General features: G+C 45.3%; 1 protein-coding gene across 1 annotated transcript; it reads right to left on the bottom strand.

Annotated features, from left to right (window-relative positions):
- Positions 1-24,208: 24,208 nt before the first annotated feature.
- PAN2 (poly(A) specific ribonuclease subunit PAN2) lies at positions 24,209-96,112 on the bottom strand. The gene is made up of 26 exons (XM_044284602.1): positions 96,034-96,112; positions 86,723-87,033; positions 84,308-84,477; positions 83,858-83,978; positions 80,957-81,034; positions 78,463-78,730; positions 75,779-76,121; positions 74,114-74,210; positions 68,402-68,512; positions 64,060-64,179; positions 63,530-63,658; positions 61,288-61,490; positions 54,094-54,242; positions 51,245-51,354; positions 49,417-49,515; positions 48,509-48,579; positions 48,236-48,380; positions 45,110-45,253; positions 44,749-44,808; positions 44,561-44,651; positions 44,315-44,472; positions 34,434-34,577; positions 34,160-34,339; positions 27,414-27,507; positions 26,894-27,091; positions 24,209-24,400 (listed from the first exon to the last, which is right to left on the bottom strand). The coding sequence occupies exons 2-26, from the start codon at positions 87,002-87,004 to the stop codon at positions 24,366-24,368; spliced, it is 3,600 nt and encodes a 1,199-aa protein (XP_044140537.1). The 5' UTR covers positions 87,005-87,033; positions 96,034-96,112; the 3' UTR covers positions 24,209-24,365.
- Positions 96,113-142,920: the final 46,808 nt, after the last annotated feature.

The raw sequence follows: 142,920 nt of genomic DNA, 5'->3' as shown, positions 1-142,920 counted from the left end.
ATTAGCCAATTTTCAGGCTCTAGGTTTTTTAATTTTCATTTTAGACTCTTTGGGGGTCATTTATTATACTGAAATACGCCTATATTAAGTATATTTGAGGAGCAGATGGCGGCACAATCTGCGACTACCCCTTTCTCACGACAGGTCTAAAAAGAAGTGGACGTGGTGTGGGCGGGGAAGGGGATGGACCGGCAGGCCAGTCTCATTCGTCATTTTCTACGCCTGTTTTAGGCATAGAAAATGGTCTAAATGTAAGCAGGCGAGGAAGCGGTCTTACATTTACATGCGGCGCTAGATGCGGCAAAGTTATTTAGGGGCTGGTGCCGCTTTACAACTTCGGCAATCCACCACCACCACAGAGGCTTTATTAAGACTGGGGTCTAAAAAGGACCCTTTTATCCATCATGGGTCCTTTAATTCTCTGCTCATACTAGTGTCATGGCTTTTTTTTAAATATATTTTGTAAACATTATATATTTATGAATAATATTCTTTGCTACTACATGTAACATGCAAAAATCTCAGCAAGGCGGCAATTATCATACAATAAAAAAAAGAAAGAAAATTGTATATGCAGTTCATCCCCCATAGCTTTCATTGCTGTTTTATCTTTCCCATCGGGCTTTGTTTGCCTGGAGTGTGCCCATACACTCCACATGACCGGTGTAGTCAATCACCTGTCTCAGAAGTCTACCCGTATATCGCTGAGGCCAATAACCGGCTGCAGTGGTGTCTGGTGAATATGGCATGCTGCAGCCTAGAAGAGATGGTCATGGCTGCAGCAATGGGAAGGATGAGACCAGCTGACCTGGAAGTGGCAGGGTTATTATAATCGCTGCCTGTTTAGGAACTTTCTAATAAGTAGGGCAACCCCTTTAAGGTTATAGATTAGTTAAAACTAATAAATAACAGCACAAACAGCTCAAAACTAAAGTTTATGAGAAGATTATGATTACGTTCAGTACAAACAACTTTAGTGGGTGACTTTGGTATCATGCTTTGCAATCAATGTGAACAATGTGTTTTTTGCACAATGGTGCCATCTCCTGGAAAATCCAGAAGCTCCAGTTTTATATAGAAACATCATACTGACAAAGGTGAGCAACCACCATGTCCAACATCTGCTCTTTTTATCTTTCCATTCTTAAGATGGACGAGACATAAATATATAACCTGAAGTGGTAGTGACATTACACAGAGAATCAATGCTCCATGTGCACCATAGTTTAAAAGCACTCCACGAATGCATCCTAAATGACCAAGTTACATACCATTATTCCATCTACTGGAAATCAGAATCTGCTGGCACCATGGCTGCTATATAATTTATAATAAAAGTGTTAGACTAGGGGTCAGAAACCTCTGCTACTCTAGCTGTTTTGTAACTACAACTCCCAGCATGCTCTTTTTGCTTTTATGGTTTTGAGAACAGCAGAGCAAATGTGCATGCTGGGAGTTGTAATTTCACAACAGCTGGAGAGCTGCTGACCCATGTGTTGTTACAACAGTGATTGATTTATATGATAAGAAACCATACCGCCCAACTTTTTAAAATGACAGAGGGATAATATGTGCAGCGCCACGGCTCTAACTCCGCTCAAAACAATACACTCCCAATCCCCTTAATTCCCTCATATAGTAATTATTCCCTATTTATGCCACCACACATAGTTATGTTCACATGTACCCCTCAAAGTAGTTATGCTTAGATATATGCCCCCTTCTCAGTAGTTATGCCCAGATATGTGCCCTCCTCACAGTAGTTAAGCCAAGATATGTTCCCCCTTTACAGTAGTTATGCCCACATATGTTCCACTTTCACAGTAGCTATGCCCAGATGTGACTCCTTCACAGTAGTTATGCCCACATTTGTGCCCCCTTCACAGTAAGGAAAAAAATAAAATAAAAATAATACCAAGTTCAGTTCCTCTGATGAATTATCACAGCTCAGCTGTTCTGGGACCGCGGGATAGCCACCGAAATCCAAGACTGTCCTGTAGGATCCAGGAAATTTGGTCAGTATCGGAAACTGGTGAATAAAAATAAATAATGGATTATACACTCACAAATTTCCTTTTCTATATTTTCCAAATACATATGCAGCGACAATGCAAAGTTGCTTCTTTGGAATTGGGCCTAGTCTGCAGGAGCTTGAACATGTAGGTCTGTAGCTCTGCTCAACTAAAACTCCACTAACCAGGGGGGCAGACAAAGTCCATCACATGGCAACCTAACCAGGTCTGCTAGGGTTATCTATATATTCCCCATATATTGGTATTAGGTATGCACAATGCATAAAGAAATAAATGCTTTAAAGGGATAGGTCATCAATATCAGATCGGCGGGGATGATTCATGGCACCGCCGTCGAACAGCTGTTTGAAGAGAAGGCCATGCTCATGCGAGCGCTGCCTTCTCAGCATTGTTTACCTCCTTGCAACCACAATGGTGAGCAGGTGTAATTATGACTAAGCCATCCCATTCAGTTCTATGGGACAGCTCCTTCCTATACACTTGAATAGAAGGAGCCGTCCCATAGAAGTGAATGGACAGCTTAAGTGTTGCAACTGCGAGCAGGTAAACAATGAAGAGAAGGTAGTGCTCGCATTAGTGAAGCCTTCTCTTCAAACTGCTGATTGGTAGGAGTCGGTCCCTCGCCGATCTGATACCTATCCTCAGGACAGGTCGTCCATTGTCACGGTCTCTCCGGTGACAGGGGTCAGAAGATCTGAGAGACTGGCTGCATGTGATGTGATCTGACAGCTTCGATGGTTTCACTTTGTTCTATGTTGTTGCTGGCCATGACCACACCTCTTGTTCCAGGTGTAGATTAAGTGGTCATTCCAACTCCTATTTAGTCTGGCCTCACCCATCATGCTATGTGGTTGATAGCTCCTTTTGGCTGTGGAAGCGCTGGTGTTGGTTCTCCTCTGAGTTCCTGCTCGTCCGCATACTTTGGAGTTAAGTGTCTTTCCTTCCTATTGTTTGTCATTTTCCCTTCCTTTTGGTGTTAGGCCTGAGGGGGTCTCCTGTTCCTTCAGCTGGGAAAGAACAGGCCATCCGTTGTCTTGACACTATCTCCAGGGCTCTGTTAGGGTGAGATAGGGCTTAGGTTATGGTGAATTAACATTCCTACCATCTAGGTCTATTCATACTGTTAGTATTCAGGGTTCGGATTAGGGACTCTAGGTGGTGACCTTCCCCCATCCCTAGTTTCCAGGCCTAGTACCTTTCCCCTTCCCTCTTGTTATCATTGTGGGGTTTCCTTCCCCATCACTAAAGTGACATCCATATAATTAAAGCGGACAACCTTTCAACAATAAATCATAATATTAATTTAAGCCTTTTAGAAATAATGAACCCTTTGTAGAGCGTCCTCTGGGGGACTGCACCTATTCCTGCCAAGCAGTTTTAGATTTGTATTATGACATACAGTTGCAAGAAAAAGTATGTGAATCCTTTGGAATTATATGGATTTCTGCACAAATTGGTCATAAAATGTGATCTGATCTTCATCTAAGTCATAACAATGGACAATCACAGTCTGCTTAAACTAATAGCACACAAATAATTAAGTGTTACCATGTTTTTATTGAAACACACCATGTAAACATTCACAGTGCAGGTGGAAAAAGTATGTGAACCCTTGGATTTAATAACTGGTTGAACCTCCTTTGGCAGCAATAACTTCAACCAAACGTTTCCTGTAGTTGCAGATCAGACGTGCACAATGGTCAGGAGTAATTCTTGACCATTCCTCTTTACAGAACTGTTTCAGTTCAGCAATATTATTGGGATGTCTGGTGTGAATCGCTTTCTTGAGGTCATGCCACAGCATCTCAATCGGGTTGAGGTCAGGACTCTGACTGGGCCACTCCAGAAGGCGTATTTTCTTCTGTTTGAGCCATTCTGTTGTTGATTTACTTCTATGCTTTGGGTCGTTGTCCTGTTGCAACACCCATCTTCTGTTGAGCTTCAGCTGGTGGACAGATGGCCTTAAGTTCTCCTGCAAAATGTTATAATAAACTTGGGAATTAATTTTTCCTTCGATGATAGCAATCTGTCCAGGCCCTGACGCAGCAAAGCAGCCCCAAACCATGATGCCCCCACCACCATACTTCACAGTTGGGATGAGGTTTTGATGTTGGTGTGATGTGCCTCTTTTTCTCCACACATAGTGTTGTGTGTTTCTTCCAAAAAGCTCAACTTTGGTATCATCTGTCCACAGAATATTTTGCCAGTACTGCTGTGGAACATCCAGGTGCTCTTGTGCAAACTGTAAACATGTAGCAATGTTTTTTAGGGTTCAGCAGTGGCTTCCTCTGTGGTATCCTCCCATTAAATCCATTCTTGTTTAGTGTTTTACGTATCGTAGATTCGCTAACAGGAATGTTAGCATATGCCAGAGACTTTTGTAAGTCTTTAGCTGACACTCAAGGATTCTTCTTCACCTCATTGAGTAGTCTGCGCTGTGCTCTTGCCATCATCTTTACAGGACAGCCACTCCTAGGGAGAGTAGCAGCAGTGCTGAACTTTCTCCATTTATAGACAATTTGTCTTACCGTGGACTGATGAACAGCAAGGCTTTTGGAGATACTTTTATAACCCTTTCCAGCTTTATGCAAGTCAACGATTCTTAATTGTAGGTCTTCTGAGAGCTCTTTTGTGCGAGGCATCATTCACATCATGCAGTGCTTGTGAAAAGCAAACCCAGAACTGGTATGTGTGTTTTTTAAAGGGCAGGGCAGCTGTAACCAACACCTCTGATCTCATCTCATTGATTGGACTCCCGTTGGCTGACACGTCACTCCAATTAGCTCTTGGAGATGTCATTAGCCTAAGGGTTCACATACTTTTTCCACCTGTACTGTGAATGTTTACATGGTATGTTCAATAACAACATGGTAACATTTAATTCTTTGTGTGTTATTAGTTTAAGCAGACTGTGATTGTCTATTGTAGTGATTTAGATGAAGATCAGATCACATTTTATGACCAATTTGTGCAGAAATCCATATCATTCCAAAGGGTTCACATACTTTTTCTTGCAACTGTATCTAGACTGAATCATCAAAATCAATGCTGTTATATATCCAAGGGCAGATTATATCTGGTTTATACAGTACTACACATGGTTGATTAGTATCCACTGTTAATTGCAGTGAACTTATCTATATTTAGTCTCATATTGGTTAAAGTATAACTAAACCTTTATAACAATTTTTAATATGATGGCCCTAATGCCCCAATAAAACTTTTTCTAATATACTTTATTAATTTAGTATTTTTATTATACTTTTACTTCCCTAAAGTGCAGCATTCCCTGTGCGCTTAAAACTCAGTTCTCTGTATACTTAGCAGTGTACAGAGTACGGAGTGTGAAATTTATGAATGGGGCAGCAGCAGCCTTGTGAGTATGGGCAAGAGCGCACATTGCTGCTCCTGTCCGTGCCCCCCTGAGGATTACTAAATCCTGGCATAGTACATGGGTACCCTGTACCCATGTACTTTAGATTAGCTGAGCGGAGCGGGCTCCTGCTTCACTAAGCTGAGAACTGCATGTCATCTCTGCTCAGCTAATCCTAGCATAGGACATGGGTACAGGGTACCCATGTGCTATGCCAGTAGCAAGAAATCTTTGGGGGGCACAGGCAGGAGCAGCAATATGTGCTCCTGCCCGTAATCACAGCGATGCTGCGGCCCCATTCACATTTCACACTCTGTACTCCGTACACCGCTAGCTGTTAGCGGTGTACAGAGAACCGAGTTTTAAGCGCACAGTGAATGGTGCGCTTTAGGGAAGTAAAAGTATAATAAAAATACTAAATTAATAAAGTATATTAGAAAATGTTTTATTGGGGCATTAGGGACATCATTTTAAAATTTGTTATAAAGGTTTAGTTATTCTTTAAGCCCAGTCATTTCACATGCTATTTTTAAAGGCAAAATCACTTTTGCTTTCAAAATAAAGTACCGTATATAAAATACTGTATATGATGCCATGTCTAATACACAGACTAATTTCCAAATATATCATAAGCAGAGCCACCTGGTACCAGACCTAGAATTTGCACCAGTTCAAATGGTGTTTTTTTCTTTGCAGCACACCAGGCCCATACCAATGAAGACCATATCTGTTTCTATAATGTTTTACATTGTGTATACGTCTATAAACTTGTTGATTTATTACTACACAGTGTTGTTGTGTTATGTAAGACAATATGCCAAAGGTTCCTAGCTATGCCTCTAAGCTTACAAATGGTCTATACTAACTTCACTGTCCTACTTTATTTCAGGCCTTTAAAATTAGACAGATTTACAGTTTTTTTTGGGGACGGCTTGAAATGATAAACTTAATTTGGCTGTCAATTTTTATTTTATTTTTTGTGTTGGAAACAAGTATGCATTCAATTTACTCACCATTTACAGAATATAGATCCAAAACAAAAGAATGTACTACAGATTGAACAATCACAATTTTAATAAACAATTACAAATAAACTCAACCCTATAATAATATGGAACTAAACACAAGAGTACACTGTTTAGGCCTGGTACTCTCAGAAGAAAAGGATACATCCAAAAATATGGATTACCAGGCTTTCAAAGAGTTTGCATAAAGATTTTACTTCCATTAAAAGAGCAATGCACATAACAATACATACCGTAATAGATGGCAATACAACAACATATACCTCAAATAATAAAATATCCAATAGTCCACTAAATCAATTTACTAAAAATGAATAACCCTATGCAGTCCAATCCAGGGGCAGAAATATTGCTGCAGGCCCTGCAGCAATAATCATATTTCACTTGCTATTGGAGCTGGCTAATGCATATTATAACAGGGTCTTTGGGGATGGGGTTTATATCTTGCCCAGATGGGTGTGATTAAAGGAATCCAGAAGGCTGTATGGTTTGCTGGGCTTTCTTTATGGGCTGGATTTTTTTGGAATGGTAAGTAGGACTGGTAGAGGCACCTACCATTCCACCCCTACTCCGGTACAGCTATTCCCCATAGCCTGTGGTGTTCCTAGGTGTTGTCACTGGGATCATTACTGGAGAATAACTCAATGCATCAGTCTGGGTTAGAGCCTTGAAGCTGGTAGACCTATCTCAGTTGAAAAGTCTGATCAGCTTGGGCTTTATACCTAGGTGATGTAGAACCATCGTTTAGTTAGCGTCCAGACGGGCCAGGACTATGATTTAATGTTTATTTTGCTGCCGTGGCTTCAACCCAAGTGCTTGTATAACTTGGATGCCTCGTTTTGTGCTGGATACAAAATAAACTGAGTTTAGACTTTTAAAACTGCTGTCATTGCCGGCCCTATTAATCCTGTAGTAACTGCAGATTGATCATTTAGTATTCACAATTGTTAGTTCAGGCCAATAATCTTTATGTAATTCACCAGAGGGGGAAAAAAAGCAGGCTGGTTTGAGATATGTATTTATACAAGCAGTTAAATAACGCGAGTTTGTGAGCGTTCGCGTGTTTGATTTTTAAGTGTGTGTTTGTATTAAGTGTGTGACTTTAGATTACGTGACTTGAGATTCAGGGGACTACAGTAAGTTAGATTCTTATCACTGCACTATATAGTATTTTTCTCTTTTCTCGCGTAATCCCCATTTAGTATCTGTTCCATTATTGACAGCGCAGTCCAGTGCACATCTCTTCTAATGTATGCAGTCCTGGAACAGCCATTTGAGGGTGCATATATTTGTTCAAAATGTGAGCAAATTGCCCATTTGGAATCGCACATCGAGTATCTAATCGGGCGAATTTCAACACTGAGAAGCGTTGACAATTTGGAAAAGACAAATATATAAAGAAATTGGAGGGCACTCAAATATCTGACAACATCCACGGCAGGATATCAGTAATCCAAATGTATTTGCATAAAGCTAATATGTTCGCATAAAACTAATAAAACTTAAATACATACAATATATAGTATAATATAAAACATATACATGTGTCCATGTGGCCAGATGCTGTAATATTCAGTCAGCCCTGTGACCATATATAAACGCCAGGTAAGCGTGTAAGTCACTTGTAAATGTCCGCACTAGATCACCCGTTTGGGCGTCTGCATACAATAGGAATCACTAATGTAACGTCTTCCAACAAGCCCCATAGGGCAGAGTACTTTACCCCTCTTCCGTTCCCGTGGACTGATCCAGACGCAACCGCTTAGACTCACCCGGCGTCCCGAGCGGTCAGCAGGTCTCAAACGCGGCGTCCCACGTGACCTGGCTGCGTCTCACGTGATGCACACCGCTCTGTGGAAGGCTGGTGAGTACGCTGGGCCCTAGAGTCCTGACCGTATGTTGGTCTCTGTATCAGACCTCGTTTGCTGGGGGTCCGAGGGGTGGAATGCCTGTTGATGTTGGCACCTCAAAATTCCATAGTAGGGTCCTGTGCTGTCATAAACCATAGATGCAGCTATATACTGTAGTGGTTAAAGTTCTGGGCTATGATGCAGAAGCTGTGAGTTCAAATCCCATCACAAGCTTTTCCAGGAATAGAGGTTAAATTAGATTTAACGGTTCATGATGGCACAGGACTCTACTATGGAATTTTGAGGTGCCAACATCAACAGGCATTCCACCCCTCGGACCCCAAGCCAACGAGATCCGATACAGAGACCAACATACAGTCAGGACTCTAGGACCCAGCGTACTCCCCAGCCTTCCACAGAGCGGTGTGCATCACGTGAGACGCAGCCGGGTCACGTGGGACGCCGCGTTTGAGATCTGCTGACCGCTCGGGATGCCGGGTGAGTCTAAGCGGTTGCGGCTGGATCAGTCCACGGGAACGGAAGAGGGGTAAAGTATGGGGCTTGTTGGAAGACATTACATTAGTGATTCCTATTGTATACGGACGCCCAAACGGGTGATCTAGTGCGGACATTTACAAGTGACTTACACGCCTACCTGGCGTTTATATATGGTCACAGGGCTGACTGAATATTACAGCACATGGACACATGTATATGTTTTATATTATACTATATATTGTATGTATTTAAGTTTTATGCGAACATATTAGCTTTATGCAAATAAATTAGGATTACTGATATCCTGCCGTGGATGTTGTCAGATATTTGAGTGCCCTCCAATTTCTTTATATATTCGCATTTTTCTGATCTGATTTGAGTGAATCTGCGGAGTGGTCCTTGTAAGAGGTGGGGTGAGCCGCTGTATATTTCTAAATTTGGAAAAGAGTTTACTGCTCACTGAGCAAGCACTCTATGGGATAGATGTGGGGGAGGGTGGTAGCGAGGAGGCTCATAAAAGTGAGGTAGCTAGCTGGGTAACAGAAAGCGGGGTAGAAGGAAGCGTGCCAGGGAGGCTAGCCCTGATCTGACACACCCCAACAAGTTTGCACGGTTGGCAGATGAGGGGAATGTTGGTTCAGAGAGAGCACTGCTGTAGTAGTTATAAGCTACTGCGGGTTGGTTTCTCACCCTATATAATCCAGTTAGCGGACCGGGATTATATCAAACAAGAAGCTGGTGGCAGATACCCGGGCTGAGACAGCACTGTTTTCACTGCGGCAGTGAAAAGGCTCTCAGCTTGTTGCCTCTCTGTGCCCACGTGGACAGGAGGTGTGTGTAAACTGTACCAAGCTGACCTTACCTGCTCCTCTTGAGGGCGTAATGTCACGTTTTTAGTAACCCGTGACCATACCGCATCTTGTAAGCTCAACATAGGCAACGTCAAGTGGACACGAGGTCTGGTATTCGTATACATTAAAAGTAGGAAGTACCTATAGATCAGAATAAAAAAAGAATAAAAAAATAAATAAATGACTTAATTTTTATATAAATCCGTGGGCCTCCATTCGTCAATAGACAGTGACCATTGGGCTGGTCTTTACCCTCACAATCTGACACTCAGACGACGGCCACCCTAGCGCCGATGCCGTTTTCTGGATACACGAGACGGACGGCTTGATTTATGTTTGTTTGTCTGTCCATTACAAGGTCTAGAACAGGATCTTAAGTACAGACAGTATGTGATCACTTATTAGGGCAGATAGCTGTTATGGTGCATTTTAATAGCCGCTAGTGCCCTCTAGTTAATGTACGCTACAGTATAGAGGAAGCAGCTGGCTAGAGTTATAAATCTATTTGCTGCAGGGTACTGCATACAGTGGCCACTGGACCCTCACCAGAGGTTGGTTGTTTGACCTTAGCATGGTGAGGACCAGCTGATTGGCTACTGGAGATGCACAAACTGATTGCGGTGTCTATAATTAGTACACCACTACATAACGGTGACCACTGGATCCTCACCGTGCATCTAAGTGTCAGATTGTGAGGGTGAGGACCAGCCCAAGGGTCACTGTCTATTGACAAATGGAGGCCCACGGATTTATATAAAAATAACTTTTTTTTTATTTTGTAGTCTTTGTTTTGTTTTGGCATATAGCCAAATAGGTCCTTCCTATTTTTAATGTATACCTAAATAAAATTTGGAGTTTTACTTCTTTTTTAACGTTTTTCAGTCGCGTTAGCACACCATAAAGTAATAACCTTTCAATTATCATTTAAAAGAGTGTTTCTTCAGGGAGGAACAAAAATACCAAACTTCAAAAAAGGTAAATTTAGCCAACTAAGAGAGGCCATAGGCCTAACTAACTGGGACAAAGTCCTCAAAACTAAAAATACAGCCACAAAATGGAATATTTTAAAAAGCATCCTAAAATCTAATTGTGAGAGACATATCTTATGGGAATAAAAGGTTAAAGAACAAGAAGAAACCAATGTGGATAAATAGAACTGTAAAGAAAGCAATAAATGACAAAAAAAAAAAGCATTTAAATCACTAAAACAGAAGTCTGGCGGAAAGAAGGTTTGTACACAAACATAGAAAAGGATTCTTTACGGTAAGAGCAGTGAGACTATGGAACTCTCTGCCTGAGGAGGTGGCGGTGATGAGTTCACTAAAAGAGTTCGAGAGAGGCCTGGATGTATTTCTGGAGTGTAATAATATTACAGGCTATAGCTACTAGAGAGGGGTTGTTGATCCAGGGAGTTATTCTGATTGCCTGATTAGAGTCGGGAGGAATTTTTTCCCCTTAAGTTGGGAAAATTGGCTTCTACCTCTTTTTTTTTTTTTTGCCTTCCTCTGGATCAACCAGCAGGATGACAGGCCGAACTGGATGGACAATGTCTTTTTTCGGCCTTATATACTACTGTATGTTACTCTGAGCGATAGTAGCGCTGGACTGCTGCTCTTGTCTCCAGAGACTTCCCGCTGTAGTATGCAGTTCACACATACATGGTACACTAGTTAGTGCACCACTTACCGTAGTTCCACAGGATTTTGTGTATTAGGGTACTTCACACGCTGCAGAGTGTGTTACAGAATTTCTGCAACTGAAAAACTGGCAGCAAGCACATTCAGGTGAATGGAACTTATTTTCAGTTTTAGTAAATTCTACAACAAATTCTGCAGCACATGAAGGCACACTAAAGTCTCCACTTTGTGCTGATTAATTCCTGATTACTTGCAGAGAAATACACTCACTGGAGGCCTCCTGGCAGCAAAAAGGGCGACTTGTAGATGGGGAGTCCGGCAATCGATATGGGCCAATAGATGTATACCAGTGAACAAATATGGATATATGGAATTTCGGGGCTCCTTTCACATTCATCAGTAACTGGAAATACATATTTAAACAGTGACCACCCCTGTTCCTTCTACTTTTAAATGGATTTGGAACGCCCAATATTCTCTTAAGTCCTTGCTGAACAGAAGTCACTTTGTTGCCACATTTATAACTCTAGCAGATTGGGTGGATGACCACTCTTACAAGTGGAGACAGGTCGTTTCTAGTAGAGTTGTTAAATGCACAGTTCAACCTTCAACCTTGGCGTCAGCAGGAAAACTCATATGAACAGGTTGGGAGGCTGTTGCCCATACCAATACCAAGTGGAATATTGCTACTGCTGAAGGGCCCAAACCAATAATTGGACTGCACAGGGTTAATTTTTTGCATATTCATTTATTGCACTATTACATATGATATTATCTTAGGTATATGGGGTTATATTGCCAATTATTGTGCATGGTTATTATAACAAAATAAATTTGGATCAGCTCACCTCCATGCAGGTATGGTGCACACGATCTGGGCTGGCAACCCGGAACAATGCAGGAAAAACGTGGATAGATCCGGCACCCAAATAAAAACAATTTTTTTTAATTAACTCAGAACATAGTAGAAAAATGCGGTATTAAAACCACTGTCACTTACGCGTTTCGGGCATACAAGCCCTTCCTCATAGCATACAAGACATAGAAAATGATAAAAATGTGTATACTAACAGGCACGCCGAAAAAGGAGTAACACAGAAAATCTGGCATGGATGGAATATGAGCTGGACTAGAAATATCTTAATAAAAGAGGAATATAATATATCAAGCCTAGTACAGACACATTGTAAGGATCCAGTAAGTATCATGCCTGACCTGAGCAGGGCTTATCTCCAATTGCCTTTTCTTTTGGGCTGATTAACCCTTTTAATGGCTTTAACCTGAAAGGTCTGTGTTGCCTTGGTGGCTGTTCACATAATGTGCAGCTGCACGCGACAGGTTTTTCAGTTGGTTCAGTTGAGGATTTTTTATACTATTGAGGTGTTCAGCAATGCGTTTAAGGCTGTGGGTGGTACACCCAATATACTGGATCCTGCATTCAGTAACAAATAATATAGTTGGTGTTGCAGTTAATAAAAGTATTGATATTATGACAATAATTATTTGCTGTGGCGTTCACAGACTTACAAGGTTTGATGTATTTACATATATTACATCTGTTATGATCACATTTATATAGGCCTTTGCATGTGAGCCAGTGTTGTGCATTTTTTTGACTGGACACACATACACGGAAGGAGCCAAAGTATTACCTAGTGTGAGACCCCGTTTGGCTACAAATCTGCAGCCATTCTTGAGAATATTTTTAATTTTGGGGTCATCATCCAAAATAGGTACCATATTTTACGCTTTATAAAACACACCTAGGTTTTAGAGGAGGAAAATAGGAAACTTTTTTTTTTAACCAAATAATGTTTCACACTGTTCTGGGGGATCTGCAGATGACACACTGTTATGAGGATAATTGGGAGATCGGTGGATGATACACTGTTGTGTGACTATAATCCCCATCAACCTAAAGAATACAACCATGTACTGCGGTACATTGGTGTATTCTTAAAGAGGACCTTTCACCAGAATAAAACTTCTAAAGTAACTATACAGGCATGTAGAGCCGCGCCCAGGGACCCCCCTGCACTTACTGTTATACCTGGGCGCCGCTCCGTTCTCCCGTTATTGCCTCCGGTATCTTTACAGTTAGGCTCCACCCAGGGGAACCTGCCGGCGCCTTCTTCTCCCATGCTGTAGCGCTGGCCAATCACAGCGCTCAGCTCATAGCCTGAGAGGCTTTTTTCTCTCTCAGGCTATGAGCTGAGCGCTTTGATTGGCCAGCGCTACAGCATGGGAGAATGAGCCGACGGCATTTTAATACAACAAACTGCTAGCAGATGTTCAAAAAAGGAAATGCTGTGAAGTAGCATTGAAATATGAGTATGGATAAAATAAAAATAAATTAGAAAACTAGTGATGCATGGGGGCATGCAGTAATCACAAAGGTTTAAAGGGGTTATCACATGAAAAAGTACTGTAGTGCAGGGAATAGGCCATTTTGATGGCAGTTTTATTGCCTGCTTCATAACATTTTTTTTCTATTTGCTTTATCTTTAAGCATGGTCAGATATTGTCTGCCTGCTTGGAGCCAAGCATTCCTATTGGTGTCTGTTATATATATTGCTGCTCCAGTGTAGTACACTGAGATTCTAGCTCCAATTCCAAGCATTTAGTGTCCTCTTTTTTTTTTATATATAGGATATACTGGAATGTAGGAGCCTGCAAAGAAACGCCTTTAACCCCTTAGTGACCAAGCCTGTTTGGGCCTTTATGACCAAGACCTTTTTTCATGGTCTCGTTCCAAGAGCTATAACTTTTTTATTTTTTCGTCTATATAGCTTTATGAGGGCTTTTTTTTTTACGGGACAAGTTGTAGTTTTTAATGGCACCATTTTGGGGTACACATAACTTTTTGATTAACTTTTATTAACTCTTTCTGGGAGGGAGATGGGGAAAATAGCAATACTGCCACTGCGTTTTTACATTATAAATTTTACGGCGTTCATTTTTCGGTACAAATAACATAATATCTTTATTCTCTGGGTCAGTACGATTACAGTGATACTAAATACTTATAATTTTTTTTTACGTTTTACAACTTTTTTTTTCCAATAAAACCCCTTTTATTAACCAAAAAAAAGATTTTGCATTGCCACTTCACAAGACCCATAACTTTTTTTTTTCTTTTTCTATGGAGTTGTGTGAGGGCTTGATTTTTGAGGGACAACTTGTATTTTTCATTGGTATCATTTTGGAGTAAATGGCGCTTTTTGATCGCTTATTACGTTTTTTTCGGTGGAGACTAAGAATGAATTAGAAATTGTCTTTTTTTTTTTTTTTTTTTACGGCGTTCACCATAGGGGATAATTTATGTAATATTTATGTATTCCGGGTCGTTACGGACGCGGAAATACCAAACATATGGGGGATATTAACTTTTTGCAATTTTTTTCATTGAAAAGTGTATTTTCAATGGAAAAAAAAGCATATTTTTTTATTTTATGGAAATTTATTTATTTAATGTATATTTTTTTTCTATTTTTTTCACTACTTAAAAGTCCCACAAGGGGACTATAATATACAGTATTTTGATTGCTTTTAAAATGTAATGCATTATCTCTATAAAGCATTACATTTCAATAGCAATGCATTTCAAACATTGACCAGCAGGCTGCGCCAGAGAGGCACAGCCTGCTGGAGAGAACTGAAGACAGGCTCGGGGCCCTGATCGGAAGTGAGGTAAGCTTCCGCACCCCGCGATCGCATTTTCGGGGTGCTGATGGGAGACAGAGGGAGTCTGCTCCCTCTGTCACCACTTTACATGCAGCGGGCGCCATTGCGCCCGGCATGTAAAGGGTTAAACAGCCCGGATCGGCACTTCTGCCGGTCCGGGCTGTGAGAGCCGGGTCCGTGCTCCCCGCTTTTTACGGCGGCCCAGCCTAAGGCCCCTTAGTGACCGCCGTAAAAACACGTATGGGTGGTCACTAAGGGGTTAAAGTGAACCACACTAGAGCTAAATTGGGTTCATCTGCATGTATAACAATGGATGTATGCTAATTCTATACATTACGGAAGGAGTGCCACACATTAAGGTACCTAGTATCGGTGAGTGATCTGTTATCCCCCTAGGTAGGTATATTATAGATTGGAGATTTAGCATTGCAATCTTGTTACCCAACATATGATCTATTTGGGTTAGGGAATTGTGACCGCCACTGTGGCAGGAGTATACCCTATCTCTAGGGTATTAGTGCTCCAGAGGTCTACCCATCTAAATTCAGTTAGGAATCTGTTGAGTTACGAGGGGGTCCCGGCATCTGCCAGGTCTGCCATATCCAGAAAGCGATCTAAAGAGAAGTTTAACATCATGTTTAGGTCTCCCATGCAAATTACCCTGGCCTGTGGATAGGTAGCCGCAAAAGTAGCTGCTAGGTGCAAAACCTGCATAGAGCCGGGAGGGGGATTATAAATGCCTAATGTATATTGTATATCATCAATAAGAGTGAACAAAGACATATCTGCCTTCTGAATCAGTGACTAGATCTTTCACCTCCCAGAGTAATTGTTTATGTAATAGCAGGGATACCCGTCGTGATGAAATATGATAAGAGTGTACTGCCCATTGAACCCAAGGCCTCTTTTAGACCTGCGATGTATTGGCAGTAAGATGTGTCTCTTGGAGACACAGGATCTGTGGACTAGAGTTTCTGACAAAGGTCAGTGCCATGGATCTCTTTTGCGGTGTACCCAATCCCCTGACATTCCACGATAATGTTTTAAGCTCAGCCATATCCTCCAAAGCAAACATGTGTTATCAGGAGTGGACCATAGCGTAGTGGGTGTATCAATGTGTGACAGTATCATATATAACAGTAATAAACTGATAAAACAGCTGTTGTAGAACCAGAAAAACAACCTAAAATCCCTAACGTTATGCAACTGCAAGTGTAGTAATATGTCTGGAGTAATTTTTACTCTAGACTGTAGGCTAGTAAAACCAGGACGCCTCTGCCTACGATGGTGATTGGCAGAAGCATGTGGGCTGCATCTACAGTATTGGTGTGTCCATTTAAGTATTTGCATATAGTCATTAATGCCCTATATCATTAGCTAGTGTAAGACTTGATGTAATAAAAAAAACTGCAGTGAACTATATCAGAACATAAGTAAATCAAACCAATTTGTTGAAGTCATCTGGAGACTAGTCCTTAAGCATATTGAAAGTCTCAACGTCTTGGAGATCTTCGCCGTAAGGTCAGCCATTCAGAGACTTTTCCAGGAGAGGTAAAGAAGACTGCTCTGTCGCCGTCCACCACTGAGTTTTGCAGGATAGCCCATGGAGTACGGAATGCTGGCTTCGCTCAGACGCCTCTTGACATCCATGAAAGCGGTACATTGTTTCTGTAATTCTATGGAAAAGTCTGGAAAGATGGAGACCCTGGCGTTGTCAAATGTAATTTCTTGCAGTCTTCTGGCTAAAGCCAGCATCCTGTCCCTGTCTTTGCAGTTGAGAAACCTAGCAAGCATGGGACGAGGTGGGGATCCCGGTGGAGGAGGTTTTGCTGGTATTCTGTGAGCCCTTTCAACCGCATATGCAACAGAGAAATCTGCATCTGGAAAAAAGTTCCTTCATTCATTTTTCTATAAACTCATCTGGTGTGCGACCTTCTGCTTTTTTGGGCAAACCAATAATTCTAATGTAGTTTCTACAGAGCCTATTTTCTAGGCCATCTGCTTTCTGTTTCGAGAGTCCTGCTTTAGTATTGAGGTCAGATATAGATCTTGGAACAGTGGCAGTAGCATCTTCAATGCGTGAAACACGCTCCTCGGTATGCTGTACTCTTTCTCGCAGGTTATGCAGGTCTTGACATAGCAGTCCCAGATCAATCTTCATTTCATCCAATTTTCCTGCAGGAAATCTTACATGCAGAATGTGCGGATACTTGTTTGGGGGTTGACACTCTTCATGGTCCTCCTCAGAGGTTATAGTAGTTGGCAATTCCGATGCTGTGCTTGCTCTGGTGTGCACATTCCGCTGCGGTAGTGGTGACCGCGCACCTTCTTCAGGTTGTCTAGTGAACTCGTGTAATTTTTCAGTGGCACTCTGTGTTTTTTGTGGCCCCATTGTTATATGAAAATAGTAACCGGCAAGCAATTGAGGAGGCAGATTCCAGGGCTCCAGGAGGTACAGTGTATTTTACTATAGTAAATATGCTGGCAAGTTCAGGGTATGCTCCCTGGAGTTATCTTATACCGTTATGCGCAAAGCAGTGATCTGGTTATCTTGTCAGACAGTCTATTATCACCTCTTTGGTGCTTTTATGCAAAAGATTGTGTCTGCGTAGTATAGTGAGGAGGGATGCTGCGCTGTTTACTTAGGCAGGAACCTGTAACTGGGCTCCTTCCTCGCGCTGCGGAGTTGTTCTCAAAATGGCCAACTGACAGAAAAACCAAGGGGACCTGCGCATGTGGCCGATCCTCACTTTTCCACCTTAGGTATTATGCCCGCTGCCTCCCGATTGTTCCCCCTTTACTTCTCACTGATCTGCTGCGTCTGGGTATGCCGAAGGTCCTCCGTCCAGACCTCCGATGCAGCTCGCCGCTCCCAATTCCCAGCGTGGCTTTCAATGCGGCTCCCTCCGCGCCTCCACCAGACAAATCTGTTCTGCACTGGGCACTGTATGCTGCAGGGCACGATCAGGGGGCTGTGTTCACTATAAAACTGGTCTTGGAGGCTACCAAGAGGCCTACAGCAACATTAAAGGAGCTGCAGGAATAGCTGGCAAGTACTGGCTGTGTGGTACATGTGACAACAACCTTCCATATTCTTCACATGTCTGGGCTATGGGGGTAGAGTGGCAAGACAAAAGCCTTTTCTACCGGAAGAAAAATCCAAGCCAGGCTACATTTTGCAAAAACAGATCTGAAGTCTGCCAAAAGTATGTGGGGGAAAAGGTGTTATGGTCTGATGAAACCAAAGTTGAACTTTTCGGCCAGAATTCTAAAAGATATGTTTGGCACAAAAACACTGCACATCAACAAAAGAACACCATTCCCACAGTGAAGCATGGTGTTGGCAGCATCATGCTTTGGGTCTGTTTTTCTTCAGCTGGAAATGGGGCCTTAGGTAAGCTAGAGGGAATTATGAACAGTTGCAAGAAAAAGTATGTAAACCCTTTGGAATTATATGGATTTCTGCACAAATTGGTCATAAAATGTGATCTGATCTGCATCTACCGTATTTTTCGCCCCATAAGACGCACCTAGGTTTTTGAGGAGGAAAATAAGAAAAAAAAATTTTTTTAACCAAAAAGGTGTGCTTTTGAACTAATGGTGGTCTGTGCATGACACTACTATGGGGAATCTGTGGATGGCACTGTTATGGGGGGGTGGGGTGTGATCTGTGGATGGCAATGTTATGGGGTGTGTGATCTGTGAATGGCACCGTTATTGAGGGGGTGTGATCTGTGGATGGCACCGTTATTGAGGGGGTGTGATCTGTGGATGGCACTGTTATGGGGGGGGGGGGGGTGATCTGTGGATGGCACTGTTATGGGGGGGGGGGGGTGATCTGTGGATGGCACTGTTATGGGGGGGGGGGGTGATCTGTGGATGGCACTGTTATGGGGGGGGGGTGATCTGTGGATGGCACTGTTATGGGGGGGGGGTGATCTGTGGATGGCACTGTTATGGGGGGGGGGGTGATCTGTGATTGGCACCGTTATGGGGGGGTGATCTGTGGATGGCACCGTTATGGGGGGGGGTGATCTGTGGATGGCACCGTTATGGGGGGGGGGTGATCTGTGGATGGCACCGTTATGGGGGGGTGATCTGTGGATGGCACCGTTATGGGGGGGGGGGGGTGATCTGTGGATGGCACCGTTATGGGGGTGGGTGATCTGTGGATGGCACCGTTATATATGTGTCACCCACAGATCCCCCACCCCATAACCGTGCCATCCACATATCCCCCATGCCATAATCGTGGCATCCACAGATGCCCTAATATACCAGAGCTAAACCTGTGGTAGGGGCCAGTGGCATGCAAATGCGGCGGGGCCGGTGCGGTCACTGTACTCCGGCCCCACCACTCACTCACTGCTTTATTGCTATACCTTATTTAATAATAACTTTAATTGAAGTTCTGATGCCCAGCCCCATCTGTACTACTTACTAAATGTCCTGTAGCAGGCAGAGCAGGGTGGGCGGCCGTAACTCACTGATGTCACGTGCCTATGCCGCCTACTTTATGAACGAAGTAGGCGGCGCAGGCACGTGACATCAGTGAGTTACGCCCGCCCTGCTCTGCCTGCTACAGGACATTTAGTAAGTAGTACAGATGGGGCTGGGGATCAGAACTTCAATTAAAGTTATTATTATAAAAGGTTTAGGCATTAAGGAAGTGAGTGAGCCGCGGGGTCGGAGCACAATGACCGCACCGGCCCCGCCGCAGTTGCATGACACCGGCCCCTCCTCCCTCCAGCTGATGCATCGCAGACTGCGATGTAAAATAGCAGCATTCGCCCCATAAGACGCCAGGGCATTTTCACCTTTGTCACTTTTTTGGGGGGTGGGGGGGTGCGTCTCATGGGGCGAACAATACGGTAAGTCATAACGATAGACAATCAGTCTGCTTAAACTAATAAAAACACAAAGAATTAAATGTTACCATGTTTTTATTGAACACACCATTATTAAACATTCACAGTGCAGGTGGAAAAAGTATGTGAACCCGTGGATTTAATAACAGGTTAAACCTCCGTTGGCAGCAACAATTAGCGGATGTCATCTTCTGGAAGATATCCCAATTTAGGGACCATTCTCCCCAGCAAAAAAAAAATTGAGGGATTGAGGGTAAGATGATCTTCCGATCACGATGAAAGTCTGAGACTACCTTAGGCAGGAATCCTGGCTCTAATCTAAGTCTTATATGATTGTCAAGACTCTAGAGGTAAGGTTCTCTACAAGAAATTGCCTGGATCTCCCCTATACGTCTTGGGGAAGTGATGGCTATTAAAAAGGCTGTCTTGAAAGAAAGGTACTTAATCGAAATTTCGGCTACGGGAACAAAAGGTGGTTTTGTTAGCCCCTCTAGTACTATGTTTAGGTCCCACTGAGGAACTCTGGACCTCAACGTTGGTCTTAACCCAACAGCAGCTCTTACGAATCTCCTTATCCTCCTATATTCCGCCAAACAAGTGTCGTAAATGGTGCTTAAAGCCGTTATCTGTACCCTAAGTGTACTAGGCCTTAAACCTAGCTCTAATCCACTCTGAAAAAATATAAGATCTTGTTTATTGGAGGAGAGGAAGTATCTGGATCTTCCTCTCCCAGCCAACTACAAAATCTCTGAGATATATGGCCGATGTTACTTTTTTCATGCTGGCTTTCAGGGTAAGAATTACGTTTTCTGATGGACCCTTTGTCCCGAGTGTCTCGCCTTCAGGATCCAAACAGCTAGTCTGAATATTTGAAGGTCTGGATGTTGCATGGGACCCTGAATCAGCATGTCTTTCTGGAATGGAATCTTCCAAGGTTCTTCCAACGCTAATTGTTTTAGAGTGGAAAACCAACTTTTTTGCCCAAAGTGGGGTCACTAAGATTACCGTTTCCTCTTTTTTTATCTTCTGTATGACCCGAGGAATTAGAGGGAATGCACAGACTAGAGTCCAATCCCAACTTATTGATAGGGCATCTACTGCCTATGGTCTGTCTATTGGATTTAGTGAACAAAATAGAACCACCTGAGCATTTTTCTCTTGATGAGAATAGATCCATTTCTCGACGACCTCACCTGGATCTTCTGGAAGATATCCCGATTTAAGGACCATTCTCCCCAGTCTATCCTGCTAATATCTTCTCTAGGAGACTTATTTCTTAGATGATCCTCTAGCTCTGCTAACCAGATGTACATGGCTCTAGCAACCAAAGTCACTGCTATGTTGGTTTTCACTCCAAACATAGCAGATTCCCAAGATCTTTTTAGTAAACCTTCAGCTTTGCGATCAAAAGGATCCCCTAGCTGGGAATCTTCAAATGGTAATGCTGTTCTTTTCACAACATTGGCTACTTGTAGATCTACTTTAGGAATATCAAATACCTTACATTCTGACTGATCAAAACAGACTATTTGAGAATTCTTTAGAGACACCTAGTCTCTTTTCTGGATCTAGCCACTCCTCCATAATAATTTCCCTAATCTTCCATGTCCTCAGAAGAGGACAAAAAAAAAAAAAAAAAAAAAAAAAAAAAAAAAAAGTTTGTTTTCTCTGATCTCTCCCTCTGAGAGGAGATCCTCCTCCAAAACTTGTCTAGAAGAAGCGGAGCCCTCCTCAATGTCCTCTTGATCAGAGGAGGATTGAACAGAAAGCCTAAAAGGGAACATGTCATGTGGATATTTGATTATAATCTAAATAATTATATACAATCATTAACTACTAAAAAGTACCTTAGATGTATTCACTTACTGGTGTGACAGATGGTTACCTCATAATATACACACAAAGATGCTGCATGCTAATGAGCTGATTCAAGTCCGGCATGATGTCATTGAGTCCAGCGTATATTTAATTCCGAGCTATAGCCACTCCCCTGCCCACCTGCTGCTGATTCCAATGGAAACAAACTGTCACTCAGCAGCAGGTGGGCGGAGAGAGTCAGGAGCTCATGATTATTCATGACTCATCATTATCAGCTGGAGCTTTTCAATACAAGATGTTGGCAGATTGACTGGGGCAATTAAAGAAAGTGACCCAGCATTTTGCTAAGCGAATCAGTCACTTATGTTGCCCTTAGTTAGGACACCATAAAACTGGTGACAGGTTCCCTTTAACCTTTTTGCCGGAGGATTAGGAGTGCTGGGAGTAGACCTAGAGGCTAAGGAAGATTTCTTTCTTTCATGAATGAAAAACTTAATCTCAGAAAAAAACATCTGAAATTATATTTGGTTGTTCCTCTTTCAGAATTTCTGACATGAAGGATCTGCATAATTTTTCTTATAGTTTTCAGGTAGTCTTTTTGAACAGGCATTGCACTTTAGATCAAAAGTAAAGCCTCTAGATTGTGCCCTGGAGACAAGAGGACAACCAAATATCAGCCAATTTCCCAAAAAAATAAAAATTATATAATATATATATTTACACACACACAGTACAGACCAAAAGTTTGGACACACCTTCTCATCCAAAGAATTTTCTTTATTTTCATGACTATGAAAATTGTAGATTCACACTGAAGGCATCAAAACTATGAATTAACACATGTGGAATTATATACATAACAAAAAAGTGTGAAACAACTGAAAATATGCCATATTCTAGGTTCTTCAAAGTAGCCACCTTTTGCTTTGATTACTGCTTTGCACACTCTTGGCATTCTCTTCATGAGCTACAAGAGGTAGTCACCTGAAATGGTTTTCACTTCACAGGTGTGCCCTGTCAGGTTTAATAAGTGGGATTTCTTGCCTTATAAATGGGGTTGGGACCATCAGTTGCGTTGTGGAGATGTCAGGTGGATACACAGCTGATTGTCCTACTGAAGAGACTGTTAGAATTTGTATTATGGCAATTGGGGAAAGTGTCCCCAAGTGCAGTCACAAAAACCATCAAGCGTTACAAAGAAACTGGCTCACATGCGGACCGCACCAAGAAAGGAAAACCAAGAGTCACCTCTGCTGCGGAGGATAAGTTCATCCGAGTCACCAGCCTCAGAAATCGCAGGTTAACAGCAGCTCAGATTAGAGACCAGGTCAATGCCACACAGAGTTCTAGCAGCAGACACATCTCTAGAACAACTGTTAAGAGGAGACTGTGTGAATCAGGCCTTCATGGTAGAATATCTGCTCGGAAACCACTGCTAAGGACAGGCAACAAGCAGAAGAGACTTGTTTGGGCTAAAGAACACAAGGAATGGACATTAGACCTGTGGAAATCTGTGCTTTGGTCTGACGAGTCCAAATTTGGGATCTTTGGTTCCAACCACCGTGTCTTTGTGCGACGCAGAAAAGGTGAACGGATGGACTCTACATGCCTGGTTCCCACCGTGAAGCATGAAGGAGGAGGTGTGATGGTGTGGGGGCGCTTTGCTGGTGACACTGTTGGGGATTTATTCAAAATTGAAGGCATACTGAACCAGCATGGCTACCACAGCATCTTGCAGCGGCATGCTATTCCATCTGGTTTGCATTTAGTTGGACCATCATTTATTTTTCAACAGGACAATGACTCCAAACAGACCTCCAGGCTGTGTAAGGGCTATTTGACCATGAAGGAGAGTGATGGGGTGCTGCGCCAGATGACCTGGCCTCCACAGTCACCGGACCTGAACCCAATCGAGATGGTTTGGGGCGAGCTGGACCGCAGAGTGAAGGCACAAGTGCCAAGCATCTCTGGGAACTCCTTCAAGACTGTTGGAAGACCATTTCAGATGACTACCTCTTGAAGCTCATCAAGAGAATGCCAAGAGTGTGCAAAGCAGTAATCAAAGCAAAGGTGGCTACTTTGAAGAACCTAGAATATGGCATATTTTCAGTTGTTTCACACTTTTTTGTTATGTATATAATTCCACGTGTTAATTCCTAGTTTTGATTGTGTGAATCTACAATTTTCATAGTCATGAAAATAAAGAAAACTCTTTGGATGAGAAGGTGTGTCCAAACTTTTGGTCTGTACTAATATATATAATATATATAATATATATATATATATATATATATATATATATATATATATATATATATATATATATATACACACACACACACACACACACACACACACCATTTTCTCCCCCCCCAAGCTGGCCTCATAGAATACGCTGCACATTGCTGGAAGCAGTTAGCCGCAGCCGGGTGTCGAAATGTGACACGCGCAAAGGAAAGAAGCCCGCCATAAAGGAAGGACACAGGCCACAGATGTCCATAATTCAAGCACCGCAAGTTACAATATGTTAGGAAGGCATATCACCTTATGGGATCAATGAAAGACACTGGATTCAGTTTAAGGTTTTATTAAAAGTAGATGTGTTTGCGTTCACAGAACGGCGTCACAATTCAGCACAAGTAAAAAAAAATCAAAAAAACAATAAAAATAGTAAATGGAAAACTAGTTTCCAATTTACTAAGCTCATAAAAAGAAATTAAAAAGGACACTAAAGTCCCACCATAGCAGAATACACTGGCGCATCTGTGGATAAAACAAAATTGGAAATCAGTTAGGCAAATTTCACATTTGAATTTGTAACTCATAGTAAAACTGTGACAAAGGAAACCTACAGCATTTATGCACATCAAGTCGTGTCTATGTGGGAAATAATTATCGGCACATACATATATTTAGAATTACTCTATGAAACCTCTACACACACACACACACACACACACACACACACACACATTTGCAAGAGAAAGTATGAACTTTTTGGAATGATATGGATTTCTGTACAAATTGGTCATAAAATGTGATCTGATCTTTATCCAAGTCACAACAATAGACAATCACAGTCTGCTTAAACTAATAACACAAAGAATTAAATGCTACCATGTTTTTATTGAACACACCATGTAAACATTCACAGTGCAGGTGGAAAAAGTATATGAACCCCTAGACTAATGACATCTCCAAGAGCTAATTGGAGTAAGGTGTCAGCCAACTGGAGTCCAATCAATGAGATGAGATTGGAGGTGTTGGTTACAGCTGCCCTATATAAAAAAAAAATAATAATAATAATAATAATAATAATAATAATAATAATAATAATAATAATAATAATAATAATAATAATAATAATAATAATAATAATAATAATAATAATAATAATAATAATAATAATAATAATAAAATAATAATAATAATAATAATAATAATAATAATAACAACAACAACACCACACACACACCAGTTCTGGGTTTGCTTTTCACAAGAAGCATTGCCTGATGTGAATGATGCCTCACACAAAAGAGCTTGCATATAGCTGGAAAGTTATAAAAGTATCTCCAAAAGCCTTGCTGTTCATCAGTCCACGGCAAGACAAATTAAATTGTCTATAGATGGAGAAAGCTCAGCACTGCTGCTACTCTCCCTAGGAGTGGCCGTCCTGTAAAGATCACTGCAAGAGCACAGCGCAGACTGCTCAATGAGGTGAAGAAGAATCCTAGAGTGTCAGCTAAAGACTTGCAAAAGTCTCTGGCATATGCTAACATCCCTGTTAGTGAATCTACAATACGTAAAACACTAAACAAGAATGGATTTCATTGGAGGATACCACAGAGGAAGCCACTGCTCTCCAAAAAAAAACATTGCTGCACGTTTACAGTTTGCACAAGAGTACCTGGATGTTCCACAGCAGTACTGGCAAAATATTCTGTGGACAGATGAAACCAAAGTTGAGTTGTTTGGAAGAAACACAACACTGTGTGGAGAAAAAGAGGCACAGAACACCAACATCAAAACCTCATCCCAAATGTGAAGTATGGTGGTGGGGGCATCATGGTTTGGAGCCGCTTTGCTGCGTCAGGGCCTGGATTGCTATCAAAAGGAAAAATGAATTCCTAAGTTTATCAAGACATTTTGCAGGAGAACGTAAGGCTATCTGTCCACCAGCTGAAGCTCAACAGAAGATGGGTGTTGCAACAGGACAACGACCCAAAGCATAGACATAAATCAACAACAGAATGGCTTAAACAGAAGACAATATGCCTTCTGGAGTGGCCCAGTCAGAGTCCTGACCTCAACCCGATTGAGATCCTGTGGCATGACCTCAAGAAAGCGATTCACACCAGACATCCCAAGAATATTGCTGAACTGAAACCGTTCTGCAAAAAGGAATGGTCAAGAATTACTCCTGACCGTTGTGCACGTCTGATCTGCAACTACAGGAAACGTTTGGTTGAAGTTATTGCTGCCAAAGGAGGTTCAACCAGTTATTAAATACAAGGGTTCACATACTTTTTCCACCTGCACTGTGAATGTTTACATGGTGTGTTTCAATAAAAACATGGTAACATTTAATTCTGTGTGTGTTATTAGTTTAAGCAGACTGATTGTCTATTGTGACTTAGATGAAGATCAGATCACATTTTATGATCAAAAAAAAAAAAAAAAAAAAAAAAAAAGGGTCCCAGAACAACTCCGCTACCGTACAATACCCTTTACTATCTGATACGGGATGCAGGCGAGGAATATTAGGAAGCTCTCCAGCGATGCAAAACCAACTCCAGTTAAAGTTCTTGGCATTCAATAACATGATACCATTTCTAAAATAGGTTAACACTGGAGACAGCAATGTCATAGCAGAACCAAAAGTTGGCAATTCCGAGGTAGACAGACAATCATTCATAAGAGGTTTGTCAGAATAGAATATAGTCCAACTGTCTGTCCACAAAGCTGTCAAATTAAATGATATGCATCGTAATTCAATCACAGCCATGAATGCAACTAACTCCACATAGTGGGAAGCTAATCATTGCTATAAATACTTCTAGACATTACATCATAAAGAAGTAGTATATACACACAATACAAAGGCCGTCTATCACAAGTTAGTGGTCATTGAGAAGGTAAATAAGACTAGTTCAGCGTCAGTTAAAGAAACAGATGCAATAGAGATGGTCAATTAAGGTCACTGTGCTGATGGTATAAAATTCGTATCAGAGTCAAGAAGAATCATGTCCACTTTACTTTTTGGGCTGCTTTGACTCTCTGGATCCGGAACCTTCCAGTCCATCTTTCGTCCCTTCTCATATAGGCTCTTCAACACTTTGCGGAAATTATCTGGCTCTTTTCCATTGCAACTAAGCTCCAAGTACTTGCGATAAAGCTGTAGGGCTGTCCGAGCATCTTCTATGCTATCATGTGTCTCCCCTTGAATTTTAAGATCTAGAAAATAAAGCGATTAAGCCATACATGTATGGTCACCTATTTTTACTCGAGTGCTACATGGGGAAACATGAGTAGCAAAGGAGCGCATTAAAAAGGCCTGCAAAACAACAGGAAGTGAAATATTGTTGGGGGGGGGAATGAAGAGGACAGACACAGACAGACAGATTTACAGGCTGAATTATCACAGTCCGGCAGTAGCTGCGCCTAATTTAGGACTTGGTGCAAGACTCGTCATAACTCAGGTGCAGCAGCCGACAGTCTAATCTTCTATTAGTGGTGACAAACTCTTCAACATAAAAATAAAAAACTGGATACTCACCAAGGAAATACCATGCCAAGTATCTTAGAGAGATCATTCTTTTACGTGGTATGTGAAACAGATAGACAGTATCAATCACTTGATCTTTTGGCACCTGCATCCAATATATAAGAAAACTCCAACAGTTATTAACCTCCCTGGCGGTATGATTATGTCTGGAATTTTGTACCAAAAGTGGTACAATTTTTAGCATGAAATTTGGTGTTCTGTTATAAAAAAAAATTTTGGGCACAAATTACAGTAAAATTGCAGGCAAGGGGCACTGTACAGTAATAAAATGTCAGATAGGTTATACAGTGTAATCCTCTCAGATTACAATGTATAACCTATTTTATGTGTGTGTGTCACTTTTACTGTTTATATTTTTTTGAATTTCCCACCCAGTTCCGCCCCATGCGCAGCTGCTGCTCGCAGGGAACGGAACCCGGAAGTAATATGCCGGCCGGCGCGCACAGCAGAGGACATCGCCGGATCGCCGGCAGAAGGTGAGGGAGGACTGCAATGTTACCCCGAGCGTGACTCGGGGTTACCGCTCCTGGCAGCGAAAATTAACCCCGAGTCACGCTCGGGAACACCGCCAGGGAGGTTAAAGATGGGGCTTCAAATTAAAAGTAGTTATCAGATATTTAAAAACACACGCATAAAAAGGGACTGCAATTTGTTAAAAATAAAAAAAGGAGATTTTTGTATAACTTACCAGTTAAATCTCTTTCTCGCTCTTCCTTGGGGGACACAGACCTTGGGTATAGCTCAGCTCCCTAGGAGGCGTGACACTAAGTAAAACTGTTAAGCCCCTCCTCCATCAGCTATACCCTCAGCCTGGAGATAGAGGCTACCAGTTGCGTGTCCAAGTAGTGAAAGGATAACAACCAATAACGGAAACAACCAGCCAGCAACCCAACGGGGCGCCAGACCATAACCCTGTAACCAAACACAGAAGGGTGGGTGCTGTGTCCCCCAAGGAAGAGCGAGAAAGAGATTTAACTGGTAAGTTATACAAAAATCTCCTTTTCTCGCCCATTTTCCTTGGGGGACACAGACCTTGGGACGTTCAAGAGCAGTCCAAGAAGGGAGGGACCACAAACCCAAGGCGGAACACCACCAGAGCATCAGGAAACCGCTGCCTGCAAAACCAGGCGGCCCAACGCAGCATCCGCTGATGCATGCGTATGCACCCTATAGAACTTTGTGAAAGTGTGCAGAGAGGACCAAGTGGCTGCTTTGCACAACTGTTCAGCCGAGGCCCGATGCCTCTGCGCCCAGGAAGCTCCGACTGCTCTGGTGGAATGAGCAGTGACGCCAAAAGGCGGAGGTCTGCCCTTGGCTCGATAAGCCTCAGACACTGCCAGTTTAATGAAACAGGCAATAGCCACCTTGGAGACCGCCAACCCTTTGCGCGAACCCTCCGGAACCACAAACAGGGAGTCCGTGCGCCGAAAGGACCCGGTGACCTCCAAGTAAATCCTCAACGCCCTGACCACATCCAGACGGTGCAGTTCCCGTTCTCTGGGGTGGGAAGGAGAGGGACAGAGCGACGGAAGGACGATGTCCTCATTGATGTGAAAGGCGGAGACCACCTTTGGCAGGAAAGTCGGGACAGGCCGAAGCACAACCTTATCCTGGTGGAAGATCAGGAAAGGTTCGGAGCAAGAAAGAGCCGCTAACTCCGACACCCGTCGGAGAGACGTGACGGCCACAAGAAAGATGACCTTGCAGGACAGAAGGCGAAGGGAGACCTCCCGTAAAGGCTCGAAGGGGGCTGATTGGAGCGCCGAGAGCACCACATTCAGGTCCCAGGAAGGAACTGGAGGGCGGTACGGCGGAACAGAGTGAGCCACCCCTTGTAAAAAGGTCTTAATTGGCCCTAGAGGGGCCAGGGGACGCTGGAGAAGAATAGACAGCGCCGAAATCTGACCCTTCAGAGAACTGAGGCACAGCCCCAGGTCCAGACCCGACTGGAGGAAGGACAGGATTGTGGGAAGAGAAAACCGGAGAGGTGGGATGCTCCGGGACTCACAGAACCCCAGATAGGACCTCCAAACCCGATAGTAGATCCTAGAGGATACGGGCTTACGAGCCCGGATCATGGTGCGGACTACGTCCGCGGAGAAACCCCGTCGCGTTAAGACGGCGGTCTCAATAGCCACGCCGTCAAACGTAGCGAGCCTAAATGCTCGTGGAAGATCGGTCCCTGAGAGAGAAGGTCTTCCCTGGAGGGCAGTGGCCACGGTGCGTCTGCCAACAGCAACATTAGGTCGGCGTACCAAGACCGGCGGGGCCAATCCGGGGCGATTAGAATCGCGGGGACGCCCTCTGCCGCGATCCTCCGAAGAACCCGTGGCAGGAGGGGAAAAGGAGGAAAGACGTACAGAAGGGAGAATTCGCGCCACGGAAGGACGAGCGCGTCGGCGCCGTATGCCTTCGGGTCCCGTGCCCTGGCCAGGTATAGGGGGACCTTGTGGTTGAATTTGGAGGCCATGAGGTCCACGTCGGGGCGACCCCAGCGAAGACAAAGGGCTTCGAACACCTCTGGGTGCAGGGACCATTCTCCCGGGTCGATGGTGGACCGGCTGAGGAAATCCGCCGCCCAGTTGTCCACCCCCGGGATGTAAATCGCAGATAAGGCCGGCACGTGCGTCTCCGCCCAGAGGAGAATCAGGGTCACCTCTTGCATCGCTGCGAGTGCCTCCCTGATGGTTTATGTATGCCACAGCCGTGGCATTGTCCGATTGGATCCGAACAGGGTGGCCCTCAGCAGATGGGTCCAGTGTCTGAGGGACAGAAGAATCGCCCTCAGTTCCAGAATATTGATTGGAAGTCTGGACTCCGATAGAGACCAAACGCCCTGGACGGACCGGGGAGGGAAAACCCCCCCCCACCCCCGTAAGCTGGCATCTGTGGTAATCACCAGCCAGTTCAGTGGAAGGAAGGACTTCCCCCTTAGAGGGATATGCAACCACCAGCCGAGGGAAGCTCGAGCCAGGGGAGGCAGAAGAAAGGTCCTGTCCAGACTCCTCAGTGATTTGTCCCAGGCCGACAGAATTGCCCTCTGAAAGGTGCGGGATCGGAATTGTGCGAACGGCACCGCTTCGAAACAGGCAACCATCTTTCCCAACAACCGCATGCTGGATCTGAGGGAAGGGCGGTGATGACGGAGGAGACTGCGAACCGACCCGCGAAGGGCCAGACGCTTGTCCGACGGAAGGCGGACCTCCGCCAACTCTGTATCCAGGAGCATCCCCAGGAAGATCAGCCGTCTGGAGGGGGTAAGGGAAGATTTGGGGTGGTTGATAATCCAACCGAACCGCGTCAGGGTCTCCAGAGTGAGTTCCACACTGCGGGATGTCAGAGAAGGAGGGTGCCTTGACCAGGATGTCGTCCAAGTATGGGAGAAGAAAAACACTTCTTGAACGTAGAAGGGCCAAGACAGGGGCCAGGACCTTGGTGAACACTCGAGGAGCAGTCGCCAGACCAAAGGGAAGGGCGACGAATTGGAAGTGATCGTCCCCCACCGCAAAGCGCAGGAAGCGGTGATGACATGGAGCAACCGGAACGTGGAGGTATGCATCCTGAATGTCGATTGAGGCCATGAAATCCCCTCTTTCCAGGGAGGCCACTGCGGACCTGAGAGACTCCATCCGGAATCTCTGCAGTCGGAGAAAACGGTTCAGGCGTTTTAGGTCCAAGATCGGACGCACTGAGCCTTCCTTCTTGGGAACCACAAAGAGGTTCGAGTAGAACCCCCTGAACCTGTCCGTCGGAGGCACGGGGGCGACGACACCCTTGTCCATTAGAGAGTGAATGGCCGCGAAGAAGGCGGCCACTCGTACGGGATCTCGCGGAGGACGGGATCGGAAGAAACGGTCTGGCGGAATGGACGCAAATTCGATTTTGTATCCGCAAGATACAATCTCGAGCGCCCATGCGTCTGAGATGTGGGCCCGCCATACGTTCCTGAATAGGAGAAGGCGGCCCCCCACCCGGGTGGGTGGGGGCGCACCTTCAGGCAGAGGGCTGCTGGCCTGTGGGAGCCCGTGCAGGCTGGGACTTGCGCCAGGTAGGTTGCGTCCGAAAAAACGGCTTCTTGCGTCTATCCTGGGCTGGGCCAGAGGAAGAAGAACTGGCCGCGGGTCTAGACCCGGTAGGCTTGCGAAAGGACCGAAAACGGGACGAACCAGCGCGACCACGGGGGGCGCCCATTGGCCTGGACTGGGGGAGGAGAGTACTCTTCCCACCCGTGGCCTCTGATATAAGTTCGTCCAGACGGGTTCCGAACAGGCGGGAACCCGTGAATGGTAGGCCGGCCAAAGAGCGTTTGGAAGCGGCGTCCGCCGCCCAAACCTTCAGCCAGAGTTCCCTCCTGACAGAAACTGCCAGGGCAGAGGAACGGGCAATGAGGGCACCCGCATCAAGGGAGGCCTCACAGACGAATTTTCCGGCCTGAACAATTAGTTGGGCTAAGGAACGGAGGTCCTGAACAGGGACGTCCGACCCTAACTCCCGTTCCAGTTGCAAACCCCATTCAGAGACCGCTTTGCCAACCCAGGCGGAGGCAAAGACCGGTCTAAGGGCCGAACCAGAGGCAGTAAATATGGCCTTGGAGAGGGATTCCGTACGACGGTCCTCAACAGACTGGAGGGAAGATCCGTCCTGTACAGGAATAGTAGTGCTTTTGGACAGGCGAGCCACGGGAGGATCAACCTTAGGCGGGGATGTCCACGTGGTCACAGAATCCGCTGGAAAGGGATAACAAATGTCCAGCTTTTTGGGTGTAATAAAGCGGACGTTAGGCCGAGTCCAAGCCTTGGATACCACAGAAGAAAAATCAGCGTGTATGGGAAAAACCTTGGAGGCCTGTTTGGGGCGGAGAAAGGACACGCCGGCCTGTTCAGAGCTGGGGGGGTCATCGTGTAGCTGAAAGGTATCACGGATGCTAGTGACAAGATGCCCCACCGCGGACGCCAATTTGGACGGAAGCTCTGAGTCCATGTCCACGTCCGAATCCGCCAGTTCTCCCTCAGAAAGCGTATCCCTTTGAGAGGATAGACTTGACTGAGCTCGCACGCATGGCGGAGAGAGCGAAGCATCTGGAGAAGATGTGCGCTCAACCCTTCAACGTTTCTGAGTATGCCGGGCCCTGGAAGATTCGCTGGGAGGCAGGGAACCAGTGGGGGCGGCAGAAACGGTAGTCCCAGCGGGTGCGACAGGGATTGTGGCAGCCTGTGGGAGAGGCGGTCTATCCACGAGACGGCCCACTACGTGTGTAAGGCTTTCCACCGCCTGAGACAGAGACCTAGCCCAGTCAGGGGGTTCAGAGGCACCGGGGGGCGCAGCGGGAAGCGGGCCCTGCACCGGGGCCTGACATGCAAGGCAATGCGGCTCAGATTGCCCACGCGGAAAAAGTTCCTTACAGGCGGTACAGGCATGGTACCAGGGTTTGGGGGCACCTGTGGGATCTGACATGCTGAAGTGTGGTTGTACTCTAATATAGAGACCACAAAGGGTTATAGCAGCTATGACCAGGAGGGTTAGGAGAGGGTTAACTGTCCTACCAGTGCCTCAGAAGAACGTCAGGAGATGGCCCAGATCAGCAGCAGCAGAGAAGCAGTGAACAGCAGTGAGCAGCAGAGAGCGCCCACAGAAGCCGAGCGATGTACACAGGAGGTTAGAGTCCCCCACCGTGTCCCAGCTTCCTGTCAGGAGTGAGGAAGCGCGGGAAACCTCAGCAGAAAGCGCGGGGAACAAGCTCCGCCCCCTCCAGCGCTTGAAATGTCTCCTGTGAAGGAGAACGTAGCTCCGCCCCCAAAATGACGCGCGGAAGCCCCGCCCCCTGCCGGGACCGCTAAGCCCCGCCCCCCGTTCTCGGCGGGAAGGGGGAGAGAGAGAGAAGAGAAAAATGGAGTCAGCCCCGATAAGGGGGAGGGGGGGGGGAGAAAGATAGCAGCGTGGGGGGGAAAAGCGTGGGGGTGCTGAGGATGCTGCTGTGCTGCATTGTCCTGCAGATGAGCGCTCAGAATGAGCGACCACGGGTGCCCCCCTTACCCAGAGGGGTAGATGCTGCAGATAGGGACGGGGTATGGGCTGGAATAGCCATCTCACCGTGCGACGTCTTCACCCTCAGTCCTTTCCAGCAGGGTCGCCCCTTCAGCCACTGGCACCGCAGTGGCAGGAAGCTGGAAGAGGGGCTTGGCGTGCGGGCGACCCCCTAGCTGGCGGGATGTAGGGGAGCCATTGCTGCCCAGATCCTCCTATTGCTTCTGTGGGGGAGGCAGCAGTGCAGATAAGTTGGCACTGGCGCAGCTCAACCCCGGGAGAGCAGAGAGGTCAAATGCGTCTCTGGTATCCCTAGGAAAAAATAAAATAACAAAATTAGAAGAAAAAGTAAAAATAACAAGGAGAAAACAGCCCTGCAGTAGCAGGGAGTGTCTTGCCTCCTTGGACACCAAGCTAAAACTGGTAGCCTCTATCTCCAGGCTGAGGGTATAGCTGATGGAGGAGGGGCTTAACAGTTTTACTTAGTGTCACGCCTCCTAGGGAGCTGAGCTATACCCAAGGTCTGTGTCCCCCAAGGAAAATGGGCGAGAAAGCATCATTAAGAACCTCACTGATCCCCTGCTACTCTGGAGAGCACTGTGGATCAAAGCAGTACTGGAATGGCAGATGGGGATTCACGATTTTTAACCTATTACACCCCTTTTAAATAAAATTATTCCCTAGGGAAAACTCCTTTAATAGTCGATTCATACCATTAAATTTATGACACGGAAATCTTTTTGAAGGCCATGACCCACAAACTTCACCCCTACATCGATGAGAAACCTTAGTTTTAAGTATGTGGACTTCAAAGTAGTCAGATGCTTGGACGAGATCTTAGCATCTAAGTCGCCAGGTTTTATTCCAGAGTACTGTGTAAGATAATCCACCACCTACAAAAATAAAAAAAATATAAATTTAGTGGGCTTTTTTATAAAAATCCACACACTTATAAATGCTTTATTCCTATGGTGTAGAACAGCTTACCTGCTCCTGGGTGGAGATGTAATCGTCAATGAATGGAACACCTTCATTAGGTCCTTGCCCCCTAACACAGGTAATACGGGCAACAGACATCTGACTAGGTTTTATTGTGGACTTTGTGCCATCACTCCGTAACTCAGCTTCTTCCTGTTAATAAAATATGGGCCAACAACAATCCAAACATTTAAAGGTAGGTTTAGGTCAGAGAATGAAAAAGTTTTGAAAATAGATAGATGAAGGATAGTCAATGTAGGACTCTAATTTACAAGAAAATTTTAATTACACCCAAAGCTGGAATTCTGCATAACTATATACAAAAATAGCCACAATCAAATACACTGAAAATACTGTAAAATTTTACTGAATTACAGTAAAAAGGGCGGCAAGGGTGTGAATTAACGAGTCCCTTCATGTCATTATGTAGCCCAATGCGAAAGAAGTCAGTTTATAGTGTGGCCCCTTCCTCTATGACACCAATATACCCTAATAGGTGCAGCGATTGTAGCATTGGCTGTCCTCACCGCTCCCTGGTCTGAGCACCCACTGTGCTGTGCACTGAATGCGTATAGAATCAGGACGTAATGTATGTAGGCGTGCGCTATGACCGGACGCTGTGCGTCAGATCACAGTGCTGCGCAGCACCAGCAGAAAAGCATGGAGCGGTAAGTTCAGGAAGAGCATGCCATGTGGAGCAGGAGATAAGTGGTTTAATTTTACTGTCTGATCTTTGGTCTGAAAAAAAGAAAGATTGTGGGTCAGATATGAGGTTTGCTGAAAAACTTTTCCTTATTTTCCTCCTTGGCAAGTCTTATAAAAAAAATATATAGTAAATGTTCTGTTTGTGCTCCTATAATAAGCAAAAACGAGATTTTTGTATAACTTACCAGTAAAATCTCTTTCTCGCTCTTTCCTTGGGGGACACAGAAGACCTTGGGTATAGCTCATCTCCATAGGAGGCGTGACACTAAGTGAAAACTGTTAAGCCCCTCCTCCACAGCTATACCCTCAGCCTGGAGAGAGAGACTGCCAGTTGCGTGTCCAAGCAGTGAGAAAAGGCAAAGTCCAACAAGGAACCAACAAGCCAACTACCCAACGGGTAACAAAAACTTGGAAACAGTACAGAGAAAAACAATGAATGGGTGGGTGCTGTGTCCCCCAAGGAAAGAGCGAGAAAGAGATTTTACTGGTAAGTTATACAAAAATCTCGTTTTCTCGCCCAGTTTCCTTGGGGGACACAGAAGACCTTGGGACGTTCAAAAGCAGTCCAAAAGGGGGAGGGACCACAGCACCAAGGTGAAGCACCCGAAAGGCATCAATGAACCGCCGCCCGCAAACCCAGGCGGGGCAGGCAGCATCTGCCAAAGTCAGAGTATGCACCCTGTAGAACTTGTCAAGGCGTGCAAGGTAGACCTGTGGCCGCCTTGCCCAAATGCATGGCCGAAGCCCAATGCCTCCGGCCCAGGAGGCACCGACCGCTCAGGTGAAATGAACGGTGACACCAAGACAGAACCCTGCCCTAGGTGCGGGAACCTCAGCAATAGCCAATCTGAGCAAGCGGAGGACAACCACCCTGGAGTCCGTCAACCCTATGCACAGACCTCCTGGAAACCCAAGAGGCCGAACATCTACAAGAGTCGGAGAACTCCAAGGAAAAAAACGGCAAGGCCCAAACAACGTCCAAATAGGTGAGGTGTTGAAGCGAAAGGCAAACACCACCTTCAGAAGGAAGGAAGGAACGAACGAAGAAAAACGGGATGTAGAACAGCCCTGTCCTGGAAAAGACAGAAGGCTCGTAACAAAAGAAGGGCCATTCCGGCACCCGTCAGAGAAACGACTGATACAGAACACAACCGTACCGGACAGAGGGGGTAGAGAGAACCTCTGTAACGGCCCCAAGGACAAGATTGGAGCGCCGAGAGCTCAGTATATAGTCCCAGGGCGGTACCGAAGGACAGTACAGAGGAACCAAAGAGCCACTCCGAGGAAGGAGGTCTTGGCAGGCCCAGAGGGCCGGGAACGCTGGAAGAGGAAGAACAGCGCCGACACAAGACACCCCAAGTAAACGACAGAACCATGGGGAGAGAAATTCAGAGTGGGGAATGCACAGCTCCCCACAGAACCCCATACAAAAAAACCCCAAGCCTTACGACAGATCCTGGACGAAACACAGCCAGGAGTGGACAGTAGCGAACCCGCTGGAGTCGCCTGGCAAGCGGGCGAAAACCCAATGTGATCAGGCGCAGACCAGTAACACGGGCAGAAGGGTCGACAAAACTAGCCCCGTCGGCCCTCGAACAACGTTGTCCCGTATCCACCCGAGTGGGGGAGCAGAGGACAGATGGAAAAAACCCAAAGGATCCGCCAGATACCAGGAGAAGACAGGCAAAAGTCCATGCTGATGTAACCACGTTGTACAGCCCCGGTGTGGGAGATCAAAGGACAATCTGGATCGAAAAAGGTAGTCCCCCCAAGTTATCAAGAAGGCAAGTCTACAGCAGGACCATGCAATCTGCACTCAGCGGGAGGATAGCACGCGGTAGACTCAGTAAATAGGCACACAGCTAATACAGCCAGTGTGAACCAGGGAGACAGCACGAGGCCAAAAGGAACACCGGAACCATCCACATGAACAACCATGCTCTCCCCAGAGGGGAGGACAGTGAAAGAACAGCCTCTGAAGTCCGGCGGGAAGCCACATCGGAGTGATCCGTACCGAGCGGGAGCCAAACAAAGCCGGCGAGATAAGGCAGCGGAGACAGAGGCCGGCATAACACCCTCCAACCGAAAGGAGGAGGGGAGGGCAACAGGGAAGCCATAGGCCAGCTGAAAAGCAGAACCCGCTACACTGAGAGACGCCCGGTCCACCGCCTCGCAGAAGGCGAATACCTTGGCGAACCCAAGGCGGAGGTCCTCCGGACCTGGGTAATCGAGCACCCAAGAGAAGTTGGGTGACCTTCCAGAGAATAGCAGCCCGAACCTGGCAGCAGATCAGACAGAAGCGCAGAGGCGCCAAGACGAAGGACTCATACCACACTGCATCCGAAGAGGAGGAAATTGCAGCAGGCAAGGGAATCGCAGTCCTGTACGAGCCAACGAAGAATTCAAGAGGCGCTGCAGACAACAGCACTCTCGAGCATGTGACCACTAGCGCAGGGGAACAATGCCGCGGGAGAACGAATGGGTACGCATCTAGGGACCACGAACACACCCCGGGCGGAAGGGCCACGAAAGGAATGAGTACCACCCAGCCAGGTGCAGTAGCGAACAAGTAGAGCCCGTCTACTGATAAAAAAGGTAGGTACCTTGAATACATTGGGCATTCATCTGCTGTTTGTTGGACACCACCTCAGGCCCACACAGTTGGACCGAATGAGCTCTTTAGAGAATAGTGCAAGGCTTGCTGGAAGCACCATATCCCAAGAGAAAAAAGTACATCTCAGGATAAAGGGGGGCATACGGACGAGCAGCCCCGTAAGCAGTGAGAAGGCCAACCCACCAATGGGAGGAGAAGGCATACACGGCCCAAACAACGGATAGAGCGCACAAGAAAGTCCGCCCACTGCAAAAATAGTCACTCAGCGAAGAATCAGCCAGAGTCCAACCGTAGCAATGGAAGTGCAAAGTGCAACCCGAAAGGTAGTCATGCACAAGACTAGCACGGCATGCGATGGAACGCAAACAGTCCGCCCAGAAAAGGGGGAAAATGTACCTGGCAACCACTGCAGAGGCCTGCCCAAAAAAAGGGGGGGATGCCAAGGCCAGAACCTACTCCGGAAAGGTAGGACATACCATACTCCGCCCAGAAGGGGGCCATGCCCATGGCCGCACATATCCAGCAGAACGCAGGAAGGTCCACTTTAGTGAAAGGGGGCATGCACAGGTTATTCTATCATTAAGTGATTGTGCAAAAAAAAATCCACCCAACACCGAATGTCGTGAGAGTGCACCACTCCTCCAATGACGGGGGACGTGTACCAGTCCAGCACAGCATAAACAAGGACAGCCGTGGATCGTGTGAGCGTGCAAAATGCCGCCCATGGAATAATGGGGGGTTAAGCACAAGACCAGCACCGTATCCAATGGAAGTGCCAGCATTCCACCCAAGTTAGAGGGCAGGCTCCTGACCGGCAACGCATCCAGTGAGTGCAGTATTCCGCCCAGAAAAGGGGGTCATGCACATGGCCAGCCACGCATCCAGTGAGAGCGCCGCCATGGATGAGAGTGCACGTATGTCGCCTGAGGAAAGGAGACATGTCCATGGCCGGCAGCGAATCCAGTGAGAGTGCGGCACACCACCTACGGAAGGGGGGGTGGTCATGCAGATGGCCTGCAACGGATCCAGTGAGAGTGCAGTGTACCTATGAAAGGGGTTCACGCACACGGCCGGCACCGTATCCGGTGAAAGTGCAGTATTCCGCCTATGGAAGGTTTCATGCACATGGCCGGCAGCGAATCCAGTGTTCCGCCCATGGAAGGGGAACGTGCACAAGGCCGGCACCGTAACCGGGGAAAGTGCAGTACACCTCCTTATCCGGGGAGAGTGCAGTAGACCTCTCATGGAAGGGGTTCATGCACATGGCCAGCACCGTATCCGGTAAGAGTGCAATATTCCACTTATGGAAGGGTTCATGCACAAAGCCGGCAGCGAATCCAGTGAGTGCAGCGTCCCGCCTGTGGAAGGGGGTCGTGCATATGGCCAACACAGCATCCGGCGAGAGTGCAGCAGTCCGCCTAGAAAAGGGGGATCATGCATGAGGCCAGGCCGCAGCCAGGGAGAGTGCAGTATTCCGCCTAGGAAGGAGGGTCATGCACCTGCAGCCACCAGAACTGGAGTGGGTGACGAAGTCTGGTCAGAAAAAAATCTGCATGCACTTGGCCAGCGCCGAATCCCGGGCGAGGGCAAGAAAAAACCGCCTGGGAGGCGCCGCGGCCGGGGAACACGACACACCGCCTAAGAGAGGGGGGCATGCATACAGACAGCAGTACTGAATGATGAGGCTCCCGCATCCTGCGCAGCCCACAAGTCCAGTTATTTAAAACAAAATAATAGTATTTTTTTTTTTTTTTTTTTTTTTTTTATTATTATCATTTATTTATTAATATTACAGCCTCCCTGAGACAGAAAGGGGGCCACCATACAGGGGCACAGGTCGTACAGGCCCTCAGGAGCCGGCCAGTACCCCAAGGGTTAACCGGCATCTGGCCTGGGGGCGGCGCAGCGAACCCCTGGGGGTGGGGGAACCTCCAGGCGGGAAGAATCCGCGCCTGGAGTGTTCCCGCCCCCCCCCCCCCCAGAGGCCAGAATGTTGCGGCCTAGCAGGCCGTGAAGCCGGGGCCTAAATTTTTGCGTCGCCCGGCTGACCGGGGCCGCAAGTATTTAAAGTATCGGCCGGGCCTAAGCCGGCCGCGGGAGCACCCGTACCGGTCGCGGGTGCCCAACCCGAGCGCCGGAAGTGCGCAGCAGGCCGCTAAACAAACTATGCAGCGCCCCGGCCGGCCGCGCCGCCATGGATGAGAGAATGCACCGACGGCCGGCCGGGACCCGTTGGAACACAGCGCTATCCAATGCCGGCTGCGGGAGCCCACCCGGCAGCCGGGAGAATCAGGGACCCGAGAGGAGCGTGAGGTGCGGCCCAGTAGGCCGCGATGTCTGGGCCCAAAGTTGCGGCGTCCGGCCAACCGGACGGATGGTCGGCCGGCCCAGTTATAGCATAGTGCGCACATGCAATGCAGACCGCGGGTGCTCACCCCGCGGCCCGGAAAAGTCAGGGGCCCGAGGAAAGAGCACCGGATGGTGCGGGCCAGCAGGCCGCGAAGCCTGGACTAAATTTTGGCTGCGCCCAGGATTACCCATGCCGTCAGGAGCGGCAGCAGGTCCTGAGCAGCGCACCGGTAAGCGCCCCCTCTTCGGTATGATCTATGGCGGGAGAGAGAGGGAGCAGATTGCCGCCTTGCGGCACCCCAGGGACCACCCTAGGTCCAGCAGGGCCACCCTATAGCCACTCTGCTATAAGAGACAAACATATGAAAACTGTCTTAGGTAAAGCAATGGGTAATGCCTAAACCTTGCACCTCTCCGCTCTCGGATAGGCTACCAGTATGGGGGGTCAGTCACGCAGGAGACCGGGGAGGGAGGGGACGTAGGGCTGGAGAAGCCACTCTCTCACCACAGATGTCTTCGCCCTCGGTCCGTTCCAGCAGGGTCGCCCCTTCAGCTACTGGCACCGTAGTGGCAGGACGCTGGAAGAGGGGCTTGGCGTGCGGGCGACCCTTGCGCTGGCGGGATGCAGGGGAGCTGGGCTGCCCTGGTCCACCTTGCCTTCTGTGGGGGAGGCAGCAGTGCGGATGACCGGCACTGGCGCAGCTCAACCCCGGGAGAAACAGAGAGGTCTAGTGCGTCTCTGTTGTCCCGTATTCTGGAACAAAAAGAAAAGAAAAAGTAAAAATCAAAAATTTTAAAAACAACAAAGGAGAAAAGAGCCCTGCAGAGCAGGGAGTGTCTTGCCTCCTTGGACACTAAGCAAAAACTGGCAGTCTCTCTCTCCAGGCTGAGGGTATAGCTGTGGAGGAGGGGCTTAACAGTTTTCACTTAGTGTCACGCCTCCTATGGAGATGAGCTATACCCAAGGTCTTCTGTGTCCCCCAAGGAAACTGGGCGAGAAACAAGATTTTTGTGGACTCGCCTGTAAAATCTCTCTCGCTTAGTTCATTGGGGGACACAGGACTGTGGGTATAGCTGCTTGCTGCTACTAAGAGGCTACACTAGGTTGAAAAGTGTTAGCTCCTTCTCTGGCAGCTATAACCCCTCCAGCCAGGACAGAGCACATCAGTTTGTGCCCAAGCAGTAGGAGAGAGGGGGGAAGAGAAGAAGAAGAAAAAAAAAAAAAAAAAAAAAAAGCCACACACAGGAACATTTCTTATGTCGGAAGGGCCGAACCAGACTGAGGACCCCACCGGCAAAACAAACCGCTAGTACCTGCTGCAATGATGGAAAATAATGGGTGGGAGCTGTGTCCCCCAATGAACTAAGCAAGAAAGAAAGATTTTACCGGTGAGTCCACAAAAATCTAGTTCTCGCTCGTATCATTGGGGGGCGGCACAGGACCGTGGGACGTTCCAAAGCAGTCCACGGGATGGGAAGAACACACCCCCATGGAAAAGTGCCGCAGAAGCTCAAGACATCGCTGCCTGCAAGACCTTGCAGCCCAGCGCAGAGTCCGCTGATAGAAAAGTATTCACCTGGTGAACATGTACAAGGACAACCAAGTCACTGCATTGCACAGCTGTGAATCTGAAGCCTGGTGGATGTGAGCCCAAAACACACCCACCGCCCTGGTTGAGTGGGCTGTGATACCAAGGGGCGGCACAACGTCGCGGGAGCAGTATGCCACAGCAATTGTCAAACTAATCCACCTGCCAATTGTCACCTTGGAGGCCCCCAAACCTTTGCGAGGACCTTCCGGAATAACAAACAGAGTCCCTACAGCGGAAAGCGCTCGAGACGGATAAGTAAATCCTGAGAGCCCTAACCACATCCAGCTGATGGAGAGCCCGCTACCTAGAATTCGAATGTCTTCGTTAACATGGAAGGTATAGGTCGGAGTACCGCCTTATCTTGGTGCAGAATAAGGAAGGGTTCCTTACAGGAAAGTGCTGCCAACTCCAAAATACGCCTAATGGAAGTGATAGCTACCAGGAATGCAACCTTCCAGGAGAGAATACAGAGGGAAACTGTTACGCTATGCACAAAAAAAGACCTTCAAGTTCTGTAATAAATCCTGGACGATGCCATAACTGCTGGTCTAGTGTACTGAGCGGCAAGAGGAAGAGGGCAGAAGTACGCATCCCGAATGGGGGTGCAGGAGAATACTTACCAAATCACAATTACTCACCCCATCTTCATCCTCTTCACCCCCATCCTCAGAGGACCAGCAGGGTCACCCTCCTCAGCAGCTGGCATCTGAAGTGGCAGGTGACTGGAATAGCAGGGGGGGGGGGGGGGGGGGTTGTCTTGCCAGATCCAGGTGACCCTTTGGCTGGCGGGAAACAGGGGAGTTAGGCTGCCCTGGTCCACCTTTGCTTCTTGGGGGAGGTCGAGCGGTGAGGGAACCCCACACCGGCCTTGCTCCCAGGGTAGACAGAGAGGCTAGGCGACAGTTTCCCCTACCTAAAAAGGGAAAAAACAAAAGGAAGCCGTCCTGCAAGAAAGAAGGTCCGCCTCCTACGACACTAAGCTAAAAACGGATATGCTCTCTCCTGGCTGGAGGGGGTATAGTTGGCAGAGGAGGAGCTAACTTTTCAGCCTAGTGTCGCCTCCTAGTGGCAGCAGCTATACCCACGTTCTGTATCCCCCAATGATATGAGCGAAAAGTATATTTTTACTTTTCTTCTTAAAGGGAACCTGTCATCACCTTTATGCTGCCCATACTAACTGCAGAATAAAGTAGACACAGGCGAGTTGATTTCAGCGGTCTGTCATTTATAAGTTAAAAATAAGTGGTTGTCGAGAACCAACATCACAATCATTGCAGACTGGGCCTGGAAAAGAGTCCTGGCCACTTGAGAAGAGTCAGTTATTCATGAATTCCTGCTCTCCTGCCCACCTGCCGATGATTAACAGGCTTCTACCTAGTTTTCTCCCTTTCTGTCTAGTAGAGAACTGACAATCAGCAGATGGGTGAGAGAGCAGGAGATTATGTATAACCATGACTCTTCTCAGGTAGATTTGACTCTTTTCCAGGCCTGGGCTGCAATGATTATGATGCCGCTTCTCAGCAACCACTTACTTTTAGCTGATGAGCGACACACCGCTGAGATCAGCATTTCGGTCACTAATTTATGATGCCCTCAGTGAGGTCAACATAAAGTTGATGACCGTTTCCCTTTAAGGTAAATTCAATATAAAAAAAAATAGTCAGTGAATAAATGCAGCTTCCGACATGATAGAGGTATTCTCATTTTAGACATTCATTATCCATCCATGATATGGCATAAAAGGTCTCAGAGGCGGCTCCCAGTGGTGGGATCAGCATCTCTATCTCCAGAACAAGGGAATCCTGAAACTCCTACTGCCTGGAATGGCGACCCATAAAAGTGAATGGAAAGCTGTGTACGTGCATGATCTATCCATTCATTATCTGACCGGATGTGGCAGCAAGCAACCACCTCTGCAGCCAGGACAGGGATCTAGGATCCCCATGCTGAAGACAGAAGCAGATTTCACTTCTGGCACCTGCACATAGACATTTATGGCACATGCCTGCAAGTGATTTGTTTTGCTTTACATTTATAAAAAAGGCAAATACACTTAGAGGACCTTTCACCAGGAAAAAGTATGTAAACTGACTATACAGACGAGTAGAGCGGCGCCCGGGGATCCCCCTGCACTTACTGTTATCCCCGGGCGCTGCTCCGTTCTCCGGTTATAGCCTCCGGTATGTTCCTACTTAGGCTCCACCCGGGGGAACCTGCCGGCGTCTTTCCCCTATGCTGTAGCGCTGGCCAATCGCAGCGCTCAGCTCATAGCCCGGGGATAACAGTAAGTGCAGGGGTATCCCCGGGTGCCGCTCTACACGTCGGTATAGTCAGTTGACATACTTTTTCCTGGTGAAAGGTCCTCTTTAACCAGAAGCAGAGATATGGTAACTATTCTAATTAGGCATAAGCGAATCTACCTCGGATGAAACATCCAAAGTCGATTTGAATAAAAAATATATAACTTTGTTTCAATACTGTACAGAGAGCTCGCTCCATACAGTATTGAAACAGTTTTATGCGAATCGACTTCGGATGTTTCATCTGAAGTCGATTCGCTCATCCCTAATTCTAATGATCACATATGAATCTAAAATGAATTGTGCAATAACCCTGCATATAAACATTACCTGGTTTAAGGTAACAAACTCTGCATCGAGGCCCACCAGTTCTCCTGCTTGTGGCATCTCATTTAGCAACAATGGAATGAAGGTGGCATGACACTTCCTTTGCTTCCTTGCTAGAGAGGCTTCTGCCAGTAACACACTAGTTTCAATTGGGTTCTTAACTGTGGGAAATTTGTTTTAGCAATGATTGGTTAATAAGCAGTTGTAAAATAGCGAAGGTGGTGAAAAGATACACATACAATCTCTTACTTGTTAAGGTGTATTTTGGGTTCAGGTTCCTCTTGCTATAGAAAAGTATTGCAGGGACCTTCCAGTTCATGTCAAACTGTACAGACTCGCACTGAGAGAAAAAAAAATAATAATATTGTCAAGACATGTATTAAAAAGGCCTCCCTCAGTTACTAAAATGCATTCCCATAATTTCATGTCCACCATACCTTGTCCACAGGTTCAATGAGGAAATCATTGAACAGATACCACTGCTGATGTGTTACTCCCTGAGCGGAAAATAGAACATTAATGAAAGAAAAGAAAATATTCACCCATGTAAATAAACTTCGCCTTGGGCATCTGACAAAGCAATGTGCACAAGCCCAGCATGGCAGCGCACAGCACTTGATATAACAGAGCCAGACAACCCGTGTACCTTCTGACAGATGTTTTCTTCCCTAGACTAAAAAACTGGATGTATACGGAGATACAGAAGTCTTCTACTCGTGAAGATTATGAATCCATGATATGGCCCTATGCATGAAACCCAAGCCAAAATACCTGAATGGTTTGCCTTCTAATACACACCTCTTTTCGTTGGTGATAGGTCTCTCCCACTTTTATGTGTGCTACTAGGCTGCCACCTGTTCGAGGATCCAGGATGTGAACGACCGTCGCCATGAGGTCATACACATTTGTTGTTTCATCTGCGTTGTCTTCTGACTGATTTGGCTGAAAGGAAATTAACGTTAAGATTACTTTTTCTAAAATATTAACCCTCTTAAAAGGGCTTCTGTCACCCCACAACAGTTTTTTTTTTGGGCTAGTTACATTCGTTATAGTGCGATATGAGAATATAATGTTGTCACTTTCATGCGGCCGTTTCTTGAGAAAACGAAGTTTTATAATATGCAAATCCGGTCTCTACCAGCAAGTAGGGCGTCTACTTGCTGGTAGCCGCCGCAGAAACCCGCTCCCTCGTCGTGTTGATTGACAGGGCCAGCCGTGATCTCCTCCTCCGGCCGGCCCTATCAGTATTTAAAAAAATCGCGCGCCTCTGTTCATTCGGCGCAGTCGCCCTGAGATGAGGAGGCTCGTCTCCTCAGAACTCCCTCAGTGCGCCTGCGCCGATGACATCACCGAAAGAGAAGACGTCATCGGCGCAGTCGCACTGAGGGAGTTCTGAGGAGACGAGCCTCCTCATCTCAGAGCGCCTGTGCCGAATGAACAGAGGCGCGCGATTTTTGAAATACTGACAGGGCCGGCCGGAGGAGGAGATCACGGCTGGCCCTGTCAATCAACACGACGAGGGGGCGGTTTTCTGCGGCGGCTACCAGCAAGTAGACGCCCTACTTGCTGGTAGAGACCGGATTTGCATATTATAAAACTTCGTTTTCTCAAGAAACGGCCGCATGAAAGCAAGTGACAACATTATATTCTCATATATCGCGCTATAATGAATGTAACTAGCCAAAAAAATAAAAAATAAATGACTGTTGTGGGGTGACAGAAGCCCTTTAAGGACCCTGCCATTTTTCACCTTTAGGACCAGACTGATTTTTGCTAATCTGACCAGTGTCACTTTATGTGCTGATAACTTTAAAACGCTTTTACTTATCCAAGCTATTCTGAGATTGTTTTCTCGTCACATATATTCTACTTCATGACAGTGGTAAATTAGAATCAAAATATTTCAAATTTTTATTTATAAAAAAAGAACCAAATTTACCAAAAATTTGCAACTTTCCAAATTTCAATTTCTCCGCTTTTAAAACAGATAGTGATACCTCATATAATAGTTATTACTTTACATTTACCATATGTCTACTTCATGTTTGGATTTTTGGGGATGTTAGAAGGTTTAGAAGTTTAGAAGCAAATCTTGAAGTTTTTCAGAACATTTCCAAAACCAACTTTTAAAAAAAGGATCCGTTCAGGTCTGAAGTCGCTTTGTGAGGCTTACATAATAGAAACCACCCAAAAATGACCCCATTTTAGAAACTACACCCCTCAAGGTATTCAAAACTGATTTTACAAACGTTATTAAACCTTTAGGTGTTCCACAAGAATTAATGGAAAATGGAGATGAATTTACAGAATTTCACTTTTTTGGCAGATTTTCCATTTTACTCTTTTTTTCCACTAACAAAGCAAGTGTAGCCAAACAAAACTCAATATTTATTGCCCTGATTCTGCAGTTTACACAAACACCCCATATGTGGTCGTAAACTGCTGTACGGGGGCAGGGCGCAGAAGGAAAGGAATGCCATACGGTTTTTGGAGAGCAGATTTCACTGGGATAACTTTAACTTACCATGTCACAATTGAAGACCCCCTAGAGTAGAAACTCTAGGTCATGCGATATTGTTATAGAGCAGGTGGTTACGGATGTGGCAATACCCAATATGTATACTTTTTTTTTCAGTTTTACACAATATATTTTTTGAAACAAAAAATAAAATCATGTTTAAGTGTCTCCATATTCTGAGAGCCATTTTTTATTTATTTATTTTTATCATTTTGCGGGTGACTGACTGGCACTATTTTGGGGTGCGTATGACTTAGAGTAATACACTAACAGGTTGCTTGGTAAACCCACCCTGAGGCTGGATCTCTTTGGCTCCCGTAGAAGGCAGGTCCCGATGCCATGCAATTCATTGGTCAGCCTCTGCACGGCATTGGGCTGCCTTGTCACACATCAGGTCCAAAGCCACAGCAGCGCAGAGACCCGATGCGCTCCTTTACCCACCGCTGACCACTTCTATGTAGCAGTCAGTGGCATAGAAGGGGTTAATCTGCCATCATCGCTGCAAACAGCGATGTTTGTGGATACAGCAGGGGCTGGCTACCAGGGACTGCTGGACTTTGGCAGTGATCAGGCGGGCGCAGCTCCTGAGCGAGCCCACCCGCCGTGTATGTACGGCGGGAAATGCGTTCTGGCAAAGCTTTCCCCACCGTACATGCACAGCATTTTGCGTTAAGGGGTTAAGGCATTTACCAATCTATTTACACCACTTGTGGCATAAATAGGTTGCAAATTTAGTTGTACGCCATTTGTGCAGCACAATTTGTGTCTTTTCCCCATGGACAGCACTTCTCTAAAGTGGCGAGAAAAGGGAGTGTAGTGTGGGCAGGGAAGAGGTCGGGCCGGCAGGCCTAGCTCATTTATCATTTTCCACGCTGGTTTTTGGAGTGGAAAATGGCTTGAATCTATGCCAGCAAGGGGGCTGGTGTGGAGTTAAGTCTGTGGCACGGCCTCCAAGACGAAGCACCAAACGCTTTCTTAGGGTCCATTCGCACGTCCACAAAATGGGTCCGCATCCGTTCCGCAAATTTTGCGAAACAGGTGCAGACCAATTCATTTTCAATGGGGCCAGAATCTGCTGTCTGGATCCGCACTTCCGTTCTGCAACGTGTCCTATTCTTGTCCGCAATTGCAGACAAGAAAAGACATTTTCTATGAGTGCCGGCGATGTGCAGTCTGCAAATTGCGGAACGCACGTTGCTGGTGTCTGTTTTGCGGAGCCGCTAAACACATACGGGCGTGTGAATGGACCCTTAATAAATGTCTCCCCATAATGATTTGACTATGAGCCATTTAGTTACGGATTGTCACATGTATAGAAACAAATTTTAAATGGGCCTCTTTAGCACCCTACAGATTACAGGATATGCAATTTCCAGAAGAATAAAACACTGGTTTAAGTTACTTACCTCCTCATTCTCTGAACAATTAAGAACCTCCAACTCTTTGGTTTTGGAAAGTTTCATCTTTAGGGAACAAGGGACCCACACATTACGAAGTTCCTCCACTGAAGGTAACAGAGATGGTGTGATAATCTCAGAGTTAGGATCATTCCTGGCAGGACAAAAACCCAGTGCATTCAGATAAGTGGACCACCAGTTACATTTATATAAAAAAAAAAAAAAAAAAAAACACACACACACCAAACCACGTTTAACAGGGCATCAATTTTTGACTCTTACCATTCTTTGCTACTTTCACTGGGATGCGGGTAGTTCAGTTCTGCTTTACGCAGGGCCTTTTTAAAAGCATACTGGGAAAAAATAAATAAAAAATATAATATAATATATATATATATATATACACACACACATACACACATACACACATACACACATACACCAGTATTTAGACCGAAAATAAATAATATAATATATATCTCTCTCAAGTGTCATCAAGTTGACAAGTGAAGCAATTTGAAAGAGAAGTTTTATATCCGAAATGAAAACGTATGCAAGCATCAGGGAGCTATGCAAAAATCTATGGGTAACAGACTGTGCCGTGCAGTCTTATTGGCAAGCTAGGGAACTCCCGCCTCCACTTGCCATTGACCAACACCTCCCCTGTATTCTTATTATAGGCCACCTTTCTTAGATTGGTGGGGCTTATTCTGCTCTCTGGATAATTGTGGTCCTCATTATAGACATTAGATGACATTCCAGTGTAAAACGAGTGACCCAGAAAACACTGCCATGGAACGAAGGATGGGGAAGGGACCTACACTGGTAAGTACATTGAATAAATTTGTTGTTTTTATATCTAATGGCAGTAGACACATTTTAAAACAAACGTAACATATTACTGTAGGTTCACATCTGCATTCGGTAACTCTGGTAGTCTGGTCCAGCAGAGGAGCAGACTATAGGAGTTACTATATCCAGCATAGCAGGACACCACTGGATGCCTGCATCCAGCAGAAAGCTGACATTTATGCCAGAAACCTGCTAGATCCCACTATAGTGAAGGTGGATCCACATGCGTCAGGCAGTGTCCTGTTATACTGGAAACAATAACTCTGGTAATCTGAGCCTCTGCCGGGATAGACTACCGGAGTTACTGAATGCAGATGTGAGAAGATGAGTATATGTACCTCTGCCTGTGTCTTCCAAAACTCAGCCTCCTTTGTGCTGTTAACTTCACAGTTTATAACAAGTACATCAGGAAGACAACGAATATTGCGGGTCTGAACCTGTGGTAAGAAAACATTAAAATAATGAAATCTGTTAATAAGGTGCCAAAAACTGCATAAGACAGTCAAGTCAAAAAAAAAAAATGTTTTAAAGTCATTAAAGTCTACATATTTTAATAGAGAATAAAAAATACACACAAGTTCCCCTTGTGTGGTTTTTACAGGTAATGCTTATTGGGCCTCACTCAAAACTGTTTAATAAAAAGGTTTCGTTTTTTCACCAGTAGCAATCAGACTCTGCTTCCATTTTACCAGAGCCGGAAATAAATTGAACAAGGACCATCGTATCCATCCTAGCCGGTCAAGTGGCACTCTGTGGAGGGCAGTAGAGTAGGTGTAACTGTGTCCAACATGCCATATTTAATTAAACAAAGAATTGTGAAACTGGAGGCCTGTATGTTGGCACAAGATTAGGCAAGGAAACACGGGACCGTTTTGCTGGTCTATTTCCAGATGTTCCCTTTCCAAAAAAAAAGCAGCAGCATACATAGCTTGGTGCAAATTTGGCGTTATACAAGATCTATGGCCAATGCAAGAAATAAAAATAAAAAAAATAGACAACCATGTGGTTGTTGTTGCAGACCTCCAGGAGAAAATTATGAGAACCCAGCAGGTTCGGGTCAGAAGATCAATTTCGACGTCTACAGAAATCACTTCACCTGAAGCCACATTGAGTGCCAAAGGAGGGGAATAAACCAAAACAAGCATATTGCATCTTGATAGGGCAGAAAAAGAGTTCAATGCGAGAAACACGATGCGTGTGTCAGTGAGTGTTCCTGTTCTGAACTCTCACCAGATCGCACAGCATTATAATGATTTATAAGGCTGCGTGTCCCTGTGAGACATGGAATCTATTGATGAAAATGCAAATACAACTATGTACAGACATTATCAAGCAATTCTTGGATAGTTAAAGGGGTTGTCCCACCTGGGACATTTTTGGCATATCGTTGGAATAGGCCAGAATATCCCGGGGGGTGGAACCCACGTCTATCTCCAAAATGGCACCCCGAAGTGAAGGAAGAGAATGCCATGCATGGCTACCATCCATTCATGGTTATGAGAGTTCTGAAAATAGCTGAGCGCTCACTTGGTTATTTTTGGAAGTCCTACAGAAATAAAATCTAAAACACCCTACCCATGAGCAGTGCACTCTGATAAGTTTGGGGGGTGTGGGTGGGGTTCACATTCTGGAGATAACAGGGGGTCCCAAAGTTGGGCCCTGCGTCTATCTGAAGTTTATTGTAGATCCTAGCAATATACCATAAATGATCCAGATGGGACCTAGATTAACATCAATAAAGATAAGGTCCCAGTCTATGTTTCTCGCTGTCAATGGCTGGACACATAATGGGTGCCATGACACCAAATTTCCTTCTGCCAAGCTCTTGGACATGCTCCAGGCAGAGACAGGTTTGAGTGATGAAGGTGCCACCCGAGTCTGGATGGTGGACAACCAAACGGAGAGGTGTTTGTGCAGGTCAGCAGATCAAACAATCTTTTATATGGGTGGTCTTTTCTGCAGGTGTTCTGAAGCCTGGTCTCTGTGTGTGCCCTGATGTAACCTCTGCTTCTAATCACTTACGGTATATATCTGCAGTATAACATGCTGCAATTGTGTTAGAGGGGAGGGGGTGTTTTCACAAGCAGTACAGCACACATATATTCTGTGTGACCCTGTACATTTAAGGTTTGCATGATCACTGTTCTACACGCTGTACACACTTACTGTAGGTTGGTATTTCTCGCAATTCTCACACCAGGCCTGAGTGCTCTGCTCCAGGCAAATGCTTCTTCTCAGAATCTCTACAAACTCTAAATCTGGAGGAGGGGTTTTACCTAGCAGAAAAAAGTAAAAAATAAATAAATAAATCCTACATAAAACACTGATATAGATATATATATATATATATATATATATATATATATATATATATATATATATATATATATATATATATATTATTTTTTTATTTTTTATTGTTATTAAGCATACACGCCATGGGGTTGTTCTGTTTCAAACTGATGATATCATGCATAAAATGAAATGTAAAGAATCTCGGAGTAGTCCTTTAATTTAAAGACCCTAATTCAACAAAGGCAAGTTAGGTCTAGATCTCTCTTTCCAAAATACAGCATAAGGGTGAATGCACACGGTTGTGTTCCGCAGCTGAGAGCTGTCCGTGGTATGCCGGGCTGGATTCCTGTTCAGAGCAGGAGCGCACGGTGTCATCGGTTGCTATGACGCCGTGCGCTTCATGCCGCCGCTGCACTACAGTAATACACTCCTATAGTGTATTATTGTAGTGCAGCGGCGACATGAAGCGCACGGCGTCATAACAACCAATGACGTTGTGCGCTCCTGCTCTGAACAGGAATCCAGCCCGGCATATCATGGACCGCTCTCAGCTGCGGAACACAACCATGTGCATTCGGCCTAACTGTCCCTATATACTGCATAAGAGCTTCCTTACTGCTCACAGGCATCACAGTGCAGGGGGAAAGCTCACTGACAGCGCTGGCCAGTGAGCACACAGCTATTGTACAAGTTCATATTTAATACGAGAAGAAAAAAAAAAAAAAACTGCACAGTCTCTCCTAGGTCGGTAGAAGACGGATGGCCCTTAACAACGCTCATTTGAAAAGGGCAGAATTTTTTTTAAATAAAAAATAAATAAAATGGCAGTTACACTTTACCCCCTTCCTGACCGAGCTTAATTTTGCAAATCTGACACGTGTCACTTTATGTGGTAATAACTTTGGAACGCTTTTACTTCGGTTACATGCACACAACCGTATGTGTTTTGCAGTCTGCAAACTGCGGATGCAAAAAAACAAAACACGGAACGGACATTGAAATAAACAAACAATGTTCGTGTGCATGTAGTCTAATCCAAGCCATTCAGAGATTGTTTTCTCGTGACACATTGTACTTCATGTTAATGGTAAGTTTGAGTCAATACATTTTATTTATAGAAAATTCTAAAGTTAACGGGAAAAACAAAAAAAACGTATTAATTTTAATCTCTGCTTTTAAGACAGATAGTGATGCCTCAAAATATTAACATTACCAAAATGATAGACATATGGGGAATGTAAATTTATTCTTTTAGGACGTATATACGTGGTCGTATACCGCTGTATGGGCACACAACAGGGCACAGAAGGCAAGAAGTGCCATATGGTTTTTGGAGGGCAGATTTTGCTGGAATGGTCTTTGGGCACCATGTTGCATTTGAAGAGACCCTGAGGTTCGCCCACTGTCAGTCAAAACCCCAAAAAACTGACCACATTTTGTAAACTACACCATCCAAGGAATTTTTAAGGGGTGCAGCGAGCACTTCACTCAACAGGTGTTTCATAGAATTCTTAATACTTGGTGTGAAAAAAAATTTCTATGTTTTTTTTATTTTACAAGAAAAATGGTGCTTTAGGCTAAAACTCTTTCACAAAAGATAACAGGAAAATTATTAATTATTCATTTTTTTTTAAATAATGGATTTGGGGAGGGGGGGGGGGATTATTTTATATTTTTTTTAAATGTGAGAAATTCTCTCTTCAAAACACTGTGTCCCCCATAAGGTCACAAAAGACCTCTGGGGACATACATACCTATATTACAGTGGAAATACACCCCCCAGAGAGGCTGTACAGCATAGTACTGCCCTGTACAGCCTCAGTGCAGGGCTGATTTAGGTCTATGGAAGACCCATCAGCTCCTGCACTCCCCCAGCAGTCACATGACCACCGGGTCAGGACAGGAAGCGGCATAGTGCTTCCTGATCTGTATACACAGCGCTCGTTGAGTGTTGTGTATGCAACGATCTAGAAGGCAGGGACACCCAGGAATAGTCCCTGCCATCTCTCTGGGTTGCCCTGCTGTCGCTGACAGCGGGCCCCCTGCTTGGCAACTGCACGATTAGCGTGCAGCTGCCATCTCTGAAAGGACGTTCCAGAACGTCCATTCAAAGATAAACCAACCGCCCACGGACATTCATAGTCAATAGGCTGTCGGGAAATGGTTAAGCTTTGACACTTCTAGTGGCGCACAGCCCACCAGATTTGCTCTAACTTACTCCAGAAACGGTCATAAGTTATGGCTGAAATCTACTCTAGCCCCAAGCTGATGAAGACTGGGAGACAACCTGAGAAGTCACAGCAGCTCACTCAAGTAAGCCTTCTTGTGACATCATAGCAACACACCTCACTACACTTGTGATGTCACAGCAACTCAAACCCAGTTGCGATATCACAGCAACAAACAGCAGTGAAGCAGCACATGCCTAAAACAGCAATGAGGCCCTAACTGTATCACATACCACTTAGTTATTACATAAACCAGTTTGTGTTCGATTAGGACTCATGCACACGGCCATTGCTCGTGCTCGTATTTGCAATTTGAGGTCCCCAATACACAGAAAGGCCGGCACACATTTGTGTACACGAGCCGTTATCTGGCTTTCATCACAAATCAGTTCTGAACTTTTTTTTATTTTTGTTAAGTTAAATATTAAAATATACATTGTCTACAATGCTGGGAAATATTGAAGTAATGTAGTTTTAACCGCCTGAACTTACCATTACTGTTAGTCTCCGGGTACGACAAGGTAAAAAGCAGAGTTGTGGATACACGCACTGTTTCTTTGCCACAGCGGCACATGCTGCAGTTCTCCACCTCACAACCAAAAAGTTGACCAATCACAGAGTCTCCTGTTGATGAAAAGCAGCTGAGACAAGAGCAAATACATACGTTAGTATGAGGAGAAATGCAAGATGTAAGGCAAAATGAAAGTAGCGCGCACACAAAAAAAAAAAAAAAAAAAAAAAAAGTTTAATCTATGGCTAGGCTACTTTCACATGTGTGATTTCCATTCCAGTTTTGAGATCAGTCATAGGATCTCAATACCGGAGGAAAACACTTCAGTTTTGTCCCCATTCATTGTCAATGGAGACAAAACTGAACAAACCGCAATGAACTGCATCAGAATGCATTCCGTTCCACTCTGACTGGACACAAGACCAGTGCAAGCTGCGCATTTGTGTCCAGTTTGCAAAAGTGAACAATGCAAGTCAATGGTGCCGGGTCTGTTTTTTTTCGGTTTGTTCACTTTTGATTTAATACAAACACATCCGAACAGAACAGATGCAACCAGTTGTATTAAATCATAAAAAAATTAAATAAAAAGATTAAATAAGAGATAGGAAAGGAAATTGCACATGTGAAATTAGCCTTAGAAAAGGTACATGTAAACTGTAGAAGGTCATTTTCTAACTGGTGACTGTATTTGTAAGTTAGAACCACCAAATATAGCAATCCAGAGGGCCTGCAATATGTGGGGAAATGTATAAAAAAAAATGCACATGATATTACACAAAGATTTATTAGTAGAACAAAATCATACAACATATCACACAATAAAATAGAAAGCAGCAATACATGAAGGTACTAGGACAGTATAAGTTCACCCTAGTCATTCAAGGCTGCATTGTCACAACTACATAGGGTATGCTGTGCCACTAGTTATTATACACATCACTTAAAATCTTTTAAAGTGCACCCATGTACCCATCTAGCTACAAAGAATATTGCACAAGTCCCATAAGTAGCCATACCAGTAGCTACTGTAACCTTACAGAGAAAAATCCCAACAGGAATTAACCTGATAAGTTGTAATACTATCCCGTATACCTTGGTAAGGATAAAACGACCAAATGGACTTGGTAAGGATAAAACAAACATTAATAAATAATAAGTCCATTTGGTCGTTTTATCCTTACCAAGGTATACGGGATAGTATTACAACTTATCAGGTTAATTCCTGTTGGGATTTTTCTCTGTAAGGTTACAGTAGCTACTGGTATGGCTACTTATGGGACTTGTGCAATATTCTTTGTAGCTAGATGGGTACATGGGTGCACTTTAATAAAGTGATGTGTATAATAATTAGTGGCACAGTATACTTTATGTAGATGTGACAATGCGGCCTTGAATGACCAGGGTGAACTTATACTTTCATAGTACCTTCATGTATTGCTGCTTTTTATTTTGTGATGTTGTTTGTTGAATGATTGTTCTACTAATACATTTTTGTGTAATATCATAGGCGTGCTTTTGAATTGGCGTTTTGTATTTGTAAGTTATAACCTCCCTTCTGATCCTCAGCTGTGTCATGTGACCAGCATTCTGATCTCCAACTGACACAGGACAGGGAGTCAGTTACTTCTCTATTCATTCGACTGACACTGAGGTTCCCATAGGAATACATAGAGAAACTGACTTCCTGTACATACATAAGATGCTGTGTTATCTGGAGAGTCAAAGTGTTGGTCACAAGACACAGCTGAGGATCAGAAGGGAGGTTATAAACACAGTCACTGGTGAGAAGATTACCTTCACTACAATTTACATCATGTATCTTTCTAAAAGATCAGCGAATTACAAATATTTGTGGGAGTTCTTTAAGAATTAATGGGGTTGTCTCATCATTGACAATGAGGGCATATCGCTAGGATATGCCCCCATTGTCTTATAGGTGTGGATCTCACCGCTGGGACCCGCACCTATATAGAGAACGGAGCCCTGCAAGGTGGTGGCTGGAGGACTCCGGTCTGGCAACCGCCAAGCCGGCTCCCCATAGAAGTGAATGGGGGGGGGGGGGGGGGGGCATGGTAAGTTTTACAAAAAACTCGTTTTCTCACCCATAATCATTGGAGGACACAAACTGTGGGACATCTGAGAGCAGTCCACAGGGAGGGAAAACCACAGACCAAGCGCTCCTGCAGGCAACCAAGAACTGTCGCCTGCAAGACCACGCGGCCCACGTAGCGACCGTCGATGCATAAGTATGTACCTGGTAATTTCTTGTGAACATGTGTAAGGAGGACCAGGAGCCACCTTACACAACTGTGCAGCCGAAGTGCGATTCCTCAGAGCCAAATTATTTATTTGTGACACCTAAGGTCGGAACCCTGCCTTGGGCACGGTATACTTCAGCAAATGTAGGGAAACGCAAGGAGGGAGAACCCTTAACAAGGGAATCAGGGCATCCACACCACAAGCTGCTGGATCTCTGCTCGGGAGAGAAAGGTGGGAAGCTTCCTAGACAGTCTCGAAGCCAAGTCCACACATCCAGGTTCGAACACCTTCCTCAGTCCTGGAATACAGAAGGGAGAGGCCGGCAGCAGTTTGTTCGAGGGGGAAGAAGAAATAGACGGGTGTTCCGTACCAGGAATGGAACATCTATCCACACAGCAAGACGTGACAGCAACCTCGCTCCGTCTGGTGTGGGGAGTCACAGTCTACCCCCGGAATGGGCGGTGGGAAGTATGATCACCAGAGGGCTGACATGACCTAGACATTAGTGATGTCTTAAGAGGTAATATAAATATATACAGGTAACGCACCCAGGACAAATGTAAGGATTCACCTGCAAAAGGAGAGATTTAGAGTGCGCCACATCACCAGCCGGGTCCGAAACTCTGGAAAAAGGCCACTAAAGAATACCCCATGCAAATGCCGATGTAGCCAGGGATTAAGTGGCTGTGCCAAAACGCCGCCAGAGGAGGAAGTCAAGTAAGGGGAGCCACAACTGTTTCGCTAGCCCATATTCCAGCAGAGGGGGCCACACCGCAGAGGCCACCAATTCAGATCTAGAAGAATCTGCCACCTGACGAAGGAGCTGTGCAGCAAGAACCATAGTATGTAGTGGTAATGCAAATACCACTCTCCCAGAAGCAGCCCGCACCGTCGGCGCAAAACTAAAAGGGAAGCAGTGAGGCCATCCGTAGAAGCCATGGCAGCATACTGCCCCAGTTAAGAAGAGCTAGCTTTAACACTTTACCTAGAAGGGTTCTGAACAGGAGCAACAGCAAGCTAGCGTCAGGGTAGAACTCCCAGCTGAGGGGGGACTACAGAGTCAGTGAACACTCGACTCGCTGAAACGCACTCCCAAGAATATGCGCAATGGCAGATTCATTACGTATTGATGAGGACAGTGTCCTGAACGACTGGAACCAAAGAGGCCCATGGAGAAGGGTGGTCTCTAGGACACAAGTGTTACTAGGCAACCCCTCAGAGAGACACAGGATGTCACAACAATGCTTCAAACCAGCTCAGAAAGATAAGGATACCAAGTGGAAACGGCGACCGTATCCACTGGCGGCACCCATACACCGCAGATGCAGAGCACAGGCATCCGCGGGTATCGACTGTCGCCCCCCCCACCCCGAAGAAGCTAAGGCATCTAGAGCCGTGGCGTAGATGAACTGTAGCAATCCAAGCTGCTCAGGTATTCCCCTGTAAGTGGATCACTCGTGGAAGGGGAATGCAACAGGAAGCATTGTGATGGGGGAAAGAATAATGCATACGGCAGGGACAGAACCCAGTGGAGATGCAATGCCGCCACCTACAGAACGGGGGATGCATACGTCCAGCACTAAACCCAGTGTAACTGTACTTACTGCACCTACCGCAGGGGGCAGAAAAGAAGGCAAGCACTGTATCCGTAGTAGTGCAATTACTCTGCCTATGGCAGGGGTGATTCCTACAAGTGCTGCCAGCGGAATTGGTCATGCTTACAGCAGGAACAGAATGTTAACGGTAGGGAGATTACGCCGTTTATGGAAGGGCAATGCATATGGCTAATCCAGTACCCTGTTAGAGTGCAATTACCCCACCAAGGAAGGGGGTAATGCCTACAGTAAACATTAACCGGAAATAATGCCATGTATAGAACAGGCCAATGCATACGGTACATACTGTACCTAGTGGAATGCGATACTGTCCCCCAAGAAGGGGGAAACGCCCACTGGCGTCACTGAACAGTGGTCTAGCATTTAGTTCACCTATAATGCCTACAGTAGTATTGTATGCAGCAGTGGTGCATACTCCACCTGAAGGAGGGGGTAATGCAGACGACAAGGACTGCTGGCTACCGTGGACGCAATCATAAGATTACAACAGATTCAAGAGAGCCCGAATCTACCCCCCCCCCCCCCCCCCCCCCCACCAAACCTCTCCAGGAATGGAGTGGTGTGTCTGAGCGAGACCGTAGGGAGGAAGGGGGGGGTGCGGATGTGGCCGAGGAGAACGTTCTGCTCTGGCCCTCTTACGCACAGTTCAACAGTTTGAAAGCTTGCCCTTGGCGGCTGTAGGCCACGCAGGTGGGAATACATCAACCAAACTACCCAGAGGGTGGAGTGGGAACTAGAGGTCCGTCCACTGGAGCGCGTAAGCGGAGCCTGTATCAACCAAACGACCCCGGAGGATGGATGGGAACTTCCAGAGGTTCTCCACTGGATCGCACAGGTGGAGGATTATCAACCAAACGACCCCGGAGGGTGGAATGGGAATTTCCAGAGTTTCTGCGCTGGATGGCACAGATGGATTTGATCAACCAGACTACCCCGGAGGGTGGAATGGGAATACTCCAGCTGTCCTCCCTGGATCTGCGCAGGTGGAGGATTATCAACCAACGACCCCGGAGGGCGGATAGGGAACTATGAGTGGTCCTCCTTTGTCCGTATAGGACACGGGCCCAGCTTGGTACCACACAGACAGGGGAGGGGGCCTGCGGCGACGAGGCAGAGGAATGCAATACCGTCCCTGTAGGGGGGCCCTTATGAACGCACATCTACTTTATTTTTATTTATTTTTTTAAAAATTAGGATGCCCAAACGATAAGTGAGCAGAGAGGCAGGAAGGGGTTAACAGTTTTAACTTACAATCACCTTGTACTGAAGACAGAATCCTCAGAATATCTGGAGCAGGCTGCAAGAGGTGGCTGGCCAGAAGGGGTTAAGCTGCCCTGAGGAAGGGGGGCAGGAATAATTTGCGTCTGTTATCAACACCCTAGTGCCCTGACACCTGCGATCCTACCTAGGGGGGAGCCTCACAGCTCCCTTTCCTGTTTTTCCGATTGTGGCACGGATGCAGAAAGAAAAATACAGTCATGTGAATGGGCCATTAGGGTAGAGGTCACACAGCGTCCACGTAGGTTGCTGCAGCAAAACCACTGCAAACGGCCAAATCCATTGTGGAAATGTTTGCCACATTTCCACCCTTAATGGTTGGCACTTGCAGCAATGCAGGGGCAGACAACAGGTTTCCCCTGTGCAAGGTATATGTTGCCTTTTCACACTGAACAAAAAATATAAACATTATGCTCCCATTTTGCATGAGCTGATCTAAAAGATCTGAAACATTTTCTACATGCACAAAATACCCATTACTCTCAAATATTCTTCACAAATCTGTCTAAATCTGTGTTAGTGAGCACTTCTCCTTTGCAGAGATAATCCATGCCACCTCACAGGTGTGGCATATCAAGGTGCTGATTAGACAGCATGAATATTGCACAGCTGTGACTTAGACTGCCCACAATAAAAGGCCACTCTGAAATGTGCACAGTTTTTCTTTACTGGGAACCAGAGCATCTCAAACATGCTCAATAGGCGACATGTCCGGCGAGTATGCTGGCCATGCAAGAACTGGGATGTTCTTCAGCTTCCAGGAATTGTGCACAGATCCTTGCAATATGGGGCCAGGCATTATCATGCTGCAACATGAGGTGATGGTCGTGGATGAATGGCACAACAATGGGCCTCAGGATCTCGTCATGGTATCTCTGTACAGTCAATAAAATGCACCCGTGTTCGTTGTCCATAACATATGCCTGCCCATACCATAACCCCACTCGATCCACAAAGTTGTTGTCAGCAAACCGCTCAACCACACGACGCCCCACACGCTGTCTGCCATTGCCCTGAAGAGTGAAACATCCGTGAACAGAATGCCTCTCCAATGTGCGTCAGTTACGGCGATGAACTGAAGTCAGGTGCGGACCCCGATGAGCATGCAGATGAGCTTCCCTGAGACGGTTTCTGACAGTTTGTGCAGAAATTCTTTGGTTAGGCAAACAGCTGTGCTCTAATCAGCACCTTGATATGCCACACCTGTGAGGTGGGATGGATTATCTTGGAACAGAAGTGCTCACTAACACAGATTTGTGAACAATATTTGAGAGTAATGAGTTGTGTATGTAGAAAAATGTTTCTAATCTTTTAGTTCAGCTCATGCAAAATTGGAGCAAAACTGAAAGTGTTGTTTATATTTTTGTTCAGTGTCATTTCCAGCTTCTCATTTAAAGTCACAGCAGCTCAACTTACAAAACCTAATTGTCATGTGAAAGCAGCTCACCCGATGGAAATGCACTTGTGATGCCACAGCAGCTCACCTTACAGATTCCACCGCAGATCTATGGCAATTCAAAGCACAATATGCTTGCACAGGGTTTTCATAACCCCAACCACACTTTGCAGATAAGGTCAGTGCAGCGATTAGAGCACGCTGCAGATTTCAAATCCATAGCATGTGTATTCTTGTGTGAAGTAGTCAGAATGCACCCTTTTTCAAGGGATAGGATGAAATCTGCAGCATAATTCAAAATGAGCACTTGCAAATTTAATACTGGATTTTCCATGGAAAATATGCAACACTTCTGGACTAAATGTCGCTCAGAGTATCGGATTTACATTTTAAGAGCCAGTAGCCAAACACTGCCTGGCGCCTTAGACTCTGTGCATCAAGTAGGCCACACCAAGTAACATATGGCTTTAATTGTTTTGTATGGCCTTAAATATATTATAGTAGGCAGGACCGTATCAGGACCCAGCTCTTTATCAGATCCTTATTGAATTTATCATTCACAGGTGGGCCCAGTTACATATCCTATACAGAAACAAGGAGAAAAATAGCAGAAATGAGTTTTATACCTGGTGCTCCCAACACCTCGATAAGCTTGAGGACCTTCCAGCTCTTGTGTTTCTTGGTGAAGTTGTGTCAAAAGAAAGCGACACCAGCTCTGTATCAGGCGACCCAAATTGACCTTTCCTGTGGCCTCATCTGAATCAGCCAAAATCAGTCCCAATGCCGCTGCCTCGGGGATGGTTCGGAAAGCCCGCAAAAAGTTACTAGCCTTTAATAAAAACACAGTAAATAAAAATTCTAAGCTTGATTTACGTCTGATGAGATTCTGGATATGATTAAAAAGGATCGCTAAATCTAAAAGTCTAATGCCCAGATAACAGTGGAGCATGCCATGTGGCACAGCACAGTTCCTTCACATCTGTCATGTAGCAGATTTACTTCCATTCCAATAAACATTATACCACTGGTGTGTTCTGCAGCATTACACACTGGGGGAGATCAAAATTGGTGTAAGGTAGAACTGGCTTTAGTTGCCCATACCAACCAGATTCCTCCTTTCATTTTCCAAAGCATCTCTGAAAAAATGAAAAAGGTGGGATCTGATTGGTTGCTACGGGCAACTGAGGCAGTCATCATTTTGATAAATCTCTACCACCATGTAACGAGCCTAGACTAACTGTTTGGGATCTCGTTTTGCAGTCTAGATCAGAACCTAGATTTGTCCAAATCAATACAATCTAAATTTTTCAAGCCAGCACCTGTGTCTTCATACGTCTAATTGCATCTAATTAAAAAAATTTAATAACTGCTGAGTTACTTTATTTCAACTGCCAACAGCTGCAGCAGAAAGGACAGAGGATAGCTAGGCCACAGAGCAAGAAGGATGTTGCAGTAGTCTAGGCAAGAGAGACTACTAGTGTTTTAGTGTAGACTACTGTTAGTTGACTTGGGGTTGAGGATGAAACAAATGTTTTTTGCGTTGGGGGTGGCAGAAGATGGTAAGGGTTTGGATGTACGGTTTGAAGGCCAGGGCAGAATGAAGTCCATGTCCTCTCTGTTGCAGCTCTCTCCCTGTCAGAGCTCAGGATGGAATTGAGCATGTGTGTCCACCTCAGCAAGATTAACAGATAAATGAGAATGTCGCTATACAGATACATACATTATTGAATAACTCAGTGGTTATACTGAATTTTTAATTATATGCAATTATAGAAGTTTTCACATCCAGGTGCTGGTTTGAAAAAAAAAAAATATATTTTTCGTGGGACAAACCAGCTAAGTGTCATCAGCACAGAAGTGGTACTGAAAGTCATGAGTTGTCCCAAGACAAAAAGGTATGAATAGAGGAGAGTCCCAGGACAGAGCCATAGGGACAGACCGAAAGAAGCTGGAATCAGGTGATATGCGGAGACACTGAACGTTCAGATGGTGAGATAGGTAGAGAACCATGAGTGCCAACTCTCTGATGCTGAGGGATGAATGTTTGACAGTTGGCCAATGCCTCCTGCTACAGAGGACATGTCTTTGAGGAGCACAGAGTAATGTTAAGCTTCGGCAACTAGAAGATCCTTAGCGATTACAGTGGAGTGATGGGGAAGGAAGACAGATTGTAGTTGACCGGATAGTTCAAAGTGGACATGTTCTAGGAGTTTTGATGCGACTGGGTGTACAACAATGAGACAATAGCTGTATGTAGATGACAAGTCAAAGGATGGGGCATGTTTATAAGTGGAAAAAAAAAAAAAAAAAAAAGGCAAGAGGCCAATGGTTGATAGGTTGAAGAGGTGGGTTAAGGCCATGATAAGCATAGGGGTAAGGTTGGATTTGGAGAGTAGGCTAGAAAGCTTTTACTTGGTGAAGTGGCAAAGCAGGCTGTGTGTGGAGAGTACAAAGTAGTCGTGAAGGCCTCTGCTGAGATGAGGGGTGTGGGACACAGATCACATGGCCTTCTGAAGGCTCAGAGGTATGCCATAGGGCAGGGATCGCCAACCTGCGGCTCTCCAGCTGTTGCAAAATTACAACTCCCAGCATGCCTAGACTGCCTACAGCCATCAGCAGGGCATGGTGGGAATCGTAGTTTTACAACAGCTGGAGAGCCCGCATGTTGGCCATCCCTGCCATAGGGGGTTAGAATATGCGAACACCATAAAAACCCAAAACATAAAACCTATGGTGGAATTTAGTTTTTTGCCACACCAGATCAGTTTCCTGGCATGTGTCAGATTTCAATCAGACCAACATTTTACTTACACTGATATGACTTCACAGTAACTGGTAAAGGATCAGTACAAGTCAAGGAACTCTTACTTGGCAAGGGTCTCCACGTGACAAATCCAGCATATGGAACAAGAATCCAAGCTCACAAGTCAAGCAGAACTCCTTCTGACAGAGGTGGTTTTGGACCAGGCACCTTACTGGTTCCAATAGGTAAAGCACCTAAGAAAAAGAAATCAGTTTTAAACATGTTCCTTGGTATTTAAAAAAATATATAAATAAAAAATTGTGGGGACAGATTCCACTTATACATACAAACATGAATTACATGGTCTGCTTAAAGAATTTGGATAAAATTAGTGTTGCAGACAGCTGAACCTGAAAATGACTGCATCTGTAGAAGACGACCCTATTTACTTGCTAAAGTAATCCGCAAATGTCATAATGAAGGTAACCTGAAGTTAGTCAACTGAATTCCTGGCTTAGAGCGCGACAAATCTCTATTATTAATGTGTCAAGCCACAGTCTCTGGAAGTCAATCAGTGGTAATTGTACTTTATTCGCTCAACCATAATTTGGCCAGTCATCTACCACCACCCACACAGGACAGGCCTCCTGCTTACCTGGATCATGCTGTTGCAGTAGGCGTTGGGTATATGCGGCTCTAGGCCAGCAAACAAGGTTTTATTGTAGTGCTTAAAGTCAAAATCTTCTAAGCCAAGCTTGGAATACTTTATAGTGACCTGTGAAAGTCAGAAAATATTTTCTTAAGCATTCTTTTCACTCAGTGCCATCCATGAAAATGGACACCATACTACAGTGGTCCCTCAAGACACACTATTAATTGGTTCCAGGACGACCATTGTAACTTGAGTAATCGGTTCCAAAGTCCCAAAAGGTCATCCAAGATAAGAGAAAATGAAGATTAATGAAGAAAAATAAGCAGATAACTAAGAGAGATAAAACAAATCCTTACATATACCAGCCAGGAATAGCCGATAACTAACTAGCTGTAACATTTCTGACCCATCACAGGTTGAAACTAGACTCAACATACAATGCCTCAGACTCAGATCCAACCAATCAAAGCCACTTCTCTGGTAAAATAGCTTTATTAGTTGCTAGTTAGCAGCTATTCCTGACATATGTAAGGACCTGTTTTATCTGTCTTAGTTATCTGCTTATTTTTCTTAAATCTTCATTTTCTCTCATCTTGAATGACTTTGGAACAGATTACTCAAGTTACAATGGTCGCCCTAGAACCAAATAATATTTTATCTTGAGGGACCACTGTACACAAAATAATTACTTTATAATATCATCCAATATTGGACAACAATCAAGCATTTCCAACGTTTTCCATGTGGTTACAAGGCCCAGAACATATCTAAGGCTACTTTCACACTAGCGTTCGGGGCTCCGCTTGTGAGTTCCGTTTGAAGGCTCTCACAAGCGGCCCCGAACCGTACAGCCCCAATGCATTCTAAGTGGATGCGGATCCGCTCAGAATGCATCAGTTTGGCACCGTTTGGCCTCCGCTCCGCTCAGCAGGCGGACACCTGAACGCTGCTTGCAGCGTTTTCGTGTCCGCCTGGCCGTGCGGAGCCAAACGGATCCGTCCAGACTTACAATGCAAGTCAATGGGGACGGATCCGTTTGACGTTGACACAATATGGTGCAATTTCAAACGGATCCGTCCCCCATTGACTTTCAATGCAAAGTCAGGAGTCCCCATCAGATCGGAGTTTTCTCCGATCCGATGGTATATTTTAACTTGAAGCGTCCCCATCACCATGGGAACGCCTCTATGTTAGAATATACCATCGGATTTGAGTTACATCGTAAACCTCAGATCCGACAGTATATTCTAACACAGAGGCGTTCCCATGGTGATGGGGACGCTTCATGTTAGAATATACTGAGAACTGTGTACATGACTGCCCCCTGCTGCCTGGCAGATGCTGCCAAGCAGCAGGGGGCAGACCCCCCCCTCCTCCTGTAATTAACTTATTGGTGGCCAGTGCGGCCCCCCCTCCCTCCCTCCCCAGTATTAAATATTACCAGTGCGGCGGCCTCCCCCTCCCTCCCTCCCCAGTATTAAATATGACCAGTGCGGCCTCCCCCTCCCTCCCCAGTATTAAATATTACCAGTGCGGCCCCCTCCCTCTATATTTATTGGTGGCCGGCCAGTGCGGATTCCAAGTATTATGACCAGTGCGGCCTCCCCTCTCCCCCCCCCCCCTAATTAAAATCACCCCCCCCCCCCCCCCCATCATTGGTGGCAGCGGAGAGTACCGATCGGAGTCCCAGTTTAAATCGCTGGGGCTCCGATCGGTTACCATGGCAACCAAGACGCTATTGCAGTCTTGGCTGCCATGGTTACTTAGCAATAAATACAAGCATTATACTTACCTGAAGAGCTGCGATGTCTGACCGGCCGGGTGCTCCTCCTACTGGTAAGTGACAGGTCTGTGCTATAGGCAATGCGAGGCACAGACCTTTCACTTAGTAGGAGGAGCTCCCGGCCGGTCAGACATCGCAGCTCTTCAGGTAAGTATAATGCTTGTATTTATTGCCAAGTAACCATGGCAGCCAAGACTGCAATAGCGTCTTGGTTGCCATGGTAACCGATCGGAGCCCCAGCGATTTAAACTGGGACTCCGATCGGTACTCTCCGCTGCCACCAATGATATGGGGGGGGGGGGGGGGGGTGATTTTAATTAGGGGGGGAGAGGGGAGTCCGCACTGCTCACAATACTTGGAATCCGCACTGGCCCGGCCACCAATAAATATAGAGGGAGGGGCCGCACTGGTCATATTTAATACTGGGGAGGGAGGGAGGGGGAGGCCGCACTGGTCATATTTAATACTGGGGAGGGAGGGGGGGCCGCACTGGCCACCAATAAGTTAAATACAGGAGGGGGGGGGGGGGGTCTGCCCCCTGCTGCCTGGCAGCATCTGCCAGGCAGCAGTCGTGTACACAGTTCTCAGTATATTCTAACATGAAGCGTCCCCATCACCATGGGAACGCTTCTGTGTTTAGAATATACTGTCGGATCTGAGTTTTCCGAAGTGAAAAATCAGATCTGAAATAAAGTTATGCAAACGGATCCGTTCTGAACGGATGCAAGCGTTTGCATTATAGGAGCGGATCCGTCTGTGCAGACACCAGACGGATCCGCTCCTAACGCAAGTGTGAAAGTAGCCTAAACAATCAGGAACTAAAAACCTGTCAAATCATTTAGGCTTTGCCTACATATTACGGGCTTGCCAAGAATTTTCACAAAACACATTTATCAAGACCAGCGTTCCCACACGCCAGTCTTCATCCCTATGCACCGGAGTGAGATGCGCCAAGTTAAGAGGCAAATGTCTCAAATTAAGCGCATCGTTGCTCCTCTGTGTGCCAACTGTGCTAGAGGCTGGCGTAGACTTAAAATATAACCGATGCCAATATCTGGAGTAAGTTATATTAAAATACAGTGGCCCACCCTTTTTCTTGCCAATTTGGAAGTGTTAAGAAGCTCAAAAAGTTGCAAGTGCACCATAATTAGCGACTTTACACTACAATAATGGAGTATACACTTTAGTAAATGCCCCATAAAAACGTGACATGTGCACACAGTCTTAAGCCACTTTCACAAGTGTGTACATTGGTCGGTACAGGAGGGGATCCAAAACACGAAAGAGGTGAAATATTTATTACACTTGGTTTCCGTACTATTCTTGGTTATGGCTCAAAGGGCTTATCCAGGAATGTATAACGAGGACTCATCCTCAGGATAGGTCATCATTATCACATACCCCAGTCAATCAGCTGTCTCAGGGACCCACCGCACTTGCCAAAGCTCTGGTAAGCGCAGCTGGCACCCAGCAGCTCCCCAACACAGCGCTGTACATAGTATAGCGGCTGTGCTTGGTATTGCAAGTCAGCCTCATTGAGTTGGAAGCGACTGAGAGGCAACTAGACCTTGTGACCGATTTACGGTGACATCACATGGCCTAGGAAGAGACCGCGGCACTCATGGAGCGCTGGCCTCTTGTAATAGCTGATCAGCAGGGGTGCCGGGAGTCAGAACCCCACCAATCTGATACTGATGACCCATCCTGAGGATAGGTCATCAATATTATTTCTAGGATTACCCGTTTAAATGGACTGATAAGACACGGACCAAAATGCAGAAGTGTGAAAGTGGCCTGGAAACCCTACTGGGTTTTGTTCAATCAACATAATTTAGAGTTCCCATCAGCTCTCCTGACAAGTCTTTTACCAAGTATTTTGCAGCTAGCTTACCATCTGGATTCCTTGTACCATTGATCTGTTATTCCTCCTGGTAATGTATAAATAACTGGATACCCTTTCATCAATAGGATGTGACAATCCAAATCAGGGCTAGTGTAGCACTGTAAGGACACGTCAACAAGGAAAATGGTCCAGTTGTAAAAAATTTTGTACATTTCCAAGGTGGAATAACAGAGGGATAATATATTGCAGAGTTCTAAGGAAACATGCCACAGCATGGAATAATTGTGGAGCTGGCTGGTCTGTTTCTACTAAAAATAATCTACCATTTTGCAGCTACAACTCCTAAGCAGCCCTATGTATCGCCATGATTCTGAACTGCACACAAACCTTGGACTAAAGCTGCATTTTTGGTTGGTTAGATTTGGTAGGCAAGAATAAAACAGAGGACATGGAATGGAGTTTGACTTCATGGTTAGACTAGATCAAATAGACAAAACCCCTGAAGTAATATAAAGAAAAAGGTTTCGTACCCTTTAAGACCTGCAAAATTGATGCCTGCTTTTTTATCTTTGTTTACAAGGAGCAATTAAAGTTGAAAAATATATCACCAACAGGTTCCTAGGTAATTTACAAAATGTATTTTATTTTCTAGGATGTCATTTATAAAGCTTACATGATATTAAGATAACGACAGACAACAGAGGAGAAAACTATACAACCTTCCTGAACTTTTTGGGCACCATATAGAGATGGGGTTCTTCCTCTCTTCCTATTGGAGATTCTGGAACTTGGTTAAAATTGTCAAAATCATTTTCCAATTGATATGGCACCTAGGAAGGAAACACCACATGTGACATTTACAGGTGGTACCCTGTCAGAAATGACAGCAACAATTAAAAAGGGGTTTTCAGAAACCAAAAATTTCACCCTCTTCCTAAAAGCACAATAAGGGTCCATTCACACCTCTAAGTTTTTTGCGGATCCGCAAAACACGGACACCGGCAATGTACATTCCACAATTTGCGGACTGCACACATCGCCGGCACTGTAATAGAAAACGCCTAATCTTGTCTGCAATTGCGGACAAGAATAGAACATATTCTATTTTTTTGGGCGGATGCGGAGGCGCGGATCCGCAAATGCGGACAGCACATTGCAGCCCCATTGAAAATAAATAGGTCTGCACCTGTTTCACAAAACTGCGGAACGGATACAAACCCATTGTGGACGTGTGAATGGACCCTAAAAAAGGGAGTCGGTCACCAACCAGGTCAATTTGCAACAGTTTGGATTGCAGTGTAGCTCTAGTTTTTTTTTTTTTTTACAAATATACCTTTATATGCTAATGCATCTTTTCCAGACCCTGAAAATCCCCTAAGAAACCTTATAAATATGCCATTTAGGTGAAAACAGCCCTAAGGGGTGCTGAAACCCAGCCATGCCCATTAGAATGGAGCCCTGCTCTTCCAGTTTTCTTTCCACCTGGCAGCCTTGGCAATGTCATCATGAGTCTACTTGAAATATCGCATAGGCGTCTGTGCCATCTGTTAGCCGCTTCAGGCAGCAGCTTCAATAAATAAACTGCACATGATCTAGCAGTAGTCGGTTCTGTTACTGAAGCTTCTGCCCAAAGAAGGCAACAGACAGCACAGGCGCACAGATAAAGGAGATGTGCGCCTGCGCAACATTTCCTCCGGACTTATGACAACATTGTCAAAGCTAGGAGGTGGAGAGAAGGGGAGGAGTAGGGCTCCGTTCTGATGGCCACAGGTGGGCTCCAGCTCTGATAATTACAGCCCCTTAGTATATTTATAACAACATGTTTTTTCAGGGGGACTAGCAAAGATTATCACATAAAAACGTATTTGTGCAAAAGACTACAGCAGAGCTACACTGCCATCTAAACGGTTACAAGGAGTCCTGGTTGGTGACAGACTCCCTTTAAAGGGGTTCTCCGTGAATATAGAAAGTGAAAATACTTAAATATTACTTTATTGTAAATATATTGCCATATACCTTTCATTATTTATAATTGCTCCCTTAAAAAAAAAAAAAAAAAAAAAAAAAAAGGCTATCATTAGGATAAAAAATGGCCGCCATCCTATTAATATACACAAAACCTGTCCTAATCATACAGGAGGACATGTTACTTCCGAGCACTGAGGTAAAGAGCTGCTTCATCCTCTTACTTGTCAGGGGTTAGTAATTGAATTCATGAGGAGACATGAAGTACAGAGGATGGTAATAGATTGCATACAAGTGCTACTGCACTTTATCCACATCACCCCCACCCTCTTCTGTACCTCATGCCTCCTCATGAACTCCATTTCTACAGAGATCTAGCTAAAGATCATATTAAACTGTATACAGGATCATAGAAGATGAGGCAGCTCTTTAGCTCACTGCTCTGAAGTAACTTGTCCTGCTGTGTAGGGTTACTTTTGTACCGGTATAGATCCAATACCGGGATTTGCCATTTACAGATATTAGGCTGCGCAGCCTAGTATCAGAAAACAGCACGTGCGGCTCTCAGTGCGCACCATGTTCCCTCAGCAGCAGTCTCTCCCTCCCCTCTGTGCTGCTGCCACCAATGAGAAGAGGGAGGGGCTGAGGCCACTGCGCCACCAATGTTTTTAAACCATTAATACAAATACAGGAGGCGGATGCCGGCTGCAGAACAACATAGCCGGCAACCGGCCTCTATGACAGGGAGCTGCGATCAGCGGCAGTTCACCCCCTTTCCCAATTTTACATATTACATATATATCTATATAAGAAGGATGTATGTATGCATTGCGGTCACTCAAAAACGCAACCAGTGATTTCAACGAAACTTGGTATGCACATTCTTTACTACCTGGAAATAAATCTTGTGGGGATAGGGGTGTCACAGCTCTCTAGCAGCACGTACCGTTCCTGAGATATTCCCCAAAAGTGCAAATATGGCACATAACATGGCCTACATTAGCCAATAGAAGCCTGCAGTTCTCCCTTCATATCCCAACTGCCATACACATGGTCACATGTCTCCAAATACACACAATTTTACACCAGGTTTCCATAACAATTCAGCCATTTTTCTTCACTGAAAATCCTCGTGTCTCCAGGCCCTGCGCCAGATGGATGACGGAGTCTGAAAGCCGGACTGTCCGGCCTAAAACCAGACCTCTGGCCACCCTAGGGGCAGGCCGCTGTGGTGGTCACAGTTAAGCATACGGTCCGCTATGGAGGTCAGTGTTAAGGGGGCGGGGTGCTGTAGAGGTCACTGCTAAGGGGATACTGTCGATATCTTAATGACCTACACAAACATTAAATGAGATATCCCCGTCCGAAGCTAGGTCCTTCTGCTAGTAAACAATAAATTAAGTCCAACCTATTAAAATAAATAAATGTCTCTATGCGGTGAATGCTGCAACAGAATAAATCAAATAAGAACTGCGTGATTCGCCATTTTTAGTCACCTTGTCCCCCCTCCCCCCCCAAAAAAAAAAATATATAGGATAGGACGTTCCATAAAATGTGGAATGCACACAGCTTTTTTGGAGATTTTTTTCTTGTGGTATTGAGTATCAATACTTTATGGTATCGAAATCTAATGAAATCAATTTTGGCATTGTGACAATCCTACTGCTTTGCGATTAGGACAGGTTTTCTGTGTACTAATAGGATGGGGAAATTGTATTTTTCCTAATGATTGCACCCTAGATAAAATGAGCCATTATAACTAATGGAAGGTATTTATGAATATATTTATAATAAATAATACTTTAAGTGTTTTTCCTATTTCACAGAGAACCCCTCTAAGTAACTTCATTAAAGGATAACTGTCACGGTTTCATAAAAATTGTATTTTTTTTTTTAAAGTAGCATGTTACTGCTGCAGCAGCATTATGCATAAAACAATCTTTAGTTTCTTCACATATCACCATTTTCCTTGAGTTTACCCCTTAGTTAGTTAAATCCTACAATATGAGGATCTTCTCAAGATGGCTCCTGTGCCAGTTCTGAGGCAAAAATTGCCTTCCCTTACACACTTGCTGTAGCCAGCAGCTTCCTGCCAGCCAATCTGACTTTGAAGCCTAATGCAGGCATGCATTTTGACGGACCGCCCATACGTCTTCTGTTTACATTAAGTTGAGACAGATGAGCCCTAGCAACCGTCTTAAGGGAGCAGTGGAAAGGGACAGGAGACATTAATGAAAGCTATTATAAGGTAATTACAGATCTTTTAGCAATCATTGACAGACTAACTCAGGTATACATGCCTAGCTCTTATAAACTAGGAAAAAAAAAAATTATATCTACTGGGTCCGCAATTCCGAAAAAAATAAATAGAACATGTCCTATTCTTGTCCGCAATTGCCAGTGATGTGCGGTCCACAAAATGCGGAACACACATTGCCGGTGTCAGTGTTTTGCCCATCTGCAAAACACACAGATGGATGTGTGAATGGACCCCTAACACTGTGCTGTTGTAGAGTCTGTGCAGCTAATTCACACAACTGGCTGTGCTGCTGCTTCTGACAGATCCAGCACACTCCCCCCAGCCATGATATCGCTGTCTGCTCTGAAGCTCCATTCTCACTATGGAAGATGATGAAAAGCATCCAAGTTTTCAGGGTACAGATAAGCAGGACACATTCTTTAGCAGTGTCTTAAGCACAAGAGGGAAGGGGATCCCTCATGGGCTAGAGAAGAGGAAAACCGTACAGGAATGAACTGTTGACCCATGAGCTCTAGTGAAGGCAGCAGCACCATGGTCACATCCATCATATATTACAAGCCTACATGAGAAAGTATGAAACGAGAAGCAGGCCGCAAACTGCATATCAGAGGGTATGAAGATTCCAGCCTTAAGTGTTTTTTTTTTTTTTTTTTTTTAAGCATACAGTAATTAACAATATATGTGACTATCATTCTTTCAATGTCATAGATGTCCATAGCTTTCAAAGTCATGAATTCAGTATTGGCGGACAAGCCTCTATTAGGTGTATTAGAACCGTACCTTTGGGAGTAGGGTTGTTGCGATACCAAAATTTTGATTAGGTTTCGATACCATGAAAAAAGTATTGCGATACTAGATACCATGCGAAAAAAAAAAAAAAAAAAAAAAAAAAAAGAGCCGCGTGCATTCCGCATTTTATGGATCGTCCGGCCCATAATCAAACAGTCCTATTTTTTTGGGGGGGCACAAGGTGACAAAACTTGGGGGGGGGGGAATCATTTATTTTTATTTTTTCTGTTACGGTGTTCACCGCATAGGAGATATTTTTTATATTTTAATAGCTTGGACTTTTCAGACGTGGCAATAGGTTTATTTCTTTTATATATATTAAATTGGGAAAAGGGGGTAATTTATACTTAATATTTTGGTGTGTGTTTTTTTTACACTTTATTTACATAACTATTTTCCCCCTTAGAGTCTAGAACCTGGGATCTTTTAATCCCTTGTCCTACTCACCCAGATAGTGCTCCATTAGGGTGAATAGGACTTCACACTTTCCCTGCTGCCCTGTGCACACAGCAACAGGGAGATCACCATGGCAGCCAGGGCTTCAGTAGCGTCCTGGCTGCCATGGTAACAGATCGGAGCCCCGAGATTACACTGCTGGAGCTCCGATCAAAATTGCCCACTGTACTACCAATGAAGAGGTGGGTGACCTGTTGCCACTAATGTTTTTAATACCGGGGGTGGGCGGGCAGCGGCACACACTGCCCCACCAATGATAATTAACGTCTAATACAGTTACAGGAGGCGGGTGCGGCGGCAGAATCACGTAGCCTGCACCCGACCTCTATGACAGGGCGCTGCAATCCGCAGCAGTTAACCCCTCAGGTGTGGCACCCAACGCCCTGTCAAAGTTCGGGTGCAGGCTGTGCGATTCTACCGCCGCATTCGCCTTCTGTATTGGACGTTAATTTTCAATGGTGGCACAGTGCGCCCGCCCCTTCCTCTCATTGGCAGCAGCGGCATAGGGGGAGGGAGAGAGTGACTCCTTCTCCCCTGTGCTGCTGAGGGAACATGGCGCGTGCCGACAGCGGTGCGCTCCATGTTCTCTGATACTGGGCTGCGCAGTAGTGCAGCTTAGTATCGAGAAAAGGCAAATCCCGGTACTGAACAGATACAAAAGTATCGATTGGGCATCGATATTTCGATACCCGCAACAACCCCATTTGGGAGTTAGCATGGTTGAGCTAATCTAGCTAATCCAATGCCCTGAGTCCATCAACAATACAGGCTGCAATTTACTGCATTCAGTATTCATAGAAACATAGGAGATTGATAGTACCACATGGCCCATATAGAGTGCCCTCATATTTCCATTTTATGATGGATATACAGTATGTATCACAGGCATGTCTATGGAGGATTTTCAATATAAAACAAAAAAAAAAAAAAAAAAAAAAAAAAAAAAAAAAAAAACACATACCTGATTCCTAAGCTTTGTTCTAGGATTGGGAGAGTAGCCAATAAAGCCAACTTGTTTCATGGTGCGCAGTATCTCTGGATCTACAGGAGGAGCACAGCTGAAAGAAGAGAGGCTTGTAAGTACAGGGTAAGGAACAACAGATTATTTTATTACATTAGCAGCAAAAAAAAGTTAACTGTTTATTTTTGTTGATCTGAGGCTCAGTCCCCAAGTTATGATACTCTTTCTTAAAGGTGGGGGGGCTGTCAGCAGATTTGCACCTATGACCTGTTGCATGTGCACTTGGCGAGAAAAATTATGCCAAGTAGAGAGGGTGAGGTAGTTGCAGAGATAGCTGAGCTACTAGGTGCAACTACAATGTTTCTGTTGCTCCTAGAGGCTCATCTGCATATATTAAAACATAATGTTTCTCAGTAATGCTGGCAGATACAAACATGGGATCAACACAGATGTCAAGTGAACATGCAACAGGTCAGCCAGTTTCATAGGTACAAATCTGATGACAGATGTCCTTTAATATGCAAATTAGGACTTTGGTGCAATAAGTGCTGTTTCACACGAGCGGATGCCATGCGTGACATCCGCTGCGTGAATGACAGCCAAGACCCGATGCAGACTGCAGAGGGACCGAGCATTAACATGACTGATAATGCACCGTGCCTCTGTGATCTCTTTACCGCGAAATCGCTGTGACAACTTTATCTCACTGTGATTTCGTAGTAAAGAGATCACAGAGAGGCACGGAGCATTATCAATCATGTTAATGCTCCGTGCTTCTGCAGTCTGCATCAGGTCTTGGCTGTCATTCACACAGCGGATGTCACGCACGGCATCCGCTCGTGTGAAACAGCCCTAAGGGTGTTACTGTTGCTCTTGGTGCACCCAAGCTCTACTCATTTCTGTGGCCCGCCTCTCCCTTGCTGATTTCATTGACAGGGCCAGGTAGTTAAAGCAGCCAGGGAGGGTCTGGCAACAGAAAGGAGTAGAGCTTGGGTGCAAAAAGAGCAACGGTGATACCCTCATTACACCAAAGGCATAACTAGCATATTACAGAAAAAGTATCATAATTTAGATCAGAGCCTCACAGAAGAAAAAAAAAAAAAAAAAAAGTGTTTTAATCAGGTGAACCACAGCTATGTCTATGCAAACAATTGGACAGGTAGGTCGCTGAGAGACTCCTTTTAACTACCCTCAGCCATAGATATTAAGGAAAATTGTTAAGATTTTTTTTCTTTATTGATGAAATGCATGCTATTTACCACCATCGTCTGAAGAAATAAAATAAGGCAAGCATATATTTCCCATCAAAACCCTTACGTTCCCATCCCCTAGGCCCCTTGCAGACGAGCATGTGTCACGCTGAAAGTCCGCAGCGCAGCTCCCGGCCTGACCTCCCAGCACTGACGGGGTCAAATAGCATTATATTGATTTATAATGCTTGTAACCATTACAGTTCTGGAATGTATTGGATAACACTGGCAGCATTATGTCAGTGTCATCCAATACATTCCAGAACTGTAAGGGTTATATAGCATCATAAATCAATATAATGCTATTTGACCCAGTCAGTGCTGGGAGGTCAGGCTGGGAGCTGCGCTGCGGACTCGCAGCGTGACACGCTCGTCTGCAAGGGGCCTTACCAGGGTAGCAATTAACTGTAAGTACCGAGGAGCAGGCGTAGAATTAGCAGAGGCCCAATCTGAGAGCAAAGTTTCATTTGGCAGTGGTACAGGGATAAGAGAAAGAGGCATAAGGTCCTGATTCCAGTCCAGATGAGGCAAGCTGTCCACCATGCAGGGCAATGCAAACTCAGTGTCGCGAGGGTATGTGTTAAATGTTGCTTCTGGAGTGTCTGCCCATAGGTGCACGCATCCATCAGAGTCTCCAAATGCCAAAACTTGTTTGCTAGCAGACACATCAAAAGACATTATGAGCTGGCTTACAGTGCTGACATGGAATATGTCTGCAGGACTAGCCAGACCAGTGGGTTCACAGAACTGACACTGACCTGTAAACGATAGAGAGATAGCAAAATGGTTAACATGTTCGTCAAGTATCAGTAGGTCAGCAACTTACAATTAACATACTCATAAGCAATCCAAATATAAAACGCTTTCCATGAAAAACCATCAGAAACAGATCATGAAAAGGGGAAGGGGGGGGGGGGGGGTAAATAAAAAATGTAAATGTGTTTTACAATGGGAGATGGCAGTAAGGGTACTTTCACACTTGCGTTGTTTGATTCCGGCAGGCAGTTCTGTTGCCTGAACCGACTGCCTGATCAGGCAAACTGTATGCAAACGGATGTCATTTTTTCTGACTGATCAGGCATTTTTCAGACTGATCAGTCAGAAAAATGCATTGCAATACCGGATCCGTTTTTCCGGTGTCATCAGGCAAAACGGATCAGTTTTTTTTCTTCTTCTCATTTTTAAAGGTCTGCGCATGCGCAGACCGGAAGGACGGATCCAGCATTCCGGCATTTTGAATGCCGGAATCCGGCACTAATGCATTCCTATGGAAAAAAATGCCGGATCCGGCATTCAGGCAAGTCTTCAGTTTTTTTTTCGCCGGAGATAAAACCGTAGCATGCTACGGTTTTCTCTTTTGCCTGATCAGTCAAAATGACTGAACTGAAGACATCCTGATGTATCCTGAACGGATTACTCTCCATTCAGAATGCATGGGGATATGCCTGATCAGTTCTTTTCCGGTATAGAGCCCCTAGGACGGAACTCTATGCCGGAAAAGAAAAACGCAAGTGTGAAAGTAGCCTAAGAAATGCTCCTACCAGGAATCACTTACTTGATCCAATGACAGCAGCCACAAGAGAGGATCTGCCTCCCAGGGACAGGAAACCTGGTTAAAAGTTCTCCAGGATTTTGATCTTGATGGTTTGTCTTTCTGCTCTTCAGCTCAGACACCATGTTCAATGTGACAGGTTCCCCTAAATACTCTAGCTTATGGCTAGGTTCACGCAGAGTATTTTAGATTCCTCACCAAAAATACTTGACAAAAACACCATTGCTTTAAGTGGGGAATCTGCATTTTAGTCCACATAGCATCGTTTTTCTTTTTTCACATGAGGTCACACACACACACACACACCATTCTTGATATGCAGAATCTGCATCTGCATCCAGAATTCTACTGAAAAATGCCTGGAATGAAAGTGCTTGCCAGAACTGCAAGCAAACCTCGTTAAACACATCAGGAAAAAAAAAAAAACTAATATGGATTCCGCATCAGGTTATTTTCCTTGCCCAAAATACTTAGTGTGAACATAGCCTATCACTGCAGGGAGGGGAAATAGTATAGATCAGATCCAAGTGGCAATTTTAAGAGACCACTTCATCTCCATCAGGTCTGTTTTCTTCTTTCTAAAGAGTAAAATCTTTGTTTGCCCAAATTGAAAAGATCTGAGGAGGTTCCCCTATGGGGGTTACCATCCTGATAAGTGTTGCCATTTAAACACCGCTCCCCCTGTTTGAGGCGATTGAGACAAGTAATCTGCAACTACCATAGGTTCTTACTCTGTTTAATGGGGTTGTCCTCTACCAAAAGATTATACTCACCGCCTAATCCCCTGATTCCGTTAGAGTCGGAACTACTGAATAAATCTCAGGAATTCCTTACATGATGCTGCAGACCTACGACAACGCTAGTTACTTTATGCTGTTCAGACCAGCCGAGATCCCTTTCAACTTGCCATGCCATGGTGAAAAAGCACGCCCTCTCCTGGTATCCTTCCTTTTGGGCGAGCCTTCCACACGACACCAGCACGCTACATCACTGGTGTGCAGTGTCACTGGGAAAAGCACAACCTCCTACTAGCCTGTAGATGTTGTTCAAGAGAGCTGCCACTCTCTGCTGGGGGTAACTCAAATGCCTTAGTCTGGATGCCAGGAAAAACACAGAATGCTGCCTGTGGGCACCTTCAATAGCTAGCCTCGACAGTAGACCCAGCCAGTAGCTTTATTTTAAAACAAAAATGGAGCACCAAGAGCTCCACATCAGGTGTCCTAGGGGCAGGATGAAGCAGAGGTCCTAAACTTTTAACCAGGTTCCCTGTCCAGCTCATGGGTGCACTCACTGGAGCAGGAAAATTGTGCTCTCCCTCTGCCATAATTCACAATGGAGGCTGTGGGGACATGACAATAGGACTTCTCAGATATCAAGAAGCAGACAAAGGCTCCGGTGCTTTCCTTTGAACTAGTTTATCCACACCTTCCATACAGTATTTGTATTTTATGGAGCAGACAAAAGTTTGATAGACTTCACAATACTATGCATAAATTAATTGCACCATAATACATAAGTAATATAGAATAAAGACATTCTGAGCTCACCGCGCTGGGAAATAATAGCTAGCCGGGAAGTGTAGGTAGGGACGAAGCGCAGAAAGAGAGGATCAACGTGAACCTGAAGTGGAGTGATGGCCCGCATCATACGCAAGTCGTACACTTTCAGGAAGCGGTCACAAGCTAGAACATTCATGCGACTGGAGAGTCCACATGTCACCACAAGATTTCCATGGACGTCGAAATCAGACAGACTACCCGAGTATGCATCAAACTCGTGTTCGACTTTAAATGTGCGAAGATCTCGTAACGAAAGCTGCAGGGTCAGAGTACAGTGGAGAACAGAGAAATAAATAAAAAAATCATTATGTAGCAGTAGCACATTACAAAACAGGCTAAAAGGTAAAGTATCGCATAAAGCCTGCAAAAGCCCTTTCAAGACTATGTACAATAGACATATTCTTTACATTAGGATTTAATCAAGTCTAGCTGAAGGTTTAAGTATACCTAAACCTACACAAACCCTAACATAAGCTTGCAAATAAATATATAATTTTTTTTCACTTTTCCTAGTAAAATAGGTACCTAAAATTCAGGTGCCCGTTACGCTTTAGAATCGGTACACCACTGTGTATGGAAGCATGGCTTCCCATTGGGGCCACACCGTGTGCTGTACAGGCCAGAGAATCTCTCCTCCTGCCTGTACTAGCTCTTGTCAGATAAAGCCTGGCATAGATGGGCGGTCAGGCTTTAGCAGAATGGGCAAAGCCAGGAGGGGCCATGTGCTTCTAACTCCCACCCTGCGCTTGCTCCGATATAGCATGCAGGCGACTAGCAGGAGTGGAGCAAGTTTCATCAAGGTTTTGGAAAATGGAGAGCGGAAAAAAAACTATTCAGAACCAGAGTAAATCTTATGTTTCCCAAGTCGTGTTATAAAACGGGAGCCATACAGATCCCTGAGGCACAGAATGTGCACGCCGTCAGCATTGTGCACACGGTGGGATGAAGTGAAAAAAATAATAATCCCAGACTGTGGGGCTAAAACAACGCTGGATCCCTAAACCGGCCCATCTTCAAGTAAACGGTCATGAGCCAACAAAAGGCTTCATCATCACTCTAGCCTTCTGGGAAGCAAATATTTGCCCTCCTTTTAAGAATATGGCTGAACATTATAAAATGTGTTTCTACACAGTGTCACCGTTGTAATCACTTCTTCCACCAAGATTACATTGCTGTAAGCAATTTTTAAATCCTGGCACATCCATCAGAGAGAATATTTCACTAGGGAGTAGTCAGAAAACTACAGATGGATTCACAGGGTATTCAAGGTCTGTATATAACAGTAGGGTTAGGGCTACACGTGTGAAAGGGTACAACTACACTGCGACATTTTATAATGCTAGTCTATGGTGTCACACAAAAATCCATCTTGGATGGTTTTTTTTTGCAACTGCCGTGTCGCAGTATGTTGCATGACACTGACACCATAGACTAGCACTATAAAACAGGTCTCCCGGCATTACTGTGACAAATGTATGTAGTCCCAGCCTAAAGGGCAAAGGAATATTTCCACTTATAGGGAATCAGTTTTTATTGCTCTTCCCAGCTGCTACCAAGTGCCATCAGCAGTTATGCATGTTCAAAACTGCTGACAAAGTAGAGCTTTTTACATGAGGAGTAGCACGACTACAAACTTCTATTCTGTCAGATTTTATTTCTTAAAAGGGGTTCTCCAGGAATGATTTAAAAACAGCCACCAGTAACGACTGGTGGCTGCCACTTGCAGAACTGCCTGTTCAAGTTACTGGCAGCCATTTAAAATTATTCCCGTAGAAACTCTTTAATGGAGTGAGTCTCTTCAGCAAATGCCATTCATCATGTAGACAAGGTTAATACAAGGCACTAAAATTACTTTGCTGGCTTGATTCATTTATTATTATTTTTTATGCATTATACACTGCTCGTTTCCAGGGGTTCCAATTACCAGAGAGACCGGCACTTTTTCCTATAGTGCAAGCACAGCCACGGCTGCTGGATTGCAGGGTGGTCATAACCCCTGGAAATGAGCAGTGTATAATGTGATAGAAAAATTAATACAGCCAGCAAAAGGAGGCAATATGGACAATCAGAATACATTAGTAAGTGCCTTGTATTAACTTTCACTACATGATAAATGCAGTTTGTTGAAGTGAGAAACCCTTTAAGTGCACTGGAGGTGGAGCTACCCTGAAGTGCACTGTGCCGCTTCACAGCCCATACCCTATGCTCCAAGTGGCAGCTTTAGCATCTATCCAAGAGATCAATAAAGCTGTCCCTCAGAACGGGGTATGGTGATAGGTGAAGCAGCAGCTCAATGGAGAGTGCATTTCACAGTGAAGTTCATATACACACATAATACTCCTGATGGCAAACACTTAAAACATGTATTTGTCCTTCTCTCTCCAGGCCCTAATAGTGCCGTCAGCCATTAGCATGGACAGAACTGCTGACAGATTCACTTTTTGATTGTAAAACTAGTTCTATAAAATGGAAACTGACATACCTTTCCAGATGTATGCCCACAGAAAAAGAAGCGGTTGGACTGTCGCATAACTGTAATACCAGGAACTTCAACTGTATACTAAGATTTAGAAGGGGAAAATAAAATAACAGTAAATACTACTACACCCAAACATTCAATACATTTTTGTATATATTTTTTTTAATACATATTTTGAGACATTTATTTGCTTCACAGGAGTCCTGTGACACGCTAGTAGTCTGTAAATACTCCCCTAAAGGAGTTGACCCACAAAAACCCAGATAAGCTCCTCTTTACTCTTGTGTATATGAGTACAGCATTGGAGCATTTCCTTACTCAGATGCTCCACTTTGCCCTTGCAAGGTCTGTTTGTTTACTGCTGGTGACGTACCAGGCTTCATATCACTTCAGCCTAGCAGTGAACCCGATGGACCTCCTGGGAGGTATGTAATATGCATAGTGCCCACGGCATCTGAGCAGTTAGAGAGAAGGGGCTCCCTCTGCCTTCCGATCAAAGGCCCCATGGTGAAATTTGAGGACTCCTATAGTTTGTTAAGACTGCCTGGGGCTTTGTGAAGGTTTCCAGTGCTGTCCTAGCGAGCTGCCTGCAGAGCTGTGCCAGAGGCACAGCCCGATAGGCAACTTTGTCAAATTTCCATAGACTGCAACAGTATACTATTGCAGTCTATAGATTCAGAAGATCACGTGTTCAATTCCCCTAATAAAAGGACTAGATATTACAGTAAAAAACTATTGTTAAATATCTCTCTCCCTTCCAATGTGCGAAAAAGTTAGGGGTCTGAAAAGATGAGGCGGAGAAAGGGTAAACACCAAAACAAAAAATGGCTGGGTACTTAAGTGGGCCGGGGAAGAAACATAGCAAACTATTACAGTGTTGAATGTGCATGATAAATGTTTGTATATTTTAATAACTCAGACATGGCAATACCAATATTTATTTTATATGCAACAATGGGAAAAGAGGGTTATTTTAATCTTTTAGATATTTCTATTTGAAAATTGTATTTTTTTTACTTGAACATGCTACAGTGTACTACTGCAGTCTAGGGATTTATACTGGTTTCCCGGTAAAGACCTGTAGGCAAGGCTTAACAAGAAGTTTGCTATGGTCGCCGAGTGATAACTGTACTACACAGCCTGTACCTGATGCATATTGAGTGGGTTCAGTATGTGAACCTGCTCTATACGTTTCCTCAGCACCAACATCACAGTTACACTATGGTGCATATGAACATTAATAGCTGGAGAGAGGGAGCCACAAACGTAGTTAAAGTGATGAGTCAAAGAACAGTCTTGCCAAGACTCTTACTTAGACAACGTAAGGGGGTATTCACATGAAGTCTTCTACCTATGGCAGGGCTCCTACCTTAGTCTTGTCGCCATTTGCAACTGTACTGCCGCAATGCCGCGCAGCCCAAGTTCTCTTCAGTAGCACAGTGGAGAAGGAAGGAGTCCCTCCCTCTCCACTGTGACGCGGCCGCCACTACCACCAATGGGGAGATAGCAGGGAGGAGGAGGGGAGGAGCTGTCGCCACCGCGCCTCCAATGAGTGTAAAACATAAGTATAGGCAGCGGTATCACAGACCCAGCACCCGGCCTCAATAACAGGGCATGCGATACGCGGCAATTAACCCCTCAGGTGCCACAGATCGCATGCCCTGTTATTGAGGCCGGGTGCCGGGTCTGATACCGCTGCAGACAATTGTATAAAGGAGTTAGAGAGGACCTTTCATGGGTCTAAAGAATATGAACTTGGTAGCAAGCTGCATAGAGCGGCGCCCAGGGATTTCCCTGCACTTATTATTCCTGGGCGCCGCTCCGTTAACCCGCTGTGGCCCCCGGTATTTTCAACATTCAGAGCAAGGAGGAGACGCCAGTGTCTGTCCTTCTTCCTGACAGCAGCGCTGACCAATCACAGCGCAGAGCTCAGAGCCAGGGGGAAAAAAATAAAAATCCCTTGCTCTGATTGGACAGCGCTGCTGTCAGGGAGAAGGAGAGACACTGGTATCTCCTCCTCCTTGCTCTGAATGTTGAAAATACCGGGGGCCACAGTGGGTGAACGGAACAGGGCCCAGGAATAATAGTAAGTGCACTTAGATCCCTGGGCGCCGCTCTATGCAGCCTGCTACTAAGTTCATATTCTTTGGACCCACGGAAGGTCCTCTTTAATTACATTAATTGGTGATGCAGTGCGCCCTCCCAAAGCCTCATCCCCCCCATTATTATATGGTGGCCACAGGGTCCCATCCCCTCCATTGGTGGCAGTGGCAGATTACACTCCTGGGGCTCAGATCGTTACCATGGCAGCCAGGATGCTACTGAAGCCCTGGCTGCAATGTTCATCTCCCTGCTGACCGAGCACCAGGGACCGTGTGAGATCCTATTCACCCTGATAGATCTCTATCAGGGTGAATAGCACAAGGGATGAAAAGACCCAGGTTCTAGTCCCTAAGGGAAGAAATGGTTACACAAACACTCTAAACCACGCAATTCAGCATTTTTAGTCACCTTGTCACCCAGAAGATGTCCCTGGATGTGAGAGCTATGTGGTTTTCTCCTATATGTAGAGCTGGCTCACTACTGTGACCTGCGTCTCATCTTCTCAAAGTTTTTTTTTTTTTTTTTTTTTTTTTTTTTAATAGTATGCATTTTAAATTAGGAGACTAAAAAAAATGTAATTTGGCTCCTAATTTTTTTAGTTTAGGAGCCAATGGCTCCTGGTCATTCCCTTGCAGCAGACTGACCAGCCTCCTAGTGGAAAAGCAGGACAATACCCAAGGTTGCTGTTCCACAAATGACAAACAGTTCTTCCCAATTAATGCCTTTAAACAAAGCTCCGGGTGCCACCTGTCCAGATGCTGACATGATAGATATGTGACTATATGAAGTGAAATTAGTTACCTTTTGTGTTTCTTGCACAGTGTTAAGATCCATCTGGATGACATGGTTCTGCATACCTCCTATGAGTAAGGTGTTGCCATCTGTGAGTAGAAGACTGTGGTTGTCTATGGTCTCATCCATCCTAGAAGCCATAATGAGGAGAGACACAGTAATACTAAAAGAGTGTACTATACACATGTAATAGAGATATTTTTATGTCTTTATGCTACCATTTACTTATACCCTGTAGTGTAATGGTATGATCTGGAAACAGACAAAGTCATGTGAATATTGTTTCATAATTTTACCTTATATGTAACAATAAAAAAAAGATTTGATAAAACAAAAACAAAAAAAAACACGCGTGTACTATATGCATTTACACAATAAACCAGAAAAACATCCTGATTATAAAGCTGTTCAACTGAAATGTGATCAAAACCCAATGAGATCAGGAGTAGACAAACTCACAGGTAATCAAAGATGATCAGTCCTCCGCGTGTCATGCATTTCAGGTTGTTCTTTGTGAGGAAGAGAACGCCTGTGTCCACACTCTGGATCTGCCGGATATCATTGCTAGCATGCACTTGGAAAGACGAGTATCTCTCAAGGGCAGGGCTAAAGAAGGATGTGGCATGGCCCTAAACAGAAAAAAAATAAAAAAATAAAGACCCCACAAAGTTAATCATTATACATTTTTGAAGCTTATACAGACAAGAAAAAAAAAAAAAAAAAAAAAAACTGTCAGCGGAAATAACCAGCAGACACATAAGGAGGAGCAGTCCCCACAAAACGCAATGCAGTCTGCAGGCAGCATGTTAAATAGCAGGAGGAGCCAAGCAAATTGATAGATTGTATTTTTTGGACTATAAGAGGTTTGTAGATATGAAAAATCTTGCTTCAGTGCCTGCATCTTATAGTCTGCAGTCCGCGTGGCCTGGCAGTGCCAGACTTTCCTGACGGCTTTCTTAAAGGGCATCTGTCAGCAGATTTGTAGCTAAAGGAATTTGTATCCTAAAGGAATTAAGTAATGTCATAGCCAGACCCTTATTTCTGATATTTGCAGACTCTATATTGACAGGGAATGTCCCACAGGATTGGCGCATGGCATATGTGGTGCCAATATTCAAAAAGGGGCCAAAAACAGAGCCTGGAAACTATAGGCCGGTAAGTTTAACATCTGTTGTGGGTAAACGGTTTGAAGGTTTTCTGAGAGATGCTATATTAGAGCATCTCAACAGAAATAAGCAAATAACGCCATATCAGCATGGCTTTGTGAGGGATCGGTCATGTCAGACTAATTTAATCAGTTTCTATGAGGAGGTAAGTTCTAGACTTGACAGCGGCGAATCAATGGATGTCGTATATCTGGACTTCTCCAAAGCATTTGGCACTCTACCACATAAACGGTTAGTATATAAAATGAGAATGCTCGGACTGGGAGAAAACATCTGTATGTGGGTAAGTAACTGGCTCAGTGATAGAAAACAGAGGGTGGTTATTAACGGTACACACTCAGATTGGGTCACGGTCACTAGTGGGGTACCTCAGGGGTCAGTATTGGGCCCTATTCTCTTCAATATATTTATTAATGATCTTGTAGAAGGCTTGCATAGTAAAGTATCAATTTTCGCAGATGACACTAAACTGTGTAAAGTAATTTACACTGATGAGGACAGTATACTACTACAGAGCGATCTGGATAGACTGGAGGCTTGGGCATGATAAGTGGCAGATGAGGTTTAACGCTGAAAAATGTAAAGTTATGCACATGGGAAGGAAAAATGCAAGTCACCCGTACATACTAAATGGTAAAACACTTGGTAACACTGACATGGAAAAGGATCTAGGAATTTTAATAAACAGCAAACTAAGCTGCAAAAACCAGTGTCAGGCAGCTGCTGCCAAGGCCAACAAGATAATGGGTTGCATCAGAAGGGGCATAGATTCCCGTGATAAGAACATAGTCCTACCACTTTACAAATCGCTGGTCAGACCACACATGGAGTACTGTGTACAGTTCTGGGCTCCTGTAAACAAGGCAGACATAGCAGAGCTGGAGAGCGTCCAGAGGAGGGCAACTAAAGTAATAACTGGAATGGGGCAACTACAGTACCCTGAAAGATTATCAAAATTAGGGTTATTCACTTTAGAAAAAAAGACGACTGAGGGGAGATCTAATTAATATGTATAAATATATCAGGGGTCAGTACAGAGATCTATCCCATCAGCTATTTATCCCCAGGACTGTGACGAGGGGACATCCTCTGCGTCTGGAGGAAAGAAGGTTTGTACACAAACATAGAAGAGGATTCTTTACGGTAAGAGCAGTGAGACTATGGAACTCTCTGCCTGAGGAGGTGGTGATGGTGATTACAATAAAGGAATTCAGGAGGGGCCTGGACGTATGTCTGGAGCTTAATAATATTACAGGCTATAGCTACTAGAGAGGGGTCGTTGATCCAGGGAGTTATCTGTTCGGGCTTACTACAGAGACACTTAAAAAATATGGGCAGCCACAAGAAAACAAAAATATATGTTTTGATGGGATATCATCTAATCCATTCCTGCAACCACTAATCCAACAAGACTTTTCACCAGGACAAAGTGATTACAGAACTGTATGGCAGGATATCAGATCAGTGGGGGTTCAACACCCCCATGATCAGCTGTTTGAAGAGGCAGGGGCGCTCCATGCGAGCTCTGCTTCCTCTTCATTACACTACGAGTCGTCTCTTGTTGATTAGTAACCCAATTAAATTACAAGTACAAATCTAATTAAAAAAAATATATATAAAAATGTATTCAAAATATACTATGCCATTTCCTGCCAACATTACAACAATAATATGCACTAATAAGACATTTATACTCATTTATACTCACTCCGTGGTTCCCAACCCACAGCATCTCCTCATGGACGTCAAAGTGGACTGCTGACACAGGAACTCCGACTTCAGACACAGTTGTGTGTAACTCGGAGTACATACCCTCCATGATGCGCACAGTCTCTGGGACTGGGATCCCTTCCAGACCAACACGCTCATGGTCCAGCTCTACAGACTGCAGAAGATTTGGGTTCAGGTGGGGATCAAGGACTGGATCCAAGGGAGCGTGTAAGGCAGGGGCGTACTCTGCCAGAGCTGGATCCAGCCCATCGAAATTCATGACGACCGGTAAACAGGGCGGCTGTGTAACTGGTGGGAAAATAAAAAAATATATATTACAGAGGCCATAAAAGGTGAACAGATAGATGGACAGACGGTCTAGATCTGCACCAAACTCATCACAGGGGCTCAGGCTTTATGATAAATCTGGTGCAGGGACAGGCACGTTTCTCAGACTATACTATCCATTGGCTGGCTTAGACAATTTGTGTGCAAAACAGTGCATCTTAGACCAGCTCTCTCATAAAGCTCTAAGGCTGGGTTCACACCTGAGCGTTTTACAGCGCGTTCCTACACGCTGTAAACGCTCAACAGGCAAAAACCAATGATTCCCTATGGGCATGGTTCTCACCTGAGCGTTTTACAGCGTGTACGAACGCGCTGTAAAACACCCTACACCCCAAGACGTACAGGAGCTTCTTTGGGGCGTATTGTTGCGCGTTCCCGCACATAGATCTAGCGGGAACGCGCGACAATGGGCATTTGCTTGTTTTCTCGCACATAATGTGCCAATTTGCAATACTTTTTGGCATGAACACATTCGTAAATCTTGGCCAATTTTTTTATTTTACACAGTCTCATAAATCTGCCCCAAAGTGGTGTTGTTGGGATGGTGAATCAGAAAAATACAGTTTGCACATAGCGATGAGGTTTCAGAATCCAACGCTCCCCACCAATAACCAGCAGGTTCCAATGTACAGTACAGGGCTGTACACATCACAGCAGTCAGCTATTCAGAAGGAGCAGGAACAAGGGCTCAGAGCAGATGACAAAGGCTAGAACTACACTGGCTTTTGGCCATGGGGCATTAAAGGGCATCTATCAGCAGATTTGTACCTATGACACTGGCTGACCCGTTACATGTGCACTTGGAAGCTGAAGGCATCTGTGTTGGTCCCATGTTCATATGTGCTATATCATTGAGCAATAAATATTTCCCCTTTAAAACAATGTTTATTATTAAAATCCCACTTAAATTGCATTAATACAACAAAAATAGATCATTTTGCCTAGGATTAGCGTAATCAAATCAAGTTGTAGATAAACCACCATGTGGTTACTCACAGTATTGTTGACCAAGGGCTAATATTTGTAGCGACAGTTGTACAAGTCCCCAAATATACAATGATTTCTCCTTGATGATCAATGGATACAGGGTGAATACAGTCTTGTCTGACTTTGTTGCTCCTGAAGAGTCTTGATTGCATTTCGGGGAGACAACCAATTTGACAGTTTATTCAAACTGTGTACAATTCCGCTTATAGGCAGTGTGGGAAACTATCCCTACCGGCTATGCTTGCCCTGCCTACAAGCGGAGTGATCGCTCCGAAAGGGGGCGACCCAACTTCTTGGTGGCCGTTCCCTAAAGTGATATCCCTATCTGCCAAATTGTGGAGGCTGCCAGGTGTTTAAGTTAGTAATCCCACAGCTTGGTACAACAAAAAGTTAAGTGTTCAGGTAAGAGACTGAGAACGATGGTGGTAATCCTAGGCAAAAATGAAAAAGCTTTTCATCCTGATGCATTTCCCCTTTGAAATAAAAAGGTTCATCAGGGGACCATATACGTCATGCTCAGTGGCGCTTGAAAAGATGATCCTGCCGTTAGACGAGTGGCATATATATATATTATATATGCAAATGAGCCTCTAGGAGCAACAGGGGTGTTGCCGTTACACCTAGAGGATCTGTTCTTTCTGCAGCCTAACCCTGTCGAAGTGCAGAGGGTGTGGCAGTTGCAGAGAGCAGAGCCTCTAGGTGTAACGGCAACACCCCCGTTGCTCCTAAAGGCTCATTTGCATATATGGAGAAAAAAAAAATCAGCAATGCGGGCAGATATGAATATGGCACCAACACAGATGTCTTCAACTGCCAAGTGCACATGTAAGGCTACTTTCACACTAGCGTTCGGAGCGGGTCCGTCTGATGTTTCATCAGACGGATCCGCTCCTATAATGCAGACGTTTGCATCCGTTCAGAACGGATCTGTCTGCATTATAACTTAGAAAAATTTCTAAGTGTGAAAGTAGCCTGAGCGGATCCGTTCAGACTTTACATTGAAAGTCAATAGGGGACGGATCCACTTGAAGATTGAGCCATATGGTGTCATCTTCAAGCGGATCCGTCCCCATTGACTTCCATTATAAGTGTGGACGGATCCGCTCGCCTCGGCAGGGCCAGGCGGACACCCGAACGCTGCTTGCAGCGTTCAGGTGTCCGCTCACTGAGCGGAGCGGAGGCTGAGCGCTGGCAGACGGATGCATTCTCAGTGGATCCACCTCTACTGAGAATGCATTAGGGCCAGACGGCTGCGTTCAGGGCCGCTTGTGAGCCCCTTCAAACGGAGCTCATGAGCGGACACCTGAACGCAGGTGTGAAAGCAGCCTAAGACTTTCACACTAGCGTTTTTTGCGGAATAGTCATGGATCTGCAAAAACATTTCCGTTACAATAATACAACCGCATGCATTAGTCAGGGAAAATAGCATTCTTAATACAGAATGCTTAGTAAAATGTCGATTGAGGGGTTACAAATTTTTAAAAATTAACTCACCTCATCCTCTTGTTCACACAGCCGGCATAATCTTCTTTCAGGACCTGCAAAAGGACCTTTGATGACGTAATCACGCTCATCACATGGTGAGCGCGGTGACGTCAGCGCAGGTCCTGCAGAAGACAGACGACATGCCGGCTGCGCCAACAAGCGGATGATAAGTTAATTTTTGTATTTGATTACGCTCTTCGATAGCCATGACGGATCAGTCTTGAACACCACTGAAAGTCAATGGGGGATGGATCAGTTTTCTATTGTGCCAGAGAAAACATATCCGTCCCTATTGACTTAGGATACTTTCACACTTGTGGCAGTGTGATACGGCAAGCAGTTCCGCCGTCGTTACTGCCTGCCGGATCCGCCTCACAAATGCATTGCAAGAACGGATCTCTCTCTCTCCACTTGTCATGCGGACAGACGGATACATCTTGTATCTTTTTTTCACATTTTTACCGGTCTGCGCAGACGGATCTAGCATTCCGGTATTTTGAATGCTGGATCTGGCACTAATACATTCCTATAGGGAAAAATGCCGGATCCGGCATTCAGGCCATCAGTTGTTTTTATGCCGGAGATAAAACCGTAGCATGCTACGGTTTTATCTTTTGCCTGATCAGTCAAAATGACTGAACTGAAGACATCCTGAACGGATTGCTCTCCATTCAGAATGCATGGGGATATGCCTGATCAGTTCTTTTCCCTGTGACGGAACTCTATGCCGGAAAAGAAAACGCTAATGTGAAAGTACCCTTACATTGTGGGCCAGGACGGATCCATTGGGCTCAGTTTCGTCAAGTGGACAGCAAAACGCTGCAGGCAGTGTTTTGGTGTCCGCCTCCAGAGCGGAATGGAGACTGAAAGGAGGCAAACTGATACATCCTGAGCGGATCCTTTTCCATTCAGAATGCATTAGGGCAAAACTGATCTGTTTTGGACCGCTTGCGAGAGCCCATGACGGACCTCAAAAACGGAAAGCCAAAACACTAGCGTGAAAGTAGCCTAACAGGTCAGCCAGTTTAGTAGCTTCAAATCTGCTGACAGATGCCCTTTAGGGTCCATTCACACATCTGCAACTGTTTTGCAGTCCGCAAATCACAGACACCAGCCATGTGAGTTCTGCATTTGGTGGACCACACATGGCCAGCACTAATAGAAATGCCTTTTCTTGTCCGTGGCTGCGGACAAGAATAGGGCATGTTCTATTTCTTTTTTTTTGCAGGGGCTGCGGAACGAAAGTGCGGATGGGGGCAGCATCTTTTGCAGCCCTATTGAATAGAAATGGATCCACACCTGTTTCGCAACATTGCAGAACAGATGCGGACCCATCTTGCGGATGTGTGAATGGACCCTTAAAGTGGTTGACCGGCTTCAGGAGGACACAGGACAACACAATGGATCTGCATGCAATAACAAAGTAATGATTACTTATCTGGCAGATGCTGCGCCTCCATTTTGGTTTTCCCAGCCAGGATCTGTTGACATGTGACCACTGCAGCCAATCGCTGGCCTCAGCAATGCAGAAAAGAAGCCAGTGATTGGCTACAGCAGTCAAGTGTTGTCAACGTGACGTCAGCTGTAGGTCAGGTAAAGAGATCCCAGAAGGGAGAACCAAACTGGAGGCACGGGACCTGCCAGGCAAGTAATGATCACTTCTTTATGGCAGGTGGACCCCCTGTGTTGTCCAGTTTCCTCCTGAAACCCAACAATCCCTTTAAGATGACAAACCTCAGTTGCAGCTTACAATAGAGACTGTAGGCGCACAAAAAGCCAGCAGGGTCGGATTTCTGCCAACTGTCGGTTCGATGCTATAGCAGCTTGCAACGCAACCACATTCACTATCATAAAGCCTCATTCACATGTCTGTGATGAAATCCATGATAGAGTAGTCAGCGACTCATCCGCGAAGATGCCCATGAAGGATCAGTGTTTGGTCCGTGGGTTTTTTGCTCTCCATGTGTCATCTGTGTTTCACTGACACTGCACAGCTGAACATTCATTTCCATAGCATCTCCTCCCAAGGCCTCTTTCAGACGGGCGTCCCAGATTTGCTCCGGATGAGTCGCATGTGCACTGCGGTAAAACAACACGAGTAGGCACGCAATTTCAGTTAGTTTTGACTGCGATTGCTTTCCGATATTCAGTTTCTATAGCATGGGTGCAATGAGTTTTGCACGCGCGTCATATTAAAAAAAAAAAAAAAAAGTGGTAACCAGCCGGCATAATCTTCTTTCAGGACCTGCAAAAGGACCTTTGATGACGCAATTGCGCTCATCACGTGGTGATGTCAAAGGTCCTGCAGAAGAAAGACATGCCGGCTGCACGAACAAGAGGATAAGAGTTTATTTTTATTTATTTATTTTTTTAACCCCTCAAGCCATATTTTAGTAAGCATTCTGTATTAAGAAGGCTATTATTTTCCCTTATAACCATGTTATAAGGGAAAATATACAGTAAATTGACTTATCAATTTACTAACATCTTCTAGCAACCATGCATTGCTTGCGGGTGCCATGAGATTTTCACGCATCCCCATTCATTTCTATGGGGCCTATGCTGCGTGAAAAAACACAGAATATAGAACAAGCTGCGATTTTCATGCAACACACAAGTGATGCAGGAAAATCACGGCTCATCTGCACAGCCCCATTGAACTGAATGGGTCTGGATTCAGTGCGGGTGCAATGCGTTCAATCTGCTGCAGTTATGCAGGGGAACACGACCTCTACATAACTTCAGCGGATCCAGCACCGATTCTAAATGTAAGGGTCCATTCACACATCCGTAGTGTATTGCGTATCCGCAATACACCCGGCTGGCAACCCCATAGAACTGCCTATTCTTGTCCTCAATTGCAGACAATAGGAGGAGATGCTTTTTTTTCCCAGAGCTGCGGACCAGAACGCCAAGCTCCGGAAATGCAGATGCGGACAGCACACTGTGTGCTGTCCGCATCTCTTCCGGCCCCATAGAGCAAGGCTGGCCAACCTGCAGCTCTCCAGCTGTTGTAAAACTACAACTCCCACCATGCCCTGCTGTAGGCAGACTGGGAATGCTGGGAGTTTTAGTATTGCAACAGCTGGCAGAGCCGCAGGTTGGCCATCCCTGCCATAGAGAATGACTGGGTCCGGATTTGTTCCGCAACGGATCTGGACCCATTCTACGGAAGTGTGAATGGACCCTAAGACAGCTTCCTAGCTGACTTACATTTAGAAAAATTTTTACTCCAAAACCAGGTGTAGAAAATGGTAGATAAGACGAACCTTCTGACCCAATACCTGCAATCCTCACTGATCTGCTGGAGGAAACGGTGAGGGCCACACATTATATCATGGCACCCATTCAAATGACTGGACAACCTTGCAGAACTTGGACCCTGCTGTAACAAAGCAGGAGAGTTTTCTCCAGGGTTCCAAGAAGGAACTAACTGCACAAGATTTGGGATGAGCACAGAAATTTCCAAGAGGAGTGGACTATCCTTGATTATTAAAGGGGTTGTCTCTTTCTTGCAAACTGCATTTATTATGTAGCAGTAGTTAATACAAGACACATACTAATGTACTGTGATTGTCCACATTGCTTCCTTTGCTGGCTGGATTTGTTTTTCCCCCACATTATACATGACTTGTTTCCATGGTTACAACCACCCTTGAAACTATCCAGCAGTGGTGGTCGTGCTTGCACACTATTGGAAAAAGTGCCAGCCTCTCTGGCGGCCGGGACCATGGGAGCGCACATAGGCTGGAGCTTTTTCCTATATTGTGCAAGCACGACCACCACTGATGGATTGCAGGGTGGTTGTAACTTGTAACCAAGGATACGAGTAGTATACAATGATGGAAAAATGAGTCCAGCCAGCAATATGGATAACAATACATAAGTGCCTTGTATTAAAAGGTGTTATCCAACCCCTATAATGCCCCTCAAAATGCTCAGGCACCTCATACAGGTACTGTATACTTAGGGTACTTTCACACTAGCGGCAGGACGGATCCAACAGGCTGTTCATCCTTTTGGATCCGTCCTGCCGCTGCTCCATCCCCATTGACTAAAAAGTCGGACATGCAGTACCTTTAGTCCGGCGGCCTTTCGCCGTGCTTTTCCGTGCTGCGCCAGAGCTCTGCCCCATCCCCATTATAGTCAATGGGGACGGAGTGGCAGCACGGCGAAATAGCGGCAGGATGGATCCGAAAGGGTGAACAGCCTGTCGGATCCGTCCTGCCGCTAGTGTGAAAGTAGCCTTACCCTGCTCACCGGCACCCACGTTGTTTCTGATGCCCACGGCCGCATCTCCCTGTCGTGCGGATCAAAACATCTGGGAACTTTAGGCAGCAGCCAATAGCAGGCAGTGACAAACCTTTCAAGCATCACCCCCGATGGTAGGAGGCTTGTCCCCATTGCGGCCTGCTATTGGCTGTCACAGACACCCCCAATCTGTTTTGATCTGCACAATGGGGAGATGCAGCAGTGGCCGTGCAGGCATCAGACGCTACGAGGGTGCCAGGGAGCAAGTTATGTACAAACTGTGAGGGGCCCTTGCTAGCTAGTGGAGGAGACCGCAGCCATTATATGCGGGGATTCCCCCAGCAGCATGGGGAGAAGTGATTGTTATGCCACGTCGCTCATCTCCAGACTGTCAGTGGTTTGCCAGCAGCAGATAGTAATTAGACACCACAATATGCTGCCTGCAAGTATGCTTAAAAATCAGAATAAGGCCTCAAGCACACGACCGTTCAGTTTTTTTTGCAGTACACAAATCGCAGATCTGCAAAAAACTGAAGCCACCCGTGTGCCTTCTGCAATTTGTGAAATGGAACGGGCGGCCCATTGTAGACATGCCTATTCTTGTCCGCAAGACGGGCCTGCAGGGCCTCGAAACAAAGCAAACGGATGCGGGCAGCACACGGAGTGCTCTCCGCATCTTTCGCAGCACCATTTAAGTGAATGGGTCCACACCTAAGCCGCAAAAACTGCAGCTCGGATGCGGACCTGAAAAACAGTCGTGTGCATGAGGCCTAACCTAATTAAGGCTACTTTAACACTCGCGTTTGGTGCATGTCCGTCATGGATCTGCACAAACGCATCCATTCAGAACAGATCCGTTTGGCTCCGTTTCATCAGACGGACACCAAAATGCTGCAGGCAGTGTCCGCCTCCAAAGCGGAATGGAGACGGAACGGAGCCAAACTGATGCATTCTGAGCGGATCCTTTTCCATTCAGAATGCATTAAGGGCAAAACTGATCCGTTTTGGACCGCTTGTGAGAGCCCTGAACGGATCTCACAAACGGAAACCAAAACGCCAGTGTGAAAGTAGCCTAACAAGCATTTACTCTTTCGTCAGCAGCAGTATTACACTGCAAGATGGCCGCTAATTAGCATTTATGCAAACGCTTGTTAACAATTATCAGCCAAAATATTAGCCAGTGTAATACAGCCTTTACTCTACATGATAAATGCCACTGGCTAAAGAGAGACAACACCTTTAAAGTCGCATGCCTTTTCTCCACCAAAGCAAACTGAGCACCATGGTCAATATACAGCGCAAGACATATAGGGGCATTTTAGACGCACATCTTACTAAGGCCCTGCACTGGCAGGGGATCCGCTGCAGTTATGTAGGGGCGCACGACCTCTACATAACTTCAGTGGATCCAGCACCGACTCTAAATGTAAGGGTCCATTCACACATCCATAGTGTATTGAGGATCCCCAATACATCCGGCCGGCACCCCCATTGAACTGCCTATTCTTGTCCGCTATTGCAGACAAGAATAGAACATGTTCTATTTTTTATTAGGAGCCGCTGACCTGTCCGCAACTCTACCAGCCCCATAGAAAATGAACGGGTCCAGATTCATTGCGCAACAGATCCGGACCCATTCTACGGACATGTGAATGGACCATAAGACAGCTTTCAAGCTGTTTTACATTTAGAAAATTTTCTACTCCTAAACCAGGGGTAGAAAATGGTAGATAAGACAAGCCTATTGACCCATTCTACCTCCCACTTTTTTTAGACCTGCTGTGAGCAGGGAAGAAGTCAGATTCTACCGCAACATGGCATGCAACAGAATCTGCACCAGATATACCGGTGCTCTGCAAAAGTGGCTTATGTGTTAGTAGATGACCCCCATAACTATATACACATAAGTAATGTCCACTAGAACTATAGACTAGCTCTGCACCTGTCCATACATCTTATCATTGTCAGCACCAGCTATGCCCAATGCACAGCACCAGGCTGCCAGCAGATACCAAGAATATACATTGGAGGAGCCCAGGTGAGAAGTCTAGGGCCTCGGCAATGGCAGGTTAAGAACCCGCACACACATTACAGCAGACCTGCCCGCGGCCGCCGCGCACATTGGCACGTACATAAAAATATACTTTGGAAGGGGTAATGCAGCTGCTGCCCCTCCGTCCATGGCTGCACCGCACACACCATCTGCTCCATAACCCTGCCAATCTACCCCATCATTACCTGCTACGAGCCCATTTTTGTATGAAGCCACCCGCGCCACAACCTATCGCCGCCTACAAGCTTGACTTGACGAACGGTAAAACGCACCAATCAGAGCGAGCCTGTGAGAAGCGCTGGAACAGACGAGCCAATCAGATCTCTAGGAAGAGCTTGCTGTCTAGAGGCAGCTTGTTGACGGAAACAGCCATGAAGAGTGAGTTGAGAAGGCAGGACGGAAATAGGAGAGGGTCAAACCTAAAGAAGAGGAGAGTTCGCTTCTACAAGCTACTACACTGTAAAAACGATTGTTTATTATTACCATTAGTACAAGGTATTGAAAGTTAGCTATTAACCCCTTGAGCCCTGGAGGATTTTTCATATTTGAGTTTTCGTTTTTCACTCCAGAGCCATCGTTTTTTTTAATTTTTTGTACAATAGGGTTGCCACCTTTCCTAACAAAAAATAGGACCAAGTTAAGTCGGGCGTGGCTTAACACAGGTAATGCCCCCATTAGTGCCCCCCAGTAATATTAATGCCCCCATTAGTGCCCGCCATGATATGTTAATGCCCCCAGTAATAGTAATGCCTCCATTATTGCTCCCAAAATGAATAATACCCCCATTAGTGCCCCCATTAATAGAAATGCCCCATTAGTGCCGCTCTGTAATATTAATGTCCCAATTAGCGCCCCCCAGATTTAATAATGCCTCCTGGTAATAGTAATGAATTGGAAAAAACCTGCAATATCGCCACAGTTTTACAGGTTTTGTTTATATTGCATTCCCTATACGGCAATGCTGAGTTGTTACCTTCATTTCTTCAATTACAGCAATACCACAGTTGTATAGTTTTTCTTACGGTTTAATGCTGAAAAAAAAAATTAAACGTTGAAAAAATTTTTTTTTTCTTTTCATCGCCATGTTCTGACGCCATGGCTTTTTTTTATAGTTATGTCTACGGAACAGGGCCAGCTCCAGGCTCAGGTGGGCCCTTGGGCGAGAAAGTCTCAGTGGACCCCCTTACACAGTGATAACTCTCTAAGTACAGGTAATATAGTAGATGTCCCCTGCAGTCCTATGTAACAGCACAGATAACACAGTGATGGCTGAGTACAGAAAATGTAGTAGTGTTACCTGTAGTCCTATGTAACACCACAGATAACACTAGTGCTGATAAGGTGGTAGTGTTACCTGCAGTCCTATGTAACACCACAGATAACACTAGTGCTGATAATGCGGTAGTATTACCTGCAGTCCTATGTAAAACCACAGAAAACACTAGTCCTGATAATGTTGTAGTGTTACCTGCAGTGCTATGTAAAACCACAGAAAACACTAGTCCTGATAATGTGGTAGTGTTACCTGCAGTGCTATGTAAAACCACAGATAACACTAGTGCTGATAATGTGGTAGTGTTGCCTACGTCCTTAGTGTACCTCTCTGTGCCTCTCTCTCTTCCATCTTCTTCTTTTTGCCCCGCACAAAACGTCCTGATGCAGCTGCGTCAAGACATAGGAACACTGTGGTCATGGTGATGGTGACACACACACACACACAGGGACAGACACACAGGGAGACACACACACACACAGACACACAGGGAGAGACACAGACACACAGGGAGAGACACACACAGGGACAGACACACACACACAGGGACAGACACACACACAGGGACGGACGGACACACACACAGGGACAGACACACACACACAGGGACGGACAGACACAGGGACAGACACACACAGGGACAGACACACACACAGGGACGGTCAAATACACACAGGGAAAGATACACACACAGGGACAGACACACAGGGAGAGACACACACAGGGAGACACACAGGGACAGACACACACAGGGACGGACACACACACAGGGACAGACACACACACACAGGGACAGACACACACACGCAAGGACAGACACACACAGGGATAGACACACACAGGGACAGACACACACAGGGACAGACACACTCACAGGGACGGACACATACAGGGACCGACAGACACACACACACAGGGACAGACACACACACGGACGGACAGACACACAGGGACAGACACACACACTGGGACGGTCAAATACACACAGGGAAAGATACACATACAGGGACAGACACACACACACATATGGACAGACACCTGTGCGATGGTGAGATCGTCAACCAACTTCTATCTAATGTGTGTGGCTACCCTGAGGGGGCATTAAAAAGGGAATTCCACCTTAAGTTATGCTCCATCCTTTTGTTACCTTCTAATATGACTCCCACTGATTACCAGTACTGAGGGGACATGGACTGGGGTTTAAAAGGGAATTATCAACATGTACCAGAAGGTGGACTAAACTGTAATCCATTAGACACTGGCTAGACTGTGGTATGGAGTCTAAGCAATGCCTCTTAGGGCTCTTTCACACCTGCGTTCTTTTCTTCCGGCATAGAGTTCCGTCGTCGGGGCTCTATGCCGGAAGAATCCTGATCAGTTTTATCCTAATGCATTCTGAATGGAGTGAAATCCGTTCAGGATGCATCAGGATGTCTTCAGTTCCGGAACGGAACGTTTTTTGGCCGGAGAAAATACCGCAGCATGCTGCGCTTTTTGCTCCAGCCAAAAATCCTGAAGACTTGCCGCAAGGCCGGATCCGGAATTAATGCCCATTGAAAGGCATTGATCCGGATCCAGCCTTAAGCTAAACGTCGTTTTGGCGCATTGCCGGATCCGACGTTTAGCTTTTTTAGAGTGGTTACCATGGCTGCCGGGACGCTAAAGTCCTGGCAGCCATGGTAAAGTGTAGCGGGGAGCAGCATACTTACCGTCCGTGCGGCTCCCGGGGCGTTCCAGAGTGACGTCAGGGCGCCCCAAGCGCATGGATCACGTGATCGCATGGCACGTCATCCATGCGCATGGGGCGCTCTGACGTCATTCTGGAGCGCCCCGGGAGCTGCACGGACTGTAAGTATGCCGCTCCCCCACTCCCCGCTCCTACTATGGTAACCAGGACTTTAATAGCGTCCTGGCTGCCATAGTAACACTGAAAGCATTTTGAAGACGGATCAGTCTTCAAATGCTTTCAGTACACTTGCGTTTTTCCGGATCCGGCGTGTAATTCCGGCAAGTGGAGTACACGCCGGATCCGGACAACGCAAGTGTGAAAGAGGCCTTAAACACACACACAGGGACACACACATGTGAGATGAGGAAACAGCTCTAGTTGTTTGAACACTGTTTGTGTTAATTAAGTTAAATGTTCTAGACTGACATTCTGCTGTTTGGCCACAAGATCCAAGACCCTGATCCTGTCCAGAGGAAGGAAGATCGCTGCCAGGAATGCTGAGAGCAGAGAAACAAAGCACCATACACTGCGGTACCGCATGATTGTTGGAGAGACATTTGTTCTGTGCAGATTCACGAGCGGATGCAGAGCAGACCAGGGTCGGTAAGATTGTGCACGCACCTCATTGCAGAGTTGGCGCCTAGAGACTGAGACCAGGCCTGTAGTTAGCTAGTTAGGGTCTCTGCTTTGTGTCGGGCCTAAAGTGTTGCTACCGTTACTGCAAGGACTCCATTGCTTAAAGGGACATTGTATATCTGAGAGCTGATAAACACCCCCATAAACTCTATCCAGTTCAGCGTTTTGCCCAGGAGGAATAATCAGGCACGTGCTACCAGACTAGTTATGGGAGGGGGAATACAATAGAGCACGGTAAGATTGTAAACTGTTGTGTTGCACCGCAGGCTAGCCCGTAATAAGCACCCAAACAATTGTTCATGTTTGCTTTAGGGTAATAAAAGGTACAGCGAGGCAGTCCTAGTTGTGTCCGCCTTTAGGTAAGTTACCGCAAAATTTTTCTTTGGCATCCATTAGAGGGTGCCTGTCTGGGTCTCAGTCTTTGGGCTGGGTGTATGTAAATTTATTTTATGTTCTCAGCATTTTTGGTTGAGTTCAGTACCACAAGTTACTAAATTCTGTTTTGGCAAAAGCTGGTGCCGGAGTTGCTTTCCTCGTTCGTGACTTCGCTGTATCCTGGGGAGCCCATCCTGATACACGGCTTACACATAAACACAGGGACAGACACACACACACAGGGACAGACACACACACACACACACACACACAGAGACAGACACACATAGCTAGGCCTCACCACACTGTAGCCTGGCTCCTCTCCTTACAGGAACACAGCTCTCCGGCTCCTCCCCCACTGGTCACATGGGTGGATGACATCAGGAAGGTCCTTTAGCCTGGTAGAAAACTCCATCTACCCTGTTCCGAGTCCTGGGGTTGCCCACCCCAGCAGTGCACTCCACAAAAATTGTCTGCATTGCTGGGGTAAGCTGCCCTCAGAACAGGCAGTTTAATCAGGACCAGGACATAGTTTCAGGAGTGAGCAAGCACAGTGGGCCCCCCTAGGAGAAGTGGGCCCCGGAACTTGCCCAGGTGTGTCGGGTGCTGATGCACCTTTCACAGTGATTACAGCTTCCAGTCTTCTTGGGTATGATGCTACAAGGTTTGCACCCCTGGATTTGGGGATATTCTGCCATTCTTCTCTGCAGATCCTCTCAATCTACCCATGTTTTAGTTTTTCCTTTTCAATAAATTAGCAAACATTTCAAAATTTCTGTTTTTGCTTTCTTATTATGGGGTATTGAGTGCAGAATGAGGAGGAAAGACTTGAATAATTTCATTATAGCACAAGACCGCAATATAACAAAATATGAAAAGACTGAAAGAGTCTGAAGACTTTCCAAATGCACTGTATCTCTCAAGACAGTAGTAGACAACTATGCATGAAATCCTTAGTCTCCTTACAGATAATTGCCTTGATTATTGGCCCGATTTAATGGGGGCTTTAAGTGTACCTAAGCCTATAAACATCCTGCCTGTGCCCACTTGGGTGAAATCTGCTGCAATGACTTGGTTACTGCGTTCCCTGGAGATCAGCACAATCTCTGTCCTCACCTCACGTGTTAATTCTGCAGCCCTAACTGTGTATGTAACAATGAGAAAATTGTTAATAACTTTGGTGGGAATAAAGGTATATCACAGTTAAGTACAGGTTTGGATTCCTCATCAAATTCTCTATCAGATACACATATCACACGGCCCCCTTCCCATTTGAAGATATCGATTTGAAGATGGCGACTTTCAAAATGGCCACCGCTCCTTACAAATTTGCCCCCTTCCGCTTAGCAACATGCCACACACAGTATGGTGTTCCCAGCCACGTTTTCCATTTATTTAGGTGTCTCCATGCCTTTGGACGAAAAAGTAGCCCACCTCCAGTGATAGTACAACAATATGAACGAGCAAGCGGAACAACACAAATCCATCTGTAAACACTCACTTCTGGGCGGGGCTTGTGTAATTTTCTGAAAGGATTGTCACTAAAAATTAGGCCCAGTCACTGGAAATTCTAGACTGTTAAGACTGTAACATCTCCGCACATATTGGCTTCAGTGTTGCTTAAAATCATCACTATTGTCCCTTTCTAGACACACAATTTTCGTTTTTTTCTCTGATCTACACAGCTAGTATAGCTTTGGTTGCCATGAGCAACACCATTGTTTCCAAGCAGCCTGTTGCCGAGCGCGGCTATATGATATCACAAAAGCGTTGCCCTTGAGCTCTAGAACACTGGGTGAGAAACAGTGAGTGTGAGGCGAGGATTGTGGAGAGAGGAGGCTGATCACTTTAAGCAGGAGTTTTTTTTATCTCTTTTATCTTTTTCTCTATGTTTACCCCCTACACCTACCCCCTCCCCCCTTCCCCATATATTGTCTTTGGTGTTTGGCTGAAGAGGCAGCAACATGGTTGCTACAGGGGCTGGAGGAATACTCCAGCCCCAAAGACATATCTATCGTCCCCGGAAACCCCCATACGGCCATAAGCCAACAACATCTGGCTTCACCATGCACCATCTGATAGCAGGATTCGAAGGTATCATGCCGGTTATAACATCACCATCTGAAACACCTAGACAGGAAACTGGCCGATACCTTCAACTGCAGGGTGGATGATCAGTACCGCCGGCAACACCACCTGCTGAGACCATCATAGCAGCAGAGGTAGAGAAGAGATTGTTCCAGATTCTCTGAATCTTCGGATGATGTTATGCACAGTTGATTATGATAGATGCAAAGTCTTTGCAATTTTTCGCTGGGTAACACCTTTCTGATATTGCTCCACTATCTTTCTGCGCAACATTGTGGGAATTGGTGATCCTCTACCCATCTTGGCTTCTGAGAGACACTGCCACTCTGAGAAGCTCTTTTTATACCCAATCATGTTGCCAATTGACCTAATTAGTGTTAATTGGTCTTCCAGCTCTTCGTTATGCTCAAATTTACTTTTTCCAGCCTCTTATTGCTACTTGTCCCAACTTTTTGGGGATTTGTTGACACCGTGAAAATTTGAATCAACGTATTTTTCCTTTAAAATTATACATTTACTCAGATTAAATGTTTGATCTGTCATCTACGTTCTATTACAAATAAAATATTGACATTTGCCATCTCCACATCATTGCATTCAGTTTTTATTCACAATTTGTTTAGTGTCCCAACTTTCAGCACTGTTAAATTTTATTCCAATTTTGTATTGTAAACAAAAAAACTAAAAGAAAGGAGGTATTCTGGTAATTTCAAATTATCCTCTATTCACAGTATCTGGGATAACTATTAGAATGGTAGAAGTCCTACCATTGGGACCCCTACCAATCACAAGAACGTGGGTCCTGTAATCCGCAGGGCCCCTGAAGTAGCCAAACTCAGTTATCTCCGGCATTCCCATCGGGATGAATGGAGCGGCAGTGCTCGTGCCCAAACTGCCGCTTACTTTATTTTGGGGGGCCTTGTGGGGTACAGGGATACCATTTTCGTGATCATCAGGGGTTCCAGCAGTAGGACTTCCACGAATCTAATAGTTCCTTTCTACCCTTTACCTTTAAAGGGCATCTGTTAGCAGATTTGTACCTATGACACTTGCTGAAATGTTACATGTGCGCTTGGCAGCTGAAGACATTTGTGTTGGTCCCATGTTCATATGTCTCCGCTTTGCTGAAAAAAAAAAAAGTTTTTATATATGGAAATGAGCCTTTAGGAGCAAAGGGGGGAGGGGGTGGCGTTGCCATTACACCTTAAGGCCTCATGCACACGACAGTTTTTTTTCACGGTCCGCAAAAACGGGGTCCGTGGGTCCGTGATCCGTGACCGTTTTTTCGTCCGTGGGTCTTCCTTGATTTTTGGAGGATCCACGGACATGAAAAAAAAGTCGTTTTGGTGTCCGCCTGGCCGTGCGGAGCCAAACGGATCCGTCCTGAATTACAATGCAAGTCAATGGGGACGGATCCGTTTGATGTTGACACAATATGGTGCCATTTCAAACGGATCCGTCCCCATTGACTTTCAATGTAAAGTCTGGAGTTCTTTTATACCATCGGATTGGAGTTTTCTCCAATCCGATGGTATATTTTAACTTGAAGCGTCCCCATCACCATGGGAACGCCTCTATGTTAGAATATACTGTCGGATATGAGCTACTTCGTGAACCTCAGATCCGACAGTATATTCTAACACAGAGGCGTTCCCATGGTGATGGGGACGCTTCAGGTTAGAATACACTACAAACTTTGTACAAGACTGCCCCCTGCTGCCTGGCAGCACCCGATCTCTTACTGGGGGATATGATAGCACAATTAACCCCTTTAGGTGCGGCACCTAAAGGGGTTAATTGTACTATCATATTCCCCTGTAAGAGATCAGGGCTGCCAGGCAGCAGGGGGCAGACCCCCCCCCTCCCTAGTTTGAATATCAGTTGGTGGCACAGTGTGCCCCCACCATCGCCCCCCCTCCCTCCCTCTATTGTATTAAATCGTTGGTGGCACAGTGTGCCAACCACCATCGGCCCCCCTCCCTCCCTCTATTGTATTAAATCGTTGGTGGCACAGTGTGCCAACCACCATCGCCCCCCCCCCTCCCTCTATAGCAGTAACATTGGTGGCAGTGTGCGGTCTCAACAGTAGAAGATTCATACTTACCTGCTTGCTGCTGCGATGTCTGTGTCCGGCCGGGATGCTCCTCCTGCGTTCAGGGTGCATTCAGTGAAACTCGCACTACTTTGCAAGCAAGTTCAGTCAGTTTTGTCTGCGATTGCGTTCAGTTGTTCAGTTTTTTCCGCGCGGGTGCAATGCGTTTTGATGCGTTTTTCACGCGCGTGATAAAAAACTGAAGGTTTACAAACAACATCTCTTAGCAACCATCAGTGAAAAACGCATCGCACCCGCACATGCTTGCGAATGCAATGCGTTTTTCACGCAGCCCCATTCACTTCTATGGGGCCAGGGTTGCGTGAAAAACGCAGAATATAGAACATGCTGCGATTTTCACGCAACGCAGAACTGATGCGTGAAAAACAACGCTCATGTACACAGCCCCATTGAAATGAATGGGTCAGGAGTCAGTGCGGGTGCTATGCGTTCACGTCACACATTGCACCCGCGCGGAAAACTCGCTCGTGTGAAAGGGACCTAAGGCCTCTTTCACACGGGCGTCATGTTTTTTGCCCGGATAAGAGGCGGGTGCGTTGCGGGAAAATGCGCGATTTTTCCGCGCGAGTGCAAAACATTGTCATGCGTTTTGCACTCGCGTGAGAAAAATCACGCATGTTTGGTACCCAGACCCGAACTTCTTCACAGAAGTTCGGTCTTGGGATTGATGTTCTGAAGATTGTATTATTTTCCCTTATAACATGGTTATAAGGGAAAATAATAGCATTCTGAATACAGAATGCTTAGTATAATAGTGCTGGAAGGGTTAAAAATAATAAAAAAAGTTAACTCACCTTCTCCTCTTGTTAGCGTAGATCCCGATCTGTTCTTTAGCTGTGGACTGAATGACCTGTAGGTGACGTCAGATCACATGCTCCAATCACATGGTCCATCACCATGGTGATGGAGCATGTGATCTGACGTCATCAAAGGTCCTTCAGCCACAGCTAAAGAACAGACCGGCCTCTACGCGAACAGGAGGAGAAGGTGAGTTAACTTTTTTATTATTTTTAACCCTTCCAGCACTATTATACTAAGCATTCTGTATTCAGAATGCTATTATTTTCCCTTATAACCATGTTATAAGGGAAAATAATACAGTGAATAGACTGTCACCTAGAACCCATGCGTGAAAATCGCACCGCATCCGCACTTGCTTGCGGATGCATGCGATTTTCACGCAACCCCATTCATTTCTATAGGGCCTGCATTACGTGAAAAACGCACAAAGAGGAGCATGCTGCGATTTTCACGCAACGCATAAGTGATGCGTGAAAATCACCGCTCGTGTGCACAGCCCCATAGAAATGAATGGGTCAGGATTCAGTGCGGGTGCAATGCGTTCACCGCACGCATCGCACCCGCACGGAAAACTCGCCCGTGTGAAAGGGGCCTAAGGCCTCTTTCACACGACCGTTTTTTTTTTCCGTTTTGCGGGCCGTTTTTTGCGGTCCGTATATGGTCCGTATACGGAACCATTCATTTCAATGGTTCCGCAAAAAAAACGGAATGTACTCCGTGTGCATTCCGTTTCCGTATTTCCGTTTTTCCGTTCCGTTTAAAGATAGAACATGTCCTATATTTGGCCGCAAATCACGTTCCGTGGCTCCATTAAAGTCTATGGGTCCGCAAAAAAACGGAATGCATACGGAAATGCATCCGTATGTCTTCCGTATCCGTTCCGTTTTTTGCGGAACCATCTATTGAAAATGTTATGCCCAGCCCAATTTTTAATATGAAATTACTGTATACTGTATTTGCCATACGGAAAAACGGAACGGAACAACGGAACGGAAACGGAACCACAACGGAAGCAAAAAAACGGAACAACGGATCCGTGAAAAACGGACCGCAAAACACTGAAATGGACATACTGTCGTGTGAAAGAGGCCTAAGGCTGAGTTCACACGGGCGAGATTTCCGCGCGGGTGCAATGCAGTAGGTGAACGCATTGCACCTGCACTGAATCCTGACCCATTCATTTCAATGGGGCTGTGCACATGAGCATTTTTTTTCATGCATCACTTCTGCAATGCTTTAGGCTGGTTTCACACGGGCGTTGCGGAAAAATGTGCGGGTGCGTTGCGGAAACACCCGCGATTTTTCCGCGCGAGTGCAAAACATTGTCATGCGTTTTGCACTCGCGTGAGAAAAATCGCGCATGTTTGGTACCCAAACCCGAACTTCTTCAAAGAAGTTCGGGCTTGGGATTGATGTTCTGTAGATTCTATTATTTTCCCTTATAACATGGTTATAAGGGAAAATAATAGCATTCTGAATACAGAATGCTTAGTATAATAGCGCTGGAAGGGTTAAAAAAATAATAAAAACGTTAACTCACCTTATCCCCATGATCGTGTAGTTCCCGGTCGGTCTGTTCTTTAGCTGTGGGCTTGGGCTGAATGACCTTTGGTGATGTCAGATCACATGCTCCAATCACATGGTCCATCACCATGGTGATGGAGCATGTGATCTGACATCACCACAGGTCCTTTAGTCACAGCTAAAGAAGAGACCGACCGGGAACTAGGCGATCATGGGGATAAGGTGAGTTAACTTTTTTATTATTTTTAACCCTTCCAGCACTATTATACTAAGCATTCTGTAGTCAGAATGCTATTATTTTCCCTTATAACCATGTTATAAGGGAAAATAATACAGTGAATAGACTGTCACCTAGAACCCATGCGTGGAAATCGCACCGCATCCGCACTTGCTTGCGGATGCTTGCGATTTTCACGCAACCCCATTCATTTCTATGGGACCTGCGTTACGTGAAAAACGCAGAATATAGAACATGCTGCGATTTTCACGCAACGCATAAGTGTTGCGTGAAAATCACCGCTCATGTGCACAGCCCCATAGAAATGAATGGGTCAGGATTCAGTGCGGGTGCAATGCGTTCAACTCACGCATCGCACCCGCACGGAAATCTCGCCCGTGTGAAAGGGGCCTTAAAATCGCAGCATGTTCTATATTCTGCGTTTTTCACGCAGCCCTGGCTCCATAGAAGTGAATGGGGCTGCGTTAATAACGCATTGCATCTGCAAGCAAGTGCGGATGCAATGCGTTTTTCACTGATGGTTGCTAGGAGATGTTGTTTGTAAACCTTCAGTTTTTTATCACGCGCGTGAAAAACGCATCAAAACGCATTGCACCCGCGCGGAAAAAACTGAACAACTAAACGCAATCGCAGCCAAAACTGACTGAACTTGCTTGCAAAATGGTGCGAGTTTAACTGAACGCACCCTGAACGCATCCAGACCAAATCTGTCACGCTCGTGTGAACTCAGCCTAAGGCCTCATGCACACGACAGTATTGCTTTTTCAGTGTTTTGCGGTCCGTTTTTTACGGATCCGTTGTTCCGTTTTTTGTTTCCGTTGTGTTTCCGTTTCCTTTCCGTTTTTCCGTTCGCCATATACAGTATACAGTAATTACATAGAAAAAATTGGGCTGGGCATAACATTTTCAATAGATGGTTCAGGAAAAAACGGAACGGAAACGGAAGACATACGGATGCATTTCCGTATGTGTTCCGTTTTTTTTGCGGACCCATTGACTTGAATGGAGCCAAGCACCGTGATTTGCGGACAAGTATAGGACATGTTCTATCTTTTCACGGCACGGAAATACTGAAATACTGAAACGGAATGCACACTGAGACACTTCAGTATTTTTTGCTGAACCATTGAAATGAATGGTTCAGTATATGTTCCGTATACTGAGCTCAAAAAACGTCCAGTATACTGAACGCAAAATACTGTCGTGTGCATGAGCAAAAAATACTGAAGTGTCTCAGTGTGCATTCCGTTTCAGTATTTCAGTATTTCCGTGCCGTGAAAAGATAGAACATGTCCTATACTTGTCCGCAAATCACGGTGCTTGGCTCCATTCAAGTCAATGGGTCCGCAAAAAAAACTGAACACATACGGAAATGCATCCGTATGTCTTCCGTTTCCGTTCCGTTTTTTCCTGAACCATCTATTGAAAATGTTATGCCCAGCCCAATTTTTTCTATGTAATTACTGTATACTGTATATGGCATACGGAAAAACGGAACGGAAAAACGGAAAGGAAACACAACGGAAACAAAAAACGGAACAACGGATCCGTAAAAAACGGACCGCAAAACACTGAAAAAGCAATACTGTCGTGTGCATGAGGCCTAAGGCTCCACTCTCTCAGCAACAGCTGCACCCTCTGTACTTTGACAGGGCCAGGTGTGTCACATTTTCACTGACTGGTCCCTTTTTTTTTTTTTTCCGAAAAAGTTTGGTTCAGACGAATGGATTCTACCCCAACCAGAATTTTTAGGAAAAGATGTTATCTCTTTTTGTTTTTTTTTCAACCATATAGTAATATGGAGCAGACTGCACTTTCCTATACAAAGGGGCCACTATAAAAATTATTTACTGTGCAGTATATGTATTTGGTTACAACCACAATTCCCAAAAAGTCAGGACACTGTGTAAACTGTAAATAGATGTAAAAAAAAACTGAATGTGAAGATTTGCAAATGTCATAGACCCATTTTATTCACAAAAGATCACAGAACACAGATCAGATGTTGAAAATTAGACATTTTACCATTTCATAAAAAAAAAATACATTTAGAATTTGACGGCAGCAACACTTCTCAAAAAGGTTGAGACAGGCCATTTCTATTATTGTGTAGCATCCCCTCCTCTTTTAACAACAGTCTGTAAACGTCTTGGGAGATAGGAAACCAATTGCTGGAGTTTTGGAGGACAAATGTTCTCCCATTTTTGTCTGATGTAGGATTCTAGCTGCTCAACAGTCCAGGGTCTTCTTTGCTGGATTTTATTTTTCATGATGTGCCAAATGTTTCTATTGGTGAAAGGTCTGGACTGCAGACAGGCCAGTTCAGCACCTGGACTCTTCTTCGTGTCTGAAATATGCAAGGCCTTCCCTGAAAAAGACGGCTGGATGGGAGCGTCTGTGATAAAACCCCTATATACTGTTCATCATTTATAGTGCCTTTCCAGATGTGCAAGATGCAGGCTTTTGAACTGCACTGATAACAAGCTGGATGGTTCCTCTCAAGTCTGCAGGACACGGTTTCTGTGGTTTAAAAAAAAAAAATATTGATTCATCTAGCCAGTTTTCCATTTTAAATGAGCTTTGGCCAAGAGAAGATAGCAGCATTTCAAGCATCTTTTTCTTTGTAATTCTGTCTGTGAGACAGAGTTGTCTTTTTACTGTTGCAGGTGATATTGATCTGCAGGCTATGATGAATGTATCCTCTTGTGCAGTTGTACTCTTCTTTCTGTATCATGGATAGATCCAGCATATACAGTACATTCGGAAAGTCTAAAGACCCTTTCACTTTTTTCACATTTTGTTATGTTGTGGTCTTGAGTTAAAAAAAAAAAAAAAAATCAAGTTTACCCCATCAATCTGTCTGTGAAGGTTCTCATTTATCCAGGTCATGGTATATCTGTAAAGAATAAATCAAGGCAACTGGACGTACTGTAGATTTCTTGAAAACGTTTCACTCGTTCTTCCAACGAGCTTTCTCAATTCTGAGTGATTGTACAAAAATTCTGGGAATAAATATGTAACTGAATCCACATCTGGTAATTATACCCAGCATTGGGTCAAAGGTGTTGATTCCATTATCCTAATTGGAGTCAGTAGGTGATAAAGACTTCCCAGAAAAAGGTGTCAAGACAGCATCGTTTTGTACAATCACTCAGAATTGAGAAAGCTCGTTGGAAGAACGAGTGAAACGTTTTCAAGAAATCTACAGTACGTCCAGTTGCCCATCAATCTGCACTCCCAAGAGCACAGTGGCCTCCATAATTCTTAGGCATCTTGCCCACACACGTAAGGGCTCCGTGCCCGTGCTTCGGACCACAAATTATGGTCCACAATGCACAAGCACTGACCCTGGGGCAGCTGCATGCGGATCGTGGACCCATTCACATGAATGGGGTCCATGATCCGTCCATTCTGCAACAATATAGAACAAGTTCTATTTTTTTGCGCAACGGAAGCACAGAACAGAAGCACTACGATGCGGAATGCACACGGCTGGTGACCCATGTATTGCGGAACTGCCGTATGTGGTCCGCAGCACAGGCACGGAGCCCTTACGTTCGTGGGCAAGAGGCCTTACATGGAGGAAGTTTGGAACAACCAGGACTCTTCTTAGAGCTGGTGCAGATGGCAGAAACCTCCAGAAGGTCAGCCATCACTGCAGCATTCCACCAATCTAGGTTTTATGGCAGAGTGGCCAGAAAGAAGCCTCTTCTCCATGCCCGTGCTTCGGACCACAAATTGCGGTCCACAATGCACGGGCACTGACTGTGGGGCAGCCGCATGCGGATCGTGGACCCATTCACATGAATGGGGTCCGTGATCCGTCCATTCAAGTTCTATTTTTTTGCGCAACGGAAGCACAGAACGGAACCTAACAGAAGCACTACAATGCAGAATGCACACGGCTGGTGACCCGTGTATTGCGGAACCACCGTATGTGGTCCGCAGCACAGGCACGTAGCCCTTACGTTTGTGAGCAAGAGGCCTTAGATGGAGGAAGTTTAGGACAGCCACGATCTTCCTAGAGCTGGTGCAGATGGCAGAAACTTCCAGAAGGTCAGCCATCACTGCAGCATTCCATCAATCTAGGTTTTATGGCAGAGTGGCCAGAAAGAAGCCTCTTCTCTTTAAAAAAAAATAAAAATAAAAAAACATGAAATCCTACCTGGAGTTTGCAAAAAAAAGCACCTAAAGGACTTTCAAATTGTGAGAAACAAGATTTTCTGGTCTGATGAAACCAAGATTCCACTTTAACCCCTTAAGGACACATGACGTACCGGTACAGCATGTTTCCCGAGTCCTTAAGGACCCATGACGTACCGGTACGTCATGGCTTTAAATCGCGACTGCGGCGCCGCGGGGGTTAATCGGAACAGGATGACCGCTGAAATCCTTCAGCGGGTATCCTGTAACAACGCCGGGGGGAGTCATTTGACCCCCCCGTATCGGCGATCGCAGAAAACCGCAGGTCAATTCAGACCTGCGGTTTGCTGCGTTTCCGGTCCATTCGGGTCTCCGGTGACCAGATGAACCGGAAAAAGACTGCTATCGGTGGCATGATTTGGAGAGGCGGTGCTGGCCGTGGTACTGAATGCTGCTGTCCAGGGTGCTGATTGGTGCAGGGGAGAGAGGCGCGAGATTCAAACTTCCTGCGCTCCTCTCTCCCCTCCACTTCCTGTTCTGCACGAGCACCCGGCAGCATCGTCCAGCACCAGCTCCTGTGTCCCCCCTAATCGTCATCCATCACCCTCCTGCACCCATCGCCCTCCAGGTAGGTTAGGGTCAGTGAGGGAGAGGCACTGTTAGGCAGGAATAGAAGGGAAAAGTTAGTTAGGGAAAAAAATAAAAAAAGCACTTTCATTCTAAACTTTTTTTTGTTTCAGCTTTCAGACCCTAGACCCCCCCGCCACTTGCCCCCCCCCCATACCCCACACCACCAGCCCCCCCATCAGCACTTTTTATTTTTTTCTGCGTGCGCTGACTGGCCAGCACTCTTAGCGTCCGGCCACTGTTAGCGCATCGCCCGCACCACCGCCCCACCGCTGATCAACGTTGTACCGCTGATCAGCAAGTTTGAATTTTTTATTTATTTTTCTACCATTTTTTTGTTTGGCCTTTTTAGTACGCGAACACCCGTGCCCCCACACACACGCAAATACAATAAAGGTTTACACACACGCACATACACACGCACACACATACCAATGACCCGCCGGATGTTCTCGGTGGAGGAGGCATACGCCCAGATTGCCTCCGACTCCGAGAGCCCCAGTGAGGGTGAGGATGACCCCACGTTTCTTTTGTCATCCGCATCCTCCTCATCATCATCTGATGACGATGAGCCCCCAAGGCGGTGGAGACGCGGCCAGGCGGAGCCAGGGGCCCCACATGCTAGGGATCCTGTGGCCCACCCTAGTACGAGCGGCCCTGGGGTTCGTACTGGTTTCCCAGCCCACCAAATAAGCCCACCGGAGCCCCCTGCCGATGAACTTAGCTGGTGTCCCCCAGTGGACTTTGAGCCCGAGATTCCGGATTTTGCTGCCAATCCAGGAATCCAGATTCCCACAGTGGGGTTTACTGAAATTGACTTTTTTTTTTTTCAGTAGCCCATTTGTGAATCTGATGGTGGAGCAGACGAACCTGTACGCCCAACAGTTCGTTGCTGAGCACCCGGGCTCATTTTTGGCTAGACCCGGTGGCAGCCGAGATGGGGACATTTTGGGGCCTCGAGCTGCATATGGGTGTAGTGCAAAAACCCAGTGTCAGGCAATACTGGAGTGGGGACATCCTCTACCAGACCCCACTCTACAGTATGGAAATGACACGACCCCGGTTTGAGGCCATCCGAAAATGTCTGCATTATTCAGATAATGCAGCATGTGCCCCCCGAGGTGATCCTGCCTATGACTGTCTGTATACGTTTACGACCACATATGTGGTGTTTCTGCAAACTACAGAATCAGGGCAACCCATTTTGAGTTTTGTTTGGCTGTTAACCCATTTTTTCCAGTAATAAAGTAAGGGTTAAAATGAAAAATTTTCCAAAAAATAGAAATTCCAAAATTGATTCTCCATCTGCCATTAACTCTTGTGGAACACCTAAAGGGTTAACAAAGTTTGTAAATCCAGTTTTGAATACCTTGATGGGTGTACTTTCTTAGATGGAGTCGCTTTTTTGGAATTTCTATTCTAGGGGTGCAAGGGGGGCCTTGAAATGGGGCATGGTATAAACAAAACCAGTCCTGCAAAATCTGCCTTCCAAAACCCATATGGCGTTCCCTTCTTTCTATGTCCTCCCGTTTGGCCAAACAGTAGTTTACGACCACATATGGGGTGTTTTTGCAAACTACAGAATCAGGGAAACCCAAATTGAGTTTTGTTTGGCTGTTAACCCTTACTTTATTGCTGGAAAAAATGGGTTAAAATGGAAAATTTTCCCAAAAATAGAAATTCCAAAATTGTTTCTCCATCTGCCATTAACTCTTGTGGAACACCTAAAGGGTTAATAAAGTTTGTAAATCCAGTTTTGAATACCTTGAAGGGTGTACTTTCTTAGATGGAGTCACTTTTGGGAATTTCTATTCTAGGGGAGCAAGGGGGGGCTTGAAATGGGACATGGTATAAACAAAACCAGTCCTGCAAAATCTGCCTTTCAAAACCCATATGGCGTTCCCCTCTTTCTATGTCCTCCCGTTTGGCCAAACAGTAGTTTACGACCACATATGGGGTGTTTTTGCAAACTACAGAATCAGGGCAACCCATATTGAGTTTTGTTTGGCTATTAACCCTTACTTTATTGCTGGAAAAAATTGGTTAAAATGGAAAATTTTCCAAAAAATTGAAATTTCTAAATTGGTTCTCCATCTGTCATTAACTCTTGTGGAACACCTAAAGGGTTAACAAAGTTTGTAAACCCAGTTTTGAATACCTTGAGGGGTGTACTTTCTTATATGGAGTCACTTTTTTGAAATTTCTATTCTAGGGGTGCAAGGGAGGGCTTTAAATGGGACATGGTATAAACAAAACCAGTCCTGCAAAAATCTGCCTTGCAAAAACCATGTGGCGTTCTCCTCCTTCTATGTCCTCCTGTTTGGCCAAACAGTAGTTTATGACCACATATGGGGTGTTTCTTCAAACTACAGAATCAGGGCAACCCATATTGAGTTTTGTTTGGCAGTTAACCCTTGTTTTTTTCCTGGAAAAAAATTATTATAATGGAACATTTTCCCAAAAATCAAATTCTTTAAATTTATGTCCATTTGCCACGAAGTCTTGTGGAAGACCTAAAGGGTTAACAAAGTTTGTAAAACAGTTTTGAATACCTTGAGGGGTATGGTTTCTAGAATGGGGTCATTTTTGGATGGTTTCTATTATGTTAGCCTCACAAAGTGACTTCAAACCTGAACTGGTCCATAAAAAGTGGGATTTGGAAGATTTCTGAAAAATTTCAAAATTTGCTTCTAAACTTCTAAGCTATGTAACATCCCCAAAAAATAAAATATCATTCCCAAAATGATACAAACATGAAGTAGACATATGGGGAATGTAAATTCATCACCATTTTTGGGGGTATTACTATGTATTACAGAAGTAGAGAAACGAAATTTGCAATTTTTTTTAAAACTTCTGTTAAATTTGGTATTCTTTTATGCAAAAAAATTTACTTTTTGGACCAAATTTTAGCAGTGTCATGAAGTACAATATGTGACGAAAAAACAATCTCAGAACGGCCTGGGTAAGTCAAAGCGTTTTAAAGTGATCAGCACTTAAAGTGACACTGGTCAGATTTGCAAAAAATGGCCTGGTCCTTAAGGTGAAATAGGGCTGTGTCCTTAAGGGGTTAAGCATCTTATCTGGAGCAAACCAGGTCAATACCATCCCAAATCCTACAGTGTAGCATCGAGGTGGCAGCATCATGCTCTGGGGGGTGTCTTTTAGCTGCTGAGATAGGGAGAAGGGTCAGGGTTGAGGGGAAGCTGAATGGAGAAAAGTGATATTGATAATGAAACCTGATCCAGAAGAATCAGGCTGGGCTGAAAGTTCAACAACCAATAACACAATGGGCCAGATTTATCACGACTCTGACAGCTCACTCCACTTTAACATATGGCTAAAGTCAGTTTTAGCCAAGTCAGATTTATGATCGGCCCTTTAAGACTGTAATAAATGTGGTTTGACGGTAGCAGTTTATCCGTCAGTAAGCAGCTTTACAAAAGTCGCACGTTTTTATGAAAAAGTCGCATGTTCTATTAAAAAGTCGCATAAGATAAGCATGGTCCTCACTGAAGTGAAATTGCGACTTTTTTGCGACTTTTTAAATAGTCCCAATAGTAAATCTGTCTAGAGATTCATTTACATAAGAAAACACGCCCACTTTCAGAAAACTGGCGAGCATAGTGCAGAGCAGAAAAAAGTCGCAGTTTAAGCGATTGCGCAAAAATTTGCGACTTTTTCACTCCATTATTCTGACTTGAGCTAATGATAAATCTGGCCCAATGACTCTAAGCACACAGTCAATTGAATATCTCTGGAGAGACCTGGAAATGGTTGTCCACCAACAGTCCCTATCCAACCTGACAGAACTTGAGAGGATCTGCAGAGAAGAACAGCAGAGAATCCCCAAATCCAGGTGTGCCAACCAGGGGCGTCGCTAGGTCAAAACATTCGTGGCTTGAGCCCCTGATGTTTTGTCCAGGGCCCCAAATGTTACGGCTGGTAGCTATACAACTGCCTCGCCGACCTAAGGACGGCGATACAGTTGAATTACTGTGGCGGCTTGCTTATAGAATGGCGTGGGCAGTAGCCAAGCAACTGCCTGTGCCAGGTCTCAGGCGGCGTGATGATGTCATCGTGCACGCCTGCGCCAAGACACAGAAGGCGCGGTGACTTCAACATGCCTGTCTGAATCCAGAAGCCTGCAACTTGGACCTCCGGTGGAGTGAAGTCAGGTGAGTATTTTTTATATCTTGTCCACAGTGGGGGCTTTGTGAATGCTATGGGCACTAAATGTTGGTATTATACCCGCTGGAGCCACTGGAAGATTGGTTATAACTACAGGAGCCTTTGCAAGTACTGGGGATACTGAAGAGGTCATTTTACATTTGGGCACTATGTGGGGGCCATTATAACTGTTGGGGGGCACTATAAGTATTGCTGGAACTACAGGGGGCATTATACCTTCTGGGGCACTATAGGGGGGTATTATAACTATAGGAGGAACCACAGAAGGGCCTTATAACTACTTGGGCACTATAGGTTATTATACATATTGGGGAAGGAACAGAAGAGACTTATTACTACTGGGGCACTACAGGAGGATATTATACCTATTTAGGGAACCATAGGAGGGCCTTATTACTACTGGGGCACTACAGGAGGATAATATACCTATTTGAGGCACCACAGAGGGCCTTATTACTACCGGGACACTACAGGAAAGTATTATACCTATTGGGGGCACCACAAGAGGGCCTTATTACTACTGGTGCACTACAGAAGGATATTATACCTATTGGGGGCACCACAGGAGGGCATTATTAGTACTGGGGCACTGCAGGACGGCATTATTCCTATAGAGGCACCTTAGTAGGGCCTTCTTACTACTAGGGCAGTACAGGAGGGTATTATACCTATTGGCGGCACCACAGGAGGGCATTAAACTACTGGGGCCCTACAGGGGAGCACTATAACTACAGGGGCACTATAGGGGGCATTTGACAGTAACCACTGGGGGTCTTATAGAGGACATTATATGTTCTGCCCAGCAAACATGCCTAGACATGCAATCTCATGTACAGGCAGCCATTTTACCATGCGCTTCAGTGTTAATGTAATGTTATAGTACATGCTACGCTATGCTTAATACTTGTACATGTTATTTGTATTCTTGTAGTTTTACCGCACAGTTGTACAATCTCTCACTCATGCACATCGCGCAGAGATGCCCTCCTGTGGTGCCCCCAACATTATAACTACTGGGGAGACTATAATGGAGGATAAGTACTACAGGGGGGCTTATTAATTTTATAGAGAGCCTTAGTACTGCTGGGTGCACTATGGTGGCCATTATTATTAGGCACAATATAGAGGGCACTATCACTAACAGGGGCACTTTTGGGGAGTAGTGTCATTATTGGGGGCATTGCAGGGGTCATTATTACTAAGAAGGGCACTCTGGGAGGGAATTATTGCTATAAGTAGGACTTTTATATTACTATAGGTGGACTAATCTGTATAGCAGTATAATTTCTTTGGTATAGTATTTAGGGGCATTGGGGAGCACAGTAGGCACAGTATTCTGGGCAGCACCAGGATAATACTGTTGGGGTAGCAGGATGGGGAGGATGATGATATTAGAAAAGTGAGGAACCTAAGATGACTGTTTGGTAAACTCTGCAGAGACTAGATGCGGTTGAAATAAGTTGTCTGGCCCGAATGGAGAAGATGGGGAAAGAAAACGTCTACATCAGAGGAGACATCACCTGGGAGGTACTGGATGTGAGAGGTATATAGCGCTGCATGTTTGTTAGTGTCCATGCAGCAAGTAAAATATTACTTTAGTCCTAGGGTGAGCTTGTGTGTGTGTGTTTAGGGCAGATACTTTGAGAATGTGGCACATATGTATTGGGGCTTGGGCCCCAGATCTTTTGAGACCCTACTAACGCCCCTGGTGACAACCTTGTGGCATTATTCCCAAGAAGACTGGAGGCCGTAATTGCTGCCAAAGGGGCTTCAACTAAGTCCTGAGTGAAGGGTCTGAATACTCATGTTAATGCTTTATTTTATTTTGCTAACTTATATAGCTCTGACATATTCCACAGAGCTTTACAGACATTTGCATCAATTGCTGTCCCCAGTGAAGCTCACAATCTATGTTCCCTATCAGTATGTCTTTGGAGTGTAGGAGCAAAAAACTGCAAACATAGGGAGAACATACAAACTCCATGCAGATATTGTATTTGGCAGGGCCGGCTCCGGGCTCATGTGGGCCCTTGGGCGAAAAAGTCTCAGTGGGGCCCCTTACACAGTGATAACTCTCTAAGTACAGATAATATAGTAGATGTCCCCCGCAGTCCTATGTAACAGCACAGATAACACAGTGATGGCTATCTGATTACAGAAAATGTAGTAGTGTTACCTGCAGTCCTATGTAAAACCACAGATAACACTAGTGCTGATAATGTGGTAGTGTTACCTGCAGTCCTATGTAAAACCACAGATAACAGTAGTGCTAATAATGTGTTAGTGTTATCTGCAGTCCTATGTAAAACCACAGATAACACTAATGCTGATAATGAAGTAGTGTTACCTGCAGTCCTATGTAAAACCACAGATAACACTAGTCCTGATAATGTGGTAGTGTTACTTGCAGTTCTATGTAAAACCACAGATAACACTAGTGCTGATAATCTGGTAGTGTTACCTGCAGTCCTATATAAAACCACAGATAACACTAGTCCTGATAATGAGGTAGTGTTACCTGCAGTCCTTTGTAAAACCACACATAACACTAGTGTAAATCATGTGATAGTGTTACCTGCAGTCCTATGTAAAACCACAGGTAACACTAGTCCTCATAATGTGGTAGTGTTACCTGCACTCCTATGTAAAACCACAGATAACACTACTGCTGATAATGTGGTAATGTTACCCAAAGTCCTATGTAAAACCACAGATAACACTAGTGCTAATAATGTGTTAGTGCTACGTGCAGTCCTATGTAAAATCACAGATAACACTAGTGCTGATAATGTGGTAGTGTTACCCGCAGTCCTATGTAAAACCACAGATAACACTAGTGCTAATAATGTGGTAGTGTTACCTGGAGTCCTATGTAAAACCACAGATAACACTAGTCTTGATAATGTGGTAGTGTTACCTGCAGTCCTATATAACCCACAGATAACTTTAGTGCTGATAATGTAGTAGTGTTACCTGCAGTCCTATGTAAAACCACAGATAACACTAGTGTAGATTATGTGGTAGTGTTACCTACGTCCTTAGTGTGCCTCACTGTGCCTCTCCTACGGACTCCATTCTGGCAGCGCTGCCTCCTCTTCCATCTTCTTCTTCTTTTTGCCCCGCACAAAACGTCCTGATGCAGCTACGTCAAGACATAGGAACAGTGGGCATAGCTATGGTGACACACACACTCACACAGGGACAGACACACAGGGAGAGACACACAGGAACAGACACACAGGGACAGACACACAGGGAGAGACACACAGGGACAGACACACACACAGGGACACACGGGGATGGACATACGCAGGGACAAACACACACAGGGACACACCGGGACGGTCAAATACACACAGGGATGGGCACACACACATGGACAGACACATATGCACACAGGGACAGAAACACACACACATACACACAGAAACAGACACACACACATGGACAGACACACACACACACGTGGACAGACACCTTGCGATGGTGAGATCGGCAACCAACTTCTATATAATGTGTGTGGCCACCTTGAGGGGGTATTAAAGGGTATTCCACCTTTAGTTATGCTCCAACCTTTTGTTACCTTCTAATGTGATTCCCACTGAATCCCAGTACTGAGGGGACATGGACTGGGGTTTAAAAGGGAATTATCAACATGTACCAGAAGGTGGACTAAACTGTAATCCATTAGGCACTAGCTAGACTGTGGTATGGAGTCTAAGCAATGCCTCTTAAACACACACAGGGACATACACACACAGCTAGGCCTCACCACACTATAGCCTGGCTCCTCTCCGTACAGGAACACAGCTCTCCGGCTCCTCCCTCACTGGTCACATGGGTGGATGACATCAGGAAGGTCCTTTAGCCCAGTAGAAAACTCCATCTACCCTGTTCTGAGTCCTGGGGCTGCCCACCCCAGCAGTGCAAAAATTGTCTGCATTGCTGGGGTAAGCTGCCCTAGAATTCAGAACAGGCAGTTTAATCAAGACCAGGACAAGACTGCAGGAGTGAGCAGGCACAGTGCCCCCCCCCCCCCCACAGGAGCAGTGGGCCCCTGTCACGGTCCCTAAGGTGACTGATGTCAGGAAATCAAGGCGATTGGCTGAGCGTGGAGGAAGGATTTCTATATTCGTGGCCTATGGGTTCATCGCCCCGCATACCCTCTACACAGCTCCGTCCATTGTGTAGTGAGCGGAGCTGGTTACTAAATCGTTGTTCACGTTCATTTTAGTGGAAGCAGAACTACAGAGTGGACAGACTTCTGCAACTTCAGCACTGGGGCTATAATGAAACGGCGGATCAGACCCTGTCAATCTGATATTCTAAGGATAGGCCATCAATATCGTGGACAACCCCTTTAAAGAGCTTCTGTCAGCATGATCAACCCTATCAAACCAGGCATATTGTCTGGTAGGTTTGATCATGCTCATAAAAACAATACCTTATTTATCTTTGTAGGTTATAGAGGACTTTTATCTTTACGCAAATCAGGGAGTTGGAGCATTAAGGAGAAGGCTGTAGCACTTTGAGCACCACTACAGCTGTGCTCCAAGTACTCATTACACTACCCCCTCCACTTACTTATTTCTCTAATAAACCATAGTGGTCTCTTCCTCCTTTTACTGCTGCTAATCTGTCTGACATATAGTTTAGGTGCCTTTAAGGCCTCGTTCACACTTCAGTGTTTGGTCAGTGATTTCCATCAGTGATTTGTGAGCCAAAACCAGAAGAGAAGCCTCAACAGACATAACGTATAAGGGAAAGATCTGCTCCTGTTCTGTGTTTAGAGCCGGACCTGGTTTTGGGTCACGAATCACTGATGGAAATCACTGACCGAACACTAACGTGTGAATGAGGCATAAGATGGCCACTTTTAAAAGTGCCCATACATACCTTCTGTTTTTTCCACCCTTCTATCCCCTTTTGAAATGCTCTCCTGTTTCCTTGAAATTAGCACTTCTAAAAGCTAAAGGTGCCTTCACATGAGGTGAAAATTTCCACAACAAAATCCGAAGATGTAGATTTGTCAAGGTTCCTGTTTTTTTTTTGCAGATTATACTGGGGATTTTGTGTGTGAATTATGTTGCTGATTACATCTCTATTGAAATGAGTAGAGACATTCAGCTACAGGAAATCCACAACAAAGCTTTGCGTAATGCTAATTCCGCAGCGGAACAGAACGCAGGTATTGACACTTTTCATCCCATAGGCTAACATGGGGAATGTCTTTATAGTGCGTATCTTGTCTTGGTTCTGATGTATCTCTCTGGTTTTGTCACGGCCTTTGCTGTGTGCGCCGTGACACTTGTGCCATGCTTGCGGTTGCCGGTGGCAATGTGTTGTAGTTAAGGCATGTGGTGGCAGTGTCTCGGCTTTGGCTGTGTGCGCCGTGACATGGTTGCCACGCATGCTGTTGCCGGTGGCTACGTGTTGCGTGTTGGCTGGTGTGTGCACTTCCCCTTTAAGTTGTAGCCTCCCTCTGTCTGGTGCTGTAAGGGTTAACTCCCTGACTGGGTGTGGTCACTTGGGTTTTATCTCCTGGCTTCCTGGCTGGAGTCAGTTGTACTTCAGCTGTTGTTGGTGCTGGAGCTCTGCTCCAGTCCAGGGTGTGCTATCTGCCCAGTCCTTGAGGGCCACCTTGTAGGACATCGATGTCATCTGCAGTGTCATTCCTTTGTCTCCCATATCCTCTATGTACCCAACCTCACTTGTTGTATGTTTGGTGTGGGTTTATGTTCAGGGTTTGTTGTACGTCTTGTTTGTTGTTACATGTCTGGGCCGTTGTTGGTGTTGGTCCCTGCATGTGTGCAAGACGTTTTCCCTGTGTGTATTGTACCTCCGTGAGGGGGCCGGTTTCCTGAAGGGGTGAACCATAAGTTAGTATGCAGTGCTGCCTGGGGCTGCCGTGCTCCTTGCGGCATGAAGTCCAGGCAGTATCAGAAGTGCTGGATACCTGTGTGTGTGTTGTATGTACGGTGTCCTATTTGGTGTGTGGGCACCTGCACTTATGCATGGGTTCCAGTCATGGTGGCTGCGGCAGGTAAGTGTGTTTCTGGTGTTCTTACCTGCCGACTCTGTTGCTGCATATGGTCTTTTCCTTTCCCTGCTGCTAGGCCATTTGAGACTCCTGTTCATCCGTGTCTGGGAAGAACAGGTTGTCTCTCCCCTGCTCCTATGTGAGGGATTATCAGGGCGACTCAGGGCCAAAGGTATCCTGGTATGAGCCGTCCTACCATCCAGGTCCGCTCATACGGTGAGGAGTTAGGGTGAGGATTAGGGACGATTTAGGAGGTGTCCTGCTCCCTGATTCTGGCGTCCTGGCCTAGCTGCTTCCCCGTTAAACCCCCCCACTGTACAATGTCAGGTTTAGTACCCTGGCCTCATTTTGACTTTGCTTCTGGATTCCAATCCAGTCTCTGTAGAGTTTGCGCATAGACATCTTAAGTTCCTCACTTTCCTAATCTTGGTGCCAAAAAAGAGTTATCCTGCTAGTACCCTAAATACAGTGCCAATTGTGTGCCCCAATGCCCCCAAATACTATATTGTAGAAAAAATAGTGCCATACAGATAGTCCTCCCAAAGTCCCACTAACACTAATAATTCTCACCCGAATTTCCCTCATTATTAATAGTGCCCTAACAGTGAAAATGCTCCCCGAAAGTACCCCTGTTAGCAGTAGTACCCTCCACATTGTAATGATAACACCCCCAGTAGTATCCCTAGTAGTAGTAATAATTCCCCATCATACGAATAATTTTCCTTATAGTGCCCCCATAGTGAACCAGTAGTAAAATTGCATTCACAGTGCCCCCAGTATTGATAATAGTGTCTTCAGTATTGATAAACACCCCCATAGTGCTCCTAGTAGTAATAAAACCACCACTGTGCCACCAGAAGTAATAAGCCCCTCTATAGTGCCCCGGTAGTTATACTGCTTCCATATAGTATCTCCAGTAATTATAATGCCACTGTAGTTTAGATAGCCCCCTACAGTGCCCCCAGTAGTTTAAATAGCCTCCATAGTTTCCCCAGCAGTTTAGATAGCCCCCTATAGTGTCCCCAGTAGTTTAAATAATCCCCTATAGTGACCTCAGTAGTTTAAATAGCCCCTATAGTGCCCCCAGTAGTTTAGTCCTTTATAGCGTCCCAGTAATTTAAATAGCCCCTTATAGTGCCCCAAGTAGTTTAAATAGCCCCCTATAGTGCCCCAATTAGTTTGAATAGTCCCCTATAGTGTCACCAGTATTTTAAATATATCCTATAGTGCCCCCAGTAGTTTAAATAGTCCTGAATAGAAACTTACCTGTCCAAACTTCAGTGGTGCAAGCCTCAGCCTCGGCGCAGCCGTGCTAGGAGAGACGTTCTGCTGAGCTATGCCCCCTGGTGATGCGACAGTATCCTTAGCAACAGGATGCGATGCTTTGTTTCTCCCTGTAGCAGGCGTGTGCTGGAGGAGCAGTGGGCTAATAAGGGGGCAGTTTGGTACTACGTTGTCCATCTGGTTCTGATCTCGACTTCTGACCACTCTGTCTCTTGTTGGTACTGCATAGCTTGTCTGGTTCTGACCCATTTATGTATGACTCTGGTATTATGTTTGTCTGTCTTTTGTTGTTCATCTGTCTCTGCACTTAAATCACGTAGGAACTGTCGACCAGTTGTGGTCTAGCTAGCACTTGTACTGCAAGTAGGTAGGGAAAGCGGGCTAGGTTCTAGCCTTAGAGCTCACTGTCCTTGTCTGTCTCTATCTACAGTCATAACTGGTTTATCACTGAACATCAGTGGTGATGCCATAAAAATAATTATTGCTGGCACAATTAATAAATGCAATCACCGCTACATACCGCTTAGCCTTGTCCTGATGATCAGTGGTGTGGATTGTGTTCCCCAAGGCTCTATTGATCTATTGGGAAACACTGGGCACACTACAATATCAATCTATATACTGTATCTAGCTGAACACTACCCCCAAATAATAAATTTACTGACAACATATTACCAACATACAGAGACTAAATAATACCACCGTACTGGAAAATAACTTGATAACATGACTGGATAACAAACACCGTAACATAATAGCCCCATACAGTGACTGGATAACACCACCAAACATGAACTGGATAACAGTATAAGGGGACACAGGACAATAGATAAGGGGCACAGTACAGGGTATGATAAGGGAGCATAGCACAGGATAGGGAATAAAGTATAGGATATGTTTGGGGACATAGAACAATGTAGGGAGCGCTGTACAGGATATGATGAGGGGACATAATATAGGGTATAAGAGGGCATAGTACAGGTTAGGAGGCCCAGTAAATTGTATAATATATGGGCATATTACAGGAGATACAGGGACACAGTACAAGGTAGGGAGCTCTGTACAGGTTAGGAGGCACAGTACAGGGTATGATAATAAGGCATAGTACAGAGTATGATAAATGGAGTACAGTGTATGACTATGGGCACCATATAGGGTATAAAGGGGCATAGTACAGGTCAGGAGGCACAGTATAGGGCAGGGGAATCAGCAACCTTTGGCACTCCAGCTGCTGTGAAACTACAATTCCCAGCATGCAGGCATACGTGGCTGAGCTTTCTGGGAGTTGGAGTTTCAGAACGCCTGGAGTGCCGAAGGTTGCTGATTCCTGGTATAGGGTATAAGGGGGCATAGTACAGGTTAGGAGTCACAGTACAGTATATGTTATAAGGGGGCCCAGTACAGGTTAGGAGACACAGTATATGATATAAGGGGGGTTCAGTACAGGGTAGAAGGCATTGTCCAGGGTATTAGACTAAGTGATCTTGGTCAGACTGGCCACCAGGATCCATGCAACCAGCAAATAGGGAGTCTGAAGCAGGAGGTCAGTAGCACAAGCAAGCAGGCAGCAGTAGCTCTCAGAGGCATGCGGGGACTGAGTCACACAGTGCTGCTGTGGGACGCACCTGCTTGTCCTTGGCAGGCCGCGTCTGTCACAGGGGCAGGAGGACAGCAGTGCTAAGATGATCGTATATTGAAGGGAGGAAGGTTCTCATAATTCCTCCCTTCAATATACGATCATCTTGTGACGACTTCACAGACTTGGGAGGGGTATTCTCAAGATATGGAGCTTATGCACTTAAGTGCGGATATTTTTTACATGCTTGTGGATACCTTTCTGGGCATATGGCAGATTTGAATTAATATATAGGCACTTCAAGCACTTCATTCTTCACTTTAGGGTTTTTTTCTTCTATCATACATTTTTTTTACATTCACGTTTTCTTTTTCTCTCACTTTTCTTTTTCTTTTTCATATTCATGGTAACTACTCAATTTAGAATTTTCTCACACTACACATATATATATATTTTTTATACTCATCAAATATGAATCTTTAATATATTTATTAAGTGTTCTTGCATGGCAAGACCACTTACTGTTATCTCACATATATATTCTTTATTATAGCCAAATTTACCACCCTAACTACCCCCACAGTTTTTACACTACTTAGACAGTAATTTACCGAAACGTGCGGATTGTTCCTGATTGGTGTGCTATTACTTTGTGGAACTTTCGCCGAATTGTTCACAAAATATTGTGAAATATAGTTTTTGTGGTGAAATTGGTCCCAAAGGAATAAATGGGAGAATGTTCAAAACTAGAGTGGTAGCTGACAAAAGCTAGAATGTGAGCTGAAAAATCAGGACATGATTTCTAAACTGCCACCACTCCCTCATGCCCATCTACACAAATCTTATATCAAAATGTTCAGCTATCCCTGCTGCCACTAAAAATAACTAAGTCATAGTCCTGATAATTTTCACAATATGACCATTTGTTTGCAACTGATTGGCTGCACCGCCCATTGACATTCATTGAAACTCCACTCTAGCCACCTCAGATTTGAAGGGCAATTTCTAAACTGCGACTGTGCCTTCATTTTTAATATTTCAGAGACATACTATGCAAATGTAGGTATGGGTCTTCTGATTCTCACAATATAAAGCTCTTCATTGTAGGATTTATGATTTTTAAACTATAACCGTTTGAAGATGGCAACTGCCAGTGAAGTGAGCAAGTTGGAGCAGTTTGTTCTTAACCGCTCTTCTCTGCCATTGCTGTAAAGTGAGTTGTGTGAGCAGCCAGCAGAGTGACAAAAGCTAGAGTGTGAGTTGAAAAATCAGGACATGATTTCTAAACTGCCACCACTCCCTCATTTTCAAGCCCACCTACTCAAATAGGCTGCTAATATTTTTATAACTGTATGTTTTAATGTAACTGTGAAGCACTTTTGGCAACAACATTACAATTAAATGTGCTAGCTTGCCATGTGCACTTTTTAAATTTGATCAATCAATTGGTTAGTGTAATGTTTACTATCTTTACTCACTCCAAACACTCCACACAGTTACTCTGCCCACTCCATTAAGTTACTCTGCCCAGTCCAACCTTTCTACAGTTACTCCAGCCACTCCAACCACACAACAGTTACTCAAGCCACTCCACCCAGTTACTCCGCCCACTCCAAATATAAATATGCACTTTCATTGCTAGTATTCACATATTACTTTCATATATATATATATATATATATATATATATATATATGCGTACCGGTATATACATTTTCACTCACACTTATATATGCCTATATAATGTGACATATACCGTAATACGTGAGTTTCATCTTTATTCCTATTTTTATTTATATTGGCAACATTTAGTTACTATAATCATGTTGTAATTTGATACACAGATTGTTTTCATGTGAAATCATGTTTGTATTTGTATTCCCTTATATTGACCTAATCATGCAATGTTTATGCAATGTTATGCCCAAAGATATATTTTTATAATAATATGCTCTACCGCACATGCACTTTTATTATCTGCTGCTGCTATATAATATAATACCATGATCATGCCACATTCTTTCCTGTTATGCGCTTGATGTACGCGGACTGCCACTTCCTGATCCGTGCCGGTATCCTAGAAACCGGGTGACGTAGGCAGTCACGTGACTGGCTATCACGTGTCCGCCGCGCACTTCCGGTTGGATGCGGGCGGTGCACAGGTATGATGACGGATCCAGACGCGCCTCATGATGCTATTCAAACATCGGGGTACATTTGATCTTGATCTTGAGCAGATTTTCAAGGAGAGCCTCTCCCCCAGATGAAGGTGTTGCCGAAACACACGTCGGGTTGTGCTGTCCTCCTGAGGTAATTACTCTACTTTTATCCACTAATTGTTTACTTTTTGAGTGAGCGGTCAAGAGCATCAGATTAATAGACACAAGTCCTTATACTTTCTTATTAACTGATCAATGTCTGCTTATTATTACTGGGCAGCTAAGTAGTGTATATTTCTTGACTCCCCTTTGTGTTGACTGTAGTATTACATTATCCATCAGACAAATACCGCACTTACTTTGGTGTATTTCATTTAGATTTTTATCATGTTGTGTATGCAGATACACAAATACAAAATCATACATTACAACCTAATACATTATTAAGATCAAAAAGTGCTTTTAAGCCACACGTAGTGGGACACTACGTGTGGCTTAAAAGCACTTTTTGATCTTAATAATGTATTAGGTTGTAATGTATGATTTTGTATTTGTGTATCTGCAAAATCCCTGTTACCAGGCAGATTAGGTGTAATTTATACATCCCACCACTAGATGGGGATATAGTTCAGGTCCTATATATATATATATACCTAGGTCAGGCCTAGTTAGTCAGTTGATCAAGAATGTAGTTCAGATTAGAGCAGATCTGAGGAAGTCAGATCAGATTAGTGGGAGAAAATGTAGAGTGAAGACTCCATGACACAGATTAGTGAGTGGAGCCAACTTTGCTAGGAGGTGATACTAAGATGTGAGGCGCAGAAGAGTGTTTTCCTTCTGTGGCCGGAATATGGACTTGCATCCCTGACCAGTGGGAGAAAAGTTTGCCTCCCTGGAATAGAAACAAGATTCCTAAGGAATCATCGGTGATAAGAGCCATTATTGAGGGCCACAGACATCTTTGCGCATGGTGGAGGATTTATAGCTTCTGGCAGCCACACCATACTTCTGAAAGACAGTTGAGTTTTCCTGTCTAAATATTCAGCTTATAGGGAAAGGACAAGGAATAGGATCCTACACACCAAAAGGAACCAGGTACACCTAACCCACTGCTCCAAACTAAAAACCTGAAAAGCCTAGAAACAGTGGATTTGCAGAATCAACTCTGTACCATCAAGAAACTGAATTTTTGTACTGCTGCAACCAAAGACATCAACAGTAAAAGTTGTGAGTTGCATCTTACCACTGTCTACCTCCTTATTATTGGTTGTACCACCATTAACGGTACTGATGTCACGACAAAAACTATCAAGGGACTCAGTCGCAACAAGCACCCTAAGCACCCCTAACATCAAGGGCACTTCAACCACCATCTTGGCTGATGCTTCCCTACCACAGAGCGAGCCCCAGAGGATTTTGTGCTGTCCACCTCAACACTGTGCTGCCAGCCCAGGGAGGCTTTCTGCTAACCGTGAGTAAACTGATGAACTGTGTGTTATTATTTGGCCCCTCATCGGTCCACCTTGCACCTCACGTGTTGCCCCTGCGCTACTGGCTGGCTGTATGTATATGTAATTAATAAAGATTATTGTTACTTTTTGAGCTATTTGAGACTCAGTTGCCTTTGTATAGGTTTGTTTGTTCAGTATTAAGTTGGCTCCTTTTTGAGGGGATTAGATGCTATCCACTATATTATTTGGGCTTTTGTTTGTTTTTGTGCTATGTAACCTGCATTTATTAATACTTTGTGCAGCAGAGGAGAGGGAGGAGAATCTCTCTCCTCATCCTCTTCCTTACATGCGGACCACACAGCTTACACTCTGCAGCCTGTTCCCAGGCCCGTCGCTAACAGACAGGCAAAACAAGCAATTGCTTGGGGCCCCGAGCTGGCCTGGGGCCCCAATAGAGTGGCAGCTGATAACAGTTTTGAGTGAGTGAAATCAGATTCACATGGAGCGGAGGCGAGGCCCTGCATGACGCGCACTGTGCAGGGCAGGCTAAGTAGGAGGAGGGAGGGGGAGCCGCTTCAGTTGAGGTCAGAAGACGAAAGAGGAAGCTGTGTGCAGCCGCCGATACTGACTGACTCCGCCTCCTCTCCTGGCTGAGAGCTCCCCTCCTCGGCTCCTCCTATCCTGAGCCTGCGAGTGCGACTGCCTGCCAGACTGTCCGCTGTGCTGAGGTGAGCGTGGCTGGCTGGACCATCCGACCGGACCAGGGTCCTGGTGGTCCGGTCCAGACCAGTTAAAGTGTGTGTCTGTGAACTGTGATTGTCCCTGAGTGAGTGAGTCCAGTCCGGGGGCCCTAACCTGCCTGGTGGGAGCGTCGGTGGCGGTGACATAGTCAGTGATAACTAAGCCCAGCAGCCCCAGACCAGACCAGTCAATACCCGCTCCTTTAGGAAACAAATCTCAGTCAGTACTCTCATCAGATGTGACTGCAGGCAGCACAGCAGCAGGCCAGAAGCGATCGATCAGCCAGGATTAATGTGCACAGCCTGGGTGGGAGGCCCCCCTTACCCTGGCCTTAGGCAAGTGACAAACTGCCCCCCCCCCCCCCCTCAATCTGAGGCAAATTACAAACCCAGCTCTGCTACATCTACAATGAGCAACTACAACAAATGTAATGCCAAACTGCAGTTCCTCTATGTGATTGTGATGCCTTGGATAGCTTCCACTGGACCCACAGCCTGTGGGTCCAGTGGAAGCTATCCAAGGCATCACATAGAGGAACTGCAGTTTGGCATTACATTTGTTGTAGATGTAGCAGAGCTGGGTTTGTCACTTGCATAAGAATGAAGGGGGCAGTTTGTCACTTGCCTAAGGGAGGCCTCCCACTGTGCACATTAATCCTGGCTGATCGATCGCTGCTGCTCTCACATCTGATGAGAGATTTCCTAAGGGGGCATTGACTGGCATTAGGGACGGGCTGGTGGAAGAGGGCAGCCACTCAGTCCTGCCTATGGATCACCCAGTTTGCACATAGCTATGCCCAGGCCCCATGCCAGGGGGTCCCTGATGTATTAACTGACCAATAACATGGAGAGCCCAGTGCCAGCTGCCTTGCTGGTGGACGATTGGCATATACAATCCTGTTAGGCCTCTTTCACACTTGCATTGTCCGGATCCGGCGTGTACTCCACTTGCCGGAATTACATGCCGGATCCAGAAAAACACAAGTGTACTGAAAGCATTTGAAGACGGATCCGTCTTCAAAATGCTTTCAGTGTTACTATGGCACCCAGGACGCTAATTAAGTCCTGGTTGCCATAGTAGGAGCGGGGGAGCGGTATACTTACAGTCCGCGCGGCTCCCGGGGCGCTCCAGAATGACGTCAGAGCGCCCCATGCGCATGGATGACGTGCCATGCGATCACGTGATCCATGCGCTTGGGGCGCCCTGACGTCACTCTGGAACGCCCCGGGAGCCGCACGGACGGTAAGTATGCTGCTCCCCTGCTCCCTACTACACTTTACCATGGCTGCCAGGACTTTAGCGTCCCGGCAGCCATGGTAACCATTGAGAAAAGGCTAAACGTCGGATCCGGCAATGCGCCGAAACGATGTTTAGCTTAAGGCCGGATCCGGATCAATGCCTTTCAATGGGCATTAATTCCGGATCCGGCCTTGCGGCAAGTCTTCAGGATTTTTGGCCGGAGCAAAAAAAGCGCAGCATGCTGCGGTATTTTCTCCGGCCAAAAAACTTTCCGTTCCGGAACTGAAGACATCCTGATGCATCCGGAACGGATTTCACTCCATTCAGAATGCATTAGGATAAAACTGATCAGGATTCTTCCGGCATAGAGCCCCGATGACGGAACTCTATGCCGGAAGAAAAGAACGCAGGTGTGAAAGAGCCCTAAGTTTAGCTTGAACATGGTGGGTGTGCAGGGGTCTGGTGGTGTTAGGAAACGGTATTGAGGGTAGGGGGGCCCACATTGAACTCTTGCACCAGGGCCCATGAGCCTATAGCTACGCCCCTGCTCCTCCGTCTGGCTCAAGACCAGGACGGACGCCCAGAAGTCCTCCTTTTTGCTGTTATTGGCGACTACGTGGTGAGGGGCACTTTAAATCACTCACAGTCTATGTCACATGATCCGGATCATTGTCAAAAGCGCAGAGCGCTCAGCGTACTGACGTCACACGCAGCGCTGCCCTGCAGATTCGCGCCGGTCACTTCAGGCACAGCGGGAAGGGAAGTAGAAGACAGGTTCTGAGGAGCGAAGGGGGGAATAAATAACTGCATTGAAGAGGGGACTGAAAGGGGGTTAATAAATACTGTGACTGGGTTCCTGTAGGCTTTGCGTGCGTAAGGTGTGGAGGGGGGGCCTCCATGTCTATTTTGCTTGGGGCCCCCAAATTCCTTCAAATGGCCCTGCCTGTTCCAGTCGCTGGCACTCCCACTTCCCCTCCCTGCAGCGATATGGTTACCCGGAAGGGGGAAATACTATATATATACCGTATTTTTTGCCTTATAAGATGCACTTTTTCCCCCTCAAAGTGGTGGAAAATTGTCACTGCGTCTTATGGGGCAAATACTAATGAGTGCTTCTATTATGGAAGTGCTCATTAGTGCAGAAGGATTGGGGAACAGTGAATGTAGCACTCCCCATGTGGACTCTGTACTCACCACTTCCTGGTCTTCTATTGCAGTGTTCCACATGCTGTGCTATGATCTGCGCACAGCATGAGGACATCGGTGCGCTATGTGACCTCATGCTGTGCGATGTCGGGTCACAGCGCGGCAGGAAGACTGCTCGATCGCAGGAGCGGCAATGGTGTCCGGAGCAGCAGAGGTAAGTTATTTTTACATTTTTTTGTCTGCTCTTATTCACATGGTCTTATTCACATTGGGACTATGATCTGGGGTCTGAATGTGGGTCTTTTTCACATTGGGGGTTTGATGGGAGGTCTGATTGGGGGTCTTATGAACATTGGGAGTCTGAGGTAAGGTCTGATTGGGGGTCTTATAAGCAATGGGGGGGGTCTGATCTGAGGAGTGATTGGGGGTTGTATATGTATTGGGGGTCTGATCTGAGGTCTGATTGGCATCTTATTAACATTGGGGGTCTGATTGGGGTCTGATTAACATTGGGGGTTTTATTGGGGCTCTAATTTGAGGTCTGATTTGTCTAATTTACCTAATTTACCTGCTGGGCCCCGCTCTAGGCACGTGACCTGAAGTGCCTAATTAGAAATACGGCCCTGTGGGTTAGGGATTTACTTTCTGTCCACTGCTGGTTTTATTGCTGTTGTGCACTTATTAGTTGCACTTAGAATGTTGCACAGAAATGACTAGATATCTTACATTTATACAATTTAGAGCTGCTAATGAATGATACCAGGTGTGAACAAAAGGTGGGTGGAGGACGATGTGGGATAATGAGAACCGAGTCAGAGATGCAAGAAAATACAGAGATTTGTACAAATTGACTCTATACACAGCAGGCATACCAAACAGATAGAAAGATGTGAATGCAGATCAAATCAGTTTGTTGAGACAGAACTGCTGGCACCAGTGGTGCTGGAGAGTACAGTGGTTGCTGTTAGAGACTACACCAAGGCCACGATCTAGGGATTCCTTGTGTAAAATCCACAGATATTTGAAGTTGGAGGAAAGTCAGAAGGCCCCCTTAGGCTACCTTCACATATATCAGTTGTGTGTGGCGAGTTGTTTTATATATGATATATGCGCACTGCACTTTAGGGTTGTCACTAGGGATGAGCGAATCGACTTCAGATGAAACATCTGAAATTGATTCGCTTAAAACTTTGTTTCAATACTGTACGGAGCGAGCACTCCGTACAGTATTAGAATGTACTGGCTCCGATGAGCCAAAGTTATTACTTCGCAAAGTCTCGAGACTTCACATATTAACTTCAGAAATTGATTTATACTGTAAAAAAAAAACATTTCCCGAACTCTGGTTCGGTTCCAAGTGGTACCTTGAAACCAAACCCGAGTTCAGGAAATGAATTGAGACATTGGGTCCGCACTACTGATAATGTGTGCACTGGGAGCTCTTTTTATAGTTTTGCTCTTCAAATCTGAAGGTAAAATAATATTTGTGACAATGTCATTAAACTTAAATCCAGACCATGATGTGAGAAGGGACCGTTTTCCAAATTTTTTAGATTTTATATTTGAATCTCAATATAGATACATCACTGTACATGTCTCTATGGGCAATGGAAAAGACAACTAAGGTACATAGTTTGAGTTACACCAGTGACTAGTGTTAATATAACCTTTGGTATTTTTACAAGTAGTGGGTTTGGCCATTTTACCGTACTCCATTGTTAAGAGATGTGTAAAATCAAACAGCCCTGGCAGGTAGACATTAGCAGGAGAATGGGTCACCCACTGAAAGCAATGACTATTAATGTGTCATAAATGTAACAGGTAGTGGGTGTGGACCCACTGTACCAACTAAACAGTTTAACTTTGGGCTAAACCTAAGGGTGTTGTCCTGCTAATTCCCTTGTAGTCACCCTTTAACCATGGCCATGTAAACAAAGACTGACAGGGATATATATCCGGCAAGTGTGAAAATCTATCACAGTGTTAGTGATGTGCAGGTGTATAGAACGTGACCACTGCAGCCAATCAATGTTCTCAGCATTAGACCACCGATTGGTGATTGGCTGCATCGGTAACATATACCGGCAAATTCCCACTTCAGTTTGTAAACAAGCATCTGCATTTCATGCTCCGATACACTCCCTTGCCATTCGCTATATCGCGCAGTGCAATGGCTGTTTGTTTATATTTTTTAAACTGCTAGGCGGAGGCTATAGTGATGTCAGTGTTTCCGGTGATGTCACCGGCACTGATGGGAGGGCTTTAGTTCTGCCCTAGCTGTTTTACCTGCCTATTAATGTCAGTGACATCACTGGGCTCACTGCTAGGCAGAAACCTCAGCCTAGCTTTACCCATGGAGAGCCCGGTATGTCACCAGAGCTCCGATGCTCATATCGGGAGGGGCTGTCTAGGTGAAAACGGGGATATGTCCGGGTTAACAACATCTTCTCTCTGCAGAGTTTGTCACACAGACATATTAAGTTCCTCAATTTTCTATCTTCATCTTTCTCCTCCTAGTGTCCCAACAGTGTCATCCTGCTGCTACCCAAAGCCCCCCACTATGCTCCCCAATGCACCCAAATACTATAATGCAGAAATAACAGTCCCACCATACTAATAGTGGTTCCTAAAGTTCCACTAATACTAATAATTCTCTTCCAGAGTGCCCTTATTAGTAAAACTTCCCCATCAGTAATAATGCTCCCTGAAAGTACCCCTGTTGGCAGCGGTGCCCTCTATATTCTGCCAAATAAAGATAACACCCCCCAATAGTACCCACAGTAGTAGTAATAATGCCCCATAATAGAAATAATGTTACCTCTAGTAGTAATAAAGCCTTCCACATTATCAGTGTTAAAGCCCTCCCATAGTGAACCAGCAGTAAAATTGCCCTCAAAGTGCCCCCAGTAATGATAAAGATCTCCATAGTGTCCCCAGTATTATAAGATAAGATGCCTTTATTGTCACTGTACAATACAATGTAATACAATGTACAATACAATGAAATGTTGTTTGGAGCAATCCTAGATGCCATGGACAGAGGAACAAGAACTGATATTTAAACTAAAGCATTACACTAGAAAGAAAAAACTAAACATTGCACTAGAAAGCATTACTATTCACGGTTCACAGTTCACAGCATATATATAGCAAGCGCAAAGTAGGAAGTGCTTATGAGTGCTTATTGATAAAGACCCCCATAGTACTCCCAGAAGTAATTATGCCCCTCTATAGTGCTCCCGGTAGTTATAATGCTCTCATATAGTGCCCCCAGTTTCAGATGGTCTTTATTAACAATATTGAATTCTTTTTTTTGTATAGAGCTGACATGTTCTACTAGCTGCCTGTGGATTTTTTGCCTGTTCCATCATCTGAGGAGCAGGTGGACTTCCTATCTCTGCTCGCTCACATTATAAACAATCATTAAAGCTCAATCCTTATCTTACTAATAGGAATGTGGCTTAAATAAGTATTTATGACATCTCAGTAGTTTAGAGATAAGGGTAATTAGTAGGGATGAGCGAATCCACTTCAGATGAAAAATCCGAAGTCGATTCGCATAAAACTTTGTTCCAATGGCAGGAGCTCCATACAGTATTAGAATGTATTGGCTCTAATGAGCCGACGCTATTGCTTCGCAAAGTCTCGCAAGACTTCGGGTAATAACTTCATAAATTAATTTGAAAAACATTTCCCGAACTCGCGTTCGATTCCATGTTTCAGCCGAAGTCGATTCGCTCATCCCTAGTAATTAGCAAGTAAAAGTAGCAGTCACACAGCTAGAAAACAGTTAACCCTTTGTGACTGAACAGCTTAATATATTTAATAAAGGCCAATTCAAAATTTGATTTTTAGCCAAAAATAAGTAAAATGCAATCATTAACCACTTCAGCCCCGCTAGGTGAAACCCCCTTCATGACCAGAGCACTTTTTACACTTCGGCACTACACTACTTTCACCGTTTATCGCTCGGTCATGCAACTTACCACCCAAATGAATTTTACCTCCTTTTCTTCTCACTAATAGAGCTTTCATTTGGTGGTATTTTATTGCTGCTGACATTTTTACTTTTTTTGTTATTAATCAAAATGTAATGATTTTTTTGCAAAAAAATGACATTTTTCACTTTCAGCTGTAAAATTTTGCAAAAAAAAACGACATCCATATATACATTTTTCGCCAAATTTATTGTTCTACATGTCTTTGATAAAAAAAAAATGTTTGGGCAAAAAAAAAAAATGGTTTGGGTAAAAGTTATAGCATTTACAAACTATGGTACAAAAATGTGAATTTCCGCTTTTTGAAACAGCTCTGACTTTCTGAGCACCTGTCATGATTCCTGAGGTTCTACAATGCCCAAACAGTAGAAAACCCCCACAAATGACCCCATTTCGGAAAGTAGACACCCTAAGGTATTCGCTGATGGGCATAGTGAGTTCATAGAACTTTTTATTTTTTGTCACAAGTTAGCGGAAAATGATGATGATTTTATTTTTTTTATTTTTTCTTACAAAGTCTCATATTCCACTAACTTGCGACAAAAAATAAAAAATTCTAAAAACTTGCCATGCCCCTCACGGAATACCTTGGGGTGTCTTCTTTCCAAAATGGGGTCACTTGTGGGGTAGTTATACTGCCCTGGCAATTTAGGGGCCCAAATGTGTGAGAAGAACTTTGCAATCAAAATGTGTAAAAAATGACCGGTGAAATCCAAAAGGTGCACTTTGGAATATGTGCCCCTTTGCCCACCTTGGCAGCAAAAAAGTGTGACACATCTGGTATCGCCGTACTCAGGAGAAGTTGGGGAATGTGTTTTGGGGTGTCATTTTACATATACCCATCATTGATAACCCCCCTGTAAGGCTCCATTCACACGTCCGCATGCGTTTTGTGGATCCGATCCATGTATCCATGGATTTTTTACGGATCCATGGATACATGGATCGGATCCACAGAACGCATGCGGACGTCTGAATGGAGCCTTACAGGGGGGTTATCAATGACAGGGGGTGATCAGGGTAATCAGGGTGATCACCCCCCTGTCACTGATCACCCCCCCTGTAAGGCTCCATTCAGACATCCGCATGATTTTTTACGGATCCATGGATACATGAATCGGATCCACAAAACGCATGCGGACGTCTGAATGGAGCCTTACAGGGGGGTTATCAATGACAGGGGGTGATCAGGGTAATCACCCCCCTGTCACTGATCACCCCCCCTGTAAGGCTCCATTCAGACATCCGCATGATTTTTTACGGATCCATGGATACATGGATCGGATCCACAAAACGCATGCGGACGTCTGAATGGAGCCTTACAGGGGGGTTATCAATGACAGGGGGTGATCAGGGTAATCAGGGTGATCACCCCCCTGTCACTGATCACCCCCCCTGTAAGGCTCCATTCAGACATCCGCATGATATTTTACGGATCCACGGATCGGATCCACAAAACGCATGCGGACGTCTGAATGGAGCCTTACAGGGGGGTTATCGCCGCTGGCAGGCTGGAGATCCACTCGCTTACCTTCCGTTCCTGTGAGCGCGCGCGCCTGTGTGCGCGCGTTCACAGGAAATCTCGCGCCTCGCGAGATGACGCATATATGCGTGACTGTGCGCAGGGCTGCCACCTCCGGAACGCGAATCTGCGTTAGGCGGTCCGGAGGTGGTTAAAGGGCTTCTGTCACCCCACTAAACTTTTTTTTTTTTTTTTTTTTGCTTACTTATAATCCCTACACTGCGATTTATGCCTACATAATCAAATTAATCATTTTGGTCCTGTAGATTTTGTTTAAAACTTGCTTTTAAAATATGCAAATTACCTTGCTACCAGCAAGTAGGGCGGCTACTTGCTGGTAGCAGCCGCATCCTCCGATCCTAAAGACGCCCCCTCCGCATTGTGATTGACAGGGCCAGGGAACGGAATCATTCTCTGCTGGCCCTGCCTGTTTGCATTCAAAATCTGGCGCCTGCGCCGCGGCAGTACCTGTCTTCAATCGGCGCAGGCGCACTGAGAGGCGGCCGCTCCATCCTCAATGCGCCTGCGCTGATGACGTCACAGCTATACCCGGCGCAGGCGCATTGAGGATGGAGCGGCCGAGCGAGCGGCCGCCTCTCAGTGCGCCTGCGCCGATTGAAGACAGGTACTGCCGCGGCGCAGGCGCCAGATTTTGAATGCAAACAGGCAGGGCCAGCAGAGAATGATTCCGTTCCCTGGCCCTGTCAATCACAATGCGGAGGGGGCGTCTTTAGGATCGGAGGATGCGGCTGCTACCAGCAAGTAGCCGCCCTACTTGCTGGTAGCAAGGTACAAACCGGATTCCAAAAAAGTTAGGACACTATACAAATCGTGAATAAATACTGAATGCAATGATGTGGAGGTGCCAACTTCTAATATTTTATTCAGAATAGAACATAAATCACGGAACAAAAGTTTAAACTGAGAAAATGTACCATTTTAAGGGAAAAATATGTTGAATCAGAATTTCATGGTGTCAACAAATCCCCAAAAAGTTGGGACAAGACCATTTTCACCACTGTGTGGCATCTCCCCTTCTTCTTACAACACTCAACAGACGTCTGGGGACCGAGGAGACCAGTTTCTCAAGTTTAGAAATAGGAATGCTCTCCCATTCTTGTCTAATACAGGCCTCTAACTGTTCAATCGTCTTGGGCCTTCTTTGTTGCACCTTCCTCTTTATGATGCTCCAAATGTTCTCTATCGGTGAAAGATCTGGACTGCAGACTGTCCATTTCAGTACCCGGATCCTTCTCCTACGCAGCCATGATGTTGTGATTGATGCAGAATGTGGTCTGGCATTATCTTGTTGAAAAATGCAGGGTCTTCCCTGAAAGAGATGACGTCTGGATGGGAGCATATGTTGTTCTAGAACCTGAACTGAGCGTTGATAACAACTTGGGTCGTCCTTGTCCTCTTTGGTCCGGATGACATGGCGTCCCAGATTTCCAAAAAGAACTTCGAATCGTGACTCGTCTGACCACAGAACAGTCTTCCATTTTGGCACACTCTATTTTAAATGATCCCTGGCCCAGTGAAAACGCCTGAGCTTGTGGATCTTGCTAAGAAATGGCTTCTTCTTTGCACTGTAGAGTTTCAGCTGGCAACGGCGGATGGCACGGTGGATTGTGTTCACCGACAATGGTTTCTGGAAGTATTCCTGAGCCCATTCTGTGATTTCCTTTACAGTAGCATTCCTGTTTGTGGTGCAGTGTCGTTTAAGGGCCCGGAGATCACGGGCATCCAGTATGGTTTTACGGCCTTGACCCTTACGCACAGAGATTGTTCCAGATTCTCTGAATCTTTGGAGGATGTTAAGCACAGTTGATGATGATAGATGCAAAGTCTTTGCAATTTTTCGCTGGGTAACACCTTTCTGATATTGCTCCACTATCTTTCTGCGCAACATTGTGGGAATTGGTGATCCTCTACCCATCTTGGCTTCTGAGAGACACTGCCACTCTGAGAAGCTCTTTTTATACCCAATCATGTTGCCAATTGACCTAATTAGTGTTAATTGGTCTTCAGCTCTTCGTTATGCTCAAATTTACTTTTTCCAGCCTCTTATTGCTACTTGTCCCAACTTTTTGGGGATTTGTTGACACCGTGAAATTTTGAATCAACTTATTTTTCCTTTAAAATTATACATTTACTCAGATTAAACGTTTGATCTGTCATCTACGTTCTATTAAAAATAAAATATTGACATTTGCCATCTCCACATCATTGCATTCAGTTTTTATTCAAGATTTGTATAGTGTCCCAACTTTTTTGGAATCCGGTTTGTAATTTGCATATTTTAAAAGCATGTTTTAAACAAAATCTACAGGACCAAAATGATTAATTTGATTATGTAGGCATAAATCGCAGTGTAGGGATTATAAGTAAGCAAAAAAAAAAAAAGAAAGGTTTAGTGGGGTGACAGAAGCCCTTTAATGATTGCATTTTACTTATTTAGAAGCCCTTTAAAAAAAAAAATCTCCAAAGGTGTACATAGCCTTTAACCCCTTAAGGACGCCCCATTTCCCGAATCCTTAAGGACTCAGGGTGTACCGGTACGTCCTAAGTTTAAATCGCGATTGCGGCGCCGCGGGGGTTAATCAGAACATGATGCCGGTGACCCGATGAACCGGAAAAAGACTGCTATCGGTGACGTGATTACACACCACCAATCACAGTCCGGAGATTTGGAGAGGCGGTGCTGGCCCTGGTGCTGAATGCTGCTGTCTAGGGTGCTGATTGGTGCAGGGGAGAGAGGCGTGAGATACAAACTTCCTGCGCTCCTCTCTCCCCTCCTCTTTCTGTTCTGCACGTGCACCCTGCAGCACCGTCCAGCACCAGCTCCTGAGTCTCCCCTAATCGTCATCCATCACCCTCCTGCACCCATCGCCCTCCAGGTAGGTTAGGGTCAGTGATGGAGAGGCACCGTTAGGCAGGGATAGAAGGGAAAAGTTAGTTAAAAAAAAAAAATGCACTTTTATTCTAAACTTTTTTTGTTCAGGATTTCAGAAACCCTACAACCCCCCTGCCACTTGCCCCCCCACGACCAGACACCCCAACACCCCTTTTTTTTTTCTGCGTGCGCTGACTGGCCGGCACTCTTAGCGTCCAGCCACTGTTAGTGCATCACCCGCCCCACCGCTGATCAGCGTTTTACCGCTGATCAGCAAGTTTAAACTTTTTTTCCTAACACTTCTCCATCTTTTTATTTTTCACTTTTTAGTACGCGAACACCCGCGCCCCCACACACACGCACATACAATAAAGGTTTACACACACGCACATACACACGCACATACACACGCACACACGTTCTCGGCTGAGGAGGCATTCGCTCAGATTGCCTCCGACTCCGAGAGCCCCAGTGAGGATGAGGATGACCCCACGTTCGTTTTGTCATCCGCATCCTCCTCCTCATCATCTGATGACGATGAGCCCCCATCACGGCGGAGACGCCGCCAGGCAGAGTCAGGGGCCCCACATTCTAGGGATCCTGTGGCCCACCCTTGTACGAGCGGCCCTGGGGCTCGTACTGGTTTCTCGGCCCACCAAATAAGCCCATCGGAGCCCCCTGCCGGTGAACTTAGCTGGTGTCCCCCAGTGGACTTTGAGCCCGAGATTCCGGATTTTGCTGGCAATCCAGGAATCCAGATTCCCACAGTGGGGTTTACTGAAATGGACTTTTTTAGTTGTTTTTTTTCAGTAACCCATTTGTGAATCTGATGGTGGAGCAGACGAACCTGTACGCCCAACAGTTCGTTGCTCCGCACCCGGGCTCATTTTTGGCTAGACCCGGTGGCTGGACGCTGGTCAGTGCAGCCAAGATGAGGACATTTTGGGGCCTCGTGCTGCATATGGGTCTAGTGCAAAAACCCAGTGTCAGGCAATACTGGAGTGGGGACATCCTCTACCAGACCCCACTCTACAGTATGGCCATGACACGTCCCCGGTTTGAGGCCATCCGGAAATGTCTGCATTATTCCGATAATGCAGCATGTCCCCCCCGAGGTGTGGGACTACTAGTGTGGGACCTTATGTACCCACTGCTAGATAAGGGTTGCCACCTTTACATGGATAACTTTTATACTAGCATTCCCTTGTTCAGGTCCCTTGCCGCCAGATCCACATTCGCTTGTGGGACCGTGCGGAAAAATCAATGCGGCCTCCCTGCCTACCCCCTCCAGGTACCTATCCCCAGGGGTGAGACCCATGCCCTTACCAGTGGAAACCTGTTGCTGGTCAGGTATAAGGACAAGAGGGATGTCCTTATGCTGTCCACTATCCACGGTAACAGCACCACCCCCGTCTTTGTGCGAGGTACCGCGGCAACGGTCCTCAAGCCCGATTGTATCGTCGACTACAATCGGTATATGGGAGGAGTTGATCTCTCTGATCAAGTCCTCAAGCCATATAATGCCATGCGCAAAACCCGGGCATGGTACAAAAAAGTTGCGGTCTACTTGGTGCAGGTTGCCATGTACAACTCTTTTGTACTATCCCGAAGCGCTGGCAGCACAGGGACATTCCTCCAATTCTAGGCAGTCCTCAAGGACCTTATGTTTTCTGACCGGGAAAGAGCAGGCTGGAGTACCTCGGGTATTGGAGGCGCCTGGATCATCCCTGGCCAACATTTTCCAGGTGTGGTCCCCCATACTGGAAAGAAGGGACAAACCCCAAACAAGTGCAGAGTGTGTCACAGGACGGGGATACGGAAGGACACCACCACTCAGTGCGACACATGCCCCGATCATCCGGGCCTCTGTGTTATCGATTGCTTCAGGGAGTATCACACTTCCATGGAGTACTACATTTTTATAATCCCCAACAGTCCCCTAGTGAACATAAAAAACTATGGCTCTCAGACTTTGGAGACACGGAAACAATTTTTTCCCCAAAAAAAATATTAGTTTTAGCGCAGGCATCCTCAAACTGCGGCCCTCCGGATGTTGTAAACTATAACTCCCAGCATGCCCAGACAACCTACAGCCATCAGCAGGGCATAGTGGGAATTGTAGTTTTACAACATCTGGAGGGCCGCAGTTTGCCTGCTTAGTGTCTCCAAAGTCTCAGAGCCATACATATTGGGCATCGCCGCGTACGTAAAAATCTTCTCTATAAAAGTAAAATGTAACCCAACACCCTCGAATGAGCAGCGTTAAAAAAAAAAACGTGTAAAAAAAGCAATTTTTTGTCACCTAACATCACAAAAAGTGTAATAGCGAGCAATCAAAATGTCATATGCACCCCCCAATTAGTGCCAATAAAACCGCAAAAAATGAGCCCCTACATTAGATAGTTGCCCAACAAAACAAAAAAACTGTAGCTCCCAGGCTATGGAGATACTAAAATAAGTAACAATATAGTGTAAAATCTAAATACATTTTAAAATGTAGACATATTAGGTATCGCCACGTCTGTAAGAATCTGCCCTATAAAAATAACATTTAACCAAACCCCGAAGATGAACAGCGTTAAAAATATAAAATAATTCATAATTAAAATTATTCCTGGAATAAAGCAAGGGTTAACAGCCAAGCAAAACTAAATATTTATGGCCCTAATTCTGTAGTTTGCACAAACACCCCATATGTGGTAAAAAAAAATGGCTATATAGCCGCACAGCAGGGCATAGAACGAAGGGAACTCCATATCGTTTCTGGAAGGCAGATTTTGATGGACTGTTTTTTTTACACCATGTCCCATTAGAAGCCCCCTGATGTAGCCTAGAGTAGAAACTCGAAAAAAGTGACCCTATCTAAGAAACTACACCCCTCAAGGTATTAAAAAGTTACTTTACAAACTTTGTTAACCCTTTAGGTGTTCCACAAAACTAAATAGCGAATGTAGAAACAATTTTAGAATTTCAATTTTTTGTTACCTTGCCTCAAAAAAGTGTAATATAGAGCAACCAAAAATCATATTTACCCCTAAAATAGTCCCAAAACAACAACCTCCTTATCCCGTAGTTTCCTAGATGGGGTCACTTTTATGGAGTTTCTACTCTAGGGGTGCATCAGGGGGCTTGAAAGGGTACATGGTGAAAATAAACCAGTCCAGCAAAATGTGCCTTCCAAAAACCATATGACGTTCCCCTTCTTCTATGTCCTTCAGTTTAGCCAAATAGTAGTTTACAACCACATATGGGGTGTTTCTGCAAACTACAGAATCAGGGCAACCC

The sequence above is a fragment of the Bufo gargarizans genome, chromosome 3, assembly GCF_014858855.1.
Source record: "Bufo gargarizans isolate SCDJY-AF-19 chromosome 3, ASM1485885v1, whole genome shotgun sequence".
NCBI lineage: Eukaryota > Metazoa > Chordata > Amphibia > Anura > Bufonidae > Bufo > Bufo gargarizans.
This window is presented reverse-complemented; position numbering and strand designations above follow the sequence as displayed.

Bases quoted from the DNA above. Each gene is read 5' to 3' on its own strand.
- PAN2 (XM_044284602.1), bottom strand. From the start codon at position 87,004: ATGAATTTCGATGGGCTGGATCCAGCTCTGGCAGAGTACGCCCCTGCC. The intron at 83,979-84,307 runs GTGAGTTTGTCT...TATGGCTTCTAG, and splicing joins CTGATCATCTTTGATTACCT to GATGGATGAGACCATAGACA. The intron at 24,401-26,893 runs GTAAAGTGGACA...TTTTATCCACAG, and splicing joins GAGTCAAAGCAGCCCAAAAA to ATGCGCCAGTGTATTCTGCT.